The sequence below is a fragment of the Hyperolius riggenbachi genome, chromosome 6, assembly GCF_040937935.1.
Source record: "Hyperolius riggenbachi isolate aHypRig1 chromosome 6, aHypRig1.pri, whole genome shotgun sequence".
NCBI lineage: Eukaryota > Metazoa > Chordata > Amphibia > Anura > Hyperoliidae > Hyperolius > Hyperolius riggenbachi.
The window spans coordinates 342,394,760-342,538,938 of NC_090651.1; the positions used below are offsets into that span (position 1 = coordinate 342,394,760).

At 44.8% G+C, this 144,179-nt stretch overlaps 1 protein-coding gene across 1 annotated transcript; it reads right to left on the reverse strand.

The window, feature by feature from the left end:
- Window positions 1–10,537: 10,537 nt before the first annotated feature.
- Window positions 10,538–80,005, reverse strand: LOC137522230 (B-cell receptor CD22-like). The gene is made up of 11 exons (XM_068242263.1): window positions 79,960–80,005; window positions 79,334–79,693; window positions 75,003–75,290; window positions 65,890–66,735; window positions 37,506–37,769; window positions 34,545–34,790; window positions 31,274–31,379; window positions 30,264–30,324; window positions 27,967–28,061; window positions 20,663–20,717; window positions 10,538–10,739 (listed from the first exon to the last, which is right to left on the reverse strand). Exons 1-11 carry the CDS (start codon window positions 80,003–80,005, stop codon window positions 10,614–10,616), a joined length of 2,493 nt encoding a protein of 830 aa, XP_068098364.1. The 3' UTR covers window positions 10,538–10,613.
- Between the last annotated feature and the right edge of the window lie 64,174 nt (window positions 80,006–144,179).

Consider the following 144,179-nt stretch of genomic DNA (forward strand, 5'->3'; position numbering starts at 1 on the left):
TCCGACTTTAAAGTCTGAAATTCTAGAAGTGAACCGGAGGCGGAGCCGGAGCAGCGGTGAGTGGCTGCGTGGGCACAGGATGTCTGCGGGGGACCTTTACAAGCCCCGGGTAAGTTCAACTCATTTTCCCCCGACCCCCCTACAGTATCCCTTTAATAATCCGAATACTTGTATAACGCTTTTCTCCTGTCAGACTCAAAGCGCTCAAGAGCTGCAGCCACTGGGACGCGCTCAAGAGGCCACTCTGCAGTGTTAGGGAGTCTTGCCTAGCCCTAGCCAGGATTCAAACCCTGGTCCCTGCATTGTGCACAGAAATGCATGCATTATATTAGTCTGATGGCCTTGCATGTCACACACTGATACACATTGCTAAAATGCACTCAGTGATACGAAATTGATCATACCCTTAAAGTGGACCTAAACTCTTGCACAGAAAACAAAGAAAACACAGAAAAATGTGTTTAGAGGAAACAGCCTGTGTGTTGCAGCATGAAAATTCCATTGAAAATGTATTTTATTTTTTCATTTTTCACACATTTCTGTGGTAAAAATTGTACCGCTAATAACACAACTTTTCTACGTTGTCGTACTTTTCATGATTTTCCCCAGTAAAAATATACATTTTTCACGTTATTGCGGTAAGTCTATTTTTCCCCCAAAAAATTCTGAAAATCAGAAAAAATTGAATTTTTAAAATCGAAAATAGTAAAATGACTTTGGCGACATTTTGCAAACAACACTGGTCCTGGTTAGTGTACTAACCTGGCCTTATGTGGTTGTGCCAGCTGGCTCCTGAAAGCTACAGCCGGCGATCGATGTAGCAGCGGTGGCCTGCGTTACTGTGGCTGGTGGCTGACGTAGTCCTTCCTCAGGTGTTGTGGAGGAGTGCTCCCGCTGGTTTAAAAGAAGCTGCAGAGGACCTCTCACTACAGGTGGTGGCAGTGGCCGACTGAGGCAGGGTGATCAAGAAAAATGAATTATCCCTTTTTTTTTCAATAAAAATCCGATCGGACATTTTAGAAAAATCTTTATATTCGATCTAATGGAATAATCAAACAAAATGATCCAATCAAAAAATGTTTTAAAAAATTGTACCAAGTATGGGCACCATTAGGCAGGGTGCTGGATGCAGCGGGTAGTCATGGATGGGGGTCAGTAGCTGTGGGTCCAGAGGGTCAGTGAAACGCGTACGTACAAAAAGGGCGCCCGGACAAAAAGGGCGCGGGGTGTAAACTCTAAATAATAATTAATCAATAAGGCCTGGAACCCACTGAAAACCGCAAACGCAAAACGCAACCGCTAGCGTTTTGTCTGAGCGGTTTGCAAGCGGATTCATGCGCGTTTTTGGTCGTGTTTTGCAACATTGTATTTTTTTCCCCAGCGGGTGCCTAGCGTTTTGCGTTTTTATCCTGATTGGTCCTGTGAATTATTTTTCATTTTGTTACAGTGTGCTTAACCGCAAAACGCTAGCAAAACCGCTCAGTTTAGGTTTTGCTGAGCGTTTCTGCTAGCGTTTCAATACTTTACATTGAAGCGCTAACGCTCCCAAAATGCTGCAGGTCCTGCGTTTGCGTTTCTGGGAAACGCAAACGCTCCTGTGGAAGTTGCCCCATCCATTAACATTAGCCCAGCGTTTTGGCAAACTGCTAGCGTATCGCAGTGCTGCCAAAACGCTGCCAAAAGCGCTCCTGTGGGTTCCAGCCCTAATAGGGTTTATAAAAATAGTGTGCTATATTTCGTTTACAAATAATGTTTAACAAAATTATAAATCATTAAAGGGGAACTGAAGAGAGAGGTATATAGAGGCTATCATGTTTTTTTCCTTTTAGACAATACCAGTTGCCTGGCAGCCCTGCTGATCCTCTGCCTCTAATACTATTAGCCATAGCCCCTGAACAAGCATGCAGCAGATCAGGTGTTTCAGTGGTTCAGACTTATAAGTCTTATCTGACAAGACTAGCTGCATGCTTGTTTCTGGTTTTAATCAGATACTACTGCAGAGAAATAGACCAGCAGGGCTGCCAGGCAACTGGTATTGATTAAAAGGAAATAAACATGACAGCCTCCATTTACCTCTCTCTTCAGTTCCCCTTTAAATAATGTTTATGAAATCGGAAATTGTGAAAACGTTAATCTTCCCTGTTTCAAAAGTTAAACTTATAATTACGTTTATTAAAAAAACAATAATATATGTTTAATTGTTATAATTGTATATTATTGTGAATAACCTTCATTTATGGTTTGTTCTTATAATAAAATCTGAAAATATTCTTTATAACGATGATATAAATATAACTACGTTCGTAATAAGTGTTGTAAAACATTAGTAATTATTACTAAAATTTTACTAAAACTATACCTAAGCCTACTCTTACACAGAACCCTCCCTGTACCTATCCCTAACCCCTAGACCCCCCTGTTGGTGCCTAAACCTAAGACCCCCCTGTTGGTGCCTAAACCTAAGACCCCCCTGTTAGTGCCTAAACCTAAGACCCCCCTGTTGGTGCCTAAACCTAAGACCCCCCTGGTGGTGCCTAAACCTAAGACCCCCCTTTATTATGTGGATAATAATGTTTTACTAATTGTGGATGCAAAAAATATTTTGCAATTTACATTACGTACTGATCGCTTTATTTTGTGAATAATAATGTTTTACAAACAGTAAGGGATACAACTTTAAATAATGTTTTAATTAGTTAAATAAGATAAATATGTTTAGTATTTTTATAAACGTTATTCAGCACGGGTGCATTTTATAAACGTAAATCACCACAAGCACACTTATAAATCATTAAAAATCTCCTGGCGCCGTTTGTAAACGTTATTTATGTCCTGCGCCCTTTTTTCCTGCTCGGCGCCCGTTAAACGTTATTTATTATGAGAGTGAATGGCGGCGCCCTTTTTGTCCACTAGCGGCCTGCGCCTTTTTTCCCGCTTCCCAGTGAAACAGGGTTCGTGGTGGTGGACCTGGCCACCTTGAGGGACAGAGTCAGGGATGGAGGCCTGGCTCCCCTGTGGACACAGTAGTGGAAACAAACTCACCTGGGCAGCAGGGAAGTCTCCAGCAACTTGACAGCAGCAGCAGTGGATGTGAGTGTAGGGCCAAAGTGGTTCGAACTCTTATAGAAATCCATCCCCAAATTTGTGGCCTAGGCAGGACTGGAGGCCTGAGGGCCAAAGGTGTCCCGCGTCACTCGGTGGGTTGGCGGCAGTGATCCCCAGCTGAGAGTGAGGAGGCCTGCAAGAAAGGGGCCTGGTTCAGTGGCAGCAGTGTGGGGGAAGCTGGCAGCATTGTCCTGGCGGCAGCTCCCTGGATGGAGGTGGCAGAAGTGGCCTGGAGTGGAGGTACTCTACTCATCCTGCAGAGGACTGGGGGTGGCTGCAATGCCCCTGATGGCTCATTTACTTAGTGACCGGCGAGCTTAGGTGGTGGCGGTGCAGTCACGACCACATGGATGGCGGCCACTGATCAGCTGATCCGCCCCATGTGAAGGACCTCTGGTGCCCATTCGCGAGGACTGGAGCCATGGTTCCGAAAACAGGGGGAACCAAGAGGAATTGTCCCCTCTCTGACCTCTCGAGTCCTTCTCTGTCACTGCTAGCTGGGACCCTCCGGAACATCAGGACCATGCACCTCCTCTGGCATGAGTGTGGCCATGCTGCAACTGCTCGAGAACAACTCCACCTGCACAGTAGAATAAAGCCACTCATGCCTGAAAAAGAGTGTTGCCCCAATGTTCCTTTACAACAAGTTCTAATCGGAATTCTTCAGGCGAGTCTGTACCAGGGGAATTTTTAGGCATAGGCATGCCTGGAGTGCCATTGGTCCTGGGGGGCACCATGCCCCTGATTAAGCCACACCATCAAACAAAGCCACACCCTTAACAAAGCCACGGCCCCAGAGGTGTTTGTGCCACCTTCTGTCCCCATTTGTACCTCCTTCTGTCCATCCCCTTATGCCTTCTTCTGTCTTCTTGTGCCACCTCTGCCCCCCTGTGTGTCCCTCCATCCACCTGTGCCTCCTTCTGTCCTCCTGTGCCACCTCTGCTCCCCGTGTGTCCCTCTGTCCCCTGTGCCTCCTTCTGTCCCCCTGTGCCACCTCTGCCCCCGTTTGTCCAGAGATGGATTAAGGTGAAATGGTGACCTAGGCAAGCAACAACTTTGGGCCCACCCTTGATGGCCACCCAGATTTTTTGGCAAGATTGGTTGGGGGCTATCATAAACCAAGCCCCTAAACTCTCTCTAGGCCCTAGGCATCTGCCTAAGTCGCCTCTGTGTACATCCCTATGTGCCTCCTGTCCCACTGTACCTCCTTCTGTCCCCCTTTATGCATCCTGATGTCCCCATTTGTGCCACCCTCTGTCCCCTTGTCCCACTATCTGTTCCTGTCTCCCCCTGTGCTCCCCCAGTCCAGTGTGTAAAGGCAGAGTATAGCACAGCAGAAGCTGTTCTCTATCCTCCCCTCTGGAGTCCAGTGATGTGCCTGTGCAACCATCCTGTCTGTTTTCTTCTCTTCTAGTGCCGGCACCTCATTCTCCTTATTAGTGTGTAATCATACTACATGCGGTAGGAGAAGCTGGGCACTAGGGCGAGTGTTGAGCAGACAGGCGGAAGCACAGCACTGGACTCCAGCGGAGAGGTGAGAGCACAGCTTCTGCTGCACTATACTCTGCATTTACACACTAAGCTGGGGTAGTGCAGGAAGAGGGTGTGCAATGAAAAGTGTCAGGATCAGCACAGGTGTTTGTATCTCCCTATAAGGATTTATATTCTCGTGTGTGTGTGTGTGTGTGTGTGTGTGTGTGTGTGTGTGTGTGTGTGTGTGTGTGTGTGTGTTCTTTTTTTTTGGGGGGGGGGGGGGAGGTTGTGATACAGGGCTGCTTGCCTGGAGGGACAAAAAGGCTAGAAATGCACCTGGTCCGCACTTGGAACTCGAGGTCGGTGTGGGAAGCCTCTATAGGATTCAAGAGGCTGCTCTCTTTTTGGTTAGTATGTGTATTTGTTCCTGAGGTTTGCCTTTGAGATATTACCTCTAATTTTTAATTCCTAATCCCCATAATCTCCAGGGAGACATGATTAAAACTTGCTTGGCCCAATAGCAAAACTTTGGATGGTCCCACAACTCTCCCCCAAGCACTAGTATTGTATTATGTTGACTTTATAGCAGTGGTGGGCTTAAAATTCACATCGAAATTCGCAATTTTGCATCGTAATCGTAATGCAAAATTTCAGAGAAAATCGTAATCAATTTTGTATGTAAAAGTAGTATTTCAAAATTCCGCGTAATTTTTCGTGAACTTTTGCATAATTTTGCGCTGAATTTAGTGGTTAATAGCAAAGCCCCTATACATGCTATTGCTAGCAAAATTGCTACATATATTAAGCAGAATAGTGGGTATAAATCACAAAAAGAATTTTTCAAAAAGACCGTGTAGTTTTTGAGAAACTCGATTTTAGAAATTCAAAGAAAAATGGTTATCAAACTGTCATTTTTCTAAGTTTAAAAAACATTTTTTACTTGCATATTTAATATCGAGTTTCTCAAAAACTATAAGGTCTTTTTGCAAAATTATTTTTTGACCCACGATTCTCCTTACTATATGTAGCAATTTTGTTGTCAATACCATGTATGGGGGCTTTGCTACTGACTGCTAAAGTCGGCAAGAAAATATGTGAAATTTCACCAAATTTTATGTGAAATTACGAATGACTACATGAAATCAATTGAATTTGCAAATCGTAATTGCGTAATTGTGAAAATTTACGCTAAATTTAGCAAAATCTTAATTTGTTTACGATCATCACTGCTTTACAGCCCATCCAACTAGAATTAGGTTCCCTTTGGGCATTACATATATGCGAAGTAGCACAGGGAGCAGTATAAATTACCTGCTTCCAGCACTAGGAGTAAGTAAGCAACGGCCGATGTTTATAATAACCGCCCAGTAGGGATGTAAAGTAGCAATGTTAATTAACATAGTAGGGGCTGTGCTAGTGAAGTATTGTGGTAGCGATACATCTCTACCGGGCGGCTATTATAAACATCGACCGTTGCTTACTTACACCCGCTACACTGCTACTAGCACGCATAGCATGCACAGCTATCTCATTAAGATGCGCTACCCTATTAGCGGCTGCAAGGGGATATAGCTTGCGCTGTTCAAGTGTATTACAGTTAGTGAATCATGGCTATATCCCCTCTCCTGTCTTCACAGCCTGGTGTGCAGCTACATGGGTCTTGTGTCAGGTTTTCCACCACCTGATAGAACACCTGGGAGCCATATAGTGCTATTTGGTTGAACACCGGTTGAGTAGAAAGGAGAACATATCATGTGACCTAATTGTAGAAGCTATTACCTTCCGCTACTTTGCATATTCAGCATTGCTGAGAAAAGTGCCCCCCCCAGCAGTGGAGGTTGTGGTGAGTGCTATTGTTACCCCCATGTGTGGCGTGTCTTTTGGCCAAATATATCTGTGCTCAAATGTGTTTCTCTTTCTCATCTCAGTACAATGAGAGGTGAGAATGGCCTCAATTCACTAAGCTTATCTCCTGTCTTTAATAACTCTTCTAGAGTTGTTACCATGGTGATAAGGCATGTAGTATTCAGGAAACATTTTACCTCAGGCAAACCTAAAGTTAACTCTTCTGTCTTTAAGTTAACTCTTTAATCCTTAAAATAACTCCAGAGTTAAAGACAGGCTGTTCATTAACTGCGTGTGAAAATAACTACAGAAGAAGTAAATTAACTACAGGGGAGGTAAATTAACTACAGAGGAGGTAAATTAACTACAGAGGAGGTAACGTAAGGAATGAAGAGATAAGATAACTCTCTCACTGTGTGGAGGTAAGTTTTCTCTTGTCTTATTATCTCCAATAAGTGAATTGAGGCCATAGTCTCAAGACAAGAAAGCATAGTTTGAATTTCTTACAAGAACAAGTCATAGCAGCTACACCCTAAACTGGACATTTAAATAACATTACAAAATGGTTTGTATAGCACTGATAAAAGTCATAAAGTGATACAAGTCATCCAATCTGCCCTGAGGTCTTTACTCCTGTTAGTTGATACCTGACTTTGAATCTGTTTCTTCTAGTAATTTTTCACGTTTTTGGATGTATATTGTTTAATCTTTGTCAAGATCTGTCTACATTAAAGGAGATGGAGTAAAGTAAAGAATCAATACTTACAGTGGGTTGCAAAAGTATTCGGCACCCTTGAAGTTTTCCACATTTTGTCACATTACTACCACAAACATGCATCAATTTTATTGGAATTCCACGTGAAAGACCAATACAAAGTGGTGCACACGTGAGAAGTGGATCGAAAATTGTACATCATTCCAAACATTTTTTACAAATCAATAACTGCAAAGTGGGTTGTGCATAATTATTCGGCCCCCTGAGTCAATACTTTGTAGAACCACCTTTTGGTGCAATTACAGCTGCCAGTCTTTTAGGGTATGTCTCTACCAGCTTTGCACATCTAGAGACTGAAATCTTTGCCCATTCTTCTTTGCAAAACAGCTCCAACTCAGTCAGATTAGATGGACAGCGTTTGTGAACAGCAGTTTTCAGATCTTGCCACAGATTCTCGATTGGATTTAGATCTGGACTTTGACTAAGCCATTCTAACACATAGATATGTTTTGTTTTAAACCCTTCCATTGTTGCCCTGGCTTTATGTTTAGGGTCATTGTCCTGCTGGAAGGTGGACCTCTGCCCCAGTCTCAAGTCTTTTGCAGTCTCCAAGAGGTTTTCTTCCAAGTTGGCCCTGTATTTGGCTCCATCCATCTTTCCATCAACTCTGACCAGCTTCCCTGTCCCTGCTGAAGAGATGCACCCCCCAAGCATTATGCTGCCACCACCATATTTGACAGTGGGAATAGTGTGTTCAGATTGATGTGCAGTGTTAGTTTTCTGCCACACATAGCGTCTTGCATTTTGGCCATAAAGTTCCATTTTGGTCTCATCTGACCAGAGCACCTTCTTCCACATGGTTGCTGTGTCCCCCACATGGCTTGTGGCAAACTGCAAATGGGACTTCTTATGCTTTCTGTTAACAATGCCTTTCTTCTTGCCACTCTTCCATAAAGGCCAACTTTGTATAGTGCATGACTAATAGTTGTCCTATGGACAGAGTCTCCCACCTGAGCTGTAGATCTCTGCAGCTCGTCCAGAGTCACCATGGGACTCTTCACTGCATTTCTGATCAGCGCTCTCCTTGTTCGGCCTGTGAGTTTAGGTGGATGGCCTTGTCTTGGTAGGTTTACAGTTGTGCCATACTCCTTTCATTTCTGAATGATCGCTTGAACAGTGCTCCTTGGGATGTTCAAGGCTTTGGAAATCTTTTTGTAGCCTAAGCCTGCTTTAAATTTCTCAATAACTTGATCCCTGACCTGTCTTGGACCTGTCTTGTGTGTTCTTTGGACTTCACGGTTTTGTTGCTCCCAATATTCTCTTAGACAACCTCTGAGGCCGTCACAGAGCAGCTGTATTTGTACTGACATTAGATTACTTACAGGTGCACTCTATTTAGTCATTAGCACTCATCAGGCAATGTCTATAGGCAACTGACTGCACTCACATCAAAGGGGGCCGAATGATTATGCACACCACTTTGCAGTTATTTATTTGTAAAAATGTTTGGAATCATGTATGATTTTCGTTCCACTTCTCACGTGTATGGCACTTTGTGTTTGTCTTCCATGTGGAATTCCAATAAAATTGATTCATGTTTGTGGCAGTAATATGACAAAATGTGGTAAACTTGCAAAATACTTTTGCAAGCCACTGTACCTGGGCTTCCTCCAGCCCCATGAACCCTGGTGAGCGCCCCCTTGTCATGATGGGAGTGCAACAAGAGCATAATCGTGGCTGAGCATGCATGCGCAGAGCGGTCCAACTGGCGCAACTGAAGTCCTATTACCGGGGGCCAATACAGAGGAACAGAGCCACCGGGGAGGACGGCGAGGGAGTTCATGTGGCTGGAGGAAGCCCAGGTAAGTATTGATTCTTTACTTTACTCAACTCAGGTACACTTTAAATATCTGATCAGTTTACGACATAAAGTAGTAGTTTTGATTTTTATTCCTGTGTGTGGTTTTCCTAACTTGGTTACTTTATTTCGCTTTATATTTCCTAACCTGTATGACAGATTCTGGACCTGATCAAATTCCCTTTTTCTCCCAAATTCTACATGATATTTTCACATAAAATGCCTTTTAAGCCACCAGCATGAAAGAAAGTACACAGCATACTTTTAACAGTACCTTTTCACCGACTTTTGGAATTCTTTTAAATTATTTAGAACTTTATTTGAAACTCGAAACTATTGTAATGTAATGTTATAAATAGGCCAAAGTTTATTTTTGCCGTCTGCTGCGAAGAACAGCGATAGGGCTGAAAGTGATTTACTGCTGTCACTAAATAAATTAATAAGTGTGTGTAACGACATAACATAATGAATATAATAACTAATGGTATCATTACTTTCTTAGAACTAATACTAATGATGATCAAAATACATCAAAGAGCAATAGCGAAATCACAAATATAACACAAATATAACAAAAACATCATAAATAAAGAGCAAAACAAATATGGGGCCCGATAGAAATTCTCTTTTTTCTCCAAAGTTTTCTCCTCAGTGATATTTCACAGCTCATCAAAAAAATCCCCTTTAAAGCAGTAGGATCAGCCATACTATGCCAGGGAAAAAAAACATATATATAAGTAGATAAATACTTGATCTACTTACATAACACATGTATTATACTGTCCACGTTTTGATTTCAGTGAATGTTATATAGTAAATTACGAGAATTCTGTTCCTGGTGGGGGCCATGTCTTTTGCCCACAGTTTAGACTAACTCGTGATGTCATTTCTGCCCTTTACTTTTTTTCTTGTCTCCTCCAATCGCTGAGTCACCTCAGCCTTGCTTGTAAACACAAGTGAGCAGAGGATCATGTTTCAGATAAGCAGCTGACAGGGAAATAAAGGGAAGAGGAGGAATAGATTATAGATAAGAACCCCCAGCATGCAATTCTTTGGCAACGACTACTAAAGGGCCAGTGCTCCATAAGTATGTGATAACTCCAAATCATAACAGCAGAAAAAAGTTTTGAATGCAGGATTAGCACCTTTATCACTTAATACACTCAGAGCAGTTGCTGTTGAAATTTGATTTTTATGATGACGATACCGCTTTAAGCCACCAGAAATCAAGAAAATACAACAATTTTGATGTATTTATTAATTTACTTTTTTGGTACTTTTTCAGTTGCAGAGTGCAAAAATGTTATTTTAAACAAAAGATGAAAATTATCTTCTAGGAGAAAACTTTGGAGAAAACGTGAATTGGATCAGCACATTAGCTTTTACTTCTGAAAAATAAAAATATAAAAAAATTGACACGATGTAGTTTGTCCCCTTCTTTTTCTTTAGTAGGAAGAAGACTCCTCTGCAGCAGAAAACCTGTGCATAGTTTGTATGATTTATGGTTGGAACGACTGCACGTGTGACAGAGAAGTCTGGAGTAGTAATGGACTGTTTTTATATTTGAGTAAGATTATTTTATGTGAGTAAACCAGAAGGAAACGTTCTCCGATTTCTTCAGTGACGTCGCACTGCTGCATATTCCACATCTTCTCCTTGGTGACTCCGATTAGGCATATCTCGTCTCGTCTCTCTATGGTGACCATGAGCAATAGTGGAATATTCAATATTTGTCTCTGCAAACTGTAAAATAAGAAGAAGTACATAGTCAGAGAGACAAAATGGGGCTACTCAGCAAAGATTGTATGGACCCCATTTAATGCTGTTTTAACCACTTCCCGACCGCCGTATGTACAATTGGCGGCCGGGAAGTGCACCCCGCAAGGACCGCCGTATTAACAATTGGCGGCGGTCCTTGTAGGGGCATGGGCGGAGCGATCGCGTCATCCGTGACGCGATCCTCCGCCTCCGCCTGTCGCCGCTCACTCGCCGCAACATCCCGCCGGCCATACGGAAGCGCCGGCGGGATGTTAACCCCGCGATCGCCGCATACAAAGTGTATAATACACTTTGTAATGTTTACAAAGTGTATTATACAGGCTGCCTCCTGCCCTGGTGGTCCCAGTGTCCGAGGGACCACCAGGGCAGGCTGCAGCCACCCTAGTCTGCACCAAGCACACTGATTTTTCCCCCCCCCCTGCCCCAGATCGCCCACAGCACCCATCAGACCCCCCCCTGCCCACCCCCCAGACCCCTGTTTGCACCCAATCACCCCCCTAATCACCCATCAATCACTCCCTGTCACTATCTGTCAACGCTATTTTTTTTTTATCCCCCACCCTGCTCCCTGCCCCCTCCTGATCACCCCCCACCCCTCAGATTCTCCCCAGACCCCCCCCCCAGACCACCCCCCCTGTTTACTGTATGCATCTATCCCCCTGATCACCTGTCAATCACCTGTCAATCACCTGTCAATCACCTGTCAATCACCGTCAATCACCCATCAATCACCCCCTGTCACTGCCACCCATCAGCCAGCCCCTAACCTGCCCCTTGCGGGCAATCTGATCACCCCCCCCACACCAATAGATCGCCCGCAGATCCGACATCAGATCACCTCCCAAATCCATTGTTTACATCTATTCTCTCCTCTAAACACACACTAATTACCCATCAATCACCCATCAATCACCCCCTATCACCACCTGTCACTTTTACCTATCAGATCAGACCCTAATCTGCCCCTTGCGGGCACCCAATCACCCGCCCACACGCTCAGATTGCCCTCTGACCCCCCCTTATCAATTCACCAGTGCATTAATTACATCTGTTCTTCCCTGTAATAACCCACTGATCACCTGTCAATCACCTGCCAATCACCTATCACCCATCAATCACCCCCTGTCACCCCCTGTCACTGCCACCCATCAATCAGCCCCTAACCTGCCCCTTGCGGGCAATCTGATCACCCACCCACACCATTAGATCGCCCGCAAACCCGCCGTCAGATTACCTCCCAAATGTATTGTTTACATCTGTTATCTTCTCTAAACACCCACTAATTACCCATCAATCACCCATCAATCACCCCCTATCACCACCTGTCACTGTTACCTATCAGATCAGACCCTAATCTGCCCCTTGCGGGCACCCAATCACCCGCCCACACGCTCAGATTGCCCTCAGACCCCCCCCCCTTATCAATTCGCCAGTGCATTAATTACATCTGTCCTTCCCTGTAATAACCCACTGATCACCTGTCAATCACCTGCCAATCACCTATCACCCATCAATCACCCCGTCACTGCCACCCAACAATCAGCCCCTAACCTGCCCCTTGCGGGCAATCTGATCACCCACCCACACCAATAGATCGCCCGCAGATCCGACATCAGATCACCACCCAAGCGCAGCGTTTACATCTATTCTCTCCTCTAAACACCCACTAATTACCCATCAATCACCCCCTATCACCACCTGTCACTGTTACCCATCAGATCAGACCCTAATCTGCCCCTTGCGGGCACCCAATCGCCCGCCTACACGCTCAGATTGCCCTCAGACCCCCCCTTATCAATTCGCCAGTGCAATATTTACATCTGTTCTCCCCTGTAATAACCCACTGATTACCTGTCAATCACCTATCAATCACCCATCAATCACCCCCTGTCACTGCCACCCATCAATCACCCCCTGTCACTTCCACCCATCAATCACCCGCTGTCACTGCCACCCATCAATCAGCCCCTAACCTGCCCCTTGCGGGCAAACTGATCACCCACCCACACCAATAGATCGCCCGCAGATCCGACATCAGATCACCACCCAAGCGCAGTGTTTCCATCTATTCTCTACCCTAAACACCCACTAATTACCCATCAATCACCCCCTGTCACTGCTACCTATCAGATTAGACCCCTATCTGCCCCTAGGGCACTCAATCACCCGGCAACACCCTCAGAATGCCCTCAGACCCCAGCCCTGATCACCTCGCCAGTGCATTGCTTGCATCTATTCCCCCCTCTAATCACACCTTGAGACACCCATCAATCACCTCCTGTCACCCCCTAGCACACCTACCCATCAGATCAGGCCCCAATTTGCCCCGTGTGGGCTCCTGATCACTCGGCCAATCCCTCAGATCCCCCTCAGACCCCCTTCCGATCACCTCCCCAGTGCATTGATTGCATCTATTTTCCCCTCTAACCACCCCCTGAGACACCCATCAATCACCTCCTGTCACCCCCCTAGCACTCCTATCCATCAGATCAGGCCCAATACAACCTGTCATCTAAAAAGCCACCCTGCTTATGACCGGTTCCACAAAATTCGCCCCCTCATAGACCACCTGTCATCAAAATTTGCAGATGCTTATACCCCTGAACAGTCATTTTGAGACATTTGGTTTCCAGACTACTCACGGTTTTGGGCCTGTAAAATGCCAGGGCGGTATAGGAACCCCACAAGTGACCCCATTTTAGAAAAAAAGACACCCCAAGGTATTCTGTTAGGTGTATGACGAGTTCATAGAAGATTTTATTTTTTTGTCAAAAGTTAGCGGAAATTAATTTTTATTGGTTTTTTTTCACAAAGTGTCATTTTTCACTAACTTGTGACAAAAAATAAAATCTTCTATGAACTCGCCATACACCTAACGGAATACCTTGGGGTGTCTTCTTTCTAAAATGGGGTCACTTGTGGGGTTCCTATACTGCCCTGGCATTTTAGGGGCCCTAAACCGCGAGGAGTAGTCTAGAAAACAAATGCTTCAAAATGACCTGTGAATAGGACATTGGGCCCCTTAGCGCACCTAGGCTGCAAAAAATTGTCACACATGTGGTACCGCTGTACTCAGGAAAAGTAGTATAATGTGTTTTGGGGTGTATTTTTACACATACCCATGCTGGATGGGAGAAATTTCTATGTAAATGGACAATTGTGTGTAAAAAAATCAAACAATTGTCATTGACAGAGATATTTCTCCCACTTAGCATGGGTATGTGTAAAAATACACCCCAAAACGCATTATACTACTTCTCCTGAGTACGGCGGTACCACATGTGTGACACTTTTTTACACCCTAAGTACGCTAAGGGGCCCAAAGTCCAATGAGTACCTTTAGGATTTCACAGGTCATTTTGCGACATTTGGTTTCAAGACTACTCCTCACGGTTTAGGGCCCCTAAAATGCCAGGGCAGTATAGGAACCCCACAAATGACCCCATTCTAGAAAGAAGACACCCAAAGGTATTCCGTACGGAGTATGGTGAGTTCATAGAAGATTTTATTTTTTGTCACAAGTTAGCGGAAAATGACACTTTGTGAAAAAAAACTATTAAAATCAATTTCCGCTAACTTGTGACAAAAAAATAAAAACTTCTATGAACTCACCATACTCCTAACGGAATACCTTGGGGTGTCTTCTTTCTAAAATGGGGTCATTAGTGGGGTTCCTATACTGCCCTGGCATTTTAGGGGCCCTAAACCGTGAGGAGTAGTCTTGAAACAAAAATGACCTGTGAAATCCTAAAGGTACTCATTGGACTTTGGGCCCCTTAGTGCAGTTAGGGTGCAAAAAAGTGCCACACATGTGGTATCGCCGTACTCGGGAGAAGTAGTATAATGTGTTTTGGGGTGTATTTTTACACATACCCATGCTGGGTGGGAGAAATACCTCTGTAAATGACAATCTTTTGATTTTTTTACACACAATTGTCCATTTACAGAGGTATTTCTCCCACCCAGCATGGGTATGTGTAAAAATACACCCCAAAACACATTGTACTACTTCTCCCGAGTACGGCGATACCACATGTGAGGGCACTTTTTTGCACCCTAACTGCGCTAAAGGGCCCAAAGTCCAATGAGTACCTTTAGAATTTCACAGGTCATTTTGAGAAATTTCGTTTCAAGACTACTCCTCACGGTTTAGGGCCCCTAAAATGCCAGGGCAGTATAGGAACCCCACAAATGACCCCATTTTAGAAAGAAGACACCCCAAGGTATTCCGTTAGGAGTATGGTGAGTTCATAGAAGATTTTATTTTTTGTCAAAAGTTAGCGGAAAATGACACTTTGTGAAAAAACACAATTAAAATCAATTTCCGCTAACTTTTGACAAAAAAATAAAATCTTCTATGAACTCACTATACTCCTAACGGAATACCTTGGGGTGTCTTCTTTCTAAAATGGGGTCATTTGTGGGGTTCCTATACTGCCCTGGCATTTTAGGGGCCCTAAACCGTGAGGAGTAGTCTTGAAACGAAATTTCTCAAAATGACCTGTGAAATTCTAAAGGTACTCATTGGACTTTGGGCCCTTTAGCGCAGTTAGGGTGCAAAAAAGTGCCACACATGTGGTATCGCCGTACTCAGGAGAAGTAGTATAATGTGTTTTGTGGTGTATTTTTACACATACCCATGCTGAGTGGGAGAAAGATCTCTGTAAATGGACAATTGTGTGTAAAAAAAATTAACAAATTGTCATTTACAGAGATATTTCTCCCACCCAGCATGGGTATGTGTAAAAATACACCCCAAAACACATTATACTACTTCTCCTGAGTACGGCAATACCACATGTGTGGCACTTTTTTGCACCCTAACTGCGCTAAGGGGTCCAAAGTCCAATGAGCACCTTCAGGCTTTACAGGGGTGCTTACAATTTAGCACCCCCCAAAATGTCAGGACAGTAAACACACCCCACAAATGACCCCATTTTGGAAAGTAGACACTTCAAGGTATTCAGAGAGGAGCATGGTGAGTCCGTGGCAGATTTCATTTTTTTTTGTCGCAAGTTAGAAGAAATGGAAACTTTTTTTTTTTTTTTTTTTTTTTCACAAAGTGTCATTTTCCGCTTACTTGTGACAAAAAATAATATCTTCTATGAACTCACTATGCCTCTCAGTGAATACTTTGGGATGTCTTCTTTCCAAAATGGGGTCATTTGGGGGGTATTTATACTATCCTGGAATTCTAGCCCCTCATGAAACATGACAGAGGGTCAGAAAAGTCAGAGATGCTTGAAAATGGGAAAATTCACTTTTTGCACCATAGTTTGTAAACGCTATAACTTTTACCCAAACCAATAAATATACACTGAATGGGGTTTTTTTTATCAAAAACATGTTTGTCCACATTTTTCGCGCTGCATGTATACAGAAATTTTACTTTATTTGAAAACTGTCAGCACAGAAAGTTAAAAAAATCATTTTTTTGCCAAAATTCATGTCTTTTTTGCTGAATATAATAAAAAGTAAAAATCGCAGGAGCAATCAAATAGCACTAAAAGAAAGCTTTATTAGTGACAAGAAAAGGAGCCAAAATTCATTAAGGTGGTAGGTTGTATGAGCGAGCAATAAACCGTGAAAGCTGCAGTGGTCTGAATGGAAAAAAAGTGGCCGGTCCTTAAGGGGTAGAAAGCCCTAGGTCCTCAAGTGGTTAAAGCAGGTGTGAGGAGCTTATAAGATACCTAAGCGCATTCTTTTTTTTTTTAAAGTAAAAAACAGGGGATCAGGCATGTATAGTGGGCTCTTCTCATTCCCACTGCTCCTCCCGTTCTCCTCCATCCCCCTCTGTTACCGCATACCTGTTACATGTCCTGGTCGGGATGGTCGTGGCAGACTACGCAGGCACTGCCTGGCAATGCGTGTACTTGATTGCCACGGGCAGGAGTGCTCTGCGCATGTGCACTACGTAGTTCTGACGTAGTGTGACTGCAGTGAGCGCTCCCGGTCGTGGTGCACAACCAAGGATACGTGTCGCCGGGCAGCACCTGTGCAGTCCGCTGCGACCATCCCGACCAGGAGGTAGGTTTGGGGGACCAGTACGTGCTAACGGAGGGGGGTGGAGGACAACAGGGAAATGGTGGGAATAAGAAGAGCCCCCATTTTTATTTTATTTTTTGTGCGCTAAGGTATCCTTTAAGTTTATTAGAGGGACCGAAGGTCTCACTTATCAGGAAAGGTTAGAAAAACTGGGTTTATTTAGTCTGAGAAAAGACTCCTTAGAGGAGATCTAATTAACATGTAATTAACATTAGAAGGCAATATAGAAGCTTGGCAGGTGAGCTTTATGTTCCTTGGCTTGTGCAAAGGACTAGAGGACATGATATGTGCATGGAGGAAAAACAATGTTTTTCCATCTATTTAGGTAGGAGTGATTAAAATGTGGAATGTACTGTATTACCACAGGAAGTAGTTATGGCAAATTTTATATCTGCATTTCAAGAGTGCTTGGATGCTTTCCTTGCATTGAAGGGCATCCATGGCTATAATTACTAGGTAATTCTAAGAGTTGATCCAGGGATTTTATCTGACTTCCACCTGGAGTCAGGAATTATTATTTTTTTTTACCCTTTTAGGGATAATTGATCCTCTGGATCAACTGAGTTATGTGAGGGTGCAGGGGAATGTCATAACTTTTTCCTGGTTTATCTTAATGGACCTATGTCTTCTTTAACTCAACTAAGTATTTAACCACTTTACTATCCACCTACCCTTGTGGGGATTTTCAGGTGCTTTGGGTTCATTCTTAACCTGAATCTGTTCTTAAAGCGGACCTGAACTCAGAACTTCCTCTCTGCATTAAAAGTGAAGCAACAACAATGCTAACCTTTAAATAAAAACATTTCTTTGTTGCAGCTGATACAAATCCTGCAATAAATCTGCAGTGTGTCTACTTTCATGGAAGCAGACAAATGGTTAACATCCTGTGTTTACAAATTAGCTGCTCTACCAAGAGTTCAAATTACAGCCCCCTGAAGTCCTCCTGCTCCTTCGCCGTGATTCTGCACTCTGCCGTTCCTCTGCTGTCCCTCTCTCTAACCTACAGAATCCAATTTCACATTTCCAGGCCGTTCGTATTTGTAAGCAGTGCCGGATTTGTACTTTTCAGTGCCCTAGGCCCCACGTTTTGCAACCGCCTCTCCCAAGTCTAAATTGAGCTTGCACATGTGCCATTTTAAACAGGCTGGAGTATTCAGTTAAAGGCCCGCACCCACTATGTGATTTTTCCAGCAACTTTTTTTCGATGACCTGCAATTTTTTGAGCAACGAGCAATAGTTTCCACGTTCTTGCGTCATGAATACAAGAGTGCGATTACACAAATGGCATTTGGCAACGCGCGATGATAATGACTGTCACAATGGATCAGATGTTTAAGATCCCCAATGACTCCCGCACAAAGTACCACAATTGCTTCACCTCCTGTTTGCACCTGTCGCGTGTTCCCCCGGGTAGGAAGATGGTTCGTGGAAACTCGTTTGTCGGGATATGTCACTGTGAGGTTTCCGGATCCATCGTCACCACTCACTTCCGCGCTTCCTCCTTCCGGCTTGAAAGAGGAAGCGCGGTTGTGAGTAATGCAATGCGGCTTTCATTACACCTATGATGTGCGGCTTTCATTACACCTATGATGCCTGTACAAAAAACCTAAAGAATCAGAATTTCCACACTGAGGTCATAAATGACCAATCAAAATTAATCACTGCTTCACTGTTCAGAAACTCTTTATTGTATCAAATTGCATGATTAAAAACAATTTTAAAAACAAGGCATGGAGGTATGACATCCATAAGTCTATATACAGACTAATAATGAATAGACAAGGCTCTATAATTCCTATTATGAAGATTAATATACAACATAATAATGAAATATGCCAATTGTCAATAAATACTAATAGCATAAACAGTATATACTGTATATAAAAAAAGATAAAAATGTTAGAGTGAAGCATACAATAAAAATGCAGAAAAAATGAACATAGATCTGTGTTCTATGAACATAGAACATATGCCTATGATGCGTAACAGAACACAGATGTCCCGAAGACTTCTGGGTAAGTGGCTTGTGGTCACACGTCGAGTCATTCAACATTTGAAGCCCGTGGTATTTACTATTTTGGTGCTGTTTTTTAGCTGCTTTTTGTACAGTATATGCTTTTGCTTTTCTGAAAAGAATAGATTCAGAAGGAATCGATTGCTCCCATAAACTGCACATCAATTTCCAATAGAATCCAGCAGGGTATCTATTGAAAAATCAGTCGAACTGTAGAGTTGAACTGTTCAATGCTGTGCAAAGCTATAGGCCTTTCGATCTGTCAATGCTCTTGCCCTACCCCCCAAAAATTGCTTTAAATTTTCAATGCTTTCGATCACTTATAGTCAAAATCAGTCTGACATTTTGGGGAAGGAATTCCCAGCAGATTGATCTGCAAGGAACAGAATGAGAAAATCAATGACACTTTAAAGAAAACCTGTATTGAAAAAAGTTCCCCTGGGGGGTACTCACCTCAGTAGGGGGAAACCTCTGGACCCTATTGAGGCTTCCCCTATCCTCCTGTGTCCCACGGTGGTCTCGCTGCAGCCCACGGAACGCACAGGCGACAATTTGTCGGCCTGTGCAATATTTACCTTTTCTGGCTCCAGTGGGGGTGCTGTTGCGGCTCTTCTGATGGAGATAGGCAAAAATAGCCGATCTCCGTCGCGTTCGCTCTACTGCGCAGGCGCAGAAGACTTGCGCCTGCGCAGTACAGCGGCCAGACAGAGATCAGCTATTTTCGCCTATCTCCGTGCAGCGAGCCGATACTGCACCTGCGCTGGAGCCAAGGAGGTAAATATTTACATCGCCACCGCTCCAGGAGGATTTTCGCCGCTGCCGTGGGGGAAGCCTCAATAGGATCCGGAGGCTTCCCCCACCCGAGGTGAGTACCCCCCAGGGGAAGTTTTTTCATTACAGATTTTCTTTAAGAATGCCTGTTTTTGAAAAATAGATTATGGATCAAATGGTTTGATTCATTAACTTACAGTAAAACTGCTGTGCGCAGTAGATAGCCCACAGCAGGTTTACTGCTACCAGCAGCAATAGAATACAGGTGAAATTAAGAAAAATTAGAATATCGTGAAAGTCTGCACCGGTGGGGACCCCGAGGCGGCGGCTGGGATCGGAGCTGCGAGGGACATGTCGGCTGCTAGGGGCTGAAGGAAGCCCCAGGTAAGTAAATGTCATTTTTTTAAAACTGTTTGGATATTGCCTTTAAAGTGTACCAGAGACGAAGCACCCTCATGAATTCACCATATATATCAGTGGGAACATTAGAGAAAATACCTACCCTGCTCTCTGTTTCATTCTTCACTGCTCAGCCTGCTTGTTATCAGCCCTGATAAAATCCGTGACTGAGCATTCAGTCTGGCTTTGCCCAGGAATCATTATAGCTGAGTCTGTCTTCTCTGATGTCTTTTCAAGCCCAAGCCTGCCCCCTTCTGCCTCTGCTTTCCTGTTCTGTATACTGGCAGCGTCACAGAGAGCTGTGATGAGACAGGAGGAGCTGCTGGTGCAGAGGAAGGAGCTATTTTTTTAATCTATATTTGTTAGTCATAAAAGGTGTTTTAGAAATGGGGATTTCATTTTGCACACAGCCCACTAAATAATATGCTTTTCTGATGAACTGTGTTTTGCATGGAGTTTTAGTAAAAAAAAATGTTTTTAAAAATCGGCACACCAGAGCAGCAAAAATGCCAGGCATAGTATTTATTTTGAAAACATCTATCAGGGGATATGTTTATTTTGTGCCAAAGTATTAATCTCGGGTTTCCTATATAAAGTAATTGGATAAAAGTGCATGTTTGAAGCGGAGGCAGCTGTTTGGAGGCCTGCAAATACTCACCGTTTCATTACTATAAATTGTGTCATTTTCTGCATCCATTTGATGGGATAGACGGCTGAAAAAGGAAAAGTACAATAAGTTAGCAGTAAAGGACTCATGATGTACAGCCACAAAATGTTTCATTCTCTGTTGCAATGAATAACCCCCATGCAGTTAATAGAAAGTTTTATTCTTTGTAATTCTAGCATACATTGTTGTATTAGAACTATCACATGACTCATACTCCAGCTGCTGACTGGTTGCCTCTCACATTACCTAGAATTCTGCCAAATGGAGCCACACCCCTCTCTGCCCTCCTCAATACACAGGACGAGTGTCAGCTCAGTTTTGCCAACCTCCCAGAAGACAATTTGCTCAGGAGGAAGTAAGAGACACAGCAGCTGTGTAAGACCTATGGCCAGGCTATTGCACAAAGGAATACAGGAACTTATATGACTTGTAACTTATGATGAAAAAAGCTTCCCATGAATGGAGAAGGTTTTTATTATAATTTATAAATCATTTTTATACTAAGTAGTTTGAATACAATTTTGTAGATACAAAATGGGGACAACAGGATTTCAGCAGTATCAGGTTTAGCACCTCAGTCAGTGAGGCGCTAAACCTGATACTGCTGAAATCCTGTTGTCCCCATTTTGTTTGCCTGATGAAGCGGGTTTGACCTGCGAAACGCGTTGCACTGTTCTGGGGTACCGTATAATAAATGTATTGATCTATTTGAAGACAGGATCTCGTGTCTGCTTTTGGGAGGCAAGCCCACCACTTCCTCCAAGCAATTTTTTAAAATTTGTATCAATTTTTATCCTGCTGGCGCCTCTGTTCCAAAGGAACAGTTGGATGTAAATAGACTTCCAAACAAGAAGCTTTCTGGTGCTTAGAAAGGCTCAGTAGTGACACCATTCAGAGCTGTGGAATCACCAAAGATACATTAAATAATTTTTTTTTATGTTGGTCATACTGTATAACCTGTATCTGTTTTTTTTAGGGGTGGGACGGCGAATCCGGCGAATCCACGAATCCCTCGAATATTGAGAAATATTCGAGATTCGTGGATTCGAATCCCGACGCCATTTCCCCCTTAACGAATCCGCCGAATACCGCTGCATCCCCGCGCGCAACCGCCGATCCCCCGCTCGTCCTCTTCCGAACCCCCCCGCGCCTCCTTCGCTCGCCCCATGCATAGATGTGAGCATCGGCTCACCTAAAACCTGCCCTGGATTCTCTACCTGCCACGAGCGCAGAGCCGCAGACCCGCAGACCTCTTGTTTCCTCCTCTGTTCCCTCTAGTAACTGCCCGGCGCTTCAGTGATGACGCGATGCAAATGCCGATCACTAGGGGGAACAGAGGAGGAAGCAAGAGGTCTGCGGCGCTGCGCTGGCGGCAGGTAGGGAATCCAGGGCAGGTGTTAGGTGAGCCAATGCTCACATCTATGCAAGGGGCGAGCGGAGGAGGCGTGGGGGGGTCGGAAGAGGACGAGCGGGGGATCGGTGATTGCACGGGGATGCAGTGGGAATCGGCGCTGGATCCCCTTGTTAGGTGAGCCGATGCTATCTTTTTCTATGTAGGGGGTAAGCAGAGGAGGCGCACAGAGGGAGGGGTACCCTGGCTAGCTATACTGAGGGTCCCTATACCTAACTAGCTACACTGAATGCGCCTATACCTAACTAACTACACTGAATGCCCCTATAACTAACTAGCTATACTGAGGGTCCCTATACCTAACCAGCTATACTGAGGGTCCCTATACCTAACTAGCTACACTGAATGCCCCTATACCTAACTAGCTATACTGAGGGTCCCTATACCAAACTAGCTATACTGAGGGTCCCTATACCTAACTAGCTATACTGAATGCGCCTATACCTAACTAACTACACTGAGGGTCCCTATACCAAACTAGCTATACTGAGGGTCCCTATACCTAACTAGCTACACTGAATGCCCCTATACCTAACTAGCTATACTGAGGGTCCCTATACCTAACTAGCTACACTGAATGCCCCTATACCTAACTAGCTATACTGAGGGTCCCTATACCTAACTAGCTATACTGAATGCCCCTATACCTAACTAGCTATACTGAGGGTCCCTATACCTAACTAGCTACACTAAATGCCCCTATACCTAACTAGCTATACTGAGGGTCCCTATACCTAACTAGCTACACTGAATGCCCCTATACCTAACTAGCTATACTGAGGGTCCCTATACCTAACTAGCTACACTGAATGCCCCTATACCTAACTAGCTATACTGAGGGTCCCTATACCTAACTAGCTACACTGAATGCCCCTATACCTAACTAGCTATACTGAGGGTCCCTATACCAAACTAGCTATACTGAGGGTCCCTATACCTAACTAGCTACACTGAATGCCCCTATACCTAACTAGCTATACTGAGGGTCCCTATACCTAACTAGCTACACTAAATGCCCCTATACCTAACTAGCTATACTGAGGGTCCCTATACCTAACTAGCTACACTGAATGCCCCTATACCTATCTAGCTATACTGAGGGCCCCTATACCAAACTAGCTATACTGAATCCCCTTATACCTAGCTATACTGAATGCCCTTTTACCTAACTAGCTATACTGAATGCCCCTATACCTAACTAGCTATACTGAATGCCCCTATACCTAGCTATACTGAATGCCCCTATACCTAGCTATACTGAATGCCCCTATACCTAGCTGTACTGAATTCCCCTATCCCTAACTAGCTATACTGAGGGCCCCTATACCTAACTAGCTATACTGAGGGCCCCTATACCTAACTAACTTTACAGAAGGCCCCTATACCTTGCTAGCTATACTAAAGGCCCCTATGCTTTGCTAGCTATACTGAAGGCACCTATACCTAACTAGCTATACTGAAGGCACCTATACCTAACTAGCTATACTGAAGGCACCTATGCCTAGCTAGCTATACTGAAGGCACCTATGCCTAGCTAGCTATACTGAAGGCACCTATGCCTAGCTAGCTATACTGAAGGCACCTATGCCTAGCTAGCTATACTGAAGGCACCTATGCCTAGCTAGCTATACTGAAGGCACCTATGCCTAGCTAGCTATACTGAAGGCACCTATGCCTAGCTAGCTATACTGAAGGCACCTATGCCTAGCTAGCTATACTGAAGGCACCTTTACCAAGCTACCTATAGTGTGAGCACCTAGCCTGCCTACCTATACTGTGGGCAACTATTCCACGGATCGCAGGATTCGTTAGATTCGGGATTCGAAAGGTTCGAGATATTCGAGAACCTTTTTAGATTCGGATTCGGATTCGGATTCGAAGAAATTGTGGATTCGTCCCATCCCTAGTTTTTTTCAAAATCATTCTTAACTACTGCTTTGGGGAACGTTACTGAAATAGTACTTTGCTATGAGTAACGTTACAGAAATAGTACTTAGGGAAGTAGGTCAGGATACACCACTTCTCTCCCCAGCTTTTCGTTGATCCCTAATGCGTAGTATCCCAATTCCCTCTCCAGGTCTTTGAGTTTAACTGTATCGATTGGTCTTTGTATGCATTCTTATCTGATTAAAGAGAGATCTGTCGGCTGCCCGTACACCACAGGCCAATTCCCGATCAATTTCATGCTGAAACTGATCTGGAATAAGCATTGCCGCCGCCTCGCCGCCCCCTCTAATGTGTGCTTCACCTCCCCAGTGCCCAGTGCTATATACAATACCTGTCCGCTGTCCTCCACTGGCCCCAAAAGGCAGCCAGCATATATGCAGGTGCGTGTGTGATATCACACATGCGTCCCTGTTACTCAGCAATCACATGGGGCACGTGTATGGAGCAAGGAGTGTGTCTGAGGCTGGCGCAGGACAAGCAGAGGGTGCGGAGAGGTAATGTATAGCTTGTTCTTGGCAGAGGGAGGACATTAAACATTAGGGAGGACAGCGCTGGGGGTTTCATTGAGTTCATCACTTGCCTCGATATTGCTCACTGTTATCACCGCACACCCAATTGAGTCAGTCGGCCCTACATCTTGCAGCATGTCCGATCAATTAATGTGACCAATTTCAGCCTGAAATTGGTCGCTTTAACGGTTGGGTGTCGCAGCTCAGATGTCTGATTATTTGGTGATCTGCAGGGCCGGATTTGTACTTTTTACCGCCCAAGGCAACTATACGTATCGTTGTTATCTCTATGTGCCCGATAATTCTACTTACTTTCCATCATTGGAAGTCACAGACAATAACCATTTCAGTAATACGCGTAGAGATTATAAGTTATGTTTTCCTTAAGAACTTTTATGTTTGCCATCTCGTTAATGATGGACCCATTGAGTCACCATGAGAGTTAGGCTGAAGTATAACTGCAGGATAGAGCTTACAGGTCTTGCAGGGACAACAGAAGTACAGGACAGAGAGTTTAAAGGTTAAAGCTGTCCTTGTAGATAGGGATGGCTGCATAGAACAGCTTTACTTCCCCTCACTGAGCTGCCCCCAAATTTTTGGTGCCCTAGGCCATGGCCTATAGGCCTTGCCAGAAATCCGGCCCTGGTGATCTGCAGAATCACCAATAATGCAGACGCTATACCTGATTATGTGTGATCTGCAGAATCACCAATAATACCAGTATAGCAGCACAAGGAGCTGAGTATGTAGTGCTTGGTGCAACCGTGACTTATAATTTGACAAGACCTCACCAGAGGGGCTGGTGAGGTATTAACGATACACTGACCGTGTAATAGAGTTCAGAACTTTAATAGAATAACAAGGCCTCACCAGAGGGGCTGATGAGGTACTATCGGCTCACTGACCGTGTAAGGGAGTACAATAACTTTAATAGTTTAGCGAGACCTCACCAGAGAGACTGGTGAGATACTATCGGTGTACTGCCCGTATAATAAAGTACAAACCCCAGCAAGCTGGGGATACTGGAACTGAAGAGATAGAATCTCCCGAGGGGGGGTGATTCAGACAGTACTGCAACCCAGTGATAGGCGATTACAACAATACTGCAATTACTAATCACCTGAGGAGCAGGCGATTAAGGCTGTACTGCAGCCTAGAGGGCACCTGAGGAGCAGGCGCTACAAATAATACTGCAATTACTGATCACCTGAGGAGCAGGCGATTAAGGCTGTACTGCAGCCTAGGGGACACCTGAGGAACAGGCGTTACAAATAATACTGCAATTGCTGATCACCTGAGGAGCAGGCAATTAAGGCTGTACTGCAGCCTAGTAGAGCAACTTCACCAGAAGAGCTGGTTAAGCTAACACCTCACCAGTGGCGAGGGCCCACTGGTGAGCAGAATGGTCAAACAGGCAAGGGTCGGCAACAGAGAAGACAGTATCAGAGCAGAATCGAAAGGCAGAAGAGTAAACGGAAATCGGGCAGAGGTTCAGCAACTTGAGGCAGATAGGCAGAGGTACAGAATCAGTAAGCGAGATCAGAGTCAGAGTTTAGCCAGAGTCATACACAGGAATCAATAACAATATAAACAATATCCTAGACTAGGTGTGAAGTCCTTGGTTTCAACACCTGGGATCTAATCTAAGGTCTGAGCGCTAACACACGAGGCATTCACGACACCAGACAGCGTCAGACTGAAGCCCGGAGGCTTAAGAAGCAGAGGAGACCTCACTGGCACGCCCCCCTGCACTCAGCCAATCCTGGGCGCCGTGAGTCTCCTCTGAGGTCAGCTGACCCGCCGGTCAGCTGACCAGCCTCCTTCCAGCATAAAAGTCCCGTCTGTGCGCACGCCCGCGTGAGACTTGGACCCCATTACCTAAGTGACGACCCGACCTCGGCGTCCTAGACGCTGGAGGGACGGGTGCGGGAATGAAGGCAGCCGCGGCGGCGGTGCTGTTCGCCGCGGGCCGCGGCTGCCTCTTCAGTTGTCACAGTCGCATTGTCAGTCAGGCATGCACTTGGTGGCACCAATTTTCATCCAGTTCTGAGTATAATAATCAAATCCGATGGTCGATTGGCCGCAAAATCCCCTGATGTATGGCCAGCTTTAGGTGGGTTACGGAATGTGAAGGCAAGCTTAGGCCTATTCACAAGGGGATAGAGTAAACAAAATCAGATAGGATAAATTAGAGAGATTATTCTCTTGCCTGCTCATTCAAAAGCTATGGCAGATAGTCGTTCTACCCGGTCATGCAGTATAAAACTCCAAGTTGTATGAAAAAAACTACATGAAATAATAGGTTATACGATCTCAGCCTGGTCATGTTGGACACTATATTGCTCCACTTCTCTACATGAAGCAACACTTTAAGAATGAAATAAAGATAAGGCCTGAGAACACCAACTCATTTCTCTGCAGCACAGAAGCGTGCAGAAAATGGACCGCTCACTAGTAGGGTAAAACCACTTTGTTATCTTTATTTAAAGAAATCCAGATAACATACCAAAGAGCTCTGGATTTTGAAATAAAGATAGTGGAGTGGTTTCACCCCCATTGGTGAGCGGTCCATTTTCTGCACACTTTGGAGGTTCTGGCTAGCCTGGATTCCATCTCCTAAAGGGGGTGCTGGTGGTGGAGTGGTGAGTGTCCTGGACCTGTCTGCAGCACCAGAGCCTGTGAATTCCACAGCTGACCACATTCAATGAAACCCCAAGCAGAAATGTATGCAGTAGTGCACTGTCAGAACCCGTTGCTGCACAATGCATAACTTTGCGCATCACACAGGACTGTCTATGCACTCAGAGCATGGGTGGAGTCAAATGTACAAATGCTGTTTAGATAGCCAGATGTACAACCTTCCCCACTAAAGATAGACATGTGCCCCCCTTCCCTCCATTTAGATAGCCAAATATGCCCCCTTTCCTTGTTCAGATAGCCAGATGTGCCTCCTTTTAAATAGCCAAATGTGCCCCCCTTTAGATAGCTAAAAGTACCCCCCTATAGATAGCCATATGTGTCCCCTATAGATAGCCAGGTGTGCCCCCTATAGATAACCAGATGTGCCCTCCCCCATTTAGATAGCCAGATGTGCCCTCCCCCATTTAGATAGCCAGATGTACCCTCCTATAGATAGCCAGGTATGCCCCACTATTTATGCTGCTGTTAACGCATCAGCACTCCTCTGCAAAGGGAGGGAGAGAAGCAGCTTTGGGCATCCAGCGAGCCTGCCTTTCATGCATGTGGGGGTGCAGCGGCTGTGCTGAGCCCCCTTACATTGCTGCCCCGAGGACATACGTCCCCCCTAGCCCCACCCATAGCTATGCCTCTGTATGCACTGTCTGATGTTCCTGCTTATTATACACTAACACCCATTGCTAAAATCATCTTGTCAACATGACAGTGCTCAGACCCAAAGAGAAACTCACGTTGCTCCTCTGGGCCCTGGTAAGGGGTTTTGATTAGTCTGGATATTTCCATACTCGTGTTCTTGCATCTCTGTTGTTATGTGATCCTCCAAGTGCTGAAAGAATAAGACAGTCACAAATGTAAAAAAAAAAACAAAACAAAAAAAACATAAAAAATAAAAGATCAAATATTAATATTGGTCTATTTACTTAAAGAAAACATCTACACTACAGAACTACCTTTCCTCATTCTAAGTACAGTATGTTAGGGCTCTTTCACATTAGGGCAGATTTTCTGCGTTTCAACGCAAAGGATAAAGTTTGCGTTACCCAAGGTGAAATGAAAGTCCATAGACTTTCATTTTAGCTTTCACATATAACGCAGCCTTTTTGTGCGTTGCGTTCCACTGCACCCAGGCGCAGTTTTTTGGCCAACGCTAGCTTTATGCGTTGCAATGTTAGTCAATGTAAAACGCACACTATGCGCGTTTTTAATCCGTTAACGCAGGCAATCAGTCCCAGAATGCAACAGAGGAACAATGTAGAAAGTTGAAAACTAAAAGAAAAAAAAATTATCTGCGTTTTCCTATGTCCTGTAACGCATTGAAAACGGATTAAAAACGCACACTCACTGCAGTGCAACGCATATCAAAACGCATTAAAACGCATACAACAAAACGTATGCTTTGAGCGTCCTGCAACGCAAGCTCTGATGTGAAAGAGCCCTGAGAGTAGAGGAGGGCCATATTTACACTTCAGTAGCCTGGAGGTACTTAGATTTTAGTGGCCTAAATATGCCAATTCTGGCCTTTATTTTCTTATATCACATAATTAACTAAAAGAACATGAACCAACAGTTGCGTAATTCAAAGAGTAAGTCTGCCCAGCAAAATCTTGGATAAGGCCCCCTCTACTTTAATAATAACAAATATATATATATATATATATATATATATAAATGACAGTGTGTGTGTGGCCAGAGTGCATAGCTGATCTGGGACACAGCTGGTGTGGCGCAGGGACCAAGAGAGGAGGATGCAATACACACACTGCCCACTGAGCTACTCTCACTTTGACAGGAGGCACTGATTAAGCCTCAGTCAGATCTCCTCCCCTATGTGCCTGTGGCTGCCGGACTGCAGTCGGTTGGTGAGGGACATTGCCCTCTGGCCTTGCTGAGAGAGGAGACCTTTGGGAAGGAAAGAGAGCTGCCTCTGCCACATAAAGTGCCTATAAGCATGCACCTACAGTGCCTTATGGTAAATCTGACCCTGTAGTAGAGTATATAAGAGAAGAGCTGCTTTAGATAGTTTTCTATCATTATTGAAAAAGGCAATGTGCAGGAACTTCATTGTAGCTGATTGTTACAAATTTGGGTATCTGCTTGCACATCATCTTCCAGTCCAGACATGTCTGCTTGTAGATTATCTACCACTCTAGAGGTGTCTGTCAACTGCCATCTAGAAGTACCTGATTATATATCATACTCCCACCCCAAAAGGGTCTGTTTTATACACTATGCGCCCACCTCAGGGGTGCCTTCTTGTAGATCCTTCTTCCACCTCAAAGGTTTCCACGGGAAGCTTATGCCCCTCTCAGAAGGATGTCCCCACCCCAGAAAAGTCTACTTGAAGATTGTTTGCCTTTAGTGGGTAATAGCAATGCCCCCATACACGCGATTTTAAAGCCATTTTTCCTTTGCATTTTTACAATTGATTTTCCCCAAAAAAATTCAAGGTCTTTTTGAAAAAAAAAAATTGTATGCCTTGTTCCCACCCTTTTCCTTGAAGTGTTGCAGAGACAATATAACTTAAAAGTTTTATACATACCTGGGGCGCAGAATGCTCCTAGCCGCCAGAGAGATACAGAAAAGTGTACTGAGCATGCCCCGACTGGCCCCGACTGGCCGAAGTTAAGGGACCTGTTACAGAAGGTAGAGAAGGCTGAGGAGCGATCCGTGCAATTGGGGCTGGAGGATGCCCCAGGTATGTATAAAACTTTGAATTTATATAGTCGTCCTTTAACAGACGTAGCAATTTTGGTGACAATAGCATGTATGGGGGCTTTGTTTGTAACCTCTAATATCGGCATGAAATTACAGGAAAACTACAAATAGATTACACAATAATCAGTTGAATGTCCGAATCGTAATTATGTATAGCGTAACTGCAAACATTTACCCAAAATTTAGAAGGTGTCACCACTTGGATGGATGATGATCTGCCAGCAAACACTTATGGGTCAAGAGAACATTCTCTAGCTCTATTTCACCTTTGAAATCAGCTTGAATACAGCTTGTAGTATAAAAATGCACTCACCGCAAAAACGTTAATTTCACCATGAATCGGAGATAAGGGGGCGGATGGCTTATTTTTCCATCTACTCAAATTGGTAAAAAAAATCATAGACAGATGATTAATTATTTAAATATCCCACACATCATAACAATATATATTTTTAGATTTTTTTTTTGCATTGGAGGACTTTTGTAATGTAGTGTAGTGTATGTTTATGATAAGAGTAATGATTTAATATTTAAAAGACCATAATCGTGAAAAACTGTAAAATCATAGGCTGAAAATGTATATTTCTCCCAGAGTAAAATGAACTTTAAATTACGTTTTCCCTACGTTGCTGTCACTTACAGTAGGTAGTAAAATGCTGGCAGATCTGACACATTTTGGACTCATCCATCTTCTCATGGCAGATTCTCATTATTGCCTTCATTCTTTACAAAAGCTTCCCTGAAAATGATCAATACAAAAATGCTTACCAGCTTCCCTACTCATTTGCACACTATTTTGGCAGTTGGACTGAGCAACTGCTGTTCAGTAAATGCTTTTGTAAATAACAAAATAACGGAGAATGCCAGGTGAGGAGATTGACTAGTCCAAAACTTGTCAGATCAGTGACATAGGAAAAAAAAAGTAATTTAAAGGGCATTCTGCTCTATGAAAAATATAAAATCTAATCTTTACATTTTACAGTTTTTCACAATAGTGGTCATTTTATTAAGTTTTTTAAAGTGTACCAGAGACCAAAAAAAAAAAGTTTTATACATACCTGGGGCTTCCTCCAGCCCTATTTACACAGATCGCTCCCACGCTGCCGTCCTCCGCTGCCTGCAGCTCCGGTATCGGGCCCCGTTAGTTCTGTCAGTCTGCGCAAGAGTAAGTGCGCTCTCTACGTATCTCTCTGTGTGAGAATGACTATGGCAAAAATTCCCCAGCAACACTGCTTTGTATGTGTGAACCTTTAGTTATAAATCTGGTTTAGATTTGATTTATTGTATTGGTGGATATGGTGGTCTCTGGTTTGTCTTGCTTACCTCAAACAAAAGTAGGCAAGAAATATTAACAGAAGCAGAAGGACAGCTGCAGCCAACGCTCCCAGGATCACTGCTACATTGTCACCATCTTCTGAAGTTCCAAGCTCTATAAAATTATACAAGGTTTTAGTTATGGTCTAAGAGCTCTTTAAAGGGAACCCCCGCAATAAAATATACATACCTGGGGCTTCCTCCAGCCCCCTCCAGCCTGATCACTCCCATGCCGTCCTCTTCTCCCTCTCTGTTCACCCACAACTGGCCCTGGAAAATCTGTCAGTCGGAGCCATTCGGCACCTGTCCAGTTCGGCCAGGAATGCTGGCCTCTCTCGCTCCCTTCACATAGACGTGATCGCTGCGGGAGCGTGCATGCGGCCAAGCTGTGCATGCGCAGTTAGCCCTGGACTAGAGGACTTTCCTGGGGCCAATTGTGGGTGAACAGAGATAAAGTGGATAAATTGTTAAAGTTGATACGAGACAATCTTTTGCTGCTTTAATTCTGTCCCTTACATATAGTTTTTTGGGCATTCTAACCCAAATTTATTACCTACCATAATTGCATGTAAATGAATGTATCCACGCCCCCAGCTCCTTCAGTGCCTAGACATTCTGAGTCCCATGTTGCAAGTGCTCATGGGAGCTCAGCCTGGGGAGGAGGCTTTTGCTGAAGCATGCACTACATTTCAGAGGCAAGGGGGCAGAGAGGGGAGGAGAGGGGTGTGGAGTTTTCACAGGCTGAGGGGTGAAGATAAAGAGCAGTTTGCCTGTATAATGAGGACAAGCAGAATATGTCTGCTGTCATTGCATCACAGGAAGAAATAATCATATACTGTTGAAGCTGTTTGCGGCTAGATTTGCTGTGCAAATGATCTAAACTTCAGATACAGTAAGATATATTGACAAGTTACTTGCTATAGTTAGTTTTTCATCTTGGATCCGCTTTAATAGGCAAGTTCACGCTTGAATGCATTTTTCACATGCAAAAAAAAACCAGTTGATAGCAATGCAAAACTGTTAGACAACTCATGCAGAAAAACTGCAGAGTGCGTTTATTTAGTGTGTGTGGTTCCCAGAGAGGTGAATTAAAAAGGAACTGCAGAGAAACGTGGAAAAAATAAATCTATGCATCGCAAAATGAGAAGTAAAAAAATAGAAGAGAGGTCAAGAAATGATTGATATTCCACATGTAATTTGTTCATACTGTTTGATCCATAATCAGCCTGCATCATCTTTACTACTGGCAGACAAGAAAAACGACTTACAGCACCAATTGCCATTTTCTATAACCACGCCCCCTAACAATGTGATGGGCTAAAAGGTTTTTTTTTTATATAGATATACATATCCACAGAGGGAGATACTGCTTGCTTGGCAGTTGGAAACATCTCTTATATCCCACAATGCAATGAGGTTCACAAACAGCAAACTGACAGGACCTAGATGATGACATCACACTATGGGAGGGGTTTCACCACAATATCAGACATATTACAGACCGCCTGATGATCTATTTGAGAAAAGGTAAAGACTTCTCATGGAAAAATGGGTATTAACTACTGATTGCAATGAAGTTCAATCCTGAGTTACAGTTCCTGCTCCCGCAGTGCACTCAGCATATGCTCCCTACCAGGTTGTGCCCCTCTCTGCTGCTGCACTACGGGTGATGTGCTGCCCTGCCCACCCATAGAAGCAGGCATTCACTGAATTGCACAACCAAGTAGCTGTCAATATGTACAGGAAAATGTCTACAGCATATAGGCTAAACCCAGGGCTTTTTTCTGCCTGATGCAAACATGTGAGGATGTGCTCCCCCCTTTCCCCCCAATTTGGAATGATCGCACAGCACGCAACAATTTACTCTGCTTCACATGACATGCTGCAGCTCAACACAAAGGCAGTAAGGCACACTGTCTGGCTGTGAGTCTGGGACAAACAAACTGCTCAACCTCAGCCACTCCATTCCTCCTCAGTCAGGACAGCAGTGACACCTCCTCCCTTCTGCTGTGCAAGTCAAATGAAACACTGCTGCTCTCCTGCCTCCCCCCTCCTCACTCACTGTCAGACTCCTCACACAGCACAACAAGCTGCTTTTCCCCAATGATGACCTTTTCACCTCACCCTCCTCTCGCTTCTCCTCCTACTCTGACTGCATGCTGTAAGTGTAAACACAGTACAGACATGCTGCCCCTGTAATCTCTGCACCTGATGCAAATGTTTCACCTTGCTTCATGAGAGAACCGGCCCTGGCTAAACCTTATCAGGCCTAGATGGGAGATTCCACATGGCTATAAAAGATGGGAACTGGCCAGTCCAGTAGACATTATGGTATTAGAAAAGAACCAGAACTTAGCCATGGTGATAGATGTGGCAGAGCCAAGTAACAGCAACACCAGGAAAAATATCTACGTGACCTTTTATAAGCTGAAGAAGTACCAGAGCCAGAAAAGAAGGTGGTAAGAGCACTCGGAGTCAGGGCTGTGACTCCTTAGCAGGCATGGCAAACTGGCGCTAACCAGGGCTGGTGCTCTCATGAAGCAAGGTGAAACATTTGCATCAAGGCAAAGATTACAGGGGCAGCATGTTTGTACTGTGTTTACACTAACAGCATGCAGTCAGAGTAGGAGGAGAAGCGAGAGGAGAGTGAGGTGATGAGATCATCATTGGGGAAAAGCAGCTTGTTGTGCTGTGTGAGGAGTCTGACAGTGAGTGAGGAGGGGTGAGGCAGGAGAGCAGCAGTGTTTCATTTGACTTGCACAGCAGAAGGGAGGAGGTGACACTACTGTCCTGACTAAGGAGGAATGGAGTGGCTAGGGGGGGGCACATCTTCACAAGTCTGCCTCAGGCAGCAAAAGGACTAGAACCGGCCCTGGCCCTAACAGATCCCTGAAACAGTATGAGAACTCTGTCCAGAAGAATACAGGGCAATTCTAGGCAAAGGCTAAGATACCACAAAGACCTGTCATACTCTTATCCTCTGGTCTCAATATGAGAAAAGCACACACCACCCATAGGGAAATAGAAGGGGTTTTTTTGTTTTTGTTTTTCTAATATGTCTGCACATATAGGAAAATGACATTTTGTAGCCATTAAAATATAAAATTTTTACGCAAGGAGTGTTCTTACCTAAAGCACTACAGAAACATTTCTCTTTTGCTGCCACCATTGTACTGTATTGTATATCCATAATTACAAGGCAAATCAGATTTGCTATAACTTGTTGTGAAATTCATATAATGTTACAAAGTTCATCCGGATAAAATGAAGCAATTCTGACCTGTAAGTGGGAGCTCCTGAGAGGTGGATCTTCCTGCTGTGTTGTGAGCGATACATGAATAGGAGCCAGAAATAAGTTTATTGCTTTCCAATAGCAGAATCTGACCGGTCTCATTGAGAACTTCATTTCCATCTTTCATCCAGGTGTAATGGGATACATTAGGCCTGCTGCTCTTGTAGCTGCACTTCAGCTCAGCGGCTTCCTCTGTTCGGGAAACCATGATAACTTCAACTCCAACAGCAGAATCTACAGGACATACATAAAACATTATGTTCAAGACTATATTATAATCTGTTGGCCACTGGCGTAGGAGCAGGGGGGTCACAGCAGTCGCAATTGCAACCAATCCCTTTTCCTATAATGTGCTGGTATTCATTTTCTCCTAAACCTCATCCCTCCACGTCCGGGCCAGTAAAAAAGGGCGCACATGGCTAGTGGACAAAAAGGGCGCCGCCATAGACTGCAATGCAAAATATCGGCTATTCGGCGCCCGACAGGAAAAAAGGGCACCCGAGAAATATCGGTTACAGGGATCGTGTTAACAAAAGTTTTCGTTTACAGAATAAGGTTTATAACAAATATCGTTTACAAGTTCGTTTTGACTTTGCGTTATACTTATTTTTCATTTTTAAATTTCGCTTATAGGAGCTTTTACTTATTTTACCGTTTTTAAATTTTGCTTACAGGACTGTAATAAGTAAATTTTCGTGTACACTTATTTTGTCATTTAAAATTCATTTTCATACGTATAATGCTTAAATATCGTTTTCAACCTTATTTTATTAGAAATACATCGCTTTTGGTATTAACTTTGTTTTTCACACTAATAATGCGTCGATTATTGTTTTATTAACTTACTAATATAGCGATTTTAACATTACCGTTATTTTAAGAATTCTAATGCGTACGTGATTGCAAGGCTATTTATTCTTTTATATATACTGAGTATATCTATATCTATATATATATATATATCTATATATATATATATATACATATATATATATATATATATATATATATATATATATATATATATATATATATATATATATATACACTTTTCTATTTATAATATTATTTTACGTGTACCTGATTTTAAGGCTATTTATTCTATTACAAATATATAAATTATTCTATTCATGTTATTTATAGTGAAGTATTTTAAGGATTAAATATATTATTGTTTATATGTGTGTAAGGGGGTTTGTGCAGTGGGGATAGTGAGGGTTAGGCACCACCAGGGGGGTGGTTAGGGTTAGGCACCACCAGGCGAGTTTTAGGGTTAGGCACCACCAGGGGGTCTTAGGGTTAGGCACCATCAGGGGAGTTTTAGGGTTAGGCACCACCAGGGAGGTCTTAGGGTTAGGCACCACCAGGAGGGTCTTAGGGTTAGGCACCACCAGGGGGTGGTTAGGGTTAGGCATCACCAGGGGGGTGGTTAGGGCTAGGCACCACCAGGGGGGTCTAGGGGTTAGGGATAGGTACAGGGAGGGTTCTGTGTGAGAGTAGGGTTAGGTATAGTTACAGTACAATATACACCACCAGGGGGGTGGTTAGGGTTAGGCACCACCAGGGGGGTGGTTAGGGTTAGGCACCACCAGGGGGGTGGTTAGTGTTAGGCACCACCAGGGGGGTGGTTAGGGTTAGGCACCACCAGGGGGGTGGTTAGGGTTAGGCACCACCAGGGGGGTCTTAGGGTTAGGCACCACAAGGGAGTCTAGGGGTTAGGGATAGGTACAGGGAGGGTTCTGTGTGAGAGTAAGGTTAGGTATAGTTACAGCACAATATACAGTGTGAATGTAATATATACAATTTATTAAATTATGTATATTTAAACAAAGGGGGGGTCTAGGGATTAGGGATAGATCTGTGTAAGCGTACAGTTAGGTATAATTTCAGTAAAATATCTGTAAAATCTACCATTGTATTACTATGCTTAATACAAGCGTAAATATCGTTTTTTTGTTATAGATGCTATTTGACATTTCATTTCAGAATTCGTTTGTTGTTATAGACGGTATTTTGCCGTTTAATTTCCGTTTAGTTAACCGATTTAGCACTACATTTTTCATTTACAAGTTATAAACGAAAATTATTGTTTTACATTACAATCTATAATTTCGGTTATATCCCGCGCCCTTTTTTCTAGGCGCCCTTTTTTGATACACGCCTCCACGCCATTGCTAGCCAAAGTGCTTAATACAGGCCCCAGCTGCCAAATCAATTACTAGCCCATAGACCTCTGGGTAGCAATGTCTACAGCATTTCCTGTGACCGCGTGATGCAACGGGAGGGGATCAAAGCTTAAGAGCAAGCCCAACCCCTAACTTAGCCCCATCCCAACATTCTAAGCTCCGCCTCCAGGTGACAATGAAGGAATGTAGAGGGAAGTTTAAAGGTAAGTTGACTCCCTCACTCACATTTTCATTTACTCATGCTTAATAAATCCTCTATAGAAACCTCACTAGCTCTCAATCTCTTACTTCCAGACCCCCTATCTGACCTTCTCAGCACCCTCACTAGTCCTTCGTCCCTCCCCTCCAGACTCCCTATAAGCCAATTTCTAACCTCCAGCACCTTCCCTAGCCCTCTGCCTCCCAGATCCCCTATAAGCCCCCTTCCAACTCCCTGAACCCTCAATCTCTCCCTCAAGACCCCCAATAAGTCCCTTTCTGACCCTCAGCACCCTCACTAGCCCTCAGTCTCTCCTCTACGGATGCTTAATAAGCCCCATTTAGTAACCCCCAGTACCCTCAGTATGGAGAGTTAGCAAATGTGTGCACCCTTTACACACTCCATCTATCATCTTGGTCAGCCATTGGTGGGGTAAGGAGGTCGGGGTATACCTGGAGGAGGGTGGGGGGCAGGTCCAAAAATCTGTGATAGGAAACAGAGGTATGTAGCTATGCCAAATTCTTTTGAATATAATAATCATGGCTGAGAAGAAGACATACGTACATTCCACAGGTATCTCTGTTAGAGGTGACTCTCCTCTCCCGATAACATTTTCCACAGCACAGAAGTAAGGTTCAGTGTCTCTGCTAATGTTTTGCACTGTGATTTGTGGAACCTGAGATGGTAATTTCACTGTTATGTTCCCCTTGTACCATTCATATTTGTTGGGTGGAGGGTTAGACTTGCTGGAACATCGCAAAGTCACATCGCTTCCTTCCATCAGTCTTTTGTTTTCTAAGAAACTGACCGTCACATTTTTTGGTGCATCTGAAGAAGAACGCATGTTGTTACTTGAAGGACCATTCTATCCAGTGTGGTGTAAGTGCTGCTATATTGTATCACCCGGGTGCTCAATAGGTCGATCGCAATCTACCAGTAGATTGCGACCACCTCCTGAGTAGATCACCACTGTGTGGCTGTGTCTTGTCAAAGTAAAATTTACTACCTAGCAGCCGCAGCAGCAGGGATGAAAGAGGAGAGTAAGGTCCGGAAACGCACCATATATGTCAAACCCAGGAAGTGGCATCACTCTTCACTTCCTGGGTTTTAAGCGTAGGCACGTCTCTGGACCTTGCTCTCCTCTCTCATCCCTGCTGCATGCCGCTGCTGATCTGGAGGTCTGTGTATGTGGGCGGCCAGCATGGTAAGCAGTGCTGCTCGGATACCCGTTTTCAAAATCCGAATTGAATTCGGATTCGGATACCCAGATATCCGGATCCAAATCGGATATCCGAATCCAAACTTTTTGGTATCCAAATATCTGGGATATCCGGTCGGATTCGGATATCCGGGTAGAAAACCGGTAATGGCCTTTACAATGCCTCCAAAATCAATCTCTCTCTCTCTCTCTCTGATGGTAAGGGATTACTAGAGGAACATGCAGAGAAAGGAGACTAGGGGCTCGATTCACAAAGGCGTGCTAACATAGTTAGGACGCCTAACAGCTTTGGACATGCAAACTAGGGTGCTAAGTAGTTTGCACATCTAAAGCTGTTACTGATCGCGCGCACGAAAAGTCGCACCGTTCATGTGCTAAGTACGCTTATCACGCTATTTAGCAAGTAAATGGTGCGACGTAACTTTTGCGCGCGTATTAGCGCATGCAAAGTGCCTTTGCACGTGCTAAAGGGCATTTCACTGGCGTGCTAACACTTAGCACCCTTTAGTGAATCAAGCCCTAGATGTTTATGCAAATGAGCGCATGGACAGTGCAGATGTCTCTGTATATCCAGTGGGCAGCAAGGGAAAGGACTGACACACAAAACAGCAGCACCCCAGGCTTCCCAGCAGGTGGTGGTGAGTAATCTGAGTAAAACTGAACTGGAGGGGGCTACCTATACTGTACTGAGTGGTGGTCAGTCTCCATCCAGCTATGCTTTTTCAAAACAGTCCATCACTGCAGTGCATGTTTATTTATTCATATTGTAACATTGGTTGTTGCATACAGATTGGAGTTGTACAAACAGCGTAAGTCCTACCATGTATAAAGTGAGGGTAATGGCAGTGGGTGCTGGGCACAGAACGGGGACCTGACAGCCGTTTCGCACGACAGTGCTTCTTCAGAGGCTGACTCATTGCGTTTAAGCAACGTTGCGCAAAACAACCGCCAGGCTCCCGTTCTGTGCCCAGCACCCACTGACATCACCTTCATTTTCCTAACAGTAGGTCTTGAGCTGCTTGTACAACTCCTATCTGTATCAATTAACATTATCATTTAAATAAATACAGGTAGGTAGAAAAAAACAAAGTCTTGTAAAAGTAATACCTTTTAATGGCTAACTGATAAAGTTAAATAATGCAAGCTTTCTGGGATCTAGTCCCCTTCTTCAGGCATATTTCCAGATGTTAGCTGTAGGAAAACACTGATGCAGGTAAATAGTAAACACGAAGATGGCAGTTGTGCTGGTTGCTGGTTAGCAATTAGATGTCAGGTGATCAGCAGGCTGGAGCCAGTGAGCTCATGCAAGCAAACATGAAATCTAGCAGGTTTTTAAAGATCATGAAGTCAAGTCAATCATGTTACATAAGGAGTCATGAATCCTGTTCCACAATTTAGCCCTTCTGTCAATGTCTTAAACATTTTCATAAATGTGTACTCAGAAATTTTTCTTGATTGATCATTTTTGAAGTTACCCTTAAGAATAAGTACTTTTAGATCTTGCATGCTGTGTCCTGGTTCACAGAAGTGTTGGTTTACTGGTGTGTCCATTTTACCCTCATTAATTTTAAAGCGGTGATGGTTAATTCTTGTGCGCAGTTTTTGTCCTCTTTCTCCTATATAGATTCCTCTTGAGGGGCATTTCATGCAGCGTATCATGTATACAACATTGGATGACTCACAGGAAAATTGGTCTGATATTTGATAATATTTCTGTGAGTTTGGTATTTGTATATCATCAAATATCACACCAATTTTCCTGTGAGTCATCCAATGTTGTATACATGATACTCTGCATGAAATGCCCCTCAAAAGGAATCTATATAGGAGAAACAGGACAAAAACTGCGCACAAGAATTAACCATCACAGCTTTAAAATTAATGAGGGTAAAATGGATCAATCAGGTCCATATATAGCACCAACAATTTGCAACGCTCGTTATAGCTGTGGTGCGTCCCTCCCCAAAAATGCCCTCAGACTCAGTATAAGTAGGTAGCCAGGAAAAGGTGCCCTCAGCATAGGATCTCATGTGTAGGTGCCCTCAGTGTAGGTAGCCAAGCATAGGTAGTAAAGTTGCCGCAGTAAAGGTAGCTAGTATAGTAGCCCTCAGTATACGTAGTATAGTTGCCCCAGTATAGGTAGCTAGTATAGTTGCCCCCAGTGTAAGTAGCATAGATGTCCCTATATAGGTAGCATAGTTGCCCCCAGTGTAGGTAGTATGCTCCCAGTGTAGTAACATAGCTGCCCCCAGTGTAGGTGGTATGCCCCTAATGTAAGTAGTGTGCCCCCAGCATAGGTAGTGTGCCCCCAGCATAAGTAGTATGCCCCCAGCGTAGGTAATATGCCCCAGCGTAGGTAGTGTGCCCAAACTGTAGGTAGTGTGCCCCCAGCGTAGGTAGTGTGCCCCCACTGCAGGTAGTGTGCCCCTACTGTAGGTAGTGTACCCCCAATGTAGGTAGAGTGCCCCCAGCATAGGTAGTGTGCCCCCAGCGTAGGTAGTGTTCCCCCAGCATAGGTAGTGTGCCCCCAGCATAGGTAGTGTGCCCCCACTGTAGGTAGTGTGCCCAGAGCATAGGTATTGTGCCCCAGCATAGGTAGTGTGCCCCCACTGTAGGTAGTGTGCCCCCAGCGTAGGTAGTGTGCCCCCACTGTAGGTAGTGTGCCCCCAGCATAGGTGGTGTGCCCCCAGCGTAGGTAGTGTGCCCCCAGCGTAGGTAGTGTGCCCCCACTGTAGGTAGTAATCCCCCAGCGTAGGTATTGTGCCCCCAGCGTAGGCATTGTGCCCCCAGCGTAGGTATTGTGCCCCCAGCGTAGGTAGTGTGCCCCCACTGTAGGTAGTGTGCCCCCAGTGTAGGTAGTGTGCCCCCACTGTAGGTAGTGTGCCCCCAGCATAGGTAGTGTGCCCCCAGCAAAGGTAGTGTGCCCCCAATGTAGGTAGTGTGCCCCCAGCGTAGGTAGTGTGCCCCCAGCGTAGGTAGAGTGCCCCCAGCGGAGGTAGTGTTCCCCCAATGTAGGTAGTGTGCCCCCAGCATAGGTAGTGTGCCCCCAGCATAGGTAGTGTGCCCCCAGCAGAGGTAGTGTGCCCCCAATGTAGGTAGTGTGCCCCCAGCGTAGGTAGTGTGCCTCCAGTGTAGGTAGTGTGCCCCCAGCATAGGTAGTGTGCCCCACTGTAGGTAGTGTGCCCCCAGTCAATCCCCCCCTTCTGCGGCAGCGAGCCGGACCGGGCAGAGACCGACTCACCTGACTTCCACGCTCCAGCGCCGATGTCACTCTTCTCTCCCCGCCTCCATTCCTTCTGTAGTTAGAGCAAGGCTACAAGAAAATGGCCGCAGATTGTCCGCATTTGTGGACATCAGCGACCATGTTCTTGTAGTCCTGCTCTAATTGCACATGGAGAGGACGCAAGGAAAGACAGCGGGGTGGCAAGGGGCGACAGGGCACATGCGCCCTTCAGAGCATGGCACCCTGAGCGACCGCTCCAGTCGCACATAGCTGAGGCCGGCCCTGAGAAGGGCTAAATTGTGGAACAAGATTCATGACTCCTTATGTAACATGATTGACTTGGCTTCATGATCTTTAGAAACCTGCTAGATTTCATGTTTGCTTGCATGAGCTCACTGGCTCCAGCCTGCTGATCACCTGACATCTAACTGCTAAACAGCAACCAGCACAACTGCCGTCATCGTGTTTACTATTTACCTGCATCAGTGTTTTACTACAGCTAACATTTGGAGATATGCCTGAAGAAGGGGACTAGATCCCAAAAAGCTTGCATTATTTAACTTTATCAGTTAGCCATTAAAAGGTATTACTTTTACAAGACTTTGTTTTTTTCTACCTACATACTGTATATTGTTTGGCTAACACAGTACAGAAACATTTTTAGTACTATAATAAATACAGGTGAAACTAGAGAAATTAGAATATCGTGCAAAAATTCATTTATTTCAGTAATTCAACTTAAAAGGTGAAACGAATATATGAAATAGACTCATTACTTGCAAAGCGAGATATTTCAAGCATTTATTCGTTATAATGTTGATGATTATGGCTTACAGCTTATGAGAACCCCAAAGTCAAGATCTTAGACCATTAGAATATTGTTAAAAATGTTCAATATTCTAGCCTCAAAGTGTCAGACGCTAATCAGCTAATTCCTCCAAAACACCTACCAAGGGTTCCTATTTCATACATTACCGTAGTTTCTCCTTTTAAGATTTCCTGAGTCTTCTGAGACTGCTCATTATTATTGTGGTTCCTCCCATTCCCCATACCCAGTCCTCTTAATGCCTTAGCCTTTTGGAAGTTCCTCTAACCGGCCCAGAGCGGTTCTGAACTGCCCAAACATGAGTTTCATACTGAAATAAATTAATTAATTACCTACCTGTCCCACCCCAATCCTGCGGTGGGACATTTCTCACGAGGAACGAGATTTGACAGGGGATCTTGCACGAGCGCATGCTCCTGTCACTCTGTACAGCGGGACCAGGGGCATAGCAATAGGGGTTGCAGAGGTTTCAACCGCATCGGGGCCCTTGGCTTAGAGGGGCCCCGAAGGGCCTTCCCTCAACCACAGTATTAGCTCTCTATTGGTCCTGTGCTCATAATAATCACTTTTATATATACTTTGAATATTGGTTAATCATTAACAAGCTATTTCCCATCCCCTTCTTGCACCTCTGACACTGTAGTTGCCATTGGCAGGTTTTGGTGCGCCGTATCAATTATTATTTCGTATAGAGGGGGGCCCCATTGTAAAACTTGCATCAGGGCCTACAGCTTCTTAGCTATGCCACTGAGAGGGACCCAGCGATCTTTTTTTCTTATTTAATAATTTAAATGTATTTATAGAGCGCAGACATCTTCTGCAGACCTGTACAGAGTATGTTGTCTTGTCACTAACTGTCCCTCGGAGGGGCTCACAATCTAATCCCTGCCATAGCCTAATGTCTATGTATGTCTTGTGTAGTGTATGTATCTTAGTCTAGGGCCAATTTACGGGGAAGCCAATTGACTTATCTGTACTTTTTTTTTTTTACTTTTTTTATTAATTTTAAAAAAAACTAAAAATCGCAGCAGCAATCGAATACTACCAAAAGAAAGCTCAATTTGTGAGAAGAAAAGGAGGTAAAACTAATTTGGGTGCTATGTTGTATGACCGATCAATAAACCAAGAGGCTGGTTTCACACTGTAAACCAGCGTTAGCGATGCGGTGAGTCACCTATACACCTGAGGAGGAGTACGAGTGAAATTGGCGCCGAGAGACTTGGGCACAGGATACAGCTGGTATATTGCTTACTCTGCTGCTGCACAAGTCCCGGCGGTGTTAATTACTATTCCCCCCTCCAGGTCCACGTGGATGGTGGGGAATGATGTAATTCGGCTTCCAGCTATTGCTGGCGACCAAATTAGAGAGTTTTAAAAGTAACTTCAGCTCCGTCTTCTGACAGCGCCAAAGTTACTGTGAGCCGCTATAGCCGTAATTCCTATTACGGTCTATGGTGGTGCCGGCTGCGCCCAAATCTCCTGCGCTCTAATCGATGTGTTTGCCTGAGAAGGCCTACACAGTAAAACCGGTAGCACAAGCAGCAAATCTATATATATAAAATCGGATGTGTGTATGTATGTGTGTGTGTGTGTGTGTGTGTGTATGGGTGAGTGTGAGTGTGTGTGTGTGTGTGTGTGTGTGTATGTGTGTGTGTGTGTGTGTGTGTGTGTGTGTGTGTGTGTGTGTGTGTGTGTGTGTGTGTGTGTGTGTGTGTGTGTGTGTGTGTGTGTGTGTGTGTGTGTGTGTGTGTGTGTGTGTGTGTGTATGTGCCGCGATCACGCGAAAACGCCTTGGCCGATTTGAACAAAACTTGGTATACAGATCCCTTACTACCTGGGATGATATGTTCTGGGGGTCTCGCGTCCCCCCTGCATACGTGGGTGGAGCTACAAACAGCAAATCAGATTTCACCCATTCAAGTCAATGGAAAAAATGTAAAAGGCTGCCATTCTCACAGTAATCAAGCCAGAGTCCCCACACATAGCACAGTTGGTCACTTGGTGACCGAGGTTACGAATCCAGGAAAAGTGGGAGGAGCATAACACAGCCAATCAAATTTCAGCCATTCATTTTAAATGGGAAAATGTAAACTGCAGCCTGTTAATCGCAGGGGTCTCAAACTTGGCACACTTGGTCACTGGGTGAATGTGATTAAGATTCAAGAAAGTAGGTGTAGCCTACAACAGCCAATCAAAATTCACCTATTGATTTTCAAGGGGAATATTTAAACTGCTGCCATTCTTACACTGTTAATGGCAGAGGCTTCAAACTTGCTACGGTTGGTCATTGGGTGACTGGGGTCCAAATTCACTAAAGGGGCGGGGCCACCTACAGCCAATCAGATTTCCTTGGTGGATAAACTGCTTCCATTCACACATTTTTGATGCCAGGAACCTGAAAGCTCACACACTTGGTCACTGGGTGACTGTGTGTCAAGGTTACAAAAAGTGGGCAGAGCTAAAAACAAATTTCACTGTAAAATATAAACTGCAGCCATTCTTACACTGTTAATGGCAGGGTTCTTAAACTTTGCACAGTTGGTCACTGGGTGAATGAGATTAAGATTTTGGAAGGTGGGTGGAGCCTACAACAGCCAATAAAAATTCACCTTTTGATTTTCAAAGGGAATATTTAAGCTGCTACCATTCTTATACTGTTAATAGCAAATGCCTCAACCTGATACAGTCAGTCATTGGGTGATTAGGGTTCTAATTCAGAAAGGGGCCGGAGCCACAAACAGCCATATTTGTTTATTTTTCAATGGGAATATACAAAGTATTGATACCAAGGACCCCAAAGCTGATAAACGTGATAACTGAGTGACTGTATGTCAAGGTTACAAAAAGTGGCCGGTACCAACTACTAACTACTAACTACTAACATGGCAGGGTTCCCAAACTTTACACAATTAGCCACTGGGTGACTGGGATGAATATTCAGAAATGTGGGTGGAGCCTACAACAGCCAATCAAAATTGACCTATTGATTTTCAAGGGGAATATTTACATTGCTACCATTCTTACACTGTTAATGGCAGAGGCCTCAAACCTGATACAGTCAGTCATTAGGTGACTGGGGTCCAAATTCACTAAAGGGGTGGAGACACAAACAGCTAATCAAATCTGTTAGGTTGATTTCAACCGTTCTCTTATTGGCAGGGTTCTCAAACGTGACACAGTTGGCCACTGGGTGACTGGGACTAATATTCAGGAAAGTGGGTGGAGCCTACAGCTCACCTTTTGATTTTCAAAGGGAATATTTACATTGCTGACATTCATACACTCTTAATGGCAGAGGCCTCAAATATGGTACAGTCAGCCACTGGGAGACTGGGGTTTAAATTCTGAAGGGAGCGGGCCAAATACAGCCAATCAGATTTGTTTAATTTCAATGGTAAAATGCAACTTATTTATGCCAAGGACCCCAAAGCTCATAAACTTGGTCATTGAGTGACTGTACGTTAAGGTTAGAAATAGTGGGCGGAGCCAAAAACAACTTATTTTTTACATTGGAAAATATAAACTGCAGATTTTCTTACGCTGTTAATGGCAGGGTTCTCAAACTTCACACAGTTGGTCACTGGGTGACTGGGATTAATATTCAGAAAAGTAGGTGGAGACTTCAAGAGCCAATCAAAATTCACCTATTGATTTTCAAGGGGAATATTGAAACTGCAGCCATTCTTACACTGCTAATGGCAGAGGCCTCAAACCTGCTACAGTCGGTCGTTAAGTGTCTGGGGTTCAAATTCAGTAAAGGGGCGGAGCCAAACACAGCCAATCAGATTTCTTTGCTGGATAAACTGCTTCCATTAGCAGAATTTTGATGCCATGAACCCAAAAGCTCACAAACTTGATCATTGATTGACTGTGTGTCAAGGTTACTAAAACTGGGTGAAGTCAAAAACAGATTTTTCTGGGAAATTGTAAACTGCAGCCTTTCTTCCCGGTTAATGGCAGGGTTCTAAAACTTTGCACAGCTGGTTACTGGGTGACTGAGATTAATATTCAGAAAAGTGGGTGGAGCCTAAAAATGCAAATCAAAAATCACATATCGCTTTTCAAGGAGAATATTAAAATAGCTGCCATTCTTGCACTGTTAATGGCACAAGCCTCAAACCTGGTACAGTTGGTCATTGGGTCACTGGGGTTCAATCAGATTTGTTTCATGTCATGGGAAAGTACAAATTATCGATGCCAAGGACCCCAAAGCTCACAAAATTGGTCATTGGGTGACTGTGTGTCCAGGTTACAAAAAGTAGGCGGAACCAAAACCATATTTCACTGGGAAAATATAAACTGCAGCCATTCTTACACTGTTAATGGCAGGGTTCTCAAACTTTGCCCAGATGGTCACTGGGTGACTGATATTAATATTCAGGGAAGTGGGTGGAGCCAATAATAGACAATCAAAATTCACCTGTTGATTTTCAAGGGGAATATTTAAATTGCTGCCATTTTTACACTGCTAATAGCAGATGCTTCAAACCTGCTGCAGTTGATCATTGGGTGACTGGGGTTCAAATGCTGGAGAGGGGGTGAAGCCACAAACAGCCAATCTGATTTGTTTCATTTCATGGGAATATACAAATGATTGATGCCAAGAACAACAAAGCTCACAAACTTGGTCATTGAGTGTTAGGGTTAGGGTGTGTGTTAGGGTTAGAAAGTGGGCGGAGCCAACACCAGTCAAATACATACACAGGCAACACTGGGTCATCAGTGGGTGGAGACAAATACAAATTTCCATGGGAAAATGCAAACTGCAGCCATTCTTACACTGTTAATGGCAGGGTTCTCAAACTTTGCACAGTTAGTCACTGGGTGAATGAGATTAAGATTTTGGAAGGTGGGTGGAGCCTATAACAGCCAATCAAAGTTCACTTTTTGATTTTCAAAGGGAATATTTAAGCTGCTACCATTCTCTTATAAGATAGAAGAAAGTGGAACACCGCTCAACTGCACCGTGTAGAGCAGTGCTGGACCAAAGGCAGCCAGGCCCGGATACTGAAGCAAGATTAGAAAAGATGTGGTCCGCAACAAGTTCTCTCCACAGTTACCGTAGTTTATTTAGGACGTATCTTTGCAGCAAATATAAAGTACATAAGCTATGAATGAGATTAAGATTTTGGAAGGTGGGTGGAGCCTATAACAGCCAATCAAAGTTCACCTTTTGATTTTCAAAGGGAATATTTAAGCTGCTACCATTCTCTTATACTGCTAATAGCAGATGCCTCAAACCTGGTACAATTGGTCACTGGGTGACTGGGGTTCAAATTCAGAAAGGGGGCGGAGCCACAAACAGCCAGATTTGTTTATTTTTCAATGGGAATATACAAAGTATTGATACCAAGGACCCCAAAGCTGATAAACTTGATAATCGAGTGAATGTATGTCAAGGTTACAAAAAGTGGGCAGTGCCAACAACTACATTTTTAACATGGCAGGGTTCCCAAACTGAATATTCAGAAATGTACGTGGAGCCTACAACAGCTAATCAAAATGTACCTATTGATTGTCAAGGGGGATATTTACATTGCTACCATCCTTACACTGTTAGTGGCAGAGGTCTCAAACCTGATACAGTCAGTCATTGGGTGACCGGGGTCCAAATTCACTCGCTCTTTTTGCCTTGTGTGTTGGTGGGTCCGTGGCTCATGTGATTGATGACAGCAGGAGAGTTGTGCTGATGTAACAGTAAAGGATTGATCTTGCTGGAGATTAATATTGTGAACGCTTGACTGGAAATTCTTCTCTAAAATATTGCACAACTGGAATAATAAAAAGTAGAAGTTGTAACAGTTTTCATCTTGCTGCGATTGAAGATCTCTGCAGATGGTGACTGCAGCCATGAGATTAAAGCGGAATATAACCCTGCATTTCAACTTTGCTCTAAAGCATTATTTACAGCATATTATATGCAACCAGCATTTTTTTTTTTACTAGACCAGCATTGGAAGGGTTACGCACAGAGCTTTAACCACTTGAGGACCCACCCTTTACCCCCCCTTAAGGACCAGCGCTGTTTTAGCTGATCTGTGCTGGGTGGGCTCTGCAGCCCCCAGCACAGATCAGGGTGCAGGCAGAGCGACCAGATCGCCCCCCTTTTTTCCCCACTAGGGGGATGATGTGCTGGGGGGGTCTGATCGCTCCTGCCTGCCGGGTGTTGCGGGGGGGGGGCACCTCAAAGCCCCCCTCCGCGGCGAAATCCTCCCCCTCCCTCTCCTACCTGGCCCCCCCTGGTGAACCGGGCTGCACAGGACGCTATATGTCCTGTGCAGCCAGTGACAGGCTGTCCCCTGTCACATGGCGGCGATCCCCAGCCGCTGATTGGCCGGGGATCGCCGATCTGCCTTACGGCGCTGCTGCGCAGCAGCGCCATACAATGTAAACAAAGCGGATTATTTCCGCTTGTGTTTACATTTATCCTGCGAGCCGCCATCGGCGGCCCGCAGGCTATTCACGGAGCCCCCCGCCGTGAATTGACAGGAAGCAGCCGCTCGCGCGAGTGGCTGCTTCCTGATTAATCAGCCTGCAGCTGGCGACGCAATACTGCGTCGCTGGTCCTGCAGCTGCCACTTTGCCGACGCACGGTATAAGCGTGCGGTCGACAAGTGGTTAAAGTTCTGTGGAGAGACATGCTGCCGCAGCCGAAATTTAGATAGATACATTTAAGTAAACACAATGTAACAAGTGGTGAATGTGACTCACTCTCTCTGACTGTGTAGGAGCTGGAGGACAGCCAAAGAGTGTGTAACATTCACCACTTGTTACATTGTGTTTACTTAAATGTATCTATCTAAACTTAGGCTGGGCAGCATGTCTCTCCACGGAACGTTAAAGCTCTGTGTGTAACCCTTCCAATGTTGGTCTAGTAAAAAAAAAAATGCTGGTTGCATATAATATGCTGTAAATAATGTTTTAGAACAAAGTTGAAATGCAGGGTTATATTCCGCTTTAACCACCCTGGCGTTCTGATTAAATCGCCAGGGTGGCTGCGGGAGTTTTTTTTTTAAATAAACAAAAAAACTATTTCATGCAGCCAACTGAAAGTTGGCTGCATGAAAGCCCACTAGAGGGCGCTCCGGAGGCGATCTTCCGATCGCCTCCAGCGGCAAGAGATAACAGGGAAGGCCGCAATGAGCGGCCCTCCGTGTTTCGCTTCCCTCGTCGCCATGGCGACGAGCGGAGTGACGTCATGGACGTCAGCCGACGTCTTGACGTCAGCCGCCTCCGATCCAGCCCTTAGCGCTGGCCGGAACTGTTTGTTCCGGCTACGCTGGGCTCGGGCGGCTGGGGGGACCCTCTTTCGCCGCTGCACGCGGCGGATCGCCGCGCTGCAGCGGCGATCAGGCAGCACACGCGGCTGGCAAAGTGCCGGCTGCGTGTGCTGCTTTTTATTTCGTGCAAATCGGCCCAGCAGGGCCTGAGCGGCAGCCTCTGGCGGTGTTGGACGAGCTGAGCTCGTCCAGACCGCTCAGCAGGTTAAGAGACGCTTGTTGCTTGGAAGGGAAGCTAGGCAAGTTTGGAGAAGATACTACAGGATAGAGATGTCACTTTACCAACAAAGATCAGGATAGTTAGAGCCATGGCCTTGCCAGTAGTAACATATAGCTGTTAAAAGTCAGACTATAAATAAGGTCATGGTTGTGGAGACAGCTACTGAGAGCCCCCTGGACTGCTAGAAGATCTAACCAGTCAACTCAATACAGTGGAGGAATTAATTATTTGACCCCTCACTGATTTTGTAAGTTTGTCCAATGACAAAGAAATGAAAAGTCTCAGAACAGTATAATTTCAATGGTAGGTTTATTTTAACAGTGGCAGATAGCACATCAAAAGGAAAATCGAAAAAATAACCTTAAATAAAAGATCGCAACTGATTTGCATTTCATTGAGTGAAATAAGTTTTTGAACCCTCTAACAATAAAAGACTTAATACTTAGTGGAAAAACCCTTGTTTGCAAGCACAGAGGTCAAACGTTTCTTGTAATTGATGACCAAGTTTGCACACATTTTAGGAGGAATGTTGGTCCACTCCTCTTTGCAGATCATCTCTAAATCCCTAAGGTTTCGAGGCTGTCTCTGTGCAACTCTGAGCTTGAGCTCCCTCCATAGGTTTTCTATTAGATTAAGGTCCGGAGACTGACTAGGCCACTCCATGACCTTAATGTGCTTCTTCTTGAGCCACTCCTTTGTTGCCTTTGCTGTATGTTTTGGGTCATTGTCGTGCTGGAACACCAATCCACGACCCATTTTCAGTTTCCTGGCAGAGGGAAGGAGGTTGTCGTTCAGGATTTCACGATACATGGCTCCGTCCATTTTCCCGTTAATGCGATTAAGTTGTCCTGTGCCCTTAGCAGAAAAACACCCCCAAAGCAAAATCTTTCCACCCCCATGCTTGACGGTGGGGACGGTGTTTTGGGGGTCATAGGCAGCATTTTTCTTCCTCCAAACACAGCGAGTTGAGTTAATGCCAAAGAACTCTATTTTGGTCTCATCAGACCACAGCACCTTCTCCCAGTCACTCACATAATCATTCAGGTGTTCATTGGCAAACTTCAGACGGGCCTGCACATGTGCCTTCTTGAGCAGGGGGACCTTGCGAGCCCTGCAGGATTTTAATCCATTGCGGTGTAATGCGTTTCCAATGGTTTTCTTGGTGACTGTGGTCCCTGCTAATTTGAGGTCATTCACTAACTCCTCCCGTGTAGTTCTAGGATGCTTTTTCACCTTTCTCAGAACCATTGACACCCCACGAGGTGAGATCTTGCGTGGAGCCCCAGAGCGAGGTCGATTGATGGTCATTTTGTGCTCCTTTTATTTTCGAACAATCGCACCAACAGTTGTCACCTTCTCTCCCAGCTTCTTGCTAATGGTTTTGTAGCCCATTCCAGCCTTGTGCAGGTCTACAATTTTGTCTCTGACATCCTTGGACAGCTCTTTGGTCTTTCCCATGTTGGAGAGTTTTGAGTCTGCTTGATTGATTGATTGATTGATTGATTGATTCTGTAGACAGATGTCTTTTATACAGGTGACTAGTTAAGACAGGTGTCCTTAATGAGGGTGACTAATTGAGTAGAAGTGTCTAACCACTCTGTGGGAGCCAGAACTCTTAATGGTTGGTAGGGGTTCAAAAACTTATTTCACTCAATGAAATGCAAATCAGTTGCTATCTTTTATTTAAGGTTATTTTTTCGATTTTCCTTTTGATGTGCTATCTGCCACTGTTAAAATAAACCTACCATTGAAATGATACTGTTCTGAGACTTTTCATTTCTTTGTCATTGGACAAACTTACAAAATCAGTAAGGGGTCAAATAATTATTTCCTCCACTGTATATACTTGGAAAAATTGGCCTAGAGTGTTCTCTAGAAGGGTTGATATTACAATTAACACTCAATACTTTTATCACATAATGAGAAGACTGGATTCTTTGGAGAAATGCTTGGACAAATTGAGGGCAAAAGAAGGAGAGGAGGACAGAGGCTAAGATGGATAGACAGCATATGTGAAACTAATGAACATGCCTATGCAAGAGATGAAAAGAGCAGTGATTGACAGACACATGTGACATGCAAAAATACATGTGGTCATGAAGAGTCGGAGTTGGCTTTCAGCGCCAGGGGACAAAGACTATTAATGCGCCCTCTAAGGAGGGACCTTTAAAAGTTGTGTGGCCACGCAACAGAATGTGGGCGTAGTAATGGGCGGGGCCAAATATACATGACCTTAGCAGTGGTGTAAAAGGTCTGCCAGGGAAGTTTGAGCTCTGCCATATTGTTTCCACCCGAAATACATGTAATCTGACAGAGGTTCCTCCAAAATACAGATAATATGGAAATGGTTCCCCCAAAATAGACATAATCTGGCAGCAGTGGTTCCCCCAGCATACATATAATCTGTGTCCAGTATATGTAGCCAGGGGTATATGTGCCCAGTATATGTCACCAGGGGTATATGTGCCGAGTATATGTAGCCAGGGGCATATGTGTCCAGTATATGTAGCCAGGGGTATATGTGCCCAGTATATGTAGCCAAGGTTATAGGTGTCCCCAGTATATGTAGCCAGGGGTATATGTGCCCAGTATATGTAGCCAGGGGGATATGTCCCCAGTATATGTCGCCATAGGTATATGTGCCCAGTATATTTAGCCAGGGGTATATGTGCCCAGTATATGTAGCCAGGGGTATACAGTATGTGCTAGGGTATAGTAGTCCCCAGAATACATAGCCAGGTGTCCCCCCAGTGGAAGGCAAGGGCGCAGAGATGGGGAAGGGGGGACGTCTCCCCCCTTCCCTCACCTTAGGGTTCCCCCTCCCTCGCTCTCACCTACGGAATTCTGTAGTGTCGGCGGCTGCAGCGGACGGGGACTTACCACTACTTTTGCAGCCGGGAAGAAGGTAGAAACCCGATGTGCCGCTAGCGGCTAGTCTGATCTTGAGCAGACCAGACTGATGGCGCAGAGCTAACTCCGGCGGCTTCAAGAGCAGCGATAAGTCCCCGCCCGCTGCAGCCGCTGACACTACAGTATTCCTTTCCCCGCTGCTGTGCCCGCTGCTCCCCCTTTACTGCGCTCCCCGCAGGGAAATAATTAAATATATTTTTTTTAAAAACTCACCGTCCTGGCTGGGCGCCCCTAGGGACCCAGCGCCCGGGGGCAAATGTCCTACCCCGCCCACCCCAAGCAACGCCCCTGATTACAAGGGGTGGGTGGGGAGGTGTTCGTGCATGGCTGCATCCCTGGTTTGAAACCTAGCCAGGACACTATATGCACAGAGTTTGTATGTGCTCACTGTGTCTGTGTGTTGGCTTCCTTGCCCCCCCCCCCTTTTCCCAGGTTTCCTCCTACATGATCACAAAAATATAAGTGAATTGGCTGCCCCCTAAATTGTTCCAAGGCTATGATGGACATTTTACTACTTTGATAGGATTAGACTTTAAAGTGACACTGAAGCAAAAAAAAAAATTATGATATAATGAATTGGTTGTGTACTACGGATAATTGTTAGAACATTAGTAGCAAATAAAATATTCTCATATTTTTATTTTCAGTTACATAGTTTTTTGTTTTTGTTTTCATAACATTGCATCATTCTCTAATATTTGCAGTTTACACACTACAATCAGCATTCTAAATGATTTCACTGAGCAGGCTAGTGAACTTTTGAACTTTCCTCTGCAGAAAAATACTAGAAAATAAGAAAATACAGTGACAGACACTTGAGATAATAAGCTTCAGAAGACAGAGCTCTCTGCGACTTTGAAAGTCCTAGAGAGATCAGTGGCTCTTTTGCATAGATAAAAACTGAAGTTTCTTAACTCCTTCTGTACAGGAAACAATATTAGACTCATATCTCTGCTGCTAATGTTCTATTTCGTATCTGTACTACACATACAAATCATTATATCATAAGTTTATTTTCACTTCAGATTCCCTTTAAGCCACTCTGAGGGACGGTTAGTGACAAGACTATATATACTCTGTAAAGTGCTGCTGAAGATGTCATTGCTATATAAATAATAATTAAGAGCAGAGATGTTGCGGACATCAAATGTTCTATTCGCCAACAGCGAATGTGAACTTCCGCAAATGTTTGTGAACATGCAAACCGCCGTAGACTTCAAGGGGCAGGCAAATTTTAAAACCTACAAAGACTGTTTCTGGCCACAAAAGTGATGGAACAGTAGTTTCAAGGGGTCTAACACTTGGACTGTGGTATGCCAGAGGGAGATCCATGGCAAAACTCCCACCAAAAATTACGGAGTTGACGCAAAGTCGGGTTTTATTCCCCAAAGGGCAGAAATCGCATTACATTCCTACAAATAATGCACTGGAGTGGTAATGTGGCTGCAACTTAATGTAAAAAAAATAGCAGTAATACTGTGCACAGCTCTGGGTGTGGGCTGTGGAGTGTCACACATTTATATGGCCTGACCGGTTTGCGCGGATTTCAGCTGTCCAATATGGGTAGCAAACACATAGTGCATTCTACCCGCCCCCTATACCTCATCATTGGGCTAAACTTTGACCCTCTACATCACAGCAGACACATGGCAGCCAATCGGGCTGCACTCCCTCCTGCCCCCCCCCCCTCCCTATAAAAACGCAGCAGCGTCGGTCATGTTCTCACTCTCTGTCTGCTGTTGTAGTGAGAGGAAGGGAGAAACATTGCTGGAGATAGGGAAAGTGTTAGTTAGGCTCTTGGTAGCTTGCTCCTCGCTGAAATTTGTTGCTGAAAGTGCCCCAAAAAAGCTCTTTTGAGGGCTAATATTCTCCTGATGTGTTTTGTGTGTGTGTGTGTGTGTGTGTGTGTGTGTGTGTGTGTGTGTGTGTGTGTGTGTGTGTGTGTGTGTGTGTGTGTGTGTGACACTGACACTGCGTGCATACAGCCCTGTCACAGCTGTGCCCTTGCTATACTGTGCCGGGGCCAGCACACTGTATTACCAGTGCATATCTTTCTACTGTATTTGTGTGATTGAACTTACTAAACATAGCTCTCTTTGTGGGTGACACTGCATAGATACAGCCCACAATTGCTAGCTGGCATTTGTAGTCTGCCTGCCAGCACACTGTATTATACCAGTGCATATCTTCCCACTGTATTTGTGATTTAACGTACTATACCATAGCTCTCTTTGTGGGTGACACTGCATAGATACAGCCCACGTGCTGTATCTATGCAGTGTTACTGCATAGATCGCCGAGAGGACTGAGGGTTTATGTCCTGGGAGCAGAGCCTGTCTTAGACTTTTTGCCACCTGAGGAAAATTTGTGAAACTCCACCCACCCCCCTCCCCCGAATAGGTAGCCTGGAGGGGGTAGCGAGCAGGATGGGGGTATTGGGCACAGTGGTGGGGAGGGAAGTAACCCCCCCTCACCTGAGTCCCTCCCCCCCGGCTACAGTACAGTGGGCGGCATTGCAGGAAGCGATGAGTCGAACGCACGCTGGAACGTGGAAGAGGTGAGTCCTCCCCGCCCGCTGCCTGACAATATTCCTACAGCACTTAATAGCGGGGGGGGGGGGGGGGGGGGGGTCTCGCTACCCCCTCCAGCTTGGTGGCCCCCCCACCCACGGCCAGGCAGGTGCCCCCCAATTTGCCATCTGAGGAACCCGCTTTACCCTGCCTTATGAGCGGACCGGCCCTACCTGGGAGTGTCAACTAACAGACAACCCTTTGCGGCTCTTTACGGCTGTTTGCGGCGGTGCATTAAGCAGCCGGGCGGTATGGACGAGCTCAGCTCGTCCATCACCGCCGGAGGCTGCCGCTCAGGCCCTGCTGGGCCGATTTTTATCAAATAAAGAGCAGCACACGCAGCCGGCACTTTGCCAGCCGCGTGTGCTGCCCGATCGCCGCCGCTCTGCGGCGATCCGCCGCGAGCAGCGGCGAAAGAGGGTCCCCCCAGCCGCCTGAGCCCAGCGTAGCCGGAACAAAAAGTTCCGGCCAGCGCTAAGGGCTGGATCGGAGTCGGCTGACGTCAGGACGTCGGCTGACGTCCATGACGTCACTCCGCTCGTCGCTATGACGACGATGTAAGCAAAACAAGGAAGGCCGCTCATTGCGGCCTTCCTTGTTTATTCTGGGCGCCGGAGGCGATCGGAAGAACGCCTCCGGAGCGCCCTCTAGTGGGCTTTCATGCAGCCAACTTTCAGTTGGCTGCATGAAATAGTTTTTTTTTTATTTAAAAAAAACCCTCCCGCAGCCGCCCTGGCGATCTTAATAGAACACCAGGGTGGTTAAACAGTGAGTTTGGTCTGTCAGTGTGAATCAGTACACTGCTTAGGCCCAGTGCACACCAAAAACCTCTAGCAGATCCGTAAACCGTTAAAGGTTTTTGAAGCAGATTTGCAGAGCGATTCTAGGCATGTTTAGAGAGATTTAGTGGGTTTTTTTTAGCATTTTTGTGTAGCAGATTTCATATGTTGTTACAGTAAAGCTGTTACTGAACAGCTACTGTAACAAAAACGCCTGAAAAATCACTCTGATCTGCAAACCGCAAAAATGCTGCAGGAGCCACGTTTGCAGTTTGCTAAAAACCTCAAACTGCTGGTGTGCACCATCCCATTGAGATACATTAGCCAAGCGTTTTCACAGGTGGCAGCGGTTTTGAAAACGCTACCAAAAACGATTGGTGTGCACCAGCCCTCACACTACCTGATCGATATATACACACACAAGATGTTTTAAAGCACTATATGCCTCCAATTTAGAAATGTAATGTGATTTCTGCCCTTTAGGGATTGTAATCCTACTCTGCATCAAATACGTAATTTTCACCGGGACTTTTGTATCCCACTCCGGCATGCCCTCCTCCAGGTGTTAGCCCCCTTGAAACAACTTTTCCATCACGTTTGTGGCCAGAAACAGTATTTGTAAGTCTTTTTAAAATGTGCCTGCCCATTGAAGGCTATGGCGGTTTGCCCTATTCGTGCGAACTCGAACTTTTGAGGAAGTTCGCGATTCGCGATTCCAAAATCTGATGTTTGGGCCATCTCTAGTCACACACAGAGAAATGCAATAGTACTATCAGAATATTGTAAAATAATAATACACAGGAGTGGTTCTGTGCCTGTTACTTAATGTAGCAGCAGCAGTAGTGTGCACACAGCTATGGGTGTCAGTGGGCTGTGGAGTGTCACAAACCATCAAAAACCCAGGTGCCCTCAAAAGGGCTATTTGAAGTGCTTTCACAGCAAGTGAGGAACAAGAACACAGCCCTAGCTAATGCTTTCCCTACCTATCTGCAGCAAGTCTGACCCTGCTCTCACTAACAGTCAGCAGCCAGCAGAGAATGGCCACCACAACTTCTTTTTAATAGGGAGATTGGGGCATTTAAGATTTAAGATTACAGGAGAACTGCTGCTACTAACTAACATGTGTCAGGTGTCCTAGAATGGCAAGTAGATAGCAGGACAGGAATGCTCTGTGTGAGGTCTGGCTGCAATTAAAATAAGCTTGCTGCTCCTGCCCTGCATGTGTGATTGCCTGCCTTACTTTTCCCAGTCTTCACTCCCTCATTTGCCATACAGACTGCAATTATGGTAAAATAAATGCTGTATCTCGTTTTCTTCTCTCTCTTTCTGCTTTCCCTCCCATCATACTCTTTTCCAGTGGCGTTGCTATGGAGCTGTGGGCCCCGATGCAAGTTTTACATTGGGCCCCCCAAACACTCTAAATGTAAGAATTGATACGGCTCGCAAAATCTTCCAAGGATAACTACAGTGTCAGAGGTGCAAGAAGGGAAAGGGGAACAGTTTGTTAATTCTTACCACTATTCAAAGTATCTATAGAAGTCAGTATTATGATGAGCACAGGACCAATAGACAGCCAATACTGCAGTTGAGGGAGGGCCTTTCGGGCCTCTCTGGCCCAAGGGCCCCGATGCGGTCGCAACCTCTATTGCTACGCCCCTGCTGTTTTCTTTCCCTTCCCCACTGTCTCCTTTCTTCTCTCTCCCTCTCTCCTTTCCTCTTCTCCGCACTCTCTCCTCCCCATCTTTCTCTCACAATTTAATCACTCACTTTTCACAATTTAATCTTGTGGTCTGTAACCCCAAAGGTGCCTATATATCAGAAGAAGTAACTTAGTCTTTGGGCAGACCTGAGCGTGCTTTGCAGACCAGGCATCCGTGGTCAGATGGACCCTTGACCCAACGCTGTGTGCCAGAGATGTCACCACTTACCTTTCAACATCACGGTACAGTTTAGGTATGGCCTTTTTTGACAAAAAATTGCGTCCTGGTATCTTCCACTGCGGTGTGTGGCTTTGCTTTTGTGTGCTGTTTTTCCTCAGGTGGTCATCCCATTGCAGTTTGTGCTTTGTAATCATGTGCCTTCGTAAGGTAGTTGTCCCTATGCGGGTCTTGGTCTTTCCATGGTTCAATTTTCGGTGGCAGAGAGTACAGAGGGCATTGCTCTCATCTGAGGCTGACACACAAAAAAATTTCTACACCGCTGAGCCCTGGGGTGATGGCACTTTGGTGGTGGCGGCCGACTGAGTGTTAAGTCGAGTGCCAGAATCAGAGCAGGAGGAGGAAGATATGTCACGCTTCCGTGTGAAAGCTGAGAAAGATGAGGTGTTTTGTCTTACTTAGTCAACTACGTCCTGACAATATTGGGGGTTGATGGCACATGCAGGGGCGAGCCTGGGGTGCCTGGCACCTGGGTGCAAGATTTTCTCTGGCGCCTATGGGAGTGGTTAAATTTACCGCGCCCAACCACATAACCACACCAGTGTCCTGCCTAATCACACCCACACCTTCCACCTCTTTCCGCATGCATGTGATACCCCATTCCTACCCCTCTTCCATGGGCTTGCTCCTGGCTGGCTTTGGCTTCCTGCGAGTCTGCTAGTCTCTGTAGTAACTCAGGCTGAGAGGCTCTGCAAGTGCGACGCAGTCACACACTGCGTATTTATGGCTGCCTGCGGCCACCCTACTCTCGCTGTCGTGGGCTCCTCCCCCCGCCAAGCCCAAGCGTGAGGTGGGCTGCCTGTATCTTTCCCGTTGCGCCGCGCAGCCTGCCAGTGTTGCCAACCTTTCACGTTATTTTTTTACTGACAAATACCTAAAAATTTACTGACAAAAGATTTTTACTGACAAAATTTCCCCACTAAATGCACATAAGAGACAGCTTTTCCCCATGTAAATGCACATAAGAGACCGCTTTTCACCAGCAAATGCACATAACAAGAGACCGCTTTTCACCAGCAAATGCACATAAGACAGCTTTTCACCAGCAAATGCACATAAGAAGACAGCTTTTCACCAGCAAATGCACATAAGAAGACAGCTTTTCACCAGCAAATGCACATAAGACAGCTTTTCACCAGCAAATGCACATAAGAAAGCTTTTCACCAGCAAATGCACATAAGAAGACAGCTTTTCACCAGCAAATGCACATAAGAAGACAGCTTTTCACCAGCAAATGCACATAAGACAGCTTTTCACCAGCAAATGCACATAAGAAGACAGCTTTTCACCAGCAAATGCACATAAGAAGACAGCTTTTCACCAGCAAATGCACATAAGAAGACAGCTTTTCACCAGCAAATGCACATAAGAGAGATTTTCACCAGTAAATGCACATAATGACAAACAGACAGTGTCCCCAGAATATATAGCCAGGGATATATGTCCCCAGGATAGGTAGCCAGGGGGTATATGCGCCCAGGATAGGTAGCCAGGCGTTATATGCGCCCAGGATAGGTAGCCAGGGGGTATGTGCGCCCAGGATAGGTAGCCAGGGGGTATGTGCGCCCAGGATAGGTAGCCAGGGGGTATGTGCGCCCAGGATAGGTAGCCAGGGGGTATGTGCGCCCAGGATAGGTAGCCAGGGGGTATGTGCGCCCAGGATAGGTAGCCAGGGGGTATGTGCGCCCAGGATAGGTAGCCAGGTGGTATCTGCGCCCAGGATAGGTAGCCTGGGGGTACGTGCGCCCAGGATAGGTAGCCAGGGGGTACGTGCGCCCAGGATAGGTAGCCAGGGGGTATGTGCGCCCAGGATAGGTAGCCAGGTGGTATCTGTGCCCAGGATAGGTAGCCAGGTGGTATCTGTGCCCAGGATAGGTAGCCAGGTGGTATCTGTGCCCAGGATAGGTAGCCAGGTGGTATCTGTGCCCAGGATAGGTAGCCAGGTGGTATCTGTGCCCAGGATAGGTAGCCAGGTGGTATCTGTGCCCAGGATAGGTAGCCAGGGGGTATCTGTGCCCAGGATAGGTAGCCAGGGGGTATCTGTGCCCAGGATAGGTAGCCTGGGGGTATGTGCACCCAGGATAGGTAGCCAGGGGGTATGTGCGCCCAGGATAGGTAGCCAGGTGGTATCTGTGCCCCCAGGATAGGTAGCCAGGTGGTATCTGTGCCCAGGATAGGTAGCCAGGTGGTATCTGTGCCCAGGATAGGTAGCCAGGGGGTATCTGTGCCCAGGATAGGTAGCCAGGGGGTATCTGTGCCCAGGATAGGTAGCCAGGGGGTATCTGTGCCCAGGATAGGTAGCCAGGGGGTATCTGTGCCCAGGATAGGTAGCCAGGGGGTATCTGTGCCCAGGATAGGTAGCCAGGTGGTATCTGTGCCCAGGATAGGTAGCCAGGGGGTATGTGCGCCCAGGATAGGTAGCCAGGGGGTATGTGCGCCCAGGATAGGTAGCCAGGTGGTATCTGTGCCCCCAGGATAGGTAGCCAGGTGGTATCTGTGCCCAGGATAGGTAGCCAGGGGGTATCTGTGCCCAGGATAGGTAGCCAGGGGGTATCTGTGCCCAGGATAGGTAGCCAGGGGGTATCTGTGCCCAGGATAGGTAGCCAGGGGGTATGTGCGCCCAGGATAGGTAGCCAGGTGGTATCTGTGCCCAGGATAGGTAGCCTGGGGGTATGTGCGCCCAGGATAGGTAGCCAGGGGGTATGTGCGCCCAGGATAGGTAGCCAGGGGGTATGTGCGCCCAGGATAGGTAGCCAGGGGGTATGTGCGCCCAGGATAGGTAGCCAGGGGGTATGTGCGCCCAGGATAGGTAACCAGGGGGTATGTGCGCCCAGGATAGGTAGCCAGGGGGTATCTGTGCCCAGGATAGGTAGCCAGGGGGTATGTGCGCCCAGGATAGGTAGCCAGGGGGTATGTGCGCCCAGGATAGGTAGCCAGGGGGTATCTGTGCCCAGGATAGGTAGCCAGGTGGTATCTGTGCCCAGGATAGGTAGCCAGGTGGTATCTGTGCCCAGGATAGGTAGCCAGGTGGTATCTGTGCCCAGGATAGGTAGCCAGGTGGTATCTGTGCCCAGGATAGGTAGCCAGGTGGTATCTGTGCCCAGGATAGGTAGCCAGGGGGTATGTGCGCCCAGGATAGGTAGCCAGGTGGTATCTGTGCCCAGGATAGCTAGTGAGTGACAGGAGCGCACCCTGCCGCCGCCGCCGCTCCCTCCTCCGCTCCCCCCTCACCTTTCAGCAGCCCTTAGTCAGACCTCAATCAGCGGGCGACCCGACCAGGAAAAGGGCGCCGGACGCACCCGCTCTATATGCGGAAGTGATGTCACTTCCGCATATCAGTGCGGCGTGCTAGGTCCTAGCGCCCGCCCGCCTGATCGACGTCTGACGCGGCGGCTAGAGGCACAGGGGGAGAGCGGGGCCGGGCGGCGCCTCTCAGAGGCAGGCGCCTGGGTGCCTTGCACCCGCAGCACCCGCCCAGGCTCGGCCCTGGGCACATGCCTTCTTTTGAACATTGTACTTTGGTCGAGGTCCACACGAAATAACGACAGCGCGACCTCGAACAGACCTGCCAGGTGGCCTGCCTCTGCCTTTTGTTTTGTCCATATTGGGGGGGATGAAGTGAAAGGTATGCACTGACTTGACTAAAGAAGCAGGTTTATCCTGTGAAACAGCTGTAAGGCTTAGATTTGTTGCATGTATTTACTGAAGGTGTCGGGAGTTTATTAAAGGTGACTTGCAAATCCTTCTGGTGCCCGGAAAACTTTACTTGTTTTTACCTGGATATACTACTACACTGGAGGCACAGTGGATATTGCACCTGTAGCTCCTGATCTGCCAAGTCAGCATCTAGTGCCGATTTTTTCTTCCCTTCTCTGCAGTTTTACAATGTGCACACAGACTGGTACCGGACAGGCACAGTGACACTGCATGCGCTCACGTAGGTGGGTGGGTGCACAGTGAAAAACACGTAAGTATATGCAGTGGGTATTACAATGTGCACCTGTCACACACAGACAGATACCGGACAGGCACAGTGACACTGCGTGCGCTCACGTATTGCACAGTGAGCAACAGGTAGGTATATGCAGTGGGTATTACAATGTGCACCTGTCACACACACAGGTAGTAGTCACTGAATGTGCTGGGCCTGGCAGTGGCACACACGGTAGAAATTACCAAGGCTGTCTATGCAACACAAGTGTCAGTGGGACACACACACACAAAAAAAATAGATCACAAGATTAGCTCTCAAAAGAGCTGTTGTGGGGTGCTTTTTTAGCAATAAGAATCAGCAAGGAGCAAGCTAACAAGCCTACAAGAGCCTAACTAAGCTTTCCCTATGAGAGTCTGCAGCAGGCGTACGTTAAAAAGGGGCGCTGGGAAAAAAGGGCGCCGGGTTTTTAACGATAAGCATGGATAACGTTTAAAATTGTATTGTACTGTATTTCGTTTAAAATTAATGTTTTTTAAAGTTATAAATCATTAAATAATGTGCATTAAATCGGCAATTGTAAAAACGTTAATCTTTCGTTTAAATAGTGAAACGTATAATAACGTTTAAAAAAAAAATTACTAAGTAACCCTCCCTGTACCTACCCCTAACCCCTAGACCCCCCTGTTAGTGCCTAAACCTAAGACCCCCCTGTTAGTGCCTAAACCTAAGACCCCCCTGTTGGTGCCTAAACCTAAGACCCCCCTGTTGGTGCCTAAACCTAAAACCCCCTGTTGGTGCCTAAACCTAAGACCCCCCTGTTGGTGCCTAAACCTAAGACCCCCCCTGTTGGTTTTTTCGTTTAAAAATAATGTTAAAAAAAAAAGTACTGTTTTTCGTTTAAAAATAATGTTTGGGAAAAAATATTGTACTGTTTTTCGTTTAAAAATAATATTTAAAAATGTATAAATCATTAAATAATGTGTAATCATGAGAAACAGTAATAAAACATTAAGTCTCCGGGCGCCGCTTTTAAAACGTTAGTTTTCTCCGGCGCCCTTTTTTCCTATCGGGCGCCCATTAAACGATATTTATTATAGGAGTGAATGGCGGCGCCTGATTTGTCCACTAGCCTCAGGCGCCCGAATTTACTGTTTCCCTGCAGCAGCTATCCCTTCACCAATTACTGCAGGCACATGAGTGAGTGAAAAGCCTGATGCTTCCTGCCTTTTATAAGGGGGGCTCCAGGAGGGAGTGTAGCCTAATTCACTACAACGTGCCTGCTGATTGTGATGTAGAGGGTCAAAGTTGACCCTCATGATGCACTATGGGGGCGAACCAAACTTCCGGAAGTTTGGTTTGATCGTGAATTCAAAGCACCAAAATTCGCCGGAAACCGCTCGCCGGCGAACCGTTCGGGCCATCTCTATTAATGACTGACTGTGGCAGGTTTGAGGCCTCTGCCATTAACAGCGTAAGAATGGCAGCAGTTTCAATATTCCAATTGAAAATAAATAGATGAATTTTGATTGGCTGTCATAGGCTCCCCCTACTTTTCTGAATATTAATCCCAGTCACCTAGTGAGCAACTGTGTCAAGTTTGAGAACCCGGCCATTAACCATCTTAGCGGTATGGACGAGCTCAGCTCATCCATCACCGCCGTTGGCTGCCGCTCAGGCCCTGCTGGGCCGATTTTGATGAAATAAAAAGCAGCACACGCATCCGGCACTTTGCCAGCCGCGTGTGCTGCCTGATCGCCGCCGCTCTGCGGCGATCCGCCACTAGCAGCGGCGAAAGAGGGTCCCCCCAGCCGCCTGAGCCCTGCGCAGCCGGAACAAATAGTTCCGGCCAGCGCTGAGGGCTGGATCGGAGGCGGCTGACGTCAGGACGTCGGCTGATGTCCATGACGTCACTCCGCTCGTCGCCATGGCGACGAAGTAAGCAAAACACGGAAGGCCGCTCATTGCGGCCTTCCGTGTTACTTCTGGCCGCCGGAGACGATCAGAAGAACGCCTCCGGAGCGCCCTCTAGTGGGCTTTCATGCAGCCAACTTTCAGTTGGCTGCATGAAATAGTTTTTTTTGTATTTAAAAAAAAACCTCCCGCAGCCGCCCTGGCGATCTTAATAGAACGCCAGGGTGGTTAACAGTGTAAGAATGGCTGCAGTTTATATTTTCCCATGTAAAAAGTTAGTTGTTTTTGGCTGTTTATAACCTTGACATACAGTCACTCAATGACCAAGTTTATGAGCTTTGGGGTCCTTGGCATCAATAAATTGCATTTTTCCATTGAAATTAAACAAATCTGATTGGCTGTTTGTAGCCTACACCCTTTTCAGAATTTAAACCCCAGTCTCTCAGTGACTGGCTGTACCAGATTTGAGGCATCTGCTATTAAGAGTGTAAGAATGGCAGTAATGTAAATATTCCCCTTGCAAATTTTGATTGGCTGTTGTAGGCTCCACCCACATTCTAAATATTAATCCCAGTTACCCAGTGGCTAACTGTAGTGTTGCTCGGATACCACAATCCACAGATTCGACAACCACGGCCATGGTTAAAAAAAAATCCGGAACCGTCGTGATTGCTTTCCGGATTTGAAACTGAACCATGAATTCGAATCAGATTTTTGCCGTGAATGAGTCTATCACGACTATTCATGACACGTGATCCGGATTTTCTTTTAACACTTATAGCAAAGCCCCTATACATGCTACAATCCCCAAAAATGCATGGATTATAAAGGTGATAAGGGGCTACAACTTAAAAGAAAATCAAAAAGGACTTTTCGTTTTTGAGAAAATGGATTTCAAAGTTCAATCAACACTTGAAATGCGGCTAGTAATTGGTAATAATTGTTTTTAAACAGGGAAATACACTTTAAGCAATCGCAGAGGTGATGGTGAGTCCCAATGGCACCTGGCGGTGGTGGTACCACTGGAGGAGGATGAGACATGTGGGCGACGCCACAAAAAAAAAAACCCCAGGGAGGTTTTTGTCAATGTTTTTTTTTTTCTCCTTGCAGCAATAGCAATGACATGACAAATAGAAATAGTGGCAGCTGGGGATTTGCCACTAGGGGATGCCGAACTGGAGCAGCGTGCGCATATCACTCCCCTCCTGCACCAGGGAGTAGGGAAGGAGCTGTGATGCCATGGCCCGGGCCAGCAAGCCATTTTATTTACGGATTCGCCTGTGACAAGGTGGTAGAGGCTTGGTCAGACCCTGAAAGGTGTCGCTCAGCAGGGTCTGACGCCGATTTGATGCAGAGGAGGCCAAGGAGGACTGTCTGACCTCACCACACTCAATGTCTGTGTTATCTGCCGAGGGTGCAGTCAGGGCCGGATTTGTACCCTTTACTGCCCAAGGCCACTGTCACCAGCCGCCCCCCTTCAGCATAGGTAGCCAGATGACCCCTTCCCCTTCCCTCTAGTATAGGTAACATGATGACCTCCCCCACAACCCCCTCCAGTATAGGTAGCCAGATGACCCCTCCCCCTTTACCTCTTTCAGTATAGATAGCCAGCTCGCCTTCACACTGCAGCAGCTATCTGTGTCACTCATTTCTCAGCTCGTTTCCAGTGCAGACGCTTCCTCTTCCTTTCCGTCTCCAATGCTGCCCAAGTCCATAGCTGCCACAATGCAAACATGCACAGAGAGCAAGGTGGCTGCTGCACAGTCAGCTACCAGCAGAGTACCACACTCAGGTGCTCACCTGATCTCCCTGCATTGAAGCTTGCGAAGTTTAGCCTGCTGCTTTAGTGCCCTTGCTCCTGTGGTGCCCTAGGCCATGGCCTAGGAGGCCTTGGCCTAAATCCGGCCCTGGGTGCAGTACGCTTGCGTGCTGCGGCGGGGGTTTCATGACCCTGAGGTAGGGATGCTGTCGCTGCGGTGGTGGGTCTTGTACTCTGAACACCCCCTGCTTGCTGTTCCTGCATCCTCTTGAACTCAGCATACTTACTGCAGTGGGAGCTCTTCAGGTGGCCCTGGAGGGATGAGGTACCCACCTTGGACACGTTGCACCCATGGCTCAATTTTTTCTGCATAGCTTACAGATAGCATATGTTTTGTCCTGGCTTGACACTTCAAAAAAGTTCCATATTGGGGACGGTAATGACCTGTGGCTCTGGCCGCTACGACAAGCAGAGGGTGCAGCGGCTCTCTCTGTGGTTGGGGTTTGCGTGGTGGTGGTAGTGGTGGTGCTACTGCTGGTGGTGGTGCCAGCTGAAGCAGCGGCCTGTCTTCTTCCACGCCCACTGCTGGACCTGCCCCTGCCTGACATATGGCAATGTCCTTGTCTAGATGACTCATCATCCTGCTGCGAGCTTTCTTCTGCGGACTCAGGCGGCACATACGGATGGTCCACAACATCATCATCATCATCTTCCTTAGGATAAAGCTCTTCTGACTTCCCCTCCTCCTCTTCCGCCTCTACATCCCCAGACACAGAGCCCTCTTCATCATCAAAAAAGACTTCTGATCCTGGCCTGAGCACAATCTCCACCATATCAGTCCCCAGCATGTCCTGAGCTTCATCCATCAACACGTTCCCAGATGCCGGACTGAGGGACAGAAAGCTCTCATCTGGGTAGGGCTGCTGACCACTGGCTGCTGGGGTGGATGTCACAGCAAGCAAGGGGCATTGGCTGCTGCAGCTGCTGGGAGTGCTGCTCACAGCGGACGTCTGGGATGAAGTCATGATGTCCATCAACACCTCAGGTTCAAGCTGCTTGAACACCACACAGGGACCCAAAGGTTTGAAAAATTGTGATACCGGCATCGGCTGACTCGGCCCAGGCTCTGCTGCATCGTACAGCTGAGAGCCCTCTCCCTGGCCCTGGAAAAGTCCCAGAATTGGCAGAGGCAATGGCACTCCCTCTCCTGTCACCCCCTTGACCCCTGCCAGACATGTTGGATGACAAATATTTCAAGGTGGAGAAAGTGTGCTGATTTTTACAGTCAATACGTGTGGGCCTGGAGACAGATGGAATATACATACAGGGGGCTTTTATTGACTTTTCAGTAAAGGGAAAAAAAACAAAAAAATGAATACAGTAATAGAACACGAAAATCAGTGGACAGCGCAGCGGTCTGCCTGCACTATGCGAAAAGCAAACGATTGCACGCTAGAAGCACAGGACAATGTCACTGACTTAACTTAGTGACTAAACAACAGTGGCAGTGACCAGGGGCGTAACAATAGACCCTGCAAGGAATGCCTCTGCAGGGGGGCCCAGAAGCCACAGGGGGCCTGTGGGGGGAAAAGTTTGAAAGACTGACATCTAAGGGCATGGAGAGAAAAAACGTATTCTGCTTTCACACCATTGTTATATTGACTGCATGTGTACACCGCACCGATAAGGAATCATACACACTTTGGAATTTGTACACTGTCCCTGCTCCCTAGGGTTCATAAAAAACATCTGTCTCTCACTGCTGCAAAGTTCTGATGACTTCATGTACTACCTTGCAAACAAAGGAGTCACATTTTTAAAAAAGTTGTAGACTGTCCCTTATCCAGCAATCAGTCCAAAGAGATTCCTAGATTCTTATCACACAAAGGCTTATGGTGTCTGATTACTTTTACAACACAGTGGAGTGGGTAAGATTGATGTCTGAGTGTCACTGCCTCATTGAGAGCTTGTTGTCTCATACTATTGTCCTCAGTTTTCCTGTGCAGAAAGAAAGTGAGATGGGGGTGGGGGGGGCCCCATCCAAAGTTTTGCGGGGGGGGGGGGGGGGCCATCCAAAGTTTGCAAGTAGTAACTGAAAATTATTACTAGCTAATGAGCTGAATATAAGTGATCAGTGATATAGTAAAATAAAATAATAAAGAGCACAAACAGTAGTGGACAGTTGTCTGTGTGCACTATGCACACAGCAAACTAACAGCCAGGCTGCACACTAGACTAGTACCACACAGTAGAAGGCCACAGAATAAACTTAGTGACTGACCATTGACAGTAATTGCAACTAACTGAAGTTGATCACTGGCTGGTTGGCTGGCTCAGCTAGCTAACAAGTATACAGTGAAGCAGTATAAGCAGTCTGAACCTGCCTGCCTGCACTAAGCACAGTAATCAGTACACTCTCTCACTATGACTACACTCACTCTCTACAGCTAACTGCAGTAATAAATCACTACCAGGCTAGTTACCTAAATACAACTGTCAAAAACACTATTAGAGCAATATTAGGAGTAAAAACGATATGTTTTTCCCACTATAACGCTCTTGCTGAAGCGACAATGGCCTGGAGATGATCCTCTCAGTGCCACAGCCTACCAAGGACGGAGCTGGCTTCAATGGCTGCTGCTTTATAAATGATAGCCTCCCCTCCTATGATTGGTTGCTAGGGCCTGGATGAGGGCCTCTGATTGACCCAGGGAAGTAATTTCCGCCCATTTCTGCTAATCACGACCTAACCATGGCTTCCCCGCCGTGTTCATGGTTGTGAATGGATCCGGATATAAAAAATCATGGCCTGTCGTGGCCGTTTTCCATGGTTCCATTTCAATCCACGGGTCCGGATTTTGAAGTCGAATAGTCCAGGGGCGTAACTAGAAATCACTGGGCCCCCCTGCGAAAATGTGGATGCCCCCACCCCATTGGTGCCAAATAATCTTAATGGGGCAGCTTTTCACTATAAAATAATTTTAATGGGGCAGCGTTTTTCCATAAAATAATCGTAATGTGGGCAGCATTTCACCATAAAATAATTGTAAAGTGGGCAGCGTTCACCAGAACATCGCAATGTGGGCAGTGTTCACCAGAAAATCAGACAGTGGGCAGCAGTCACCAGAAAATCATACAGTGGGCAGCAGTCACCAGAAAATCATACAGTGGGCAGCAGTCACCAGAAAATCATACAGTTGGCAGCATTCACCAGAAAATCGTACAGTGGGCAGCAGTCACCAGAAAATCGCACTGTGGGCAGCGTTCACCAGAAAATCGTACAGCGGGCAGTGTTCACCATAAAAATGGTACAGTGGGCAGCAGTCACCAGAAAATCGCAATGTGGGCAGCGTTCACCAGAAAATCGTACAATGGGCAGCCCTTTCACCCAGGTCGGCGCCGGCTGTGACAGGCAGCTCAGCCTGTGCCCGGCGCCGCCTACTGGTCCGCCCCCTTCCTCTCCTCCTTAGAGCGAGCAGCATGCACATTAGTTTATATGTGCGATGCCGCCGCCTACTGGTCCGCCCCCTCTCCCTCTCTGTGCAGAGCGTGCAATTGTCGCACGCTAATTTGTTGACACGTCGGCGCCGCCCCTAACTCCGCCCCCGCCTGTCACACGTGCTTGCCGCCGCTGCAGATAGATCGCCGGTCGGGGGATCTGCGCCCAGGGAGAGGAGTCTTCTGCAGGTGAGTAAATACTTTTCTTTTTACAGGTTTAGTGAAACACTGCCCGCATTAGGATAATTTCCTGGGGAACGCTGCCACATTACGATTATTTCCTGGGGAACGCTGGCAACATTACGATTATTTCCTGGGGAACGCTGGCCACATAAGATTATTTTCTGGGGAACGCTGCCACATTAAGAATAATTCCTGGGTAACACTGGCAACATTACGATTATTTCCTGGGGAACGCTGGCCACATACGATTATTTTCTGGGGAATGCTGGCCACATTACGATTATTTCCTGGGGAATGCTGGCCACATACGATTATTTTCTGGGGAATGCTGGCCACATTACGATTATTTCCTGGGGAACGCTGGCCACATTACGATTATTTCCTGGGGAACGCTGGCCACATTACGATTATTTCCTGAGGAACGCTGGCCACATTACGATTATTTCCTGGGGAAAGCTGGCCACATTACGATTATTTCCTGGGGAAGGCTGGCCACATTACGATTATTTCCTGGGGAACGCTGGCCACATTACGATTATTTCCTGGGGAACGCTGGCCACATACGATTATTTCCTGAGGAATGCTGGCCACATTACCATTATTTCCCGGGGAACGCTGGCCAAATACGATTATTTTCTGGGGAACGCTGCCACATACGATTATTTCCTGGGAAACGCTGGCCACATTACGATTATTTCCTGGGGAACGCTGGCCACATTACGATTATTTCCTGGGGAACGGTGGCCACATTACGATTATTTCCTGGGGAACGCTGGCCACATACGAATATTTCCTGAGGAATGCTGGCCACATTACCATTATTTCCCGGGGAACGCTGGCCGAATACGATTATTTTTTGGGGAACGCTGCCACATTACGATTATTTCCTGGGGAACGCTGGCCACATTATGATTATTTCCTGGGGAACGCTGGCCACATTACGATTATTTCCTGAGGAACGCTGGCCACATTACGATTATTTCCTGGGGAAAGCTGGCCACATTACGATTATTTCCTGGGGAAGGCTGGCCACATTACGATTATTTCCGGGGGAACGCTGGCCACATTACGATTATTTCCTGGGGAACGCTGGCCACATACGATTATTTCCTGAGGAATGCTGGCCACATTACCATTATTTCCCGGGGAACGCTGGCCAAATACGATTATTTTCTGGGGAACGCTGCCACATACGATTATTTAGTCACCAGAAAAATCGTACAGTGGGTTGAAGTCACCAGAAAATCGCAATGTGGGCAGCGTACACCAGAAAATCGCAATGTGGGCAGCGTTCACCAGAAAATTGTACAGTGGGCAGCGTTCACCAGAAAATTGTACAGTGGGCAGCGTTCACCATAAAAACGTACAGTGGGCAGCGTTCATCAGAAAATCGTACAGTGAGCAGCGTTCACCAGAAAATCGTACAGTGGGCAGCAGTCACCAGAAAATCGTACAGTGGGTTGAAGTCACCAGAAAATCGCAATGTGGGCAGCGTTCACCAGAAAATTGTACAGTGGGCAGCGTTCACCATAAAAACGTACAGTGGGCAGCGTTCATCAGAAAATCGTACAGTGAGCAGCGTTCACCAGAAAATCGTACAGTGGGCAGCAGTCACCAGAAAATCGTACAGTGGGTTGAAGTCACCAGAAAATCGCAATGTGGGCAGCGTTCACCAGAAAATCGCAATGTGGGCAGCGTTCACCAGAAAATCGTACAGTGGGCAGCAGTCACCAGAAAATCGCACTGTGGGCAGCGTTCACCAGAAAATTGTACAGTGGGCAGCAGTCACCAGAAAATCGTACTGTGGGCAGCAGTCACCAGAAAATCGCAATGTGGGCACCGTTCAGCAGAAAATCGTAATGTGGGCAGAAGTCACCAGAAAATCGTAATATGGGCATCAGTCACCAGAAAATCGTACAGTGGGCAGCGTTTACCAGAAAATCCTACAGTGGACAGCAGTCACCAGAAAATCGCACTGTGGGCAGCACTCACCAGAAAATCGTACAGTGGGCAGCAGTCACCAGAAAATCGCACTGTGGGCAGCATCACCAGAAAATCATACAGTGGGCAGCAGTCACCAGAAAATCGCACTGTGGGCAGCGTTCACCAGAAAATCGTACAGTGGGCAGCAGTCACCAGAAAATCGCACTGCGGGCAGCAGTCACCAGAAAATCGCAATGTGGCCAGCGTTCACCAGAAAATCGTACAGTGGGCAGCAGTCACCAGAAAATCGTATAGTGGGTTTCTGTCACCAGAAAATCGCAATGTGTGCAGCAGTCACCAGAAAATCGTACAGTGGGCAGCAGTCATCAAAAAATCGCAATGTGGGCAGCGTTCACCAGAAAATCGCAATGTGAGCAGTGTCCACCAGAAAATCGCACTGTGGGCACCGTTCACCAGAAAATCGTACAGTGAGCAGCGTTCAGCAGAAAATTGTACAGTGGGCAGCGTTCACCATAAAATCGTACAGTGGGCAGCGTTCACCAGAAAATCGTACAGTGGGCAGCGTTCACCAGAAAATCGTACAGTGGGCAGCGTTCACCAGAAAATCGTACAGTGAGCAGCGTTCACCAGAAAATCGTACAGTGGGCAGCAGTCACCAGAAAATCATACGGTGGGTTGAAGTCACCAGAAAATCGCAATGTGGGCAGCGTTCACCAGAAAATCGCAATGTGGGCAGCGTTCACCAGAAAATCATACAGTGGGCAGCAGTCACCAGAAAATCGTACAGTGGGCAGCAGTCACCAGAAAATCTCAATGTGGGCAGCGTTCACCAGAAAATCATACAGTGGGAAGCAGTCACTAGAAAATTGTAAAGTGGGCAGCAGTCACCAGAAAATCGTACAGTGGGCAGCAGTCACCAGAAAATCGTACAGTGGGCAGCGTTCACCTGAAAATCGCAATTTGGGCAGCGTTCACCAGAAAATCGTACAGTGGGCAGCAGTCACCAGAAAATCGCACTGTGGGTAGTGTTCACCAGAAAATCGCAATGTGGGCAGCGTTCACCAGAAAATCGTACACTGGGCAGCAGTCACCAGAATAAAATCCACCTGTAAAAAAAAAAAAAAAAATCACTCACCTGCAGAAGTGTCCTCTCCTGGCCTCTTACGCGCGGCTCCCCCGACGATCCTCCAGCAGCAAATCTCAGACAGGCAGAGAGCAGGGCTTACGGGAAGATGGCGCCTGACGCCCTGTACTGGAGACACAAATAGTCTCCAGTGCAGGGCTTTGGCAGCCATCTTTCCGTAGCCCTGCTCTGCTCTCAGGAGACTGTGGGCTGCAGGGAATGAACTGGTGCGGCGTCTATTAGCCAGTTCAACATCTGGCTGGGGGGTCCCAGAATCAGGCGGGCAGCAGCACTCCCCCCGCACATGGCTGGTGGGCCCCGGAGGAGCCCCGCCGCCCCGGGCCCCCTGCGGCTGATGGGGTCACATCCCTGGTAGTTACGCCGGTGGAATAGTTAAAAATGCTTGTGAATCAGGATTTATCCGTGATCACGGATTAAATCCGAGCACCACTAGCCAACTTTGTCAAGTTTGGGAAACCTGCCATTAACAGTGTAAGAATGGCTGCAGTTTATATTTGACCAGTGAAACTTGTTTTTGGCTCCTCCCACTTTTTGTAACCTTGACACACAGTCACTCAATGACCAAGTTTGTGAGCTCTCAGGTTCCTGGCATCAAAAATGTGTGAATGGAAGCAGTTTATCCAGCAAAGAAATCTGATTGGCTGTTTGTGGCCCAGTCCCTTCAGTGAATTTGGACCCCAGTCACCCAATGACTGACTGTAGCAAGTTTGAACCCTTTGCCATTAACAGTGTAAGAATGGCAGCCAATTAAATATTCCCCTTGAAAATCGATAGGTGAATTTAGATTGGCTGTTGTAGGCTCCACCCACTTTCCTCAATCTTAATCTCATTCACCCAGTGACCATGTGTGCCAAGTTTGAGAACCCTGCAATTATCAGTGTAAGAATGTTTTGCAGTTTACATTTTCCCGTTGAAAATGAATGGCTGAAATTTGATTGGCTGTTTTATGCTCCGCCCACTTTTCCTGGATTTGTAACGTCGGCACCAAGTGACTAACTGTGCCAAGTGTGGGGACTCTGGCTTGATTACTGTGAGAATGGCAGCCTTTTCCATATTTTCCTTTTACATGAATGGGTGAAATCTGATTTGCTGTTTGTACCTCTACCCAGGTGTGCAGGGGGATGCGAGACCCCTAGAACATATCATCCCAGGTAGTAAGGGATCTGTATACCAAGTTTAGTTCAAATTGGTCAAGCCGTTTTCGAGTGATCGGCTCGTGGCACATACACACAGAGGCGTCCCAGCCACCAGGCAAGGACAAACGGTGGCCTGGAGCGCCGGGTGGGGGAGGGGTGCCGCCGCGGGGAAAGTGCCCACCTTCCCCCGCCAGACTGTGCGAGACCCCTGTGGTGAACTGGCCAGTTCATCCCCCCCCAGCCCGCAGTTCACTGCTCCAGCCTGCATAGTCTTCCGGCAAGAAGAGCAGGGCTACGGGAAGATGGTGTCCGAAGCCCTATAATGGAGTCAAATTTGTGTCTTCAGTACAGGGCTTTGGGAGCCATCTTCCTGTAGCCCTGCTCTGCCTGTCAGCGCGGGACTTTCGGAGGCTGGCTGCGCTGCTGCAGGAAGATGGTCGGGGGAGCTGCGCTCAGGGAGAGGAGTCTGCGTGTGAGTAAATGCTTTTCTTTTTACAGGTAATTATACATTTTTAGTGAAACGCTGCCCGCATTAGGATCATTTTCTGGTGAACGCTGGCCACATTACGATTATTTTCTGGTGAACACTGGCCACATTAAGATTATTTTCTGGTGAACGCTGGCCACATTACGATTGTTTTCTGTTGAACGCTGGCCACATTACGATTATTTTCTGATGAACACTGCCCACATTACGATTATTTTCTGGTGAACGCTGGCCACATTACGATTATTTTCTGGTGAACACTGACCACATTACGATTATTTTCTGTTGAACGCTGGCTGCATTACGATTATTTTATGGTGAATTCTGGCCACATACGATTATTTCCTGGTGAACACTGGCCACATTAAGATTATTTTCTGGTGAACACTGGCCACATTACGATTATTTTCTGTTGAACGCTGGCCACATTACGATTATTTTATGGTGAATTCTGGCCACATACGATTATTTTCTGGTGAACACTGGCCACATTAAGATTATTTTCTGGTGAACACTGGCCACATTACGATTATTTTCTGTTGAACGCTGGCCACATTACGATTATTTTATGGTGAATCATTGCTGCGTTATGGTTATTCTCTGGTGAAAGATTGCTGCACTACAATTATTTTAAGTTAATCATTGCTGCGTTACGATTAATTTCATTAGGGGGCACCGTACGGGGGGGGGGGGGGGACGGTGCCACGGGCTTTCTCGCCTGGAGTGACAAAATGGCTAGAGACGCCCCTGCATATACACACACATACCTACATACACACGCAAACACATACATCTGATTTTATATATTTAGATATATCTGCCTGCAGCTAAATTTCAGCAGTTGGCTGGTGGTGTAATGGTTAAGGGCTCTGCCTCTGACACAGGAGACCAGGGTTCGAATCTCGGCTCTGCCTGTTCAGTAAGCCAGCACTAATTCAGTAGGAGACCTTTGGCAAGTCTCCCTTACACTGCTACTGCCAATAGAGCGCGCCCTAGTGGCTGCTGCTCTGCTCTGGCGCTTTGAGTCCGCAAGGAGAAAAGCGCAATATAAATGTTATTTGTCTTGTCTTGTCTAAATTTGAATTACCTGTGTTACTTACATAGGATGTTTAGTGTTGCTTCACTCTGAAAGTGTATGTTATTGCGATAGGTAGCGGTGCACCTGATCCGCGCTCCATCATCTTCATGTGAAGGATTATATGTAAGTTGCAATATTTCTCTCCACAATCCTCCAGAAAGGTCTTCAGACTCTCTCTTGGTTTCACCAGGTTTGCTCCACTGCAGGATGGGTGGAGAGGAGGCACATGTGTGCTCTACAGAGCATATGAGAATGGCAGACAATCCTTCTATTATATTATTCGGACCACGGAGTTCAACTGTTGCAGAATCTGAAAATATTTAAATTTCCACTATTAATTTAATTCAAATTGTTAGTATACATTTTGATATATAATTTATCTACAGAATATGTGACTATCATAAATTCTAACAACTCCTTTCCCACAAATCACTTTGAATATTAAGTCAAAGCTATTCTATACGGTCAAATAAAGGTAAATAGAAAAGAAAATCATACAGGAAGCAGAGTATTGCAAACACCACTAAAAGATTAATGCGTAAACAATGCGGAGTTAAAGTGTCCTACAACCTTCCATGCTCCTGGTCTAATGCTACAAGTTGTCTAGGCATCTGCAGCCCATGCTGTTGTCCAGGGCATACTCTTTCCTCCAGGATGGTGTAGCTGTCATAGTCCAGCTCCTCCAGTGCCCCTCCTCCCCACCAGGTGTGATGCAGAACTGTGACCAAGATGGGTGTGACTAGGGCTATTTAAAGGGGAATTACAGTCTGGCAATGGCATAGCACGTAATAAAAACTTCTCTATACAGCTTATTGCCCATGCACTTCTGTTTTTTACACCGATTCCATTACTTGTGGACAAATGCAAAGTTTGTTTTGATATGGTTCAAGGAAATGTTAACAGGCAATGCCACAATAATTTACACAATAAAGAATCAAAGACCTTTGGGTAAATTATAGCCATTGGCTACTTTATTATTTTAATGTACTTAGTAACAATAAACGCTATGCCAATAATCCTCAATCCAGAATATGCAGTAAATCAACCAGCTCCACCATAAAAGAAGGAGTAATAACTACAATGGAACATGTCTGTTTCAGATCATGTGTGATCCTTTATCAAGGAGTAGGGCCCATATGCAGACAGTCAGGCAGAGAGGCACTGGCAGAGGAAGGAGTGCAGCCAATGCTGATATAATTTGTTCAAAGGCCTACTGGTTGTTTATTATTAGGGATTGTTGAAATTGCTAAATTCCGAATCTCCTGAAATTCCACACAGAATTCTAAAGGGGATTTGTGTTTTCAGAGTTTGCATTGCAAAATTGCAACATTGTCATTTTTATACCTCCTGCTTTGTGCATAAGAGTTCTATCCTGGATCCCCAGGAAAAGGATAACGGGATATAAAAATAACATTTCACCCAATATCAAAATCCCGTAATCCTGTAATTAGGCATTGACTAAGGGATTATTGTTAGGAGGCCAAGGACAGTTGAGGATTGTTTTTAGTTATTGAGGTTAGATCAGGGTCGGATTTCTGTAAAGGCCACAAAGGCCCGGGCTTTGGGCGGCTGCAGCCAATGGGGCACCTGAACATGAAAGAGGTGTTGCTACATATGAAAAAGGAGTCTGAAAATGCGGTCAACACGTAAAAAAGGGAAAATGATGCCCAAGTGAGCACTGCTGCACAATAAAGGGGAGCCACAGCATACTTGGCCTAGGGGCACATAAAATTTAAATGGCCTTGGGTTAAATGGTTAAAGATAGGCATCCAGAAGGATAACATTGGAACATCTGGAAGGTTAAGGTTAGGTTAGTGTTAGGCATAAAGAAGGGTTTAAAGAGAAACCATAACCAAGGATTGAATGTCATCCCAATCAGTAGTTGACACCCCTTTACTCTGATCAGGAGGCACAGTGAGCAGTGGAGAAGGCGGAGACCAGTGTCACGTGACAATGACGCTGTGCACCATCGCCTGGAACACAGGAAGTAGGTGAGTCATTCCTCACTGCCGCTGCTGTGTGCTGCCGCTAATCTGGAGGGGGAAGTGCCACAAGGAGGGGGCCCAAATGAGGGAGGAGGGGGTCTGGCCCCCCTCCCCACCGCTGTCCCCACTGACCCTCCTTCCAAGCTTTCCCCATATACCGCGGCCAACTATGCTGCCTATACTGGGGGCAACTATACTACCTACACCAGGGCAACTATACTACCTATACTGGGGCAACTATACTACCTATACTGGGGCAACTATACTACCTATACTGGGGCAACTATACTACCTACACTGGGGGAAACTATACTATGTACACTGGGGCAACTATACTATCTACACTGGGGCAACTATACTAGCTATACTGGGGGCAAGTATACTAGCTACCTATATTGGGGGCAATTTTACAATCTATACTAGGCCAACTTTACAGGGGGCAACTATGCTACCTATACTGGGCCAACTATATTACCTCTACTGTGGGCACCTACACCTAGCATTACCCGTTGTGGCACGCTCAGCATGCCACACTCACTCCTTTCCTTTTTTAGAGGGGCAGGTGGGTGTCTTTTAATACCCAGCACCGGATGTGAAATGCCCTAGGCACGCCCCTGTTGTGGTGAAACCACTCCCACAGTGTAATGTCAGCACCAGGGTTCATACATCACACTGTGGGAGCCTTGCTGCATTGTGAGAAATAACAGCTGTTTCCAACTGCCAAAAAAAGCAAGCAGCATCTCCTTCCACTGACATCACCTGCCAGCAGTAAAAATGTAGTCATATGATAAATTTCAGAATGTAAATCAGGCAAAGCAAAGATTTGGGCAAACACTGTTAAATAATTTATACAAAATTATTGTAAAAATTAAGCACTTTTTTCATTATGTTATTTTCACAGGAGTTCCTCTTTAACATAAAAGGAATAAGTTGGGGATAGGAGAAAGAAACAGGTTATCAAGGGAAGAGATTAATATTAGGGGTTAAAGAGGAACTGTCACAAAGAAAAAGACCCCTGGGGCACCGCAGGTGGGGAAGAGCCCTTTTTCCATGGATTGGACAAGGGCTCCGGGGGAGAGGGGGAGACTTGGCCGCCCTTCTTATCCAGACCACGTGAGCTGGTATAGCCCAGGGTGCAGCGCCCCACATGGCCGGGGCTACACGTTCTGGCTATCCCAGCCTGCATGGCGGACAAGGGGTTACAGAGGCTTGGGAGGGGGAACCCCACTTCATTTTTCTTTCTCCACTCTGAACATATAAAAAATAAAGACATTTATATACATGTTGATACATTATCTGCCATGTTACCGCAGAACTTTAACATCGAGGTCTTTTTGAAAAACATTTCATCTTGTTCCCACTGTCATCCTTAACATACCATGCGAATTTGGTGTTTCTAGCATGTATGTGGGCTTTACTATTAACCGCTTAAGTCGGCGCCCATTGACTTTAATGTTATATTCGAACGCAATTGTTTGACTAAAGCTTTGCATTAAAGCAAACAGGTGAATGGCTGTTGTTTTCCAGGAACTGTCCGCCAGCAAACTCTTCGGGCCATCACTACTGGAGGAAGCCCCAGGTATGTATGGATACTTTTTTTTCGTCTCAGGTACACTTTAAGGATCATGACACGTGCTATAGCAGTGACATTTTTTTTTTTTTAAAAAGGGCATGGAAAGTCTGTGTTGCCTTCACTTCCTACCCTGAAATCTTATAGCATGAAGAAGAATTGAAATCTCCTAGAAGTCTTTAATTTGGCCCAGGGCCAGATATGTACCCTTTACCGCCCAAGGCCACTGTCACCAGCCATCCCCCTTCAGCATAGGTAGCCAGATGCCTTCACACCGCAGCAGCCATCAGTGTCACTAAATTCTCAGCTCGTTTCCAGTGCAGAAGCTTCCTCTTTCCCTCCATCGCCAATGCTGCCCAAGTCCATAGCCACCCGCCACAATGCAAGCGTGCACAGAGAGCAAGGTGGCCGCTGCACAGGCCGCTGACAGCAGAGTACCACAGTCAGGTGCTTGCCTGATCTCCCTGCATTGCAGCATTTGCAATCTTTCAAAGTTTAGCCCGCTGCTTTGGTGTCCTTGCTCCTGTGGTGCCCTAGGCCATGGCCTAGTAGGCCTTACTAGGCCTTAATCCGGCCCTGGTTGCGTTTTCCTCCAGACTAGCAGGGCAATGAACACACTGAATCAACAACACTACATAATAAATCAAAATTGTGAATTGAATGTAAAATGAGCTTTAATTGTTCCTGCAGCATCACAGAGGAGGAACTGTGAATACATAATTTAATACATATCAGTCTCAAAGCCCTTTAAAAAAAAGGGAAAAAGCTGCTTTCTTGTGCCCATAAAGATGTACTTACCTGTTACCTGAAGACGTAGAAACTTCCCGTATTTTGAGTAGGCATTTGTACCTTGATTTCCTGCTATTCCAGGGTAATAGTCCCCCCGATCTTCTCTTCTCACTGGATCTATCCTCACAGTGCAGCTGTTGCTCCCAGGTATTAGCAATGTCCTGCCTTTATATTCTGGCAGAACTGAAGAGCTTTTTTCACTATTAAAAATCTCAAGATAATATCTGTTATATCTGTACCACACAACATCTGATGATCCAGAATGACTCCCTGGTGTGAAAATACATGGGATCTCCACACACGCTCCAAGCAGTCCAGTGATATCAGAAGGGATAGCCCAGCTCTGGCACAAAACTCCCTGAAGAATGTCTGAAAGATATATGACCTGTATAAGTAGTGCTTTTCTTATAGTGCATTGCTTTAAAATGTGAGTCTACTTTACCTTGAAAAACAGTGAGGATCAAAACTGTCCTTGTGATACTCATCCTGTGCTCTTCAGTGATACAGATAACCATAATTGTATCTGTAAAAAAGTATATCATTATCTCTGGTCTGCGTGGGCAGCATTACACATTTCATAATGATAGTTTTTGCTTTAATATTACACGTTAAAGGGAAACTTAAGTTTCACTTACCTGGTGCTTCTACCAGCCCGCTGCAGTCGTCCTGTCCCTGTGTCATTCCTCAACAATCCTCCAGTCCCCCGCTGCGGCTTAGTTTCATTTTTGCAGACTATCCTTGCTGGCGTTCCCATCCACAATAGCGTCCTGCGCAGGCACAGTAAGAGAAAACCTCAAATTGCACCTGCGCAGGATGCTATTGTGGACGGGAACCCGAACAAGGATACACGTGGCCAAGGCTGCGCAGGCGCAGTGGCCCGCTAACTCCCAGTCGGCGAAAAGGAAACTAAGCTGCAGCGGGGAAAAAAGAAAAGTTGAGTACCGGCGTGGGACAGGACGGCTGCAGGGGGCTGGTAGAAGCCCCAGGTAAGTGAAGCTCATTTTTTTTTTAGGTTGCTTAAAGAGAAACCATGACCAAGAATTGAACTTCATCCCAATCAGTAGTTGATACCCCCTTTCCTATGAGAAATCTTTTCCTTTTCACAAACGGATCATTAGGGGGCTCTGTATGGCTGATATTGTGGTGAAACCCCTCCCACAGTGTGATGTCAGGACAATAGTCCTGACAGTTTCCTGTCTGTGAACCAAATTGCATTATGGGAAATAACAGCAGTTTACAGCTGGGTCCAAGTGCCAAAAAAAGCAAGCATCATCTCCTTCCACTGGCATCACCTGCCAGCAGTAAACATGTCACCAGGTGATAAATGTCAGAATGTATATCAAGGAGAGGAAAGATTTTACAATGGGCAAACACTGACCAAATCCTTTATACATAATTATTGTAAAAATGAAGCATTTTTTTTATTACATTGTTTTAAAGAGTTCCTCTAAGTTTCCGATTGTTCCTTTGTGGCTGTGAAAGGCATGTCAACTTTTGACCTCTGACTTAGGTTATTGTAAAGGAGTGTATTGCATTCATTTTTCTTTCATCTACACTATGTTTCATACATGCTCTTTGGTATCATTTTCCCTATTGTAATTTTTCATTTTCATTTTTCTCTCTTTATACCTACAGTATGTATGCAATACCATCTTAGCTATGCAACATTCTCCCTTTGATATTTGTTTTGCAAATGTATAATGAAAGTTTATAATGATTATCTTTACAACAAGACATGAAAGATTCTATCACAGGGAATGGTAATTTGCATAAGTCCCCACCCCAGAGGAGCTCAGGACACATCCACACAAGCTGTTTTTCTGTCTGCAATAATATGAAGTGTCATAGCTCAATAGTCATACAGCTTAACAGCACAATGTCACCCTTTGAGGTTATTTTGCTCCAATGAGCCCAAAGTCCTATTGCAAGTTCCCAAAATGTCCCACCCCAGAGGAGCTCAGGACACATCCACACAAGCTGTGTTTCTATTTAACACCCATAAAATAAGAATGACCGGACAGGTAACTACTGAGTATTTTAGAAGACGTATATGTTACGGCCAGAACCCGAAGTGTGGCCACTTCGCGTTCTGGCCAGCCACTTCGGGTTTTGGCCGGCCAATGTGCGAAGTGGCCGCAGCGGAGCGGCCAATGTCAGAAATGTAATTACTACACTAAGCTACAATGTATTTTACGGCCGTCTCGCTGCGGCCAAATGTGTAACAACTTGCTTAATTTCATTAAATATAGCCGGCGGCAATGTAATAGATGAAGCCGCCGGCTTTTGCACTGCCTCCTCTCCCCCCCCCCGCCTCTCCCCTGCCTCCTATACGATACGGAGCAGCCGGCGGGGACACGGGTGTCCCCGAGAGTCGTTCGTCGCGGCAGGGGTATCCTGCCGTTCCTGCAGAGCGGGTGCTCTGCTTCCCCTGCCGCGACGAACGACTCTCGGGGACACCCGTGTCCCCGCCGGCTGCTCCGTATCGTATAGGAGGCAGGGGAAAAGGAGAGGAGGCAGTGCGAAAGCTGGCGGCTTCATCAATTACATTGCCGCCGGCTATATTTAATGAAATTAAGCAAGTTGTTACACATTTGGCCGCAGCGAGACGGCCGTAAAATACATTGTAGCTTAGTGTAGTAATTACATTTCTGACATTGGCCGCTCCGCTGCGGCCACTTCGCACATTGGCCGGCCAGAACCCGAAGTGGCTGGCCAGAACGCGAAGTGGCCACACTACGGGTTCTGGCCGTAACATATACATTAATTGGCCACTTTATTAGGTACACCTGTTCAACTGCTTCTAAACACACATAACTAATAAGCCAATCACATGGCAACAACTCAATGCATTTAGGCATTGATACATGGCACAGACAGGTTGATGAGGTTCAAGCAGAGCACCAGCATCAGAAAAAAAAGGAAATTTTAGTGACTTTAAGTGTAACATGATTGTTAGTTCCAAAAGTGCTGGGCTGGGAATTTCAGAAAATGTTGATCTACTGAGTTTATTACAAAAACATTATCTTTAGTAACTTAACCACTTTCTGCAAAATGGATGTTTATAAGTCCTATTTGCACTAATATTGCACAAATAGGACGTTTATATAAACACTAGTTGACCTAATCCGTTTAAAAACAGGCTCTAGGTCTCTGTTACATGGCCGCCACCGCCGCTGCATGTCATACGCATGCGCATGCACCCGTCCACCGCGCACGTGTGCATCTGTCGCCTGCCTGCGCGGACACACCAGCTCGGGTCCCTGACCCTGTCCTCCTCCTGTCCCCGCGTGCTACACATGTGCAGTAGCACAAAACCACAGACACACGGACAGGAGGATGACGCAGGGACAGTTAGGTATTATTATATTGGATTATTATTAATTAGTATTTATATAGAACTAACATCTCCTGCAGTGCTGTAAAGAGTATATTGTCATATATTGTATTGTCACTTAACGTGGTTTGAAAGTCAGCATTTCTACTTTGCTCTAAAAGACTCCTCACAGCCTTTAAAGCTACTATCCCAGAATATGTTTTTAGCAGAACATAATTGAAATGTTTAAACAAAGCACTTTGTCCTGCTATTCAGCTTCAAATCCACATCCAAGCTGGAGATAACAGTATATTTGTTTACATTCGACTGTTGATACATGTGTGTGTAACAAGTAAAAAACACTTTCTGAGAAGCTTTCTCTGCTTCAGGCACACAAACAGTTCATTAGAAGATTTTACTATATAATAAAAAGCAATTAGAATAAAATGCAATGGCAGCTTTCAGGGCAAGAAAAACTACACTTTAGAAACTTGTAATTTGTAGACAGACAATATTACTTATGCACAAAAGCAAATATGAAAACTGTATGAATAATAAAAAGTAGAAAAAACACATTTTTAGTGAATGTTATGTCTTATGTTATGCTATGTGAGTTTCAGACCACAAGGGAACCTAAACTGAGGCGGATATGGATTTTTCTTTTTAAAATAATACAATTTGCCTGACTCTCCTGCTGATCCTGTGTCTCTAATACTTTTAGCCACAGCCCCTGAACAAGCATGCAGATCAGGTGCTCTGACTGAAGTCAGACTGGATTAGCTGCATGCTTGTTTCAGGTGTGTGAATTAGTCACTATTGCAGCCAGAGATCAGCAGGACTGCCAGGCAACTGGTATTGTTTAAAAGACAACATCCATATCCCTCTCAGTTTAGGTTCCCTTAAAGCGGTTTAAAACCCGGACATAATATTCAATAAAAACATGTTTTCCTGCTTTTTATATGCCATACGGTTATCATATTTGCATTTGTGCATAAGTAATTTTATTCATTTATAAGTTATAGCTTCCCAAAAGTACAGTTTTTTTGCTTTGTGAGCTGACTTTGCATTTTATTAATAACTGCTTTTATTCATTCATTCATTCAGGCAGACGTGCCTTGACTCTTTGTCTGTCTCCGGGAGCTTCTCCACAGTCAGAGAATGACTTGATACATTTAAGTACTGTAAACACACAATAACATTGTTTAACATTCGGTTGCCGCAGGCTGTGCAGGAACTGAAGCTCCTAAAGCCTGTGTTTAACCATTTGAATGATGTTCTAGTAAAAAAATAATGCTGGTTGTATATAATATGCTGAGAATAATCTATTAGAGCAAATAAGAAATGCTGGGTTATATTCCACTTTAAAGAGAATCTGTATTGTTAAAATTGCACAAAAGTAAACATACCAGTGCGTTAGGGGATTTCCTATTCCCCTCTGTCACAATTTCGCCGCTCCCCGCCGCTATAAAAGTGGTCAAAAACCGTTTTAAAAAGTTTGTTTCTAAACAAACAAAATGGCCACCAAAGTGGGAAGTAGGTTGATGTACAGTATGTCCACACATAGAAAATACATCCATATACAAGCATATCCTTTTCTATCTATTACAAGTCAGCACACTGTCTATCATAAGCTAGATACAGCCTTCCTTTTGAATCTCAAGAGATCATTTGTGTATTTACCTTCTTCCCCTGCAGCTCTCATCCACTGAAAAGTGACAGGCTGATTGTTTCTTCCTACAGACAGCTCTGCAAGTGCTGTAATTCCTCAGTATGTGTCAGCCCAGCTACTTTCACAGCCTAACAGAGGACGATTTATCCAGCTTGTAAAAGGCAGCTCTCTTCTCTCACTGACAAGAGAGCAGAGAGGCTGTAATAAATAACACACACGGGAGTGTGCATAGAGGGGGCCTGGAGGGGGGGGGGGGGCGTGCATAACAGATCAACAACCCTGACGAGTTGGCAGCCTTCCAGACACAGGGCGACAAATCCGACAGGGAAAAGATAAGTTGATTTATTACAGAGACGGTGATAGTAGAAAGTGCTGCAGTAAGCCAGAGCACATTAGAGTAGTTTTAGGAACTTGTAGGATAGTAGAAAAAAGGATGACATTTTTTGTTACAGAGTCTCTTTAACTGTGTCTCGGAGTGGCTCACGGTCTAATTCCCTAACATTGTCATTTGTCTATATATATGCATCTCAATCTGGTTACTTGAACATGGCAATGTTCACTGTATGCCAGTGGCCTCCACAGTCACCAGATATCAATCAAATGGAGCACCTTTGAGATGAGAGATTCACATCATGGATGTGCAGCCAACATATCTACTATCCTTTTCTATCTATTACAAATCAGCACACTGTCTATCATAAGCTGTGCTTAGCTTGCAACTGTATTTGTGATTGAACATACTATAGGATATCTGTCTGTGTGTGTGACACACTGCATACAGTCCAGTCCACGCCACAGTCATTGCTGGTCCTTGCAGTTTTACTATCCTCTTCTATCTATTACAAGCCAGCACACTGTCTATAATAAGCTGTGCTTAGCTTGCAACTGTAGTTGTGATTGAACATACTATAGGATATCTCTCTGTGTGGGTGAAACACTGCATACAGACCACAGTAATTTTGCTTGGCCTTGTAGTTCAAAAGTATCCTCTTCTACTTGTTCTATTACAAGCCAGCACACTGTGTACCATAAGTAGTGCTTAGCTTGCAACTGTATTTATGATAGAACGTACTATAGGATATCTGTGTGTTAAAGTACATAGCCCAGTGATACACACACACAGCTGCTGTGTATTTGACACCGATTGTGTGCCTCTTTGTGATTACACACACACTGTCTACCAGTATTGAATATTGTTAGTAGTACTGCATACTGCCAATATGGAAAAAATGACAGGCAGAGGCAGGCTATCCTGCAGGTTTTTTTTTTTTTTGAGGTTGTGCTGGTGTGATTTTGTGTGGTCCTCGACCAATGCAGTGTTCAAAGGGCACGTACCCTTAACCACCAAAATTCTGAGGACATAGTTGACTGGTTAACACAGCAGCACACCTCAGCTTCTGCACGGAACTGTGACGTATCTTCCTCCTCATGCTCTGATTCAGGCACCCCAAAACTACTTACTACTACTACTAGCACCACAGCCACTTCACTTGAGATGACGGAGGAGTTATTCACAAATTCCTGTGATGAATTTACTGGTGCACAACCATTATTTATACAAGATGAAGGCGCTAAGGATCTTACACCATCTCATATGTCTCAGTTAGGCGTGTGTACATTTTTTTTTGTAAATTACATTGACTTTTTTTTTTCAAACAAGCAAATACTTTTTTTTTAATACATAACAACACCCAAGCTGGTCCGCTGAGTTGAGCGCACACCTGTTATCACTGTATTGTGTTTGCACTATTGCATAGCACTGTGTCTGTCTGATACTCCACAGACACAACACTGTCACTGAGGGGCTGGGGGAGAAGGAGACCTTTTGTGACCTCAGTCAGGAATAGAGTTGGGCCGAACGGTTCGCCTGCGAACAGTTCCATGCGAACTTCCGTGGTTCGCGTTTGCGTCCCGCAGGCGAACGTTTTCGGAAGTTCGGTTCGCCCCATAATGCACCATGGAGTGTCAACTTTGACCCTCTACATCACAGTCAGCAGGACCAGTGTAGCCAATTAGGCTACACTAGCCCCTGGAGCCCCACCCCCCTTATATAAGGCAGGCAGCGGTGGCCATTACGGTCACTCGTGTGCCTGCATTAGTGAGAGTAGGGCGAGCTGCTGCACTGTCTCTCATAGGGAAAGATTAGTTAGGCTTAGCTTGTTCCTGGCTGCATACCTGTTCTGTGAACCCACCACTGCATACCTGTACTGTGTCTGTGAACCCACCACTGCATACCTGTTCAGTGAACCCACCACTGCATACCTGTTCTGTGAACCCACCACTGTATACCTGTTCAGTGAACCCACCACTGCATACCTGTTCAGTGAACCTGCCACTGCATACCTGTACTGTGAACCCACCACTGCATACCTGTTCTGTGAACCCACCACTGCATACCTGTTCAGTGAACCCACCACTGCATACCTGTTCTGTGAACCCACCACTGCATACCTGTTCTGTTCAGTGAACCCACCACTGCATACCTGTTCTGTTCAGTGAACCCGCCACTGCATACCTGTTCTGTTCAGTGAACCCGCCACTGCATACCTGTTCTGTTCAGTGAACCCGCCACTGCATACCTGTTCTGTTCAGTGAACCCGCCACTGCATACCTGTTCTGTTCAGTGAACCCGCCACTGCATACCTGTTCTGTTCTGTGAACCCACCACTGCATACCTGTTCTGTTCTGTGAACCCACCACTGCATACCTGTTCTGTTCAGTGAACCCGCCACTGCATACCTGTTCTGTTCAGTGAACCCACCACTGCATACCTGTTCTGTTTAGTGAACCCGCCACTGCATACCTGTTCTGTTCAGTGAACCCGCCACTGCATACCTGTTCTGTTCAGTGAACAGTTTGGTGTGTCAGTGTGAAGCAGTACCTTAATTACACTACCTGATTGATGTATACACATGCAAGATGTTTTAAAGCACTTTAGGCCTGTCATTTAGCATTCAATGTGATTTCTGTCCTTAAAACGCTGCTTTGCGTCAAATCCAGATTTTTCCCGGGGACTTTTGGCGTGTATCCCACTCCGCCATGCCCCCCTCCAGGTGTTAGACCCCTTGAAACATCTTTTCCATCACTTTTGTGGGCAGCATAATTTTTTTTCCAAAGTTCGCCTCCCCATTGAAGTCTATTGCGGTTCGCGAACTTTAACGCGAACCGAACCTTCCGCGAAAGTTCGCGAACCCGGTTCGCGAACCTAAAATCGGAGGTTCGGCCCAACTCTAGTCAGGAAGAGGAGCTGGCTATCTTGGCATCCATCCTTATTCAAATGGTGTCTTTCATGTGTCCGGTCTGTTGAGGGAGGGACCCCCGTATAAAAATGGTTAAAGGAGAACGACCTGTACTGGGTGGCAATGCTACTGGACCCTCGCTGTAAGCAGAAAGTGGTGGAACTGTTAGCGGAGGTCTCACCACTTTTAAACACTTACCTCCTTATGATGTTTGTATGCCCCTGTTAGTAAGCATACTGAGATGCCCAAGCCCAGTTGAGTGGGATACTTCCACTCAACACATTAACTGTTTTGTAAGAGATCTAGAGCATAATCCCTAGGCAAAACAATAAAAATAAAAGGGGAGGCTATTCAATGCAAGGTAATTGTGTGGGCAATGGGCAAAAAATGATGCCGGTTGTTCCTAACAATTAAAGAGAATCTGTATTGTTAAAATCGCACAAAAGTAAACATACCAGTGCGTTAGGGGACATCTCCTATTACCCTCTGACACAATTTCGCCACTCCTCGCCGCATTAAAAGTGGTTAAAAACAGTTTTAAAAAGTTTGTTTATAAACAAACAAAATGGCAACCAAAACAGGAAGTAGGTTGATGTACAGTATGTCCACACATAGAAAATACATCCATACACAAGCAGGCTGTATACAGCCTTCCTTTTGAATCTCAAGAGATCATTTGTGTGTTTCTTTCCCCCTGCAGTTCTCATGCACTGAAGTTTCAGGCTGCTTGTTTTTTCCTGCAAACAGCTTTGCCCTTGTTTGTAATTCCTCAGTATGTGAAAGCCCATCCAGCTCAGAGAACGATTTATCCAGCTTGTAAAAGATAAGAGAGAAGAGAGAAGCTGCTCTAATCCTAAATAATACACAGGCAGTGTGCATAGAGGGGCCTGGAAGGGGGAGTTCATAGCAGAACCACAACACTGAAGAACTTGGCAGCCTTCCAGACACAGGTCGACAAGTCTGACAGAGGAAAGATACATTGATTTATTACAGAGACAGTGATAGTATAAAGTGCTGCAGTAAGCCAGAACACATTAGAATAGCTTTTTGAACTTGTAGGATGATAAAAAAACAGGATGCAATTTTTGTTACGGAGTCTCTTTAAAGAAAGATTAGCTTATCACACAGCTGAATGGAAGGCTCTTGGTGAAGGAACTGCCCAGACAGGAAAGCCAGCTTGTGCGCATATTTTCAGGGTGCTGGCACTCGGATGGTGCCAGGCCAGTTCCAGTACATGTGGACCTTCAACCTCCTCACGGAAGGCACCTCCAAACTAGCCACCCACCCACCTGGTTGATGGCAGCGAGAACTACGCAAGCTCAACCCTAGCGTCCTTGCTGACGCCCTCCATGCCCTCTCCTCCACTCTCCCCACCCTAAACTGTCCTAATCTTGCTGCAGCTCAGTATGGCCAAATTCTCTCATCAGCCCTAGAGAAAGCTGCTCCACCAATATTGCGCCGCAACCGACCCCCTATCCCCCAGCCCTGGTGCACTACCCATACTCGCAACCTCCAGAGGAAAACACGCGCCACTGAATGGAAATGGAGGAAAACTAGACTTAACCAGGATTTCCTACAGTACAATACTAACCTGCTGCAGTTCCACACTGCCCTTGCTCATGCGAAGCAGGAATACTTTACCAAGTTCATCGGAGCACAAGCTTCCAATCCCCGGCATCTTTTTGCCCTTTTCAACTCTCTGCTTAAACCCACCCTCTGTTTCCTCCCTCTCTGCCACAGATTTAGCCACCACTTCACCAACAAAATTGTCTCCATCTGTCAGGAAATATCCAATCTCCAATCTTCACCTCCCATCCCCTCCCAACCAGCTTTTCCTCCACCCTATCCTCCCCTCACATCCTTCACTCCTACTACCACCGAGGAAGTCAACCACCTACTGCAGACTTCCCATACCACTACTTCCCCCCTTGACCCCATCCCTTCTGATTTACTCCAGCCTCACTTCACGGAATTGGCCCCAGTCCTCACTACCCTGTTCAACCTCTCCCTATCCACAGGCACCTTCCCCTCAGACTTCAAGCAGGCCACTGTACTACCCCTGCTCAAGAAACTCTCCCTCGACCCCTCACTACCCTCCAACTACCACCCTATCTCCCTCCTCCCCTTTGCCTCAAAACTCCTTGAGCGTCTGGTTCACAAACGCCTGACCCAGTACCTCAATGCCAACTCACTGCTAAACCCACTGCAATCTGGATTTCGGCCTGCCCACTTAACCGAAACTGCTCTCACCAAAGTGGTCTATGACCTTGCCTTAGCTAAAGCTGAAAGTAAATACTCCCTTCTCCTCCTCCTTGACCTTTCAGCAGCTTTTGACACAGTAGATCATCCCCTACTCCTCCAGTCCCTCCAGTCCGTGGGCATTCACGATCTCGCCCTGACCTGGCTTTCGTCCTACCTCTCCAACCGCTCCTTCACAATCGCCTTCAATGAGTCCTCGTCCACCTCCAACCACCTCTCGGTGGGAGTCCCCAAAGGCTCGGTCCTTGACCCCCTACTGTTCACCCTATACACATCCTCCATTGGCAAGGTTATCTCTTCCATGGGTTTCAACTATCATCTGTATGCAGATGACACCTAGATCTACCTCCACACCCCTGACATATCCACCACTACCATGGACAAGGTCTCCTCCTGCCTATCAGCCATCTCCTCCTGGATGTCCGCTAGGTTCCTGAAACTAAATCTAGACAAAACGGAATTTATATTCTTCCCGCCCCAGGCCATCCATGAACCTCCCAGATGTGCATGTCACTGTTAACCACACTACCATTCACCCTACCTCTCAAGCCCGCTGTCTGGGTGTCACCCTGGACTCCGCACTCTCCTTCACTCCCCACATCCAAAACCTCACAAAGTCCTGCAACTTCCACCGTTGTAACATCTGTAAGATTCGCCCTTTCCTGACCTCTGCCACCACCAAACTCCTCATCCATGCCCTCATAATTTCCCGCCTTGACTACTGCAATGCCCTTCTGTCTGCTCTCCCTATGACCCGAACAGCCCCACTGCAGTCCATCATGAATGCCGCAGCCAGAATTATCCACTGCTCCCATCGCTCCACCATGGCAGATCCCTTCCTTGAATCCCTCCACTGGCTTCCTATCCAGTCCAGAATCAGATTCAAGATACTGTGTCTGACCTACAAATCTGTCCACAAAACCTGTCCAACCTACATTTCCGATCTTACTCAGAGGTACACACCTAGCCGCTCACTCCACTCTTCCAATGAACTTCGCCTAACCGCCCCCCGCATCACCCAGTCCCATGCACCCCTCCAGGACTTCTCAAGAGCTGCTCCAACACTATGGAACTCCCTACCTCCACCCATTAGGGCAGCCCCCCCACCCTTTAACATCTTTAAGAAGGCCCTCAAAACTCACCTTTTCACTCTGGCCTACTACACCTCACAAGTGCTCTAAACCTACAGCTGAACTCTGGTCCCCTACCTTTCATGTCCTTACCTCTCCCTCTAGATTGTAAGCCTTTGGGAAGGGTCCTCCTCCTTTTGTGTCCTACCTGATCATGCACCTCCATTACTGTGCACCCATGCTATGCATCTGAGTGAACCTAACTTGCCTAATCTCCATGCTCCCATCCAGTGACTGACTAAGCATTACCTGGTACTCATACTGTACTGCGTGATCTGGTCTTTCTTGTATTCCTGTATTGTCATTTTGCTGTATGTCACCCCTAAATATTGTCTGTAACCTAAACTAATGTCCAGCGCTGCGTAATATGTTGGCGCTTTATAAATACAATAAATAAATAAATAAATAAAAATAAATGTGGCACAATTTGAAAGTCAACCTTTGTAGATGGTCAGGGCTGAGGTTTGCAGTGTCCATCACTACATACAGTATATAGTGACTGGGAATGCCACATCCTTGCCTGACAGGGTGGGAGAGCAGGAATAAATCCACCCAGTCGCGGTTGGTGATGGGGACAGTGTGGTCCACAACGGTACCGAGAGCAGGAGTGAGAAATGCTCTGGAGGCGGAACAGTACAGATTGGTGCTGATCCTTTTCTGCACTATGATGACAATTATACAAGGGGAATCATTTTCAAAAGTACCAGCGCAGCATGTCCATCTGACACACCATCTCAGTACACCACAATCTTCTCTGGCACCGCATGATTTACCTCACAGTATTTCTGGAGAGTGGCCACAACATACAGCATCAAACCATCCATAATCTCCTGATGTGAATGCTGAAAGACTACAAAGGAGTAGCAGCAGGTCAGGCAAGAATTTATGCTGGCCACAGCAAAGCCTGTCACCGAATGGGAACTCCGGCCGGCATCATGGTAGATTCATTCCGACCACCATCACATTTTTCAGGGGAATGTCCACTACCCACAGCTCTCGTTCACGCTTGTAATTTATCTGCAGCTAAATTTTCTGTGCGATGCTTCTCAGTTTTGTTGGATTAGAGATGGTTTTCACATTCACAACTTGAGAAGGCACAGGTGTTTGTACACAGCACAAGTTCTTTATGGCACCGTACAGGTCAGCGCTCGCCGGCAGGTATTAGCACTGGAACTACCACAGTCAGGAAAAAAAAAAAAAAACATTGTAGAATTTTATAAATAACTTTTCAATTTTCAATGAATTAAAAACAAAACTATTTTTCAATTTTCATCATCATCACCTGCACTCTCACCAACGTGCGCACCAGCACGGCCATCACTACACGAACATTGCTGACTGACAGTTTATATCCTGAGAGTGTTAACTAATGACAACCCTTTGCAGCTGTTTGCAGCGGTGCATTACACAGCGAGTTTTGTCTGTCAGTGTGAAGCAATACACCGCTTACACTGGAAAACAAATACACAAGTATAAAAGCGCTTAACAATTAAAACAGATTAAATAGTCATCAGAACTGGCCAAACAATACACCATCAAAATAAGGTGGAGCGCTATCAGTAAACAAGATTGAATGGAACAGTAGCAGATAAGCGCTCAGAGCAGTCCAGTCCTATAATATTCACTGGAGATACCCCTTAGGGCTCAGCTGTTCACAGGTAAATAACATCCGGAGATAATATACAAACAAGGGTCTCCCCCCAATGTTTAACGACTCACCAGATGGTGCGGCCTACAGGGCCCGTCTTCGCAGCAGGGGTATCGGCCACCCCTCAGCCTCTCTGGCAAGTCTCCACAGCTGGGTCCGTCACAGGATATATACACCTCCAGGAAAAAATATAAAAGACGCCTCACATAGCGTAAAAGGGATTACTCCCGTGATTTATTAAAAAGTTAAAAATGAGCGATGCTCAATACAGGGATCTAGTGCGGTTGGGGCTTGAAGCTAAGCATGCAGCTTGTTGCTCAAAGGCAGCCGCCGGAGTGAACTCCGCAACGCAAAAAAGATCCCCGCCGCTAGGTCAAAAACAAAGATAGCGCCCGTCAACCAATCACCGCGTCCGGTGACGTCAGACGTAACGCTGCTCCGTAGCTCCACCCTACACGTTTCGTCGCTATGGCGACTCCTCAGGGGCTGTTCCACACCACTTACACTACCTGCTAATCTCTGTATACATACGCAAGATGTTTTCAAGCACTTTAGGCCTCCAATTTACAATTTAGGAATGCAATGTGATTTCTGCCCTTTAGGGATTATAACCCTGCTCTGCGTCAAATACGGAATTTTCCCCGGGACTCTTGGCGTGTATCCCACTCCGCCATGCCCCCCTCCAGGTGTTAGACTCCTTGAAAGATCTTTTCCATGACTTTTGTGGGCAGAAATAGTCCCTGTATTTTTTAAAATTTGCCTGCCCATTGAAGTCTATGGCGGTGTCCCCGGTTCACGTGAACTCGAACTTTTGCGGAAGATCGCGTTTGCGGTTCGCAAACCCAAAATCTGATGTTCGGGCCATCTCTAGTCATTGTTAGTTGTTTTATAATAAAGGTATTTTCGATTGAATCATCTTGGGTCCTCTTCTTCAGAGTTTGTCATTTGCACCTGTACTTATTGTTCAGCACTCCATTTATAGTGATGGACAATGAGATGCTGGTAATACTTGAGATGCTGCAAATTTATATAGATTAAAAATGGACCAATCAAATACAGCAGCAGCACTTTGTCTTTATGTGCATACTAGCTGATGACGCTGCGTTTCCCGGGTATGCATTTGGCTGGTGTCGGCTCCACCCACTTTTTCGCACCCTAACACACAAATACTCAATGACCAAGTCTATGAGCTTTGGCGTCAATCATTTGTATATTACCATAGAAATTAAATAAATCAGATTGGCGGTTTGTGACTCCGCCCCTCTCCAGCATTTGGAACCTAGTCACCCAATGACCAACTGTAGCAGGTTTGAGGCATCTGCTATTAACAGTGTAAAATGGCAGCAATTTAAATATTCCCCTTGAAAATCAACAGGTGAATTTTGATATTATAGGCTCTACCCACTTCCCTGAATATTAATCTCAGTCACCCAGTGACCATTTGGGCAAAGTTTGAAAACCCTACCATTAACAGTGTAAGAAGGTAAAGGGGGAAGAGGCGCCCAGAGCAGATAAAATACGTTAAAAACAAATAAAATGAAAAAAAGTGAGGTGGCTTACCTCAATGAAGACAAATTCACGTATTAATAGAATTTTATTGCACTGGCAACGCGTTTTCGTGGGTGCATACCCACTTCCTCAGGCCAAATAGCAGTGCCTAATAGTGCTTGTAGCCACAAATAAGGCGCCTCTGAGTGTAAGAAGGGCTGCAGTTTATATTTTTTCAGTGAAATTTGTTTTTGGCTCTGCCCACTTTTTGCAACCTGGACACACAGTCACTCAATGACCAAGTTTGTGAGCTTTCGGGTTCTTGGCATCACTAAAAAAAAATCTAATAAGCTGTGTGTGGCTCCGCCCCCTTTTCTGAATTTTAACTCCAGTGACCCAATGACCAACTGTACCAGGTTTGAGGCTTGTGTCATTAGCAGTTCAAGAATGGCAGCAATTTTAATATTCCCCTTGAAAATCAACAGGTGAATATTGACTGGCTTTTTTAGGCTCCACCCACTTTTTCTAAATATTAATCCCAGTCACCCAGTAACCATCTGTGCAAAGTTTGAGAACCCTGCCATTAACAATGAAGAAGGGCTGCAGTTTACATTTTCCCAGGGAAATCTGATTTTGACTCCACCCAGTTTTTGTAACCTTGACACACAGTCACTCAATGACTGTGAATAAAAGCAGTTTATCCAGCAAAGAAATCTGATTAGCTGTTTGTGGTCCGCCCCTTTAGTTAGTTTGAACCCCAGTCACTTAATGACCAACTGCAGCAGGTTTGAGGCCTCTGCCATTAACAGTGTAAGAATGGCAGCAGTTTCAATATTCCCCTTGAAAATCAATAGGTGAATTTTGATTGGCTGTTGTAGGCTCCACCCACTTTCCTGAATATTAATCCCAGTCACCCAGTGACCAATTGTGTCAAGTTTGAGAACCCTGCCAATAACAGAATGGCTGAAATCAATCTAACAAATCTGATTGGCTGTTTGTGGCTCCACCTCTTTAGTGAATTTGAACCTCAGTCACCCAATGACTGACTGTATTAGGTTTGAGGCCTCTGCCATTAGCAGTGTAAGAATGGTAGCAATGTAAATATTCCCCTTGAAAAATCAATATATGAATTTTGATTGGCTGTTGTAGCCTCCACCCACTTTCTAAACATTAATCCCAGTCACCCAGTGGCCAACTGTGTCAAGTTTGAGAACCCTGCCATTAACAGTGTAAAAATAGTTGCACTTTATATTTTTCCATGTTAAAAATTTACTTGTTGGCACCGACCACTTTTTCTAACCTTGACATACAGTCACTCAATTACCAAGTTTATGAGTTTTGGTGTCCTTGGTATCAATAATTTGTATATTCCCATTGAAATTAATCAAATCTGATTGGCTGTTTGTGGCTCCGCCCCCTTTCTGAATTTGAACCCCAGTCAAACCCCAAGACCAACTGTACCAGGTTTAAGGCATCTGCTATTAACAGTGTAAGAATGGCAGCAATTTAAATATTCCCCTTGAAAATCAACAGGTGAATTTTGATTGGCTGTTGTAGGCTCCACCCATTTTCCTGAATATTAATCCCAGTCACCCAGTGACCAACTGTGCAAAGTTTGAGAACCCTGCCATTAACAGTGTAACAATGGCTGCAGTTTATTTTTGACCAGTGAATTTTGGTTTTGGCTCTGCCCACTTTTTGTAACCTTGACACACAGTCACGCAATGACCAAGTTTGTGAGCTTTCACGTTCCTGGCATCAAAAATGTGTGAATGGAAGCAGTTTATCAAGCGAAGAAATCTGATTGGCTGTTTGTGGCCCCACCCCTTTAGTGAATTTGGACCCCAGTCACCCAATGACCGACTGTAGCAAGTTTGAAGCCTCTGACATAAACAGTGTGAGAATGGCACCAGTTTAAATATTCCCCTTGAAAATCAATAGGCGAATTTTGATTGGCTGTTGTATGCTCCACCCACTCTCCTGAATCTTAATCTACTTCACCCAGTGACCAAGTGTGCCAAGTTTGAGAACCCTGCGATTAACAGTCTATGGTTGCAGTTTACATTTTCCCATTAAAAATGAATTGCTGAAATTTGATTAACTGTTTTATGCTCCACCCACTTTTCCTGGATTTTTAACTTCAGTCACCAAGTGACCAACTGTGCCAAGTGTGGGGACTCTGGCTTGATTAATGTGAGAATGGCAGCCTTTTACATTTTTTTTCCATTGACATGAATGGGTGGAATCTGATTTGCAGTTTGTAGCTCCGCCCAGGTGTGCAGGGGGGACGCGAGACCCCCAGAACATATCATCCCAGGTAGTAAGGGATCTGCATACCAAGTGTACTTCAAATCGGTCAAGACGTTTTCGAGTGATCGCTACACACACACACACTTTTATATATATATATATATATATATATATATATATAGATTAACGGGAACCTGAATATACTGTAGAAAGGCGTATGACGGCTGCCATAGTTATTTCCTGTTAAACAATACCATTTCCTGGTAGTCCTGCTGATCTCTTTGGTAGTGTCTGAATCACACACCTGAAACAAGCTTGCAGCTGTAAGAGGAAATGCATATGGCAACATCTATATTCCTCTCACTGTGCTTTCAAGCAAACCTGAATTCAGAACTTCCTCTCTGCTCTGAAACATACATAACAGCATAAAAACCTTTAAAGAAAAACATTTCTTTGTTACAGCTAATACAAATCATGAAATAAATCAGCAGTGTTTCTACTTCCTGCTTTCATGGAAGCAGTCATATTGTTAACATTCTGTGTTTACAAATTAGCTGCTCTGCCATGGCAGGCAGCTAACACAGCTGAGGTATCAAATTACAACTTGTGATTAGTCACAGATGAGGGGGAATTAGACAGGCTAAACTCTCTAAATACAAACAGGGTGCATTTGTATGTATCTTCCTTCTGTCCTGTGCAAGGGTTCAGGTCCACTTTAACCCCTATATGACGCGTCACGCCGATTGGCGTGAACGCGACAGCTCCCCCAGGATCGCGTAACGGCAATTGACGTCAAGTCCTGGGAGCGTGTTTTGCAAGAGTTCACGCGCACATATGCGCGCGTATCTCTGCTTGGATGACAGAGCTCAGCTCCGTCATCAGTCTCCCAGCGGCAATCACTGCTAGGAGACTGTTACACAGTTAAACCACCATATATTTACATTGTACAGAGCGGAGAACTATGGCAGCGCTGTACTGGGGACAGCCGTGACACTCGGCTGTCCTCCTGGGAGGCTCAGGAGCGATCGGCTCTCATAGGCTGATGCCTACGACAGCCTGCATGGCACAGCTCATGAGATTCGCCTGCAATCCCGCCCACCCGCTCAGTGCCGGCGTGCGTCTACTAGACGCACACCGCACTCGCGTCCCCCCTGCACACTTGGGCGGAGCTACAAACAGCAAATCGTATTGCTGTCATTGGCTGGCGGAGGGAGGGAAAAAAATAACAAAAATAGGTAAATTTATTTAAAAAATACACAAATAAATACACAAATAAATAAATAAACATTGGAGAAGCGATCAGAGCCCACTAACAGAAAGCTCTGTTTGTGGGCAGAAAAGGGGGGAAATTAATTTGTGTGCACGCAAGTGTGGCTCTGCAGCAGGCTTTTAAAGCTGCAGAGCCCAAAATTGTAAAAAATAGCCTGATCACTGGATGGGGGGGCTGTAAGCCTGTGGTCCACTCCTGAAGCGGTTAAAGAAATCTATTCCTCAGGGTTCCTAATGGGAACTCCTAGGTGGGAGTGTCATGCTGACAGTCACTGGATTAGAGCTAGTCCACACTAGGTCCGGAAACGTATCCGTGGCTGCGTTTTTCAAACCAGATGAAAAACGGAGTCCCGGATACTAATGTTGATAATAGCAGCCAGCCTCACCCAAGTAAAAAACGGATCCGTCTGCGTTTGCGGGGACCCGTTTTCAAAACCTGAACGGAAGGTCCGGACCTGCTGCATTTTCACGCAATGGATCAGGACCACGGATACACGCAGGGGGTAGTGAAAAGCAATGAGAAAACGCATCTCCAGCTCCACAGGCAAAAATCGGATGTTAAAACGGATAGCCTGAGCTTTATGATTGGCCCAAAAAAATCCTCCCACTCCTTCCTAATGATGGAGACGTTTTCTGTCAGGGAAAAACCTGAACGGAAACTGATGCAAAACTAATGCACTTTCATCAGTTTGCAGTACGGTGGGTACTTTCCCTGATCCGGACTGCAGTGTCCGTCCTGCAACTGTGTCTAGTGTGGACCAGCTCTTAGTGCAGGTTTTAAAAATGACTAACAAACACCTATACTCTGTGCAGCTAATTATTCATGCAGTAAGGTGGGAATTGCTGTACAGCCTGTACTACAAACACAATACTATTGCCATGTCTGAATATAAGAGTAGTTTGAAAGTGGTCATACATCAGGTGACTTGGCGGCCGATCGACCATCCAATTTGATTATTATAATCGAATTGGATGAGAATCGGTGCCGCCAAGTGCATGCCCGACTGACAAAGCGACCAATTTGGGGAAGTAATAGCGCATGCTGCAATGTCGATGGTGCATGCTGCAAGATGTCGGGCAGAAGTTGGTTGGTCAAGTGCGCGGCGGGAACTGCGTGCAATTTCCTGTTGATTGACAAAACCATCCGCCACCTCGCTGCTGTGTACCCCTAATGTCGATGTTCTCCCCGGTGCCTTGTGTAAAGTATATATTACCTATCCGCGGCCTACACTTGTCCCCCGCTGCTCCGGGCGCATTCTCCTCTTCCGCAAACACGCACACCACACGTGGTTTTCTGGTAAGGGTGCACGTGTGATGTCACACACACGCGCGCCATTACTAGGAAACCACGTGGGGCATGCGTGTATGCGAAAGTGGAATCCTGGAAGCTTGCGGGGGACAAGCGGAGGCGGCATAGAGGCTATGTATATACTTTGGCACTGGAGGGACATTACATTAGGGAGGCACAGCGGCGAGGCAGCACACACCGCCGATTCCGGAACGATTTCAGCATGAAATTGATCGGGAATCGGCCTGTGGTGTCTGGGCAGCTGACAGATCTCTCTCTTATCAGATTAGATAAGAGAGATTTGTCTTTTGGTCGAATCTGCCCATCACTGCTAAATGTATGGCTAGGGATGGTCGGAAATGCCTATTTCCGATTCCGCAGGAAATCCGCATTCTGCCATTGCCAATTACCGCTACTGCTACCGATTCCGCTTTCCGATACCAATTTCCGCATTCCGATGCGAATTTCCACCGGATATCATGTAAATTTTCGCCGACTTTAACATCAATTTTCTCAAAAAATATAAGGTCTTTTTGAAAACTTTTTTTTCATCTTGTTCACAAGATTCAGTTTAATAAAGCCTGAAAATGTGATGTTTCTAGGACTTACGGGGCTTTGCTATTAACCGCTAAAGTCGGGGGATTTTTACTGTAATTTAAAATGCAGAAAATCCGCATTATTAGATATGCGGTAATTTTAAGCCAATCAGAAGACGCAGAATGAATAAGCCAATCAGAGAATGCGGAAACTTCCGCCTAAATCCCCATTCTCTGATTGGTTTATTCATTCTGAGTCTTCTGATTGGCTTAAAATTACCGCATATCGGATAATGCAGATTTTCTGCATTTTACATTACAGTAAAAATCTACCGACTTTAGTGGTTAATAGCAAAGCCCCCGTAAGTCCTAGAAACACCACATTTTCAGGGTTTATTAAACTGAATCTTGTGAACAAGATGAAAAAAAAGTTTTCAAAAACACCTTATAGTTTTTGAGTAAATCAATGTTAAATCGAAAATCTGCCTACCGCACCTGTATTACCGATTTCCGCATTCCGATGCGGAAATGATATTTCCGATCGGAATTTCAGAAATTGCTTTTCCGTGGAATCTGAATGAGCATCCCTAATGGCTACCTTAAAGGAGTCATCAGGCAAAATGAAAAAAAAAAAGCTTTACTCAGCTGGGGCTTTCTCCAGCCCCTTGCAGCCAACTGTCCCATGATGACCACTCCGCTCTCCGCCGCCGTCTCGGGCTCCCCGCACGATGCAGAGGACGACCCTGAGGTCGGCCTTATTGCGCCTGCGTGAAGCACCGCTGTCAATCATGGCCACATTGCCCGCGGCATACTGTACAGTACAGGTGGTAGTAGTTCTCCGCCTGCGCAGTGTGCCGCAGACAATGTGGCCATTATTGACAGCGGTGCTTCATGCAGGCGCTGCACCGTGCGGGGAGCCCGAGACGGCGGCAGAGAGCAGAGCGGTCATCATGGGACAGTCGGCTGCAAGGGGCTGGAGAAAGCCCCCTCCAGGGGAGTAAAGCTTTTTTTTTTTCATTTTGCCTGATGACTCCATTAAGTTTGCTAGCAGGTTCAGAAATTCCAATGCTGCAAATTGAAATGAAGAGATTGTTTTAATTTCATTACATTACAAGACGACGTATGAAGAATCATTCTATGTCCATGGCAATTTTATGACAAAAGGAGGAAATCCATCTAAAGGTAACAAAAAAACATCACAACGAAAAGTAGGGCACTTTCTCCCAACAGAAACAGTGATAAAGCAAATAGCTGAGGGGAAGAGTTGGAGCCCCGTCAATATTTTACTGTTAATAGAATGTAGTAAATTATTCAGGATACTCACTTGTATAGCAAATTTCCTGGTTTCATCATCAGAAAAACTTTCTAAAGCTATATAGTGATGTAATTTGTTATGTAGTCCCACTGCCCCTTTGAGGCTTAGCCTAGGCTGTTTGTTATGTAGAATTGTAGGAAAAAAACTATTTCATTAATTGTTATTTTGACTACAGTTCCTCTTTAAAGCCACTGGGGTTAATAGAGAACTGAAGAAAAAGAAGTGAGAGAAAAATTCCCTAGTAAGGACATATGTAAATAAAGGGGAGGGGGTGAAAGGGATTTTAATTTGTTTGTGTACTACTTAAACCTAAAATTTAAAGAGAATGTGTACTCTAAAATTCTTACAAATAAAAAGCATACCATTCTATTCATTATGTTCTCCTGGGCCCCTCTGTGCTGTTTCTGCCACTCCATGCTGCAATCCTGGCTTGTAATTGCCAGTTTTAGGCAGTGTTTACAAACAAAAGACATGGCATGTGATAGGCTCAGATAAGCTCAGTCTGTGACTCACACAGAGCCTGCAGGGGGCGTGGAGAGGGTGTGTATAGCTTCTATCCTATCACAGCAGAGTAGCACAATCCAGCCTGAGTGCCAGAGCCCGACAGAGTCGTCAGAGGAAAGAAGATTAGATCATATAACAGAGATAATACAGCCACTGTGCAAATAGGAAAGGCTGCAGTTAGACAGAGCACATTAGAACAGGTATAGGAACTTATAGGATAGAAGAAATGAGGCTGAACATTTTGTTACAGAGTCTCTATAAGCTGCATTCACAGTGGTCTGTTGCATAATGCTTGCGTTATAATGAGTGTGAACTACAATGGCGACTGCACATAGACTTTAATACGAAGCCTGTATGTAGTGATTAGAATAATGCGATCAGTTACAGCTCAGTACCGTGAACAAGTTCATGGAATTGTATGGGCAGTGAGTTGACGTGCAGAATTTCTCATCTGCCATGGCAGGGCAGCAAATTGGTAAACACAGGATGGCAATATGTCTGCTTCCATGAGAGCAGGAAGGAGATACACAACAGATTTATTGTAGGATTTGATTTAGCTGTAACAAATAAATATTTTTCTTTAAAGGTTATCATGCTATTGCCTATCTTTTCGAGCAGAGGGGAAGTTTGAAAACAGGTCATCAGTGAAAAAAAAATAATTTGGAAATGAATTGTACAAAAGATGATGGCAATGTGTAGCTAATATAATTTGTGATTTGCTTCATTTTACTCTTTGTATAACTCTTCTTTAAGAGTTGCAATTGCCTTGAAACATATATATATATATATATATATATATATATATATATATATATATATATATATATCTCGATTGGACTATTGTAATATATTGCTTGGTGGACTTCCAACTAACCGACCATCACCGCTCAATTCTGTACTGAACTCTGCTGTTCGACTCATTCATCTCTCCTCTCGCTCATCCTCTGCTGACCCTCTCTGTCAAGCTCTTCACTGGCTGCTAATTAATGAGAGGTTTCAGTTCAAACTCTTAACCCTAAACTACAAAGCTCTCCACAATCTCTCTCCCCTGTACATCTCCTCACTAGTCTCCAGATACCAACCCAACCGCAATCTCAGATCTGCACATGAGCTTCTTCTATCCTCTTCTACAATTACCTCCTCACATTCACGTGTACAAGACTTCTCACGTGCCTCACCCCTCCTCTGGAATGCCCTTCCACAACACATCCGCCTCTCTCCCACTTTTGAAATCTTTAAATGCTCCCTCAAAACCCACCTTTTCCGACAAGCATATTCTCTAGCTTAGGCCATGCACCCACTAAATAACCTAATTACGCACTGCCTGTACATATACTGTATACATCCCCACCTCTTGTTTCCACCCCATTCCTTTAGATTGTAAGCTCGTAAGGGCAGGGCTCTCACCCTTTTGTGTCATGGACTGTTATTAATTTAATTGCTTGCACACTGTTAGACATTATACATTTTATTCATCATGTTAAATCAAATTGTAATCAGCAGTGCTGTATCTTGTATCAGTGTTTATATTTGATGTACATCATTGTCTGTATCATTATGTATCCCTTGTTTGTTTTCATACATTGTACAGCGCCACGGAATATGTTGGCGCTTTATAAATAATAATAATATATATATATATATATATATATATATATATATATATATATATATATATATATATGTAGAAAGGAGGCTGGCACCACCAGAAGTAGAAAAGTAAAAATTAGCTCTTTATTGATCAGTCATAAAATGATAGCATGGTCAAAAATAAGGCTTTGGCGGCGACAGCCTGCTGTTTCGAGCTGTTATAGCTCTTTCTCAAGCCGAACAGCCCATACGGCTTGAGAAAGAGCTATAACAGCTCGAAACAGCAGACTGTCGCTGCCAAAGCCTTATTTTTGACCATGCTATCATTTTATGACTGATCAATAAAGAGCTAATTTTTACTTTTCTACTTCTGGTGGTGCCAGCCTCCTTTCTACATTTGACTACTGAGGATTCTGAGGATACAGGGATCCAAGGCTTGGGCACACAACAGTTCCTTCCTATGGATGAGTGCTCCTCCAACTTCTGTTTTTGATATATATATATATATATATATATACTATCAAAACAACATACAAATAGCATATTTTAAACGATTAAACAATGAGATAAACATGTTGTATCCAGGGCCAGTTTAAGGGGCCCTGGGGCCCCAGGGCAAACTTAATCTGTGGGGCCCTCCTTCCCCCCACAGTTTCTTCCTGACCACTAATAATAATAATTTGCCTCACCAGCATTGCACTTTTATTTAGCTTTCCTGTATGACAAGAAGACACCCAGCACTAGGCGAAGAGGGAAACAAAGGTGAATGAGGGAGGGCTGGTGCACACCAAGAGGGCTTCTGAGCATTTTTCAAATCGACTGTGATTTGAAAAGCGCTTGGCTAATGTTACCCTATGACGGTGTTCTCACAGCAGGAAGCAGCATTGTGAATTTTTCAAAATTACAAACACACAACATATAGCATGTTTTTGAGCGATTCATTCAAAAATCACTCTGAAAAAAAAGAAATCGCTTCACAAAATCGCACTCACAAATTGCTAGCGATTGCTATTGTGATTTTGGCATGCACTAGCCCAGAGAGAGAAGAAGGAGTGGAGAGAAATTGAGAATAGCCTGAGATGGAGCAGAGAGCTTATCTGTATTGCAGTTCCACATCAAACAGAGGCTATTTGCCAGTAATATGACTCCTGTCCCTGCCAGTCTCTCACACAAGTCAGAAAGCAGCCCTCTTGGAGTCTAAGGACTGTCAAAAACTTTTCAACTTGTTTAACACCTTATCCACAAATGCAGTCATTATAACAATGGGGAGAGACCAGACAGATATTTTCACACAGACCCTCCAGGCAAGCTCTGCATCATGCTGTGTATATTTACCAGCTTGCCTGCCCTATAATTGCACTTTTATCTGCTAGCCTAGTGTTTCACATTGCCTTACAACAACAAACCTAAATACACCAGGCACTGGACCGGCCCTAAATCACTGAATAAAAGGCGGCTTGGGGGGAGATTGCCCCCCTTCCCCCAGCACTAGAGAAAGGGGGAAAACAAGGGTGAATGAGGGAGAGATGAGGGGTGGAGAGCTTGAGATAGGGCTGGTGCACACCAGAGCGGTTCTGGAGCGTTTTTTAAAACGCTTGCAGGGGGAAACCGCTTGGCTAATGAAAGTGAATGGGATAGTGCACACCAGCGCGGCTCGTTTTTTCCACAAATGCAAACTCGGGGGCTGCAGCATTTTTGAGATTTCTGAGGCATTTCTGCCTCAATATAAAGTATAGGAAAGTTGAAAACCGCTCTGAAAAATGCTAGATCAGAGCGGTTTTCCAGGCGTTATTGTTACAGAAGCTGTTCAGTAACAGTTTTACTGGAACAATATATGAAATCTGCTACACAAAAACGCTCCAAAAAACGCTAGGCATGTTTAGAAAACCTCTCTAAACATGCCTAGAATTGCTCTGAAATCTGCTTCAAAAACCTCTAGCATTTTGCAGATCTGCTACAGGTTTTTGATGTGCATTGTCTGGGCCATAGAGCAGAGAGCATATCTGTATTGCAATCCCACATCACACATAGGCTAGTTGCCTGTAATGTGTCTCCTGTCCCTGCCAGTCTCTCACTCAAGTCAGAAAGCAGCCCTCCTGTAGTCTAGGGACTGTCAAAAACTTTTCAACCTGTGAAATACCTTATGTAGCTGTCCACATCAGTCTTTACAATAGTGAGAGAGCTGAGTTTTTCCCATGGACCCTGCAGGAGGAGGCAAGCCTCTGTACAGTTACCAGCTTGCCAGCTGCTTCAGCAATTTCAGGGAATTTTTTTTAAAAGGTACAGGAGGTATTCCAGACATCCAGCTAGCCATTCACCTTTTCTTGCACACAGTCACAGCATGTCTCTATCCCTTAGCCCCCTCTCCCAGGAGATCAGGGGACATCTGCAGGCTGAAAGATAAGATGCAATGCACAGTGAGTTAAGGTAGCCATACACTGGTCGATTTGCCATCAGATTCGACCAACAGATAGATCCCTCTCTGATTGAATCTGATCAGAGAGGGATTGTATGGCTACCTTTACTGCAAACCGATTGTGAACCGATTTCAGCCTGAAACCGTCCACAATCTGTGGTGGTGGTGGTGCTGCCACTGCTCCCCCCCCCCCGCATACATTACCTGCTCCGCCGGCGCGACTGCCCCCGGTCACCGCTGCTCCGTCTCCGCGCTGGTCTGGTCTCCGGCATGCTTCACTTCTTCCTGCCCGGCAGGAAGTTTAAACAGTAGAGCGCCCTCTACTGTTTAAACTGTTTAAACAGAGACGGAGCAGCGGTGACCGGGGGCAGGTAATGTATGCGGGCTCTATTGCGTCGGTCGTCGGGCACTCGAATGCCGCTAGCGATGTGCTCCCTACCCGCGGGCGATCGACGGTAATTTTCCGCACGGCGCGATTGATGGGATCGGATGGGATAGATCGAAATTTAGTGTGTAGCGGGAACAATGTGACAGCAGATTCAATCCCAGTGATCGAATCTGCTGTCGATTGGCGGGGAATCGGCCTAGTGTATGGCCAGCTTTAGACTCACCGTGATGTGTTGTGTACCTGGCTGCTTCCAGCCTTCTCAGAACACACAGACAGCATGTCTCCCTCACTCAACCCCCCTCTCCCAGTGCAGTGAGTAACACAGACTCACTGAGATGTGTCCATGCTCTGGGCTGCTTCTGCTTCACAGTCTGCCCCCCTGCTTGTACACACAGACACTATCAGTATACCTCACAGATCAGCAGCCACTGAATGCCTGGGGGGGGGGGGGGGGGCAGCGGAACTTCCTGAAGTGTGCTGGTAGGCGGGGCAGCCTGCATACACTTGGCTTGAACTTTCAAGCATCTTTAGTAAAAAAAAATAAACAGCAGTGGGGAAAACAACTCTGTCAGCAGGGGGCCTTTGAAGTGGTGGGGGCCCTAGGGCAAATGCCTAGTCTACCTGAATGGTAGCACCGGCCTTGGTTGTATCTATCCTCCTTCTCCTAAAAATCACCTTTTTTTAGATAAACTACAGTTTTATTTTATACTAGCTGATGGCCTGGTGTTGCCCGGGTATGTATTTGGCTGGTGTTGGCCCCACCCACTTTTTCTAACCCTAACACACAATTACTCAATGACCAAGTTTGTGAGCTTTGCAGTCTTTGGCATCAATAATTTACATTGAAATGAAAGAAATCAGATTGGCAGTGGTTCCACCCTCTTTTCTGAACTTGAACCCCAGTCACCCAATGGCCAACTGTACCAGGTTTGAGGCTTTTGTCATTAACAGTGCAAGAATGGCAGCAATTAAATATTCCCCTTGAAAAACAATAAATTAATTTTGATTGGCTTTTGTAGGCTCCATCCACTTTTTTGAATATTAATACCAGTCACCTAGTGGCCAACTGTGCAAACTTTGAGAACCCTACCATAAACAGTGTAAGAATGGCTGCAGTTTACATTTTACCAGTGAAATTTGTATTTGTCTCCACCCACTGATTACCCAGGGCTACCCAGGTATGTATTTATTTGGCTGGTGTTGTCGGTAACAGTAAAAAAGGGCGCAGGAGGCTAGTGGACAAATCGGGCGCCGCCATTCACTCCCATAATAAATATCGTTTAATGGGCGCCCGACAGGAAAAAAGGGCGCCGGAGAAAAATAACGTTTTAAAAGCGGCGCCCGGAGACTTAATGTTTTATAACTGCTTCTCATGATTACACATTATTTAATGATTTATACATTTTTTAATATTATTTTTAAACGAAAAACAGTACAATATTTTTTTCAAACATTATTTTTAAACAAAAAACAGTACAATTTTTTTTTTTACATTATTTTTAAACGAAAAACCGCACAATATTTTTTTTAAACATTATTAATGCTTATCACAGGGGGGTCTTAGGTTTAGGCACCACCAGGGGGGTCTTAGGTTTAGGCACCACCAGTGGGGTCTTAGGTTTAGGCACCACCAGGGGGTCTTAGGTTTAGGCACCACCAGGGGGGTCTTAGGTTTAGGCACCACCAGGGGGGTCTTAGGTTTAGGCACCACCAGGGGGGTCTTAGGTTTAGGCACCACCAGGGGGTCTTAGGTTTAGGCACCAATACGGAGGTCTAGGAGTTAGGGGTAGGTACAGGGAGGGTTACTTACTAATTTTTTTTTAAACGTTATTATACGTTTCACTTTTTAAACGGAAGATTAACGTTTTCACAATTGCCGATTTCATGAATATTATGTAATGATTTATAACTTTATAAAACATTATTTTTAAACGAAATATAGTACATTATATTTTTAAACGTTATCCATGTTTATCGTTTAAAACCCCGCGCCCTTTTTTCCCAGCGCCCCTTTTTAACGTACGCGGTGTTGTCTGCACCAACTTTTTCTAACCCTAACACTCAGTTGCTCAATAACAAAGTTTGTAAACGTTGCGGTCTATGACATCAATAATTTGCATTGAAATGAAACAAATCTCATTGGCTGTTTGTGGCTCCACCCCTTTTCTGAATTTGAACCCCAGTCACCCAATGACCAACTGTACCAGGTTTGGGGCTTGTGCCATTAACAGTGCAAGAATGGCAGCAATGACATTTTCCCCTAGAAAATCAATAGGTGAATTTTGATTGTGTTTTGTAGGCTCCACCCACTTTTCTGAATATTAATCAAGTCACCCAATGATGAACTGTACAAGGTTTGAGGCTTGTGCCATTAACATTGCAAGAATGGCAGCAATTAAATATTCCGCTTGAAAATTAATAGGTGAATTTTGATTGGCTCTTGTAGGCTCCACCCACTTTTCTGAATATTCATCCCAGTCACCAACTGTGCAAAGTTTGAGAACCCTGCCATTAACAGTGTAAGAATGGCTGCAGTTACATTTTCCTAGTGAAACTTGTATTTGTCTCCGCCCACTTTTTGGTTATAGGATTAAACAGTATCCTATATGTTATTCCAGGTAATGTACTATGTGTGTGCCAAATTTCATTCAAATTCATTAAGCCATTTTTGCGTGATCGAGTAACAAACATTCAAACATCCAAACATCCGAACTTTCCAGTTTATAATATTAGTAGGATTAAGGCCTCTTTCACAGTGGGACAGTGCGTTTGATGCAACGTTAAGGCCGCATAACGTGCCCCTAATGCAACGCATTGAAATACTATAACTTGGACGTTATAGTACATTCTTTAGCCCTGCGTTTGGTGCGCCGTTTTCGTCGCACAGTGATGGAACGAAAACGACGCATGCGTTACATTTAAAAAAAACAAAAACATTACTGAGCATGTGCAACACACACAACGCAGCACATTTATTGCCAAACGCACAGCCTGCAGCACTTCTTAAATATTGCTACGCGTTACACACAACGCAACGTGTGCACTGTGAATGCTGCACAGACTTACTATTGCAGTGCGTTAGTCCACGTTAAAACATTTTCTAACGTGCGACTTTAACGTCGCCCTGTGAAAGAGGCCTTAAATCTAGTTTTTAAATGTTTACTGTTTCATTGTCTCTGCTCAATGACACCTTCATTGAAGTATGCCAGAGGTCAAATTTGACCCTTTCTATCTCTTTCCTGCTCTCAGAAGCCAGTTTACTGACAGTCATTTTTTTATGGCTGTAATTCCTTATTACTGAGGCTTGTGCAATAGTCGGACCCAGTCCCAATCCAGACGGAAAGTGTCACTTGCATACCTAATATTCTAAGCCTGGTACACACCATGCAATCTCAGATAGATTGGTCGAATAGATAATTTCCAAGTGGTCCGATCTGATTTCTGATCTGATCGTTTTTCTCATTAATTTGCATAGAAAATTTCAGATCGGATCTGTCAGAAATTATCTTTTGACCCATCTCTCTGATGGGAAATTGCATGGTGTGTACCAGGAATAACTCAGGCAGGAAAAAAAAAAGGAACACAGCATAGTCATTTATGTGCTTGGCACTGTACATACACATGTCTATCTCATCATGTCACATGTCACCTCATTGTCCTTTAATAATATGGTTATACCTCTTAGGAATAAAAAAAAGATAAAAAAAATAAATATATTACACAACATACAAAGCCCATATTTTAAAACATCTTGTATGGTGTAGAAAAAAACTAAAACTTGTAATGTTTTTTTAAACAGTTGCATCTCCAGAATATGACCTAAATGTATGGTTCATTTGTTTTGATATTAAATCCTATTAACTTCATCAGTTTTGGTATGTATAAAATGAGTTACTTACGTGCTTAGCTGGACATGGATATGGATTCGGCTTAGAAACAAGAACAATACGTTAGTGTTACGAGAGTCTCGCATGTACTGAACATTTACATAAGTTCCCTTTCCTCTTTTCTTCCGGTCAAAAGCAATTTTTCCTGTTGCAATCATCAAGATCACTGCTGATTTCTAATGAAATCTCCAGCAGAAATAGATGCATAGTTATTTTAAGTTTTGTTTTCTGCTAGTACTTTTATAGGCATTAAAAATAACATTAGTTTAACTGAACAGATAATTTCTAGAGTTGAGAAGTAGAGAGTGTGCGCTCCAGTTACCTAAGGACATAACAGGTTAAAGGGATACTGTAGGAGGGTCGGGGGAAAATGAGCTGAACTTACCCGGGGCTTCTAAAGCTAAGTACTCACGGGGGGACAATTGTAGCTGTCGCTAGCACACGGGAGCGTGTGCGCGACAGTTCGGCGACAGTTCGGAGACAGCTCGTCGCCAAGTCCCTCTGCATCCACATGGCAGCAGAGGGATTAGCGATGCGGCGGAAGCTGTCGCCGAGGTTCCTCCCCCCCGCCGGAAGCTCCGTGTGCTGTGTGTGGGTAGCTGTCGCTAGCCCGCATACACATGCGGGACTAGCGACAGTTCCGGCGAGGTTGCGGCGACGGCTGTAGCCGGCGATTGAACATGTAAATCACCTGGCGACAGCTCCGACGGGCGACGGTTCGGGGCGCGCGTCATACACACGGGCGAACTGTCGCCGCAACATGCGCGTGCCACGCGGTTGCGGCGATGGCCGTCCCCCGTGAGTATGGACCTTAATGATCCCCCGCAGACATCCTGTGCCCGCGCAGCCGCTCACTGATGCTCCGGCCCCGCCTCCGGTTCACTTCTGTAATTTCTGACTTTAAAGTCAGAAAACCACTCCGCCTGCGTTGCCGTGCCCTCGCTTCCCCTGATGTCACCAGGAGCATACTGCGCAGGCACAGACCATACTGGGCTTGTGCTATACACTCCTGGTGACATCAGTGGGAACGAGGACACAGCAACGCAGGCGCAGTGGTTTTCAGACTTTAAAGTCTGAAATTCCAGAAGTGAACCAGAGGCGGGGCTGGAGCATTGGTGAGTGGCTGCGCGGGCACAGGATGTCTGCGGGGGATCATTAGAAGCCCCGTGTAAGTTCAACTCATTTTCCTCCGACCCCCCTACAGTATTCCTTTAAAGGGAATCTTTAGGCCCTGTTCACATCATAAATCGCCAGCACAATCACAAGCACTGAGCGATTTATGGAGCGATTTTGAAAGCGCTTTTCTGAGCGCTTTTGTGTAGCATTTTCTTTTTCATTTCCTGACAAGTCAGGAAGTGAACTCTTTGACCCGGAAGTGAATAAATACAATGTGTTTATTTATTTAAAGCGTTCAGGAAATCACTTTTCAAATCGCTTTTCAAGTGGTTTCCCTATCCTTTCTATTGAATTGCAAATGCTCTGAAAATGATGCAGGAGCAGTTTTTGCGATTGGATAGAACGTTTATCGCTTATGTGAGAACATTCACATAAGCGAACATTAAACAAGCACTTTTGTAGGTGGTTTTTAAAGTAGCCAGAGCTAAAAAAAATCTAAATCGCCCCTCATGTAAACAAGCCCTAACTTTCATCAAATTAAAAAAAAATTCACTTACCTAGGGCTTCTCCAAGCCCCCTGCAGCCTTGCTGTGCTTTCTCCAGTGCTCAACTATCCTCTGGTCCTGATGCGTGGACAGGGGCTGACTCCCAGTTGGCCAAAAAGGAAACTAACCCACATCGGGAGACCGGAGGATAGTCGAGGACCGTAGAAAGCACAGCAAGGCTGCAGGGGGCTTGGGAAAGCCCCAGGTAAGTGAAACGTTTTTTTTTTGTTTGTTTTTTATGACAGTCAAGGTTCCCATTAAGTAAAATATCATAATTTTTTATTCATATAAATTGACAACACAAATATTTATTCAAAAAAAGTGTGTTCTGTTGCAACATAACACCTACACACATACAACCATACAATCACTGATCTAGCTCTCAAACTTTCTATTGCATTAACCCATAGAGCACTTGAGTATAGCACTAAATACTAAAGTATAGTAAGGGCTGGCTGGTGCACACCAGAGCAGTTCTGAAGCGTTTTTTAAAACGCTTGCAGGGGGAAAACCGCTTGGCTAATGAAAGTGAATGGGATGGTGCACACCAAAGCGGGTCGTTTTTTCTACAAACGCAAACTCGGGGGCTGCATCATTTTTTGAGATTTCTGAGGCATTTCTGCCTCAATGTTAAAGTATAGGAAAGTGGAAAACAGCTCTGAAAAATGCTAGATCAGAGCGGTTTTCCAGGCGTTTTTGTTACAGAAGCTGTTCAGTAACATCCTTACTGTAACAATATGTGAAATCTGCTACACAAAAACGCTCCAAAACACGCTAGCCATGTTTAGAAAACCTCTCCAAACATGCCTAGAATCGCTCTGAAATCTGCTTCAAAAACCTCTAGCGTTTTGCGGATCTGCTAGAAGTTTTTGGTGTGCACTGGGCCTAAGTCCTGGAAAAGCATCTTTAAAAGTGTTGGTCCTTTAACAAGACAAGACACAGAACATTTATTTTGTGCTTTTTTTTCCTGGTGGATTAAGTGCCAGAGCTGCAGCCACTAGGGTGCGCTCTATAGGCAATAGCAGCGTTAGGGAGTCTAGTCCAAAGTTTCCTACTAAATAGGTGCAGTCTAACCGAACAGGAAGAGCTGATATTCCAATTGATCAATAGGAATCTTCCCTGAGGAAATTGTTAAGGGACAAGTTGGGAGCCCCAGAGATACTTAAAAAGATGTTCTGCAAGGGCTTGCTATACTTTAGTTTAGCATGCCCTGTTCGTATGAAAAACATCCTTTGTATTTCAATGTAATGAGATGTCTCATGCTGATGTATGTATATTTTTTTTCTTTCTGTCATTGGTTATACATCTCAATAAGAATTATTGTTGAAAAAGGACCAATCACCCTATTTTCCCTAATACCACTCTCTTCCCTTTTTGTGCTAATCGCTGTTGGTGCTACCAGCTGTGATATTTTACAACTTTCTAAAAACAATTTAAAGAGACCCTGTAACAAAAAATGTGCCCTTGGGGGGTACTAACTAGTGTTGGGCGAACAGTTTTCGCCACTGTTCTGGTTCTGCAGAACATCACCCTGTTCGGGTGATGTTCGAGTTCGGCCGAACACCTGGTGAACTGTTCGCGTTCGCCCGAACGGCTCAATTCCTGGCCGAACAGGGCCCTGTTTGGCCGAATACGGCCCCCCTATGGGGTCGCAGGCATAAGGGGGGAGCATGCCCCGATCGCGGGGGGGGGCGGAAATTCCCCCCACCCCCTCCGCTAGCGCTCCCCCCTCTGCCCGCTTCCCCATACAAAAGTTTAAGGAAAGTACCGGTGGTAGTGGATGGTTTGGCAGTGGCACTGTGGAGTGAGGAGGAGGAGTCCGGAGAGTGACGCGTTGAGGGAGGCCGGGCAGCTGGCGTGAGGTCAGAGAAAGGGCGGAAGTACCACAAGGGTACTACCGCTGAACCGCCCGCTGCCCGGCCTCCCTCAACGCGTCACTCTCCGGACTCCTCCTCCTCACTCCACAGTGCCACTGCCAGACCATCCACTACCACCGGTACTTTACTTAAACTTTTGTATGGGGAAGCGGGCAGAGGGGGGAGTGCTAGCGGAGGGGGTGGGGGGAATTTCCGACCCCCCCCCCCCCCCCCGCGATCGGGGCATGCTCCCCCCTTATGCCTGCGACCCCATAGGGGCCCCCAAAAGCGGGATGTTCAGGGAGTTCGGGGTTCGGCCCGAACATGCCGAACATCGCGGTCATGTTCGGCGAACTTTCCCGAACCCGAACATCCAGGTGTTCGCCCAACACTAGTACTAACCTCAAAAGGAGGAAGCCTCTGGATCCTATCGAGGCTTCCCCTGTCCTACTCCTTTTCATGGTGGTCTCCCTGGGCCCCTCTGAAGCCACAGCCGACAATTTGTCATGCTGTGACGCAGACGCAGTTATGCCTGCAATATTTACCTTCCTCGGCTCCAGCGCAGGCGCAGTAGAGGCTCTCAGCTCAGGATAAGGTGGAAATACCCGATCCCAGTTGAGTCCACTCTACTGCGCAGGCAACTTGCGTCTGCGCAGTAGAGCGGCCCCGACTGGGATTGGCTATTTTTGCCTGACACCGAGCAGAGAGCTGTTAGTGCACCTGCGCTGGAGCCAGGAAGGTAAATATTTACATGCTCGCTGTTTGGAGATGCACAGCGAGACCACCGTGGGATTGAGGGGGATGGGGGAAGCCTCGATAGGATCCAGAATCTTTTCCCTCCCGAGGAAGGTAACTCCCCGGGGCACTTTTTTGTTATAAGTTTTCTTTAAGGCTTTTTTTCTTAATGATTTAGTAAGTTTATCATCCTTGTTAAAGGAGATATGTCAGCCATACTATCTCAGAAAAAAAAAAACATATATAAGTAGATAAATACTTATTCTACTTACATAACATATGTACGGTATTGCACTGTCCACATTTTGATTTTAGTGATTTTTCTATGTTAAAAAAAAAGAAAATCTTTCTCAGGATTTTCCATTTTGACTCTGTCTATCTTGCAGGTAATCCTGACATCATTTCCTCCCTTACTCTGTTGGTGTATTATCCGCCCTCCTCCCAGTCTTCAGACACTCCCACCAAGCTCTGCAATAGTAAGTGCATTGTCATTGTGTGACTCTGCAGCTTCTCAGCGTGAGAAATATTGGCCAATTAAAGGGGAACAGAGGTGTGGAAAGGGAAAATAGGAGGGAAAGAGGCTTCAGCCAATCAGGCTGCATTAGTTAAGTCTGAGGGGAAAGTAAAGAAGAAAAAAGGAAAACCCAGCATGCACAGCTGTCATTTAATTTGTGTTGCAGATGTACCAAATAAGAGCCAGGGAAACTGGGGAATGATGTTTTATGGACAAGAGAAGTAAGAGTGATTTTTAACTTTTGGAATGCCTTTTTAGCATCCTTATTACTTGTTTACCAAATAAAAATTAAAAAAAAAAAGATTTTTGATTTTAAGCCTGACAGTTACGCTTTAAGTATATCTCAGTAGTTGGCTGATGGTGTAATGGTTAAGGGCTCTGCCTCTGACACAGGAGACCAGGGTTCGAATCTCGGCTCTGCCTGTTCAGTAAGCCAGCACTAATTCAGTAGGAGACCTTTGGCAAGTCTCCCTTACACTGCTACTGCCAATAGAGCGCGCCCTAGTGGCTGCTGCTCTGGCGCTTTGAGTCCGCAAGGAGAAAAGCGCAATATATAAATGTTATTTGTCTTGTCAGTATTTACTCTCAATTCTTTTAAATGTCCTAGATTGCTGTGAATAGTCCATATAAATACTGGGAGATCAGTGTTCCAATCATTTTTATGGCTGCCCTCTGTCAATAAATTATCTCTGTCCTTTTTTCGGACTAGTTGGTTTGCTGTTTGTATGGGATCGATTTCATACCCCTTCTCCACTAAATGCTCTGTGAGAGTGTTTCCCCCCTTAAATTTGTCCATCTCTGAACAGTTCCTTCTGAGCCTTGTTTATTGACTCTATTGTCTACATTCAGAAGCCACTTTGCTAGGTGGCAACTATCAATATGTATAAAACTGTTGGAGTCAATGGTCTCACTTCTGGTAGATATGTGAGGAAAATATTTTTTTTTGTAGGTAAAATACCTCATGCAGCATTTTCCTCTTTTGTTTTAGCAATACTGAAAGATTTTTCTGCATTTCCGAACATGTCATAATTTACGGCATGAGGTAAAACATGACTAAAACCTACCTGAATTGCTAAATATTATTATCTCATGAGGTAAATTACCATACATGAGGTCATTTGTTTGAAAACACTACCAGAATTGAAGCCAATGGTCTCCATTCTGGTAGCTATATGAGGCAAATATTTCTTTGTAGGTAAAATACCTCATGCAGTATTTTCCTCTTTCTTTGGCAATTCTGAAAGTTTTTTCTGCATTTCCGAACATGTGGTAAAATGTGTGGTAAATTCATAAAGTGCGGTAAACCATGCTGTATTTCAGCGGTAAGCATGCAGTAAATAAATAATAGTAGTCTTTAATTTTCTTCCATAAGTTAGGACAGTCTTTGGAAGATTTTTTTTTGAAGGGAGGGAACGTGTATTTGATTATGTAGCAACCTATGGAAATTATATTTATAGGTATCACCTATATAAAAAAAAATCCAGTAAATATTTTGAATTTTATTTCTACTATTCTCTCCTATTACATAGACTGAATAGGAACTCCACTAAAAACTACAAAATGCATACAAATTTACTTTACCTCCAGGTACAGACAGGTCTTAAAGCCTACCCTTCTGGACATTAACTGTGAGGTCCAAAAAGTTAACTTCCTTTTGCCGGTGACTGGCTGTAAATTTCAGGCAATAGTCATTAATGTTAATTGTTTGCAAGAACTGTATGAGTGTACTTTCTGGCTAAATGAAAATGGCATCATCAATGAACCCACACCAAAAAACAAGGCCTCCATTGGTTTCTCTCCACCAATAGTAGCTCGGGTGTAGGCAAACTTTTGCAGGGCTTGGCCACATTCCTCTAGAATGCGGCCTACTGCAAATTTCTCTCCCTTCCTCGATCACTCACCCCTCCCTTCAGACAGAGGGCGATTGGTTTTAACTGATTACAGTGACAATTTTCATGGCAACGGCGGCAACATGTAACACACTGCTACATAAAGACAGCATGTCACCTGGCGTGGCACGCATTGCCAAGGAGATCACCGCTTGAATGAGTGATTGGAAGAGTTCTTTGTGTTCTTGAGTTCTGCATGCAACTTTAAAACAATGGTGGGAGGGAGGGGATGGAGGGAGTAGAGTCCTGCAGACTAATGGTGTGCCACCTTTATAATTCCCACATGGTGTATTTTACCCAGCACTGTAGTAGCTTCTCCCAGTGGGCCATAAAGAGATTGGCAAATGCTGGTGCAAACATTGTGCTCATTGCCATGCCGGTAGACTGCAGGTAGAACTTTCAAACCAAGAAAAAAAATTGTCTTCTTTGTATTCCTTTCGTGTTAGAATTCACTTTTCATTTGCTCCATCTAGCAATAGATTAATTCACCGGTGCCATCAGTCATCATTGTAAGTGCCAGGGATACTTTAAAGAAAACTCATAGTGCAAATAAATAAATAAATAATAATAGTAAACAGACGTTTCTGGCTATATTGTGCAGACACGCAGACTGCTACTCACTGCCTGGCTTCTAACCTCAGTCACACTTGCGCTGTCCTCCGCCATTGGCATGCCCTCCCCGCCTTCCCTTGCCGTTTCCGCGGACCCCCCGGTTTCCGCCTTCCAGCACTGCATCTCCATGTCCACCCAGACAGACAAATCCGTCTCAAGTCATCTGGACGCACTCCTCCAGGACACAGTAAGAGCCCTATGGGCACGGACATTACCACTGCAGCCTGTTTGCACAGTGAGACACACATGTTGCCTATGCACGAACCTGAGGCTTTTTGCAATTGCATGTTATGCCACATTGAGAGGCTGGACTGCCAACTATGCGCTTTCTTCATGTGTCACTTGACTAAAATGCTTATCTGGCTGAGCTGTATACATTGAGCTTGCTGCCAATCAAGACAACATGTCTACCAACTGTGTCTGAACTATGTGCATTCCTTCTACGCTTACTTTACTGAGATGCTTGTCTGGCTGAGTTGTACATATGTGTTTTTTGCTAATCAAGACAACATGTCTCTCAATAGTGTGTGAAACCTTGGCTTTTACAACATGACTTGCTACAATCATCTTTGAGCTGCCGCTTCAGTCCGGTTACCAGTATATTACTGGCTGTTCTGCATGCTTTCTGCCTGTTGCTGTGGATCCTGCTGGAGCATGTGCTGCTTTGAGCCTTTAATGCATGGAGACATGGAGATTGCATGATACCCTGAGGGCTGATATATTCACATGGACTACACTGAATGAGCTAATTTTTGCAACTCTCTCTCATGTGGAGAAATTATTCGTCTAGCCTGCAGGCATGCAAAAGCTAAGCTAACCTAGATTAATTCCAGTGGAATCTCTCAGGTGGACTCTGCAGATTCGAGTTATTTGCAAATTTTTTCTCTTTTTTCTGAGCTCAGATAGCAATCACACAGTTTTTGAAACCGGTTCATGTGTATATGATACAATCTGTTGTTGTATCATATAACTATATCATATGCTGTTTCATGTTGTATGTTTTAACAATTTTTGATAAATAATGAATAAAGTTTTGTATATCTTTTGAATTAGATTTGTTTTGTATTCAATCAGGTCACACCCCTCCTTTATTCTATCTCACAGTTTATTCAAATATATAAGGAATTGACCCCCAGCACAAAGCCATGATTAAAAGTAACAAAAAAATTATAATAATCCCCAGATGATGCAAATGTTATGCTATGTTTATGCAAATTTACACAGCCTAAAAATAAGACAATCAATTACTGCAATGGTATCATCCCAATGGTCTGTTGACAAGCTGCATACATTTGCATACAATTAGTATAACGTATCAAATGTATCAACTCAAAATTTTGAATCTCAATGCCCATCCAATGCTAATCAAAAAACTTGGTTTACAATGCTGAAATTCCAAATAAAATAGACAAAAAGTCTGGTAAAGTCTCAATTATGATTGGCCATTCACTGACCAATTTTACCACCTCCATGTAGTATGAGGCCCAAGAAACTCTGAATATCATGAGCAGATTGTGTAGGCAAGCCCTCATACTACATGGAGGGGGTAACATTGGTCAGTGATTGGCCAGTCGTAATTGAAAGTGTGTACCAGGCTTAAGCAATGCAACTTTGATGAACATTAAAGCTTATTAATTGCTCTACGTTGCAGAAAGTAAACTATGCTGCTCAATGTCTGGACTAATATTGTATACATGCTAATGCAGTATTATAAACCGCAAAGCAATAGCAAACTGTAAAAGATAGATTATAGCTTAAGATGATCAATGAGATAATTATCATCATCATCATTATTATATTATTATTATCCATTAGATAATAACAACTAATATCTGAATTTTAATATTGTTTTTGCTTCGCTGTTTCATGTAATTTCATGAAAATGATCAGCCCTCAGTATTTATGTAACACATTAATACGTTATTAAGTAAAAATGAGACATAATCACCAGGTCTCTTTGTTGCTTCACTTTCCAGACTTTCCGGCTACAATTAATTGGTAACATCCAGGAAACAACAGTTCCTCTTTTTAAAAGATCTATTTGAATGCGGTCAAACTTTTCTTATAAGTGGGACTTTTTTTTTTTTGTACCGTTGCTAAAAAACAAGTGTTTGGAAATTGCAACACAACTGAAAGAAACTCTAGTTTAAAGAGAATGTCTAGACTGGCTTGCTAAAAATCCATCTGAAATACTGGTTATTGATTTTTTTTTTTCTGTAATAAGGCATCTATATTATACAAGAATCTGATAATCGAAAACATCATACATAGTAGAGTCTGTTGGACTGGGAGGATCATTCATAATAATTTAGGGTAACACTGTACTATGCAATGGAATAACTAAGGAGCTTGGGGCCCCGGTGCAAGTTTTATATGGGGCCCCAAGCAATTTATTGATATGGAACCCCAAAACCTACCAAGGACAGCTGCAGTGTCAAAGCTAGCTTGTTAAGTTTTACCATTATTCAACGCACATATAGAGGTTTTTATTATCAGCATAGGACCAATTAAAAGCTAAGAAGATTGATGAAGAATGGAACCTAGCACTTCCGGTTCCGGCGCCCGCATGATGGGAGCGTAGAGGAAGAGCTCTGGCGGATCACGGGCCAGAACACCCTCACAAACCAGCTAAACCGCCGCTAACCATAGCGGATCGGTGCAGACAGAAGCGGGGATCACGGAGAAAGCCAGGCGTGGAGTGTATGGAGCGCTACCTCACTCGTGCGCACACACAACCCGCGGCAGAGACGGATCCCTCTCAGGCAAGCATGGCGGGCGGCAAGACGGGACCCAAGGCCACGCCAGCAAAACAGCAGAGGCAGAAAGGCGCACAGAGCAGGGACGACTCAGAATGTGAATCGGATGAAAAGCGGAGCCCACAACAGGGGTAAGAGCACAGACTCCATCGTTGATTACAAAAAACTAGCAGAAGCAGTCAGCAAGGCCTTGAAGCCGGAAATACAGGCAACAATAGAAAAAGCTATAATGAGTGCACTGAAACCTATCAGAAAAGAGATCACTGAGCAAGGCAAGCACATTGCAGAGGTGGAAAAGAGACTTAGTGTTTGCGAGGATGATCTTAACAAGGCAAATGTCACAATAGAGCGACTAGAACATGAGAACTCTGTAGCATATGGCCGCATAGAAGATCTTGAAAATAGATCACGCCGAAGTAATAACAGATTTGTGGGAATCCCAGAAAGTATCCCAGCTACCCAGCTCCACGAACTGTGCTCAACTGAAATACCATCTAAATTAGGGATGCCGGGTCCCCTAAAAGTAGAGCGAGCACATAGAGTGGGCCCCCCGCGCACAAAAGGGAAGAACCCACCTCCACGTATGGTTATGGTTAAATACCTTGACTACGCAGATAAAGTAGCTCTAATGGCAGCGTATAGAAACCAGGATCAAGAATTAGAGCTAGAAGGCAGTACTGTTCGGCTGTTTAACGACTTTTCTGCAGAAGTCTCAATGAAAAGGCGGGCTTTCAGCAAAATATGTTCCTCGCTACACAGCAAGAAAGTAAAATTCTCGCTCGCCTACCCAGCAGTGTTGAAAATCACAGACCAGGATGACAAAGTGCACTTGTTTTATTCACCTGAAGAGGCACAAAGCTATATAAATCAAAACAACTCAAGTTCTAGAGAGGGTTCTAGAAGCCCCAGAGAAGACACCTGAGTTTAGAAGTTCCTGGCCACTACAAGGCACTTGATCGCCACTTGCGACTCTCAACCTCACTTTTAGGCCTTGAGATCCCATTTGTCACGCACAACTGGATCGTTTAAGATGAAACTGAAGGGTTTTTTGTTAACTGTTATTAAGTTTTACTGATCCTGACATGCCAACCTGTTTGTATATACACTAAGAGGGAATAGTGAATGTTCTGGGTCTGATCTACGGAGAAGGGACAGTTAAAACACTGTCAGTGATGCGGGGAAGAAGTGAAGTTCATTCCGATACGGTATGGGCACTGACCAAAGAATGGGGAATAAGTTGGGGGGAAGGGACAGAGGGGGGGGGGGTACTAAAGGGGAAATATCTCTCTGTGCAGAAGCCTAACAATTTAAAAAAGGAAATCTGGAGCTGCAGTAACGATTTAATCTGCCCCACTAGACTAGAGACAAGATGAAAATTGTATCATGGAATGTTAAGGGACTACAAAATCCCGAAAAGAGATCTAGAATATTAAGACACCTGGGAAAATTTAAACCAGATATTTGTTTCCTACAGGAAACACATTTAAGAGAAGACCCATATAAATTTATGAGGAAATATTGGGTGGGAGCAGTATACAGATCCCCAGCGGTACATAAAAAAGCGGGAGTCCTAACTTTGATAAATAAAAATCTGCAGTGTAGAGTCACAGCACAATCTGCAGACACAGAGGGCAGATGGTCTAAGCTGCAGCTCCAGCTGGCAGGGGAAGAAATTGTATTGTATAACATCTATGGTCCAAATCAGGAAAGTGCCATCTTCTTTGATAAATTACAAACGCAGGTTCTAAAAGGCCTCCAAAAGCCAGTAATAATGGGAGGAGACTTTAACACCGTGCCAGACCATTGGGAAGACAGGAGTAATCCAAAACGCTCTTTAAGCTATAGAGACAAGTACCTATATCCTTTCATGCAAATATGTAATCTCATTGACCCCTGGAGATACTCCCACCCACATGAGCACGAATTCACATACTATTCGCCAAAGCATGGATCATTCTCCAGAATTGATATCTTCTTATGTTCACAATTACTGGATACTAGAGTGTCCAAAGCCCAAATAGCTGACCTAATAATTTCGGATCATGCTCCAATAGTACTGGAATTGGAGGACATAGCCCCGAGAGGCACCGATATACTATGGCGCTTTCCCACAAAATTCTATGGAAATAGTGAATTTGAGGCCATGCTAAAATCATGGTGGATGGAGTATGCCCAGGACAATGAAATGCATAAATCAGACCCTATCCTATTTTGGGAAGCTGCAAAAGCGGTATTACGAGGAAAAATCATATCCTACGTAGCAACCAAAAAGAAACAAGCACATAAATATTATATAGCGGAGACGGAAAAAACGAGAGCTGCTTTTAAAGCTTTTAAACAAACCCCTACCCTGGAAAATAAAAAAGCATGGTTAGAAGCTAAAATGAAAGGAGACCTATGGTATAAGTTGCAGGTGGAACTACAGAAACCACATACAAAGCTAATGTTCCATAAGTATGGGGAAAAAGCAGGTAAACTACTGGCAAACCTAGCAAAACATAAAAAATCCAATCAAGAGCCCTGTGTACTTAAAGATGCAAAAGGGAACAGTCTGTGTCACCCCCAGAAAGTAAACCAGCATTTTAGAGAATTTTTTGCTCAGTTATATAGTTCCTCAACGCAGCTTGACCCCGATAAGCTAAAAGCTATCCTCCAGAAACTCCCAATCAAAAAAATCACAACCGACCAACTAGATCTTTTAAATAAAAAAATAGAGGCCCATGAGGTCAAGGAAACTATTAAGTCCCTTTCAAATCAAAAATCCCCAGGACCTGATGGTCTCACCAGTGAATTTTATAAAATCTTAAAGGAAGAGATAGCAGATCACCTGAAGGTGTTATTTAATAAGGTTCTAGCAGACTCAGTATATCCAGACTCCGGGAATACAGCTTATATCAAATTGTTACCAAAAGAAGGTAAAGATTTGAAGGAGGTAGCGTCTTACAGACCTATCTCGCTGATTAACCAGGACACAAAAATCCTATCAAAAATCTTAGCAGATCGTTTGGCCCACATTCTCCCATCCCTTATTCACCCAAACCAAGTGGGTTTCGTGAAAGGGCGAGCGGCAGTCACAAACATCAGGAGAGTGCTGTCTGTCCTAGAACATGTGAGAGCCTACCCTGACACCTATTCAGCTACTGGTCTTCTCATGCTCGATGCTGAGAAGGCCTTTGACAGTGTGGAGTGGAGCTGGTTGTTAGAGCTGCTAACCATAATGGGTTTTGAAGGCGCTTTTGTGAAGGCAATACAGGCAATGTACAGAAACCCTAAGGCAAGGATAGCAACCGGGGGCTTTCTCTCAGACCCATTCCCCTTAAAAAGAGGAGTAAAGCAGGGATGCCCCCTATCCCCCCTGTTGTTTGACATCGCATTGGAGCCATTGGCCGCAGAGCTACGAGCACTTATACAGGGCATAAAGATAGGAGAGGTATCAGTTCAGCAAGCCCTCTTTGCCGATGATGTCCTCCTTTTCCTACAAGACTCCATAAAGCATGTCCCACAAGTGTTTAGGATACTTGCAAGGTTTGAACACATATCAGGCCTCAAAATCAACAAAGAAAAGTGTGAACTTCTACCGCTATCCAAATCAACCAATCTGAGAGAATGGCAGGGTTTAGGGGTCCGCATAACCATGACTTTTATAAAATACCTGGGTATAAAGATCCCGAGAGACCCCACTCAAGTATACCACCTCAACTACTCAGACCTTTTTCAAAATATTAAAACACAACTAGAAAGATGGAGCACCCTCCCTATGGGTCTGGCGGGTAGAATAGCACTTTTAAAAATGTCTACAATGGGGAGACTACTTTATCCAATGCAGACAGTTCCACTCCTTATAAAACACAAAGATATTAAGTTACTGGAATCGGCTTTCGTGAAATATATTTGGCAAGGGAAAAAACCTCGGGTAGCACTATCAAAATTACAAAAGGCAAAATTAATAGGAGGAATGGGATTATCAAATTTAAGACAATATAACCTAGCCTCTATTTTACGCCACATCCAGGACTGGATCAAAGGCACAAACAAATATTCCAATCTTTCACTAGAATCGGAAATAGCAAAGCCCTGGTCTCTTCTTGGCCTCCTGCACTCCAAAATATTTGAAATACCATTGCGGTTGAGGCAAAACGTCATTTTTAGGGACACGGTCCAAGCCTGGAGAGCAATACGCAAGAGACTAAATCTCCCATGCCATATATCAAAATATATGCCCATTTGGGGAAACCCACACTATCCAAGTATCGCTCAAAAACAGTTTTCTGACTGGGACCTTAAAGGTATAGATAAACTTGGGAAATTATTTAATATAGAAACTGGAAAGTGGCTGACACTTCGAGAAATGGCAGCCAGATATAATATGACGAAGGCCGACTTCCTCCCATATATGCAACTAAAATCAATGGTCCAATCGCATCTAACAGACATAGCGAATATTGCTTTACCCACAACTTTCGATAGACTCATTAATCCAGGGGGGGCATTGAAAACTTTAGCAGACTTTGCGAGAGCGTTGGCACACATAGAGGAAGAGCATTTTAGTAGAACAGCATTTAAAAAATGGCAGGATGATCTGGGGGAAGACGATATTGAGGATAAAATAGTGCAAGGACTCCAGGTTTTCAGGAATAACATCAAAAATGAGCAGTCTAGGACATCCCACTTCTTATTCATACATAGAGCAAAATATGCGTTCAATATTAAATACCGTACTCCACCTGCCCATTATAATCCGGAATGTCCCAAATGTAAACTCCCAAATGCAAATCTAATACACTGTATCTGGTCCTGCTTCGCTATAGACCACTTCTGGGATAAAGTTTTAGATTTTGCAAATAATATGTGTGGAAAAAACATCACAAAAAAATGTAATTGTATGTTTATTTCATTTCTATGATGGCAAAGATGACAATCCACGATTGAGACCGTCGGCCTTATTTCACATAATAATGGCATCAGCAAGGAGAGTAATTTTCCAATACTGGATAACTCCGCAACATCCTACAATTTCAGCTTTGAAAAAGGAACTGCTAGCCCTTTTCACATTGGAGAAACTCAATACCTTTGAATCTCTGGAACTTCGTACAAAAAACTTCTTCAAACTGTGGAAAAAATACATCATTCACACCTTCACCCCAGAGGAAATCAACATCCTAATGGGTCACTTTGCATTGACCTCCTGGTACTGTTTGGAGGATTTGGGGGGTACCCTAGGTCCCCTGGAATACAAAAAATGTTCCCAGACATTGTCTTTAGAAGCCTAGCAAAACCAATATAAGATACAAATATGAGTGAAATGCGCAAAAACGCAAATACAGGGTAGTACTAGTATAATTTGATAATAATCAATGACTGCAGTCAGAGTCTTTTACTATAAATGGCCTGCACAGAGAGAGAGAGAGGGGGGGAGGGGGGAGAGGGGGGAGGAGGGGGGGCTTTTATTTTATGTTACAGAATCTATGTTTTTAGCTAAAGGTGTTCACTACTTTCATAATGGTCTGCTAATCAATCATTAAGCGACACACCTGAATTACTCTAGTCTGTTTTCACACTCTGTCATTTTGCGGGTTGTAAAATTCTGAAAACTTTTCAATAAAATCTATTTGAAAAAAAAAGAATGGAACCTAGCTGGGCCCTTCTGACCCAAGGGCCTTAGTGCGGTCACAAGCTCTGCATCCCCTATTGCTACGCCACTGGTAGTATGTACAGATATACTGTGGCATTGGTTACTTCCTCTACAGCAATTCAAGGGGCCATATGCAATTATTTATTTATTTATTTATTTATTTATTGTATTTATAAAGCGCCAACATATTACGCAGCACTGAACATTAGTTTAGGTTACAGAAAATATTTAGGGGTGACATACAGCAAAATGACAATACATGAATACAAGAAAGACCAGATCACACAGCACAGTAGGAGTACAAGGTAATGCTTAGTCACTGGAGGGGAGCATGGAGATTAGGCAAGTTAGGTTCACTCAGATGCATAGCATGGGAGCACAGTAATAGAGGTGAATGATCAGGTAGGACACAAAAGGAGGAGGCCTCTGCCCAAAGGCTTACAATCTAGAGGGAGAGGTAAGGACACGAAAGGTAGGGGACCAGAGTTCAGCTGTGGGTTTGGAGCACTTGGGAGGGGTAGTAGGCCAGAGTAGAAAAGTGAGTTTTGAGGGCTTTCTTGAAGATGTTGAAGGAGGGGGCTGCCCTAATGGGTGGAGGTAGGGAGTTCCATAGTGGTGGAGCAGCTCTTGAGAAGTCCTGGAGGTGTGCAGGGGACTGGGTGATGCGGGGGGCGGTCAGGCGAAGTTCATTGGAAGAGCAGAGTGAGCGGCTAGGTGTGTACCTCTGAGTAAGATCGGAAATTATCTGTCATCTTTGGGAAAATGCACACCTTTGTGAATTGCAAAATGTAGGCATCAGATCTCTTGAGTTTTCTTCTTGGAGATGTTTTCACACCTTAGCAATAAAATGCCTTTTAACTCACCAGCAAGCAAGAAAATATTCAGGATAATTTTGGTAGTACTTTTTCACCTACATTTTTTTTCAGTTTCAGAGTGCTAAAAAGTTGTTTTAAACAGAAGATGAAAAATTATCTCCTAGGAGCAAACTTTGGAGAAAAAGTGAATTGCATACGGCCCAATGAGTTCAATTAGGGTTGACTTTTTTGGCATTTGGCAAATGCCTACATTTTGCAATTCACAAAGGCGTGCATTCTCCCAAAGATGGCAGATTTCAAGAATTCAAGATTGCTATGCATTGCATTCTTATTCAGTTCTAAGGTTAACTGTATGCTGCATTTTAATGTGTTCTGCACATCCATTATATTAAATGGAAGCGTGTAAAAAAAACCGCACAATGGCCTAAATTCACTAAGCTTTATCAAACACTTTATCTAATGTTTGATAATTTACCTCATGGGTAAAATCTAATTTTGAATTCACTAAAGTGTTATAGATTTATTAAACGTTTTATCGATAAAGCATTCAATGAATAATACCCAATTTTTGAAGCCACAGTAAATGCGTGGAGACATTTTTTTGCCAATAAACCTGATTCTAAAGATGTACGAGAAGTGAGCATACCTATAGAGCGTCTGAAATTATACATTGACAACTTCCCTGTTGCAAAAATACTAAATGCAGGTATAGTAACATTAAACCAAATTATATCAAACAACTCCTTGCTCCCTTATGATCTCCTCCCAGAACAATTCAAAAATTCAAAAGAATCCTTCTATATTTATCAACAGATCTCTCATCTTTTGTCTGTGAGTTCATTTCAGATCCCTCAGATTGATAATAGTATATATAGGTACTTAACTACCCCCTTGTGTTTAAAAAAAGGTATCTCCATGTGGTACTCAGTGTTGCAAGAAACCAAGACTCACTTGCTGGATAGATATCCAGCACGGGGCAGCACGGTGGCGTGGTGGTTAGCTCTCTCGCCTTGCAGCGCTGGGTCCCTGGTTCGAATCCCAGCCAGGGCACTATCTGCAAAGAGTTTGTATGTTCTCTCCGTGTCTGCGTGGGTTTCCTCCGGGCACTCCGGTTTCCTCCCACATTCCAAAAACATACAGATAAGTTAATTGGCTTCCCCTAAAAATTGGCCCTAGACTACAGTACTTACACTACTTATTATAGACACATGGCAATGGTAGGGATTAGAATGTGAGCTCCTTTGAGGGACAATTAGTGACAAGATATATATATATATATATACACTGTACAGCGCTGCGTAATATGTCGGCGCTATATAAATACTAAATAATAATAATAGATATAAGCTATATAAGCTATATTGGAGCACACTCCTATACATACATCCAACCAGCGAGCAGGTTCAATATGCACTCAAGTCCTCCTATAGATAATCTAAATGCATCAATCATTGGGAAACTCAACAAGAAAATTTCTTAACTGGTATTATACACCTGATAAACTCTCAAGATTTTCAGATCCTGATAAGGTAATTTGTTGGCGATACCATCACAATAAAGCAAATCTTCTCCATATACTTTGGGAATGTTCCACACTAGGCCCATTTTGGAAGTATGTGGATCTACTACTTAAAACTAACACGGGGATGTGCTCCAACTTGCAGCCTTATTTAGCTATACTACACCTGGGCATTGATACATTACCTAGCAATATGAGATTTAAAATTATACACCTACTCTCCTCAGCTAAACAAATGATCTTGGCGTCATGGGGTACCCCTGACGCACCGCCCATGCACAAGCTTATTCATTACACAAATTACCATCTCTCCATGGAGTGGTGCATTAGGAATGGAGACTCAACAACACCACATCATAATAAAGAAGACTTTTTTTCTCTTTTCTCTTCTGATTGTTTCTGTCTTCTTGTCTGTTCTGTGTCTATCCAAGACTATAAGTATCCTAGAGGTTGCAAGGTTATAAAGGAATACAGCCTACTAACTTCTATGACCTAACATCACTATGGTTGGGGACTCAGGTGTATGTTCCCCAAGGGCCCCGAGCCCCTTGCCATACCACTTTTACTGCCCCCTAGTGCGTTGGGGGGGTAGGCTGGGCTGCACGTGGGGGCAGCCACGTGTACAATACAATAACACATAAATGCTACAGGAACCTCCTCTAGGAGGATTATGTTTATACTCATCATATCCCTACATCTGGTTGTGACCTTTACTCATTACCGGTGACACTGGGCGTCACTGGATGGACAATTTCCTTTCTCACTGTTTAAAACTGGATTTGGAATGCTCTGTAAGACACATGTTTTCTCTGTACCTGTTCGACTGTGTTTTTGTTCTGTAATGTGGAAAACATTTTCTAAAATAAAGAATCTTTAAAAAAAAAATAAAGAAGACTTCTCCATCATATTATAAATAAATCAAATCCTCTGCCCATGTTTAGACTATCACAATTACTAAGAGCCAATCTGTCTGATATGAATTCATGGGAACACCACGGGCACCACAAGGGAAGTCATCCACAAGGCAAAACATTTCATTCCTTGTTATAGAAGCACCAACAGCCTCATTCTAACAACATTTATAGGTAGAAATGTTATATGAACATTCATAGGTACATACTTTTATGCGGTTTATAGTTCTTTTCTTGTTAATGTTTTGGTTTTTTTATATTATAGGATAATAGAGTTATATCTTTAAACAAATGTCTGCTTCTGATATGTGCAGTTGCAAGGTATGGAAATATTATAGCATTCAAATAGACTTTCGAAGGCAACTTCCTCCTGGATACCAATATCAATAACAGCAGTATGTAACATTTTAGATGTTTGTACTTATATTTGAAATTTCAATAAAAATTATTGTTGAAAAAAAGAAAAAAACATTCAATGAATATATAACACCTTAGAGAATTCAAAATAAGATTTTACACAGAGGTAAGTTATCAAATGTTCGATAAAGTGCTTGATAAAGCTTAGTGAATTGAGGCCAATGTAAGTAATGCTAGTAAAACCCTCATTATTAGTAGAGATGACTTAATTACGATTTCGCAAAATTTCGCGTAATTAGTGTAATTACGATTATAGCCGTAAGTACATAATCGTAATGAAGAAGGATTTCGTGAAATTCCGCGTAAGCGTAATTTTCGCGTAATTTTCGCATTACAGTGGGTATCTCGAAATTACGTTTGCCTTGCATGCAACCCTTTGTAAGCGTAGTTACATAACGTAATTTCACGATAGTTCATATTACTGTAAGCATTAATTTTCACGTAGTTTTCGCGTTACGGAATGCTGAGTTGTTTTTCGAGACTTCGAGAAGCGAAAAGTTCGGCGAATATCTTCGCGTTAATTTTCGCATTACGAGGAGTATCGCGAATTTACGTTCACCTTGCATGCAAACGTTTGTACGCGTAGTTACGTACGTAATATCGCGATAGTTGCCCCTGAAGTTTAATTATTGCGAAAAAGCCTGCTCTATGCGCAGAAATATTCTTGTTAATACACCATTGAACTGTGCATGCTTAGTTTCTTACATTATTTAATGCAAAAAACGTCCGTATGCGAAAAATCGTTAGCGTTCGTCTGCCTAACGCGAATCTAGCTTCTGATTGGCTAATGCGAACAATAACAACAGGAAGTTGAGCTATCTCAAAGGGAAGAGGCTCCATCGTAGTGATGAGCGAAAATGCAAATATTATTTTCGCCAAATTTTCGCCAAAAAAAGCACAAATTTCTTTTCGGCAGGCGAATTTTCGATCAAATATTTACGCGTTAATTTTTGCCTAATGCCCGTTATGTTCGCGGTAAATACATAGTTTATCGCGTACGTATTTCCACATAGTCGTAGTACCGCTATGCGAAGCTTCGCCCGCTACGCGTAGTTGTCGTATGTATTGCAAAGTCAACTACGCGTGCGGTAACTGCATCTATATGGATCATTAAGCATGCACAGAAATATTATTGCCCTTCTATACGCATACAATTCCGCATTGGAAGGTGGAATGTACGCATGTATTAGTTCACCCATGCGCATATTTAGCGGATTATTGCGGACATTTTTCCGCATAAGGGCATAAGTGTTCGCTTACAGCGAAGTTTCTTTGATTTTTGCTGCGGGTCAAAAACGCAAATATTTCCAAAAATATTCGCGAAAATTAGCCAAATTCGAAAACGGGTTTTTCAATGCGAAAATGACTTGGGCGAAAATTTGCAAGCAACACTGCTCATTATCCAGAATTCAGGCTTCTCAACTAACTGACATATCTGTGGGGGAGAAGGGTGGCCAGTACTTTTGCAACTGTGCAGCGTTTTCCACAGCAGATTGGCAGAAGCAACTTACCGATCCTCCAGGCACGGTCTTTTAACACAGGAGCTAAGCTTAGTGAATTGAGACCATTGTCTGTAACAATATTTTTATAATTTAATCTTCAACTTTATCTAACATAGAATAATAAATATGTTACAATAACTGTAATAAAAGCACAAAATATTGTCTATAACAATGAAAATGAAAAAATAGTAACAGTAAGTAAAGTAAAACATTGGCAAATATCACCAATATTTTACTACAACTTCACCTAACCCTACTCTCACACAGAACCCCATTGGTGCCTTACACTTAGACCCCTCCCCCAGTGATGCCTAACCCTAAGACCCCCCCTGGTGGTGCCTAACTCTAAGACCTCCCTGGTGGTCTCTAACCCTAAAGCCTCCCTGGTTGTGCCTAACCCTTAGACCCCCTCTGGTGGTGTCTATCCCCAAGACCCCCTGGCGGTGCCTAACCCTCAGATCCACCTGGTGGTGCCTAACTCTAAAACTGCCCTGGTGGTGCCTAACCCTTAGACTCCCTGGTGGTGCCTAACCCTTAGACACCCTCCCTCCCCAGTGGTGCTAACCCTAAGGCCTCCCTAAGTGGTGCCTAACCCTTAGACTCCATAGGTGGTGCTTAACCCTAAGACCCCCCCTTGTGGTACTTAGTGTTGATCAAATACCCAGTTATTCGGGCTCGGGTCAGCTCGGCCGAACATGGTCCAGATGTTCGGGATATTTGGCCAAACACCGAGCCTAATTGAAGTCAATGGGGACCCGAGCATGCCTGAAAAAACTTGCAAAATGAGGGAAACTTCTGCAAAATGGGTTGGAAATAGTGTGGGGGGGAGTGGGGCATTTACACATAGATCTTAGGCTCAGAATAAAAGCAGGGACTCATGTTTGCAGAGCAGTGCGCCAATTATACTTAACTGCCAATAAAACAAATAAAACTCCCAAAAAAGGCATACGTGTATGGGGGAAAACTGCACGCTTAAGGCCAATGCAGTTTATCACCATGCATTTATACATTTTATACAAATGAGATCCTGAAAAGCTGTCCTAGTACCAATGGGACCGGCAACGCTAACCCAGCACACATGATGGAAGAGGAGGTACAGGAGAACAAGACAAGGCTTTGTGACACAACCCAGGCCTTGCATGAGGACAAAATGCATGCTTAAAGCAATGCATTTTGTCGCCATGCATTGATAAATATAATAGGAATTAGATATTCCTGAAAAGAAGTCCTACCAATGGGACCGGCAATGCTAACCCAGCACACAGGATGGAAGAGGAGGTACAGGAGAACAAGGCCAGGGTTTGTGACACAACCCAGGCCTTGCATGAGGACAAAATGCATGCTTAAGGCTACTTTCACACCAAGACGTTGCATTTTAGGGGAGGTTAAGGTCGCATAACGTGCCCCTAATGCAACGCATTGTGGTGTTGAAGTTGGACGTCAGATTGAGCCGCTTTATGCAGCTCTTAAAGCAGCCGCTCCAGGATAGTGATGGGAAGTCCAGATCTTTTTAAAGAGTAACTGTCAGGCTGCAGAAGCTAATTTAAACCTCTATTCTCCTGTGTTAAACAGTTTAGAAGGAAGCTCAAAAGCCATTAGTGAAGATAAAAATTTCAGTTACCTTTGATGTGTGCTTATCAGCAAGTCTGTTATAGACCCATAAAGACGCAAGCCGCAGCTAAACTGCAAAGCATTCTGGGGCCCTCCCCTCGGCTGCTAATGAGACGTTACAGAAGCTTGTAATCAGTCTAGCTGTGTAGCACTGATAAATCTCGGGGCAGAGTACTCTGCAGGAGTCAGCTATTGTTCCTAGCCACATGGCTCATTAATATTCACTGCACACTGTGTTGTTCAAGTAGGAGCTTATCTGTGATCAGGAAGCAGGCAGGACATGACGACACATTTGACAGAAAAACATGGAGCCTGCCATGAGCTGTCAGGAGCATCTATCTCTGCACATACTATATACAAATTCTGTGAAATCCAAACGTGGACAGTGAAATGCATATGTAATGTAAGTACAGCCAATCTTTAGCTACTGATATATGTGTTTATTTTCTCTGAGACCTTATACCTAACAGCTCCTCTTTAAGGATTTGCATCATTCGAATAGGATCATTGAAAAGATCCGGATCTTTGAACCAAATCATTTGAATCATTTTACTAGGGAAGCAGACTGGGTGAAATGATTAGCAGGACAGGACTTTCCCTGCACTGTACATTCTGTATGTTCCTGTTTCTTCCAGACAGACATCCACTGTGAACCGAATCTTTCATTGTGATGATCCAGATGATTCAACTCACAAAAAAGATCCGGATCAAATGAGCGATTTGTTCATGATCCGGACAATACTACGAGTCCCACCATGAGTCATCACAGTGCAGTGAATGTTAATTAGCGATGTGGCTAGTCACTGAGCATGTGCAAACAATCTAACGCAGCTCTATAGGGGTATAACGTACAGCATGCTGCACTTTCATTTAACATCCCACTATGAAACCAGCCTAAAGCAATGCATTTTGTCGCCATGCATTGATAAATATAATAGAAATGAGATATTCCTGAAAAGCAGTCCTACCAATGGGACCGGCAACGCTAACCCAGCAAACAGGATGGAAGAGGAGGTACAGGAGAACAAGGCCACGCTTTGTGACACAACCCAGGCCTTGCATGAGGACAAAATGCAGGCTTAAAGCAATGCACTTTGTTGCCATGCAGTGATGAACAAGTGGTTACAGGCAGCACCCAACCATCTAGATGCGACGTGCTATTGGTCGTTGTCCCTCTGTCTCCAGGAACAGCAAGCAGGAACTCCAAGAGAAGAGACCCAGCACAGTCTTCAAGTGTATTATAAGCTCTTTTATTTATTTAAGGCATCAAAAAGACAAAAAGAGCAAGTCTGTGCGACGTTTCGAGAGGCGACTCCTCTCTTTCTCAAGCTGACAAGCCCTCTGAATACATAAGACACAATCAGCCTTAAATAGTCCTTGCTCCACTAGGGAGCCAATCAAAATGGTCTGGACGCCCTGTCATCAACCAATTAGGTTAAGTTCCTGCTTGCAGGTCCTCCCATCTGGTGGAGGACCTGATGGGGAACTACATCTATTTATACACTCCAATCATTTTAAAATGGCCGCTAGAGGGCCGACCAATGTGGGTAGAGCATGTTCTGAATGGAAAAAAACGTCATTCAACCGTCATGTGGAAATCCGCATTGAAAATCCGCATGTGGTTGCGTTCAATGCGTATGCGTAAAAACGTACGCGTAAAAACCATATTCCAATACTATGACCACGCGGAAATCCGCATTGGATATCCGCATATGGTTAAAATTAATGCGTATGCGTAAAAACGTACGCGTAAACACCCGGAAGCAAAAAATCATCTAAACCATAGACGTTTCAATCCAATCGCCTATACCGGTTACGCATAAAATTGATCTTTACCGATTGAAAAATGTACATGCTCCTAACCCTAATAGGAATGAGTGTCAACAATATATAATATATAATAAGAGAAATCTGAAAAAAATATAAAAAGGAAAAAATGACAAAACTCACGCTAGGTGTCTGGCGGCCACCCACAGCGGCGGCCAGACACCGAACGTCACAATAAAAATAAACCACATCTCACCCTCCCAGACTGGCGTCCGTCTTAATCGCGGTGGCCAGTCTGGGCTAGCGAGAACAAAATTACCAATTCTGTCCCGACTGGCGTCCATCCCTGGCGGCCACTCGGGAAAGAAACAGGCAAAAAATCAAAAAATATATGCTTTGAAGGCCAGCCCGGACTGGCGGTCACATATCAGCGGCGGCCAGTCCAGGAGAGCCAACAAATCAACATAGTCAATAAATATATTTTTTTCAAAACAAATAATAAGTTATGCTATAAGCTCCTCTCCCCCCCGACCGGCGGCCACCAATTGTGGCCGCAGGTCGGGAAGGATCGGGAAAAAAAGAAAAGAAAACAGAACCAACCCAAAAAGAAGACTCCAGGCGTCCAGACCAAACAATAAACAACAAGACATCTATCTATAAACACATGGACCCAACTCGCACTCCCGGTTAAGACCCCCTGGACCAAGGGCATCCAGCTTCCTAATCCAAAACAACTCCCGTCTCAATAATAATTTGACCCTATCACCCCCCCCTGCGTGGTGGGGGGACAGAGTCAATCACCTGGACCCTCAACTGGCTAACATTATGGCGACAGGCAGAAAAATGGCTAGCAACCGCTTGTTCAGATGTGCCCGAGCGGATAGCTGACTTATGCGCAGAGATGCGCATTTTAAGTATCTGTGTGGTCATCCCCACATAAATCAATCCGCAAGGGCAGCGAAGAAGATATACAACATATGCAGAGTCACATGTGTAATAACCATTGATTGAAAAATGTTTCCCTGTAGTAGGGTATGTAAAAGTATCTCCTTTAACAATGGAATTACACATATGACACGACAAACAGGGAAAAGTCCCTTTTCTTGTAGTAGTTAAATTGGCAGTTCGAGAGCCAATATCTGCCCTCACCAAAGTGTCACCAACTGTAGGAGCCCGTCTATATGACATAAGTGGATATTCCTGAAATTCCCTAACCTGTGGAAAACCTTGTTTTAATAAAGGCCAATGTTTCCTAACAATTTTCTCAATTTGTTTGGAATTGGTTGAAAAAGTAGTGACCAGAGGAATCCGATCGATCTGTCTGGAGCGTGATCTTTTAATTGGGGAGGATCGGCTAAAGGGATTGCACAAATCTAGAGGATAATCTCTTTGAATAAATCTATTGGCCATTTCCTTCAGACGTGTATCTCTCAATGTAGCATCAGACACTATTCTATTAACACGTTCAAATTGATTTTTTGGAATGTTATTGGCAATATGGGAAGGATGGAAACTTCTATAATAGAGTAACGCATTTCTATCAGTAGATTTCCTAAATATATCGGTGGTCAATTTTCCACCAACTTTCGTGACCACCGTATCCAAGTATGATACAGAATGAGTGCTACAAGTATACGTTAGGGAAATGTATGGACAACATGCATGTAGATCTTTGATAAAGCATTCAAGGGTCGAACGTGGCCCTGCCCAAATCAAAAAAACATCATCAATGTATCTCCACCACCCCTTGGAGTGGCGGAGAAACAATTGATTCGTATACACAAATGAATCTTCGTAAAGACCCATGTATAAATTAGCATAAGTCGGGGCCACGTTCGACCCCATAGCTGTACCTCTACATTGTTCATAAAATGTGTCCTCAAACAAGAAGTAATTCCTCCTCAAAATCACCTCCAACAGATCGATAAGAAAACGTCTCTGATCATCAAAAACATCTGAACAGGTTTGCAAATAATGACATACCGCCTCCACACCTCCATAATGAGGGATGGAGGTGTAGAGTGACTCTACATCAATTGTAACCAATAAGTCATCATCATCTAAATTTTCAAATTTATCAATCACCTCCAGGAACACTTGAGTGTCCCTGAGGTAAGACGGTAAAGCTACTACCATAGGTCTAAGAATACAATCTAAATATTTAGCAATTGGAGAAAATAATGAATTTACACCTGCAACGATTGGCCGACCAGGTGGATCGACCAATCGTTTGTGTACTTTTGGAAGGACATACATAACAGGAGTTACAGGATTGTCCTGAACCAGGAAAGTAGCTAGATCCCTGTCTATGATGTTTTTATCCAGAGCATTCTTTAACAAACGATCAATCAACTTTCTCAGATCCCAGATTGGGTCTCGATCTAAAATTCTATAAACACTTCTATCCCCCAACTGGCGTAAAATCTCTGCACGATAATTGATAGTGTCCATTACGACAACTGAGCCCCCCTTATCTGCGGGCTTAATTGTTAGGGCCTTATTGGCCTTAAGACATTTAAGAGCTTCCTGTTCGTGTTTATTGAGGTTCTTCATTGCTTGAGAACCAGATCTTTGTAGCTCCTGAATGTCCCGTTGCACATTCCCTAAGAATGTATCAATCACTTGGTTGGACGGGGGGCAGAAAGAGCTCTTATTTCGTAATGGAGTGTCCTTAAAGGGAAGGTCCAAGCAAAAAAAAAAAATGAGTTTCACTTACCTGGGGCTTCTACCAGCCCCATGCAGCCATTCTGTGCCCTCGTAGTCACTCACTGCTGCTCCAGTCCCCCGCTGGCAACTTTCTGACCTTGGAGGTCAGGGCCAAATTGCGTACATTTTTACACATTCCCGCTAGCGCAGGAACATTAACACATACATTTTTACGCGTTAGTGGTGAAACGCGTAAATTTTTGTTCCTGCATTAGCTGGAATGCGTAAAAATGTATGCAATGTGGCCCTGACCTCCGAGGTCAGAAAGCTGCCAGCGGGGGACTGGAGCAGCAGTGAGTGACTACAAGGGCACAGGATGGCTACATGGGGCTGGTAGAAGCCCCAGGTAAGTGAATCTCATTTTTTTTTTTTGCTTGAACCTTCCCTTTAAGTCTCAAGGGCCCCATGGTTGGTAAAGGAACCTGAGTAGGTTTCGGAAGATTGCTAAAAAAACATTTCAACTTCAAAGTCCTTGCAAAAGACCAAAGATCATATTCCAATTGGAGTGAGTCCCCATCGTTGGTAATACTGAATGAGAGACCTCGATTGAGTACCCTAATCTGGATATCATCCAAGACATATGAAGAGATATTAATGACTAAGGATTCTTGCGTTCTCTGAGTGTCATTGGAGAGCCCGAGGGTTCGGCGCGTTTCTTTGTGCTTTTTGGCAAGCTGATATTTTCTCCCACCTCTCCTAATCCGTCTGGAGGGATATTGGCCGAACTGTCCGAGGGCAAAAAATCGGATTCTGATTGCTCTTCCTCTGTAGTTGGTAAAGGATCATGAATGGGTCGAGGTTGTACAGGCCGTGGACCCTTAGGTGGAGCTCCTCTGGGACGGGGTCTAGGTTTACCCGGCCCACGAGGCAAGTTAGAGGAGGGTTGTTTCTGCCATATGTATACATAACCACTCTCATAATCAAGTGAGTCCCGTTGGAACTTCTGACGTTTAACACCTTCGAGTACTTTACGGTATTTCTCCAAGTTTCTGGATAAAAATTCCTCATAAGCTGAGATATCATCTGTAGACAACAAAGTTCCCAAGGTATCTTTTAGTAAGGCAATCTTACTGTCCAGCTTAGGTAGTTCAACTTGGATTCTCTCAATGGTCAGTATCATGGAGTCGAAGGAAGCTTTGTTCCAGATTTTCTCCCATTTCAGGCGGAACTCCCCATCACGAGGAAACATGATTGGTGCCACATGTGAGCGTATACCTCTGGGTATTTTCCGTTTCTTATAATATTCACCCAGGGTAGCGGCATGTAATTCAAAAGAAATTCGATGTTTAGAAATCCTTTCAATATCTCGTTTGATAATTTTCACATTAGGAGAAGAGAGAAAATCCGTCTCCGAATCAATGGCAGCAATGATCCTGGAGATCTCAACATCCGGGTACATGAAGGTATCCACAGAGACAGATGTCATTTCAGTAGTTTCCATGGTGGTGCAATTGCCCAGAGACAGCTGCAGTAGTGGTGAACAAGTGGTTACAGGCAGCACCCAACCATCTAGATGCGACGTGCTATTGGTCGTTGTCCCTCTGTCTCCAGGAACAGCAAGCAGGAACTCCAAGAGAAGAGACCCAGCACCGTCTTCAAGTGTATTATAAGCTCTTTTATTTATTTAAGGCATCAAAAAGACAAAAAGGGCAAGTCTGTGCGACGTTTCAAAAGGCGACTCCTCTCTTTCTCAAGCTGACAAGCCCTCTGAATACATAAGACACAATCAGCCTTAAATAGTCCTTCCTCCACTAGGGAGCCAATCAAAATGGGGAACTACATCTATTTATACACTCCAATCATTTTAAAATGGCCGCTAGAGGGCCGACCAATGGGGGTAGAGCATGTTCTGAATGGAAAAAACGTCATTCAACCGTCATGCGGAAATCCGCATTGAAAATCCGCATTTGGTTGCGTTCAATGCGTAAAAAAATCGTCTAAACCATAGACGTTTCAATCCAATCGCCTATACCGGTTACGCATAAAATTGATCTTTACCGATTGAAAAATGTGTGTGTGTGTGTGTGTGTGTGTGTGTGTGTGTGTGTGTGTGTGTGTGTGTGTGTGTGTGTGTGTGTGTGTGTGTGTGTGTGTGTGTGTGTGTGTGTGTGTGTGTGTGTGTGTGTGTGTGTGTGTGTGTGTGTGTGTGTGTGTGTGTGTGTGTGTGTGTGTGTGTGTGTGTGTGTGTGTGTGTGTGTGTGTGTGTGTGTGTGTGTGTGTGTGTGTGTGTGTGTGTGTGTGTCGCGATCACTCGAAAACGGCTGGACCGATTTGAACGAAACTTGGTACACAGATCCCTTACTACCTGGGATGATAGGTTCTGGGGGTCTCGCGGCCCCCCTGCACACCTGGGCGGAGCTACAAACAGCAAATCAGATTTCACCCGTTCAAGTCAATGGAAAAAATGTAAAAGTCTGCCATTCTCACAGTAATCAAGCCAGAGTCCCCACACTTGGCACAGTTGGTCACTTGGTGACCGAAGTTACAAATCTAGCAAAAGTGGGCGGAGCATAAAACAGCCAATCAAAATTCAGCCATTCATTTTTAATGGGAAAATGTAAACTGCAGCTATTCTTACACTGTTAATCGCAGGGTTCTCAAACTTGCCACACTTGGTCACTGGGTGAATAAGATTACGATTTAGAAAAGTGGGTGGAGCCTACAACAGTCAATCAAAATTCACCTATTGCATTTAAAGGGGAATATTTAAACTGCTGCCATTCTTACACTGTTTATGGCAGAGGCTTCAGACTTGCTGCAGTCAGTCATTGGGTGACTGGGGTCCAAATTCACTAAAGGGGCGGGGCCACAGACAGCAATACAGATTTCTTTGCTGGATAAACTGCTTCCATTCACACATTGTTGATGCCAGGAACCTGAAAGCTCACAAAATTGGTCATTGAGTGACTGTGTGACAAGGTTACACAAAGTGGACGGAGCCAAAAACAAATTTTGCTGGGAAAATATAAACTGCAGCTATTTTTACACTGTTAATGGCAGGGTTGTCAAACCTTGCACAGTTGGTCATTGGGTGAATGAGATTAAGATTTTGGAAAGTGGGTGGAGCCTACAACAGCCAATAAAAATTCAACTTTTGATTTTCAAAGGGAATATTTAAACTGCTACTATTCTTATACTGTTAAAAGCAGATGCCTCAACCCTGGTACAGTTGGTTACTGGGTGACTGGGTTCAAATTCAGAAAGGGTTGGAGCCACAAATAGCCAATCAGATATACAAAGTATTGATACCAAGGACCCCAAAGCTGATAAACTTGGTAATTGAGTGACTATAGGTCATATTCGGTTTTGCATCTAATTCATTGTGTTCTTGATATCTGGTGCTGTTATCTTATATTGTTCTCTGTATTTATTTATAGATTATTCCACATATGCTCTGATGTTTTTAGAAATTTTGCTAGGCGGACTTGATGGGAGTTTATCGTAAGTAATTTTACTTCTTACTTATTACCTAATTGCAATCGTTGTTTTTGTATATACACATGCGGAGCAGGGTGTTTTAACATTCTCTTAGTGGCTTTTTGCCAGTGAGCCGTTGACCCTGAGGGTTGCTATGGTTATCTGGCAATGGGGGCGTGGTGAGGCTTTTAGTTATTAATATCAACATAGAGGTGGTGACCTTGCTCGTTTTGGTTTTAGTATATACTCAGCGTTAATTGCTGAGTGTTTATTATGCGACTTGTCAATAACATATGGCATTGGCCGGTGAACTGTAGCCCCTGCTGTTGCTGTGTTTACATAGCAACGGGGGGCGTGGGGAGGCCGGCCATGTTTTGACGAGCGGTGTGGTTTATTGAGGCAGCGTGGCGCCAGCTGACCGTTGGGCGGTACTGAGGGTGTGTATCTCTCCGCGTTGGTTGCGGAGGAGTGGCATTATAGCCACAATCGACACCCATTGGCTGGCGGCCCTTCACTTGTGGTGTGGGCGGACTTCTCCTTGCCGCCAGCCGTATTGGCTGAGCGGCGTTACCACACTTCATTGATTGGTGGCGCATAGAGTGTCACTGCGCATGACTCTTATCCGCTTATACACGCGGATTACTTCCTGACCCGCATGTGGTATACCGATTGCTGTATTTCCGAGGTGACACTCGTCATACATCGGTAAGTTTATATTGTTTCCCATCAGGTCCGCGCATAGTGTTTCCGCCCTCTTTTAGGGGGTGTATTTAAGGTGGCTAGTTTTCACACTGTTTGTTTGTAGCAGTTTGAGGAAAGGCTATTCAGCCTGAAACAGCGTCTGTCACTGCTTGCAAGGAATAAAGAGCTTTATACCACTTAGGTGGTGCCGACCCACATTGCATTCTTTACTACAGAGGACCCCAAGAGGCACTGGGGTTGGGGTCTGGGCACACCGTTTGGATTCATTGGTGCTCCTACTGCTTGACATTTTAGAATGAAGGTTCATGCATAAATAGCGATGGTAAAGTTTCTGTGCAACCATAGTAGATAGCTCCGTGAGGTTAGCTAGTCAGGCAAAGTAGCAAAGCAGATGAGGCAGAAGTACAATGCATGTCAATGCAGCATAGCATGTAGCAGTGGTAAAGTTAATGTGCAGCCATAATGATTTGCTCCGTTAGTAGCAATTTATATGCCCTGTGGGCTCTTACTGTGTCCCCAGATGAAAGGTCCAACGGCTTGTGGTGGGATCTGAGCCAGCCAATTATGCAGAAAATTGTGGTGCTGTGCAAAGAGAAGCCAGGGGCCCGGCTAGACGGCGTGGGAACATGAGAATGGTGTGACCATGGTGGAGGACGGCCACATCACTTTTGTGGCCAGAAACAGTGTAGTTTTCAAGTTTGCCTGCACATTGAAGTCTATTGCGATTCGCCAGAGTTTGCCGGTCGGCGGACTGTTGCGGAAGTCCGCGGTCTGCGGACCCAAAATCTGAGGTTCGAGCCATCTCTAATCTTAATCCATCTCTGCTAGTGATTGTCGCATGGACATGTAGAATGTATGACTTATGCTTGCGTAAGCAGGATCAGAAGAGCTAGTGGCACAACTTCCTATGATCCTGACCAAATAGTTAATCTTATAAATTAATTACATTATCAAAACATGCTTCTTCCTGATCTCTCCTATAGGCAGGAATGATGTCGGTACAACCAACCAAGGTGGGTGGAGCTACGCCACGTCTGGCAAGGTCTTGCATCACTACGTACCACTGCCGGAGACGTGGAAGACGCTGAATGAAGTGGAGAGGTGATAGCGGAGACCCGGCGAGCAAACAGGCTGGGACACTAGCCGATCAAGGGCCCGCACACCGCCGCTCAGCTTGTACTTCACGTACAGCGGCAAGTATAGTAAAGCTTACGGCTGCACTGGAGGTGACCATGGAGAGAAGTAGTGGTGAGATACCTATGCTATATTATTTCAATGCCACACTGGACTGCTGGGCTGCATATGCATATTAAATAACAATGCTTCCTGACGCATCAGCATAGAACTAAGGGGACTGCTTGCCATCTTTGCATTTGAGCTAAGCTATTACTAACCGCTATCCAGCATAACTAACTAACTGGACGTTTATCATATTCCGGGTAAAAAGCTGCATAACTACATCAACAATACATTTCTAGTTCTTTGATATGTACTGCATGAAAGACTGGCTTTATATCTACATAAAAATCTCCTCTACATAAAAATCTCCCACGTGATACTGCGCAGTATATGGACTATTAAGGTGTTTTCACCTATAGATTCACAGCCAATTGCTAGTATAGACCTGCTTGTGTCAGAGGCGTAGCTAGGGTTTTCAGCGCCCGGGGACAAAGACTATTAATGCGCCCCCCAAAGTCAAGGTTGCGTGCCGCGCCAAAAAGGGGCGTGGTCACATAATACATGTGGGCGTGGTTATGGGTGGAGCTAAATGTATATGGAGGTTAGCAGGCTCACGCTCACCCACCCTCCCTCAGTATGTACCTTCCAGCATGTTCCAAGACAAATTCAGCAATCATGAGCCCCCCCCCCATCAAGACAAATTCAGCAATCATGAGGCCCCCAACACAACCAACTCAGCAATCATGAGGCCCCCAACAAGACAAATTTAGCAATCATGAGGCCACCAACAAGACAAATTCAGCAATCATGAGGCCCCCAACAAGACAAATTCAGCGATCTTGAGGCCCCCAACAAATCATGAGGCCCCCAACAAGACAAATTCAGTAACCATGAGGCCCCCAACAAGACAAATTCAGCAGTCATGAGTCACATAAATAGACAGCATTTCACATAAATAGGTAGAATGCCCCCTTAATATGGTAGACACCTCTCACCTGGCAGCAGTTCTCCAAAATACACTCAATCTGACGTGGTTCCCCAAAAATAGGTAGCCCCAGGTCTGTAGTTGTCCCCAGAATAGGTGGCCAGCAGTATAGATGTCCCCAGAATAGGTGGCCAGCGGTATAGATGTCCCCAGAACAGGTAGCCAGGGGTAGAGATGTCCACAGAACAGGTAGCCAGGGGTATATGTGCCCAGTATATGTAGGCAGGGATATGTGTGCCCAGTATATGTAGCCAGAGGTATATGTGCCCAGTATATGTAGCCAGGGGTATATATGCCCAGTATATGTAGCCAGGAGAATAATATGTGCCCAGTATATATATAGTCAGGCGTATATGTGCCCAGTATATGTAGCCAGGGGTATATATGCCCAGTCCATGTAGCCAGGGGGTATATATACCCAGTATATGTAGGCAGGGGTATATATGCCCAGTATATGTAGCCAGGGGGTATATATGCCCAGTATATGTAGCCAGGGGGTATATATGCCCAGTATATGTAGCCAGGGGGTATATATGCCCAGTATATGTAGCCAGGGGTATATATGCCCAGTATATGTAGCCAGGGGTATATATGCCCAGAGTAGGTAGCCAGGGGTATATATGCCCAGTATATGTAGCCAGGGGGTATATATGCCCAGTCCATGTAGCCAGGGGGTATATATGCCCAGTATATGTAGCCAGGGGTATATATGCCCAGTATATGTAGCCAGGGGGTATATATGCCCAGTATATGTAGCCAGGGGGTATATATGCCCAGTATATGTAGCCAGGGGTATATATGCCCAGTATATGTAGCCAGGGGTATATATGCCCAGAGTAGGTAGCCAGGGGTATATATGCCCAGTATATGTAGCCAGGGGGTATATATGCCCAGTATATGTAGCCAGGGGTATATATGCCCAGTATATGTAGCCAGGGTGTATATATGCACAGTATATGTAGCCAGGGGGTATATATGTCCAGTCCATGTAGCCAGGGGGTATATATGCCCAGTATATGTAGCCAGGGGTATATATGCCCAGTATATGTAGCCAGGGGTATATATGCCCAGTATATGTAGCCAGGGGTATATATGCCCAGTATATGTAGCCAGGGGTATATATGCCCAGTATATGTAGCCAGGGGTATATATGCCCAGTATATGTAGCCAGGGGTATATATGCCCAGTATATGTAGCCAGGGGTATATATGCCCAGTATATGTAGCCAGGGGGTATATATGCCCAGTATATGTAGCCAGGGGTATATATGCCCAGTATATGTAGCCAGGGGTATATATGCCCAGTATATGTAGCCAGGGGTATATATGCCCAGTATATGTAGCCAGGGGTATATATGCCCAGTATATGTAGCCAGGGGGTATATATGCCCAGTCCATGTAGCCAGGGGGTATATATGCCCAGTATATGTAGCCAGGGGGTATATATGCCCAGTATATGCAGCCAGGGGTATATATGCCCA

Coding starts and splice junctions, on each gene's coding strand:
- LOC137522230 (XM_068242263.1), bottom strand. CDS start 80,005: ATGACACAGGGACAGGACGACTGCAGCGGGCTGGTAGAAGCACCAG. Junction 37,770..65,889: donor GGACAAAACATATGCTATCT/GTAAGCTATGCA, acceptor GTTCTTCTTCAG/ATGCACCAAAAAATGTGACG. Junction 30,325..31,273: donor CTTGCCTACTTTTGTTTGAG/GTAAGCAAGACA, acceptor CAATTTGAGTAG/ATGGAAAAATAAGCCATCCG.